Here is a 121,896-nt window from a genome sequence, read left to right as displayed (position 1 = left end):
GAGAAATAGCCTATTTTTTGCGCTACCTACTGTACTGTGTGTAGGCCTACCCGAAAAAAAAAAATAACAAAAAACATTAAATCCGCACCTACCAGGTAAGTCTGCACAAGCCTATAAGATTCAATTTGCGGACTTAACTGGGAGATTACTGTACTTCAATCACACTGTTTACCAAATCCGTGTTTACCATCATTCCAGCCCCACCATAACCAGTAGAATCTCCACTTCAAAACAACTTGTATATTCTTTTACCCCCCTCAAAGCATTTTTGTGCGTTGATTTTTATGTCTAATTTCTTCCAGTCTCGCTACCGGAATGGCCTGTTTCAGCAAATCCAATTTGGAGAATCCGATTCGGAGAAATACCATTTCGGAGACAGCCTTTTTTGGAGAAAACCGATACAAAGAATTTTTGAGAATGTGTAGGGATTATTTAGGTTGGTGGTTGTTGTGTTTTTGCTTCTTCTTCTTCTTCTTCTTCTCTCGTTTGACTTGTAGCAGCTTAGATTGGCAATGCCTCCTCGTGCAGCCAAGATACGGTAGTTGGGTCCAGTTGTCGAATACCAGTGATTCCACTTGGGGGTCGTAAGATGGAACATTCGTGGAGTATGTGTTGCATTGTTTGTTCTACCGCTCCGCAGACACATATCGGCGAATTATGCAACCCCCACCTAAACAGATTAGCTCCAGTACAGCCAACGTCACATCTGATCCTGTTCAATGTGACCCATGCCTTTCTTGAGAGGTCTGCTCCAGGAGGGATGGAGAGTGCTGGCATAACTGAAAACTGGGGAGGGATATGTGGCAGCTCGTTCCATTCTTGGGCCCATGTTTCCATGCAGCTGAAGTTCTTATCCACAAGTTGTATAGCGTATCGATGGAATGGGCGCCTTGATGATAGGCGTGTTTTTGCTAAAGGTTAGGCAATTAATGTAACCTATAACACTGGTCAACAAGAAATTTTTACAAGACAAACTAATTCATACTAGCAGGGTATTTTACCAGCTATACTACCATACTACCAGAAGGGTAGTTTCGAAGGCCATTTAACTAGGCGGGCACTGTAGATTCTTTGTTGTATAAAACTCAAACTAGCAATTGAAGCAAATACAAAAAATTGCAATAATGAACAAGAGTTTTAATAGTGAATTACATAGTTACACTTGACTAGCCGTAGCATATCTACAAATAGCAGCTTAGTCTTAATACTGATTATGTCCTTTTACAGGTGTGATGATTGTTTACATGGAGGTTTTATCTAATCAAACAGATATGAGTGGGTGGATAAATAAGATGAATCCACAACAGTTTAATTAGTAGTCTAGTTGCTTAATTGTCAAAGTGCTGTATGTTTCATTGTAACTGTTAGTGGGTCTATAGAGGAATCCAAAAAGATGTCTTCTGAAATTTCTGACATTCTTAGTGGATTTTCATCTACTAATGAAGCTGGACTTTTTTCTTCATCTCGAACTGGAAGTGTCAAGCTACGGTTTGTAGCCTACTGCATACTACACAAAAAAGTTTGATAGTAGTGAATGGGCTCGACATGACATGGATGTGTATAAAAACAGATTTGTATCATCATCAGGTTCCTTCCTCTCGTTGAGGATTGGAAGCGATGAAATGCCAAGTGTTTTGTTTTGCAATATTACAATACCAGTTAGTAGGCTAGTCCTGTCTTAAATATCATTGGTCCAAATTCTTAGTGATCTGTGCCTGATGAACACCCAGAATTTTCAGTATTGTGATCAGTTTTCTATGATATAATAAAATGTAATTACTGTAAGAGTGTAAGTAGTAGTTATCTTTTCATTTTTCAAAGGTTTGAATGAACAAATAATTGTTTTGCATTTGCAAGTTTTTAGAGTTTAGTATCATGACATTGACTTAATTTCATCTACCTTTTGTTGCAGAGGAGGAGATAGCCGAAAGCGAATTCCATCTCAGTTTCTTGAATCCATTTCCTCTCATGCCTCCCTGATGGAAAATTCTAGTTTTCTATTGTCTGGGGTGAGTCACTCAATTTTTTTAATAGATATATCAGTAGTCTGCTGAATCTGGATCTTTCTTGAGCATGAATCTTTGGGGCCATGTTTTTCAGGTGCAAACAGTTAGGTGCCTGTCAAATAGGTGCGCACACTGTGGCGTTACAGTATTTAAGTGCGGCGCACTGTGGCACCCAGTCATCTAGGTGCCATTTGGTGTGTCAAATTATGCTCATAATCTTTTATTAAAATACTTGATTATGCGATAGTTCTCCCCACTGTGTTATAAAGTGAATGTAACTTTGAAACATGTTAGTGTACAGCGGCTGACTATGCAGTATGCAAGTACAGCTAAGAACCCAATTTGTTTGAACAGTAGTGTTTGTTTACACTTTAAAATGTAATTGTAAGTTCAAATATCAATATTTTTCTATCTGTATATATATAACACAGACTGGTACATTTTGATTAATCGGCCAATATACGCTAGGCTACACCCTACTATTTACTACTACTCCCATATGCACTAAATGTTTTGTCCACATACACTGAATGTTTTGTCCACATGCACTGAGTGTTTTGTCCACATGCACTGAGTGTTTTGTCCACATGCACTGAGTGTTTTGTCCACATACACTGAATGTTCTGTCCACATGCACTGAATGTTTTGTCCACATGCACTGAATCTTTTGTCCACATACACTGAATGTTTTGTCCACATACACTGAATGTTTTGTCCACATGCACCGAATGTTCTGTCCACATGCACTGAGTGTTTTGTCCACATGCACTGAGTGTTTTGTCCACATACACTGAATGTTCTGTCCACATGCACTGAATGTTTTGTCCACATGCACTGAATGTTCTGTCCACATACACTGAATGTTTTGTCCACATACACTGAATGTTCTGTCCACATGCACTGAATGTTTTGTCCACAATCCACATGCACTGAATGTTCTGTCCACATGCACTGAATGTTCTGTCCACATACACTGAATGTTTTGTCCACATACACTGAATGTTTTGTCCACATACACTGAATGTTTTGTCCACATGCACTGAATGTTCTGTCCACATGCACTGAATGTTCTGTCCACATGCACTGAATGTTTTGTCCACATGCACTGAATGTTTTGTCCACATGCACTGAATGTTTTGTCCACATGCACTGAATGTTTTGTCCACATGCACTGAATGTTTTGTCCACATGCACTGAATGTTTTGTCCACATGCACTGAATGTTTTGTCCACATACACTGAATGTTTTGTCCACATGCACTGAATGTTCTGTCCACATGCACTGAATGTTCTGTCCACATGCACTGAATGTTTTGTCCACATGCACTGAATGTTTTGTCCACATGCACTGAATGTTTTGTCCACATGCACTGAATGTTTTGTCCACATGCACTGAATGTTCTGTCCACATGCACTGAATGTTCTGTCCACATGCACTGAATGTTTTGTCCACATGCACTGAATGTTTTGTCCACATACACTGAATGTTCTGTCCACATGCACTTAATGTTTTGTCCACATGCACTGAATGTTCTGTCCACTTGCACTAAATGTTTTGCTTGTATTTTGTTTTGTATAATAATCCATCTTTTTCTATTGATGATTTGGGATATGTACAATTGTACGTTGCAGAGCTTATTAGATGATGTGGTTGCACCATTGGAGTTGGAGCAGGAAATAATTTCCCAGGTTGAAACTGTTTCTGCTGAAGATGATGCGGTCAAGCATCTTGCCGAGTTTCCGGCTGATGATATAGAAGTAGGAATTTAAACAATAAATATTAGCCTATACTATTAATACTACAAAAAGTGCTCAATGCCAAGTCAAAAGCCAAGTAGAGCAAATTACATCAAATATACATATAGTTGCTACTTTCTAAACCCTCTACAGTTCACGGCCTGTTTCACCCTAAAAGAGTTTGAATAAGGACCTTCTGATGATAAACTCTTTTAGGGTGAAACAAGGTGAAATAGCGTATTTTTATATTAATATTATACAGGGTCAGGGACTTATAGTATAGGGATCGCCAACTCGCCTGGATATCTGACAAGCGGAGTGTAAAAATGATGCAAGATATTTTTTAAATTTTTAGAAAAAATATTATTTTGGCATTTTTAAAGTAGTGGTTGCCCAAAACTTGCCCATAAATAAACGAGCAAGCTTTGGGCGACCACTACTCTTTAAAAATGCCAAAGAATTAGTTTTTCTAAAAATTTGAAAAAATATTTGGCAACACTTTTACTCTCCGCTTGTCAGATATCCAGCCGAGTTGGTCATTCCTATACTATGAATCCCTGTACAGTGTACAGGGTCATCAATAATCAAACAACTGTATCTAACAAATGATAGACAATGTTTAGTAACAAACATATAATATTATTGTCAAATAAATAAATTTGCGTCGATAACAAGTCGGAGACGCTTCAAAAAGGACCTGCAAGAGTCACGAATAAGTTTTCGAGGTATTTTGGCTCATTTCTTTTTCAGATTAACCTTCAGTGCTTCCAACCTTTGATTGTGTTTAGTCGAAACCATGCTCTCCAGGTAAAACCAGATGCCAAAGTTTAGGGGGTTCAGGTCTGTGGATGAAGGAGGTCATTCTTCCTTGGAAATGAAAAACGGCACATTGGCTGAAAACCAGTTTTACGTTTTCTTAGCTCCATGTGAAGTGAAGGGGCAGAATCTTGTTCGAATGACTAATTACGTTTTTTGAAGTGTTTCTTTGCCCAAGGCAATAAATGAACCCTCAAGAATATCATTTTGATAGTTTTCTTGGTTCAATTTCACTCCTTGGTTCACAAAAATCAATGGACTCCTTCCTGATTCGTTGACTGCGGCCCACACCATCACTGATGCCGCCCCTTGTCTCCGAGTGACCACCCGAGGTTCGACGTCACCATCTCTTGACCAAACACAATCATTCTGACTGTTAAAATGATGCTGGACATCAAATTTCTTCTCATTGCTGAACGCAAGATTTGGCAGCATGCCTCCTCCTTCAATGTGTGAGAGCAGAATTCTGGCTCTGGAGAGACGTTTCTCAACATTGGTATTGGCATTTAGCAACTGTTTCTTCGTGTGTTTGAATGCGGAATGGCCCGTTTCGACGAGTCCGATTCGGCGAGTCCGATTCGACTAGTCCTATTCAGCGAGTTCCCTATTCGGCGAGAGCCTTTTTCGGCGAGTGCCCTATTCGGCGAGTTTTTGAAATTTTTAAAAGGAAATTATCGGGTACCGTAGCCTAATTGCAATTGCCGTTTTTACATCGTTTTAACGTCGCTAAACGTTGAAATCGTGCAGAAAGGAATAAAAATAAAATGTTTGAACTATTAAATTAAAATTCGTTATGTCAGTTCAGTTATTTTTATTTTTGACCATCATATCAAAAACAATACACGTCAACATAGCAAAGGTAGAAGCGACAAAACGCGAACGTTAAAACGTGCTTGAATTCGTCATGTCAGTTCAGTTATTTTTATTTTTGACCATCATATCAAAAACAATACACGTCAACATAGCAAAGGTAGAAGCGACAAAACGCGAACGTTAAAACGTGCTTGAATTCGTCATGTCAGTTCAGTTGTTTATCTTTCTGATCATGATATCAAAAACAATTCACGTCAACATAGCAAAGGTGTAGAAAAAGGTAAAAGCGACAAAACACGAACGTTAAAACGTGCTTGTGACCGAAGTAAGTTATTCAGTTGAAAGAAATTTGGCAAGGTTGCATCACCTTCAGAAAAATTTAAGATATGAAGAGAAAATAAAACAAAGAAAATGTTACAAAAAAAATAATGTTTATATATGTCTATAAGTTAGTACTTTTGAATAGTTAAAATCATAGGCGCCTAACTATTTTTTTGGCCGTGGGGGCGAAAGCGTGTTTCATCAGCAGCAACGTAAATTCAGCGAAATGTCACGCAGATGGATGACGTAATTATGTCGCCACACTAGGATTGCTTTTATTGCCATACTCGGAGTTATCGCTACGTTCGACCTACCGTTAATTATTATAAACAAAGCTCGACCAAAACACATGCTATGCGTCTGCGTTGGCTAGCGGTTGATGGACTGCGACTCTTTAAGCTAAGCGCAACATAAAGTTTAGCAACAAACTAGATTTATTAGCATGAAACAAGAGACGAAAAGGTTTACTAAAAGGTATGTATACTGTAAATGGAATGAAAATACTAACTTGATCATATGCTTGAAAATATACCTGTTAAAAGCAAAATCATTCATGTTTACAGCAATTCAACAGCACGTCACCTTTAATAAATTTAAAAGTTGCTGACATCCGTAAACAGCCCTTGAAAAATAGTTACAGAGAGACGTTTGATTAAGTTTTTGACTTGACATTGCTCCCTTTTCACTACAATATCGCAACTTATGGCTGACCAGCTTTCAAGTTTCAATTCGCTGTAATACGCCCATTTTCGTGTTGCAGATGAAACAAAAGATGCGCATATTCCCCGCCTTTGATCGGGTTTCTATGGCAACGGACGTGTGTGCGCCATGCAGTTTGCGCGAGGCCGTTGTTGTGTTGATTATGCCGCTTGTGCGACTGTGGGGCGTGGGCAGTGCGGTTTGTACCAGCCCTTGTTACGTTGGTTAGTGGTAACCTCGGGCCGAGATTTCAAGTTCATTTTCACAGCAACCGATTCACTGCCGCGACAATTCTCTGCAGAGGTTTCAACTTTTCAAAGCGACAGCGAGGCTGTTTGCAAGCGCATTAAGTTAAACGCACGCTGCGTCAACGTAGCAAATTATGTTGTTTTTGGGTGCATTCAACATCTGATGACATTGAATCGACGCAAAATGGTAGATTTTTGCTATGTCACAGGCAGCAAAATTAGTCATTTTTACATTGATTCAACGTCTGCAGACGTTAAATCAACGTAAAAATGACAGATTTTTTTGTCTGGAGTGGGATTGTAGCATCGCTACTCGTTCTAGTGATTATTTACTGCGAAGCTGTTGCGGTTTGCATTTAAAAATGTTTTCCTGCTGCCGATCGCTAGTTCATCTATTGTTTTATGTATCAATGCCGCATAAAAAGTTGCTCCCACGCGGAAATGTACGTGGGGGCCTGGCCCCCACGGCTTAGGCGCCTATGGTTAAAATGATTAGTTTGGATCAACAAATGTGTGACCTACACTCCTACAGCTTAGATTGAAAGGAAATTATCGGGTAGGCTACCGTAGCCTAGTTATCCCGACCAGCAAAAATTTGTTCCAAGAACCCAGTTAGCCTAACAGTTCATTTTTACATTGTAGTAACAGAATGAAAAGGCTAACCAAATGTGTGGCCTATCGTTTTAACGTCGCTAAACGTTGAAATTGTGTAGAAAAGGGTGCTTTTGCTGACTAGGATACTTTGAAACTGAGAAACATTCACAGAAGCCCTACGATACGTTGCATTTTTAAGATAATGTATTCAGACGTTGATTCAATGTACAAATGAAATGTTATGCTAAATGGGTTCTTGGAACAAATCGTAGGGCTTCTGTGAATGTTTCTCAGTTTCAAAGTATCCTAGTCAGCAAAAGCTCCCTTTTCTACACGATTTCAACGTTTAGCGACGTTAACACGATAGGCCACACATTTGTTTAGCCTTTTCATTCTGTTACTACAATGTAAAAATGAACTGTGTTCTTGGAACAATTTTTTGCTGGTTGGGATAACTAGGCTACGGTACCCGATAATTTCCTTTCAATCCAAGCTGTAGGCCACACATTTGTTGGTCCAAATTAGTCATTTTAACTATTCAAAAGTACTAACTTAGTTATAGACATAAACATGATCTTTTTTTTTTTTGTAACATTTTCTTTGTTTTATTTTCTCTTCATATCTTAATTTTTTCTGAAAGTGTTGCGACCGTGCCAAATTTCTTTCAACTGAATAACTTACTTCGGTCACAAGCACGTTTTAACGTTCGTGTTTTGTCGCTTTTACTTTTTTATACACCTTTGCTATTTTGACGTGTATTGTTTTTGATATCATGATCAGAAAGAAAAACAACTGAACTGACATGACGAATTCAAGCACGTTTTAACGTTCGCGTTTTGTCGCTTCTACCTTTGCTATGTTGACGTGTATTGTTTTTCATATGATGGTCAGAAATAAAAACAACTGAACTGACATGACGAATTTTAATTTAATAGTTCAAACATTTTCTTTTTATTCCTTTCTGCACGATTTCAACGTTTAGCGACGTTAAAACGATGTAAAAACGGCAATTATAATTAGGCTACGTACCCGATAATTTCCTTTCAAAAATTTCAAAAACTCGCCGAATAGGGCACTTGCCGAAAAAGGCTCTCGCCGAATAGGGAACTCGCCGAATCGGACTCGCCGAATAGTAGCAGACCCGTTTGAATGGGCTCATCTTCAAATCTTTCTTGAGAACTGTGAACATGGTTCCATAGACCACGTCCGCCTTCTTTGCCAGTTTTTGGATTAAGGATTCGATTCAATTTATTTTTCTTTGTCAGAATGCAAAAGAAATGATAATGTGAAAAAGAAATACGGTAACAAAACCAACAAAAGGAAAAGGTGGCAAAACCATAATGGTTTAAGACGTGCATGAAAGGATCTAATATTGCGGTATATGCATCGATAAATATAGTTAAGCATGGCCTCCAAACCTGATACTTCAAAACAAGTAGATGAATTAGTTAAGAATCAGAACAACTGGAGCGCCAATTCTTAAAGCAATGAGAACACGACTGAATCTAACAACATCACAAAAACAAACTAATACACACATACTGTAATTATGTAACAGACTATCAGAACAAGGACTATTTACAGATTTTATAGAGAAATAAAGTGTTCGCAGCAACGATATTAAGTAGCCTATTTAGATTGCAGAACAAATACACAATATAGCAGCTCAATATCAAGATAAAATAGTTAAAAAAGCTTTGTTTTTTAAATTAATTTTCTTCACATGTAAGAGCATAAGAAGTATGATGATATAGCAGCGTGTTTTTGGTATTGCCAATAAGAGTTGAATCATCTTTTATAGCGTCAGTGAGGGATGGAGTGTTTTGGTATCGCTAATGAGAGGTGGAGACTCTCTGGTAGTGCCGATGAAGGATGTAGTGTCTGAGTTGTTTCAAGCATCTTTTCCAAACCAACCTAAATAATAATCTTACGAAAAGTCAAGCGATCCTCTGAACGAACGTAATAGCTTATAATAATCAGGGGGTAATTAGATTCAAGCTTGTGGTAACTTAGTGATATATTCTTATCTGGCAAATTATGCAATACAGTATAGTAGCTTATTCATGGAAGAGTAAAGATAGTAGTCATCATCCTTATCCATTCGGGTGTAATATATGATAAGATACCTAGGCTATATAATGTATAATAAGGACCTTCAAATGGGGTTTGATTGTTCAGCACTTCGAATTAAAAGAGTTCTACCGGTTATACTTAGTGACAGTTTTGTTACAACAATAGCACATTAGGTGCAGCAAATGAAGAGGCAGGATTACAAACACTTTCGCACGGATGTTTACATTGTTTACTCTATTTAACCAAAAATATTTGTTAAACTACTTTTATGTTCTTTCGAAAAAGTTTATATGTTTTTTAATGGTTTCTAATTAAATTAAAATATCCGTTTTGTTCAATTAATTTTTTGTTTGTGATAGGTTTTGACTGAGGAGAGACAGTATCGCACTGTTCAGCCACCTCTTCCTAAGGATGATATTGACTTAAGTTCACATTTGAAGGAATGCTTGAAGTAAGTTATCTTTTGTTATGCACATAAGGTATGCACATCATTTCTCGTATACTTTGAAAATTTTGAAAATTAAAATAGATATTCATCATCGGCCATGCCTGAATAAGGCGTCGGCTACCGTGAGTCTCCGCAACAATCGATTGTCCATAGTTCTTATTTAGTTTACGAAATCTTGGCTTGTCCAATGTCCATGTTAAAAGATTTTTGAAGATTTCAAAACGTGGACGCCCCGGTGCCTTTGACCAGGTAGTCACTCCATCATTGCCGAATGTTCAATTCCGCGTTTGCGGTAGACATGCCTGATAAATGTCAATTGCCTTTTTTTGGTAGTTGTGATGAGGACGTGAGGGGTGCACCCAGAGCATCTCCACACTTCTTAGTGATCTTATCCATCCAGTTAATTCCCATCATTCTCCAAATGAACCAAATTTCAGCACTGTTGATCTTTCTTTCTATCTGCGGGCATAGTCCAGGATTCACAGCCATACAGCAGAACTGGCCAAATGTATACATGTAAAATTCTTATTCTAGTGTTTAGAGAGATTGAGTTAGATTTCAGTATTTTGGCCATTTTGATGAAAGCTTGTTTGGATTGTGCAATTCTTGATTTTACATCGCTCCAGCATCACCCATTCGAAATAACTATAAAACCCAGATATAGAACTTGATATTATTCAACAAAAAATAGACTGGTCAGCACTGGACTGTGGACTCCCTCCCATCATCTTTGAACCCTCCTAAATTGGGTTTCACATAATTTTTATAACAGGAAAACTAAACAAGGTACCGGTAACAACATTATTTTTGAGCGTTGAATTTATTGTAACCACCCAGTTTTTGAAGGTCTCTAGTATTAAACTGATGGAGCAGATCTGCTTGACCATCTGAGCTGCTACTATGCTGTGGCGATCCTTTGTCCATTACTAGACTAGTGCAGACAAACTAACCACCCAGTTTAGTTTAAATGTGCAGACAAAATCTTCATACTTGTCAGTACACATATATATTAGAAATGTTTTGAGGTAATTGTAGGGATAATTACAAAAATTAAACTTTAACATTTGAAATGGAAGCATTCATCATCATTCCTCAAAGCCAAGTTCCGTCATCCCCAAGCAAACTTCGAACAACGACAAAGTCAAGTCAGTCAAGCGGCAGAAATACTATTGGTAATGAAATGGAAACGCTTTTGCATAAACACAGTATTTTATCACTTGAAGGTTTTGTCAATATTCTTGGAAAAAATGAGGTTGATTTTGGTTTGAGTTCATCCATTGTAAATTATACAATCCCTCACCAGTTATGCGTGCAACGTTCAGAGTTTAGATTAGGTGTTGCACGTTTTCTACTTAAAGTCTCAAAAGATTTGTCCTTTGAAGGGTACCATTATGGGATCAGGCACACTATAAAAAGTTTGTCTGTCTTTCGTGTTTGTGACCTGGATAAAGTGTCAAATCTTATTAAAGCAATAAATTTTTTAAACAACATCACTACAAGTGCTGCAAATCTCCAGTATGTCTTTCTTTTCCATTGTGGAAAATAATATACAACTGAAATGACAACAAGAGCTTTTGAATATTTCTCAATGTCTCGTTCACTCTATAGTCGTCTTCGAGAAGATTTCCAACTCTCATGTATTTCATTACTTACAAGATTGTCTGATGTCTAGCAGAGTAAATCTGTAAAGACTGTGACTATTAGTGGTAAATTAAGACTGTAACTTTTTAAAGCGGTATTTTGACAACTGCACAGATGTTCGTCACGGGAATGTGGTTTTATTGATGGATGAAGTTTATGTAAAGCCTGCCTTGACATCAAGGTGGAAGTATTTTTGGAAAAGTTGTTACTACCCCAGAACATTGTGCGACCACAACTTTAAGTTTCATGTTATGTAGCCTGTTTGGCGGAAAAAAATTTCTCAAAATGTTGCATGTTTATTGCTTAGATGCGGATTTTCAATTCTAGGAAGCTTACGTTTTGGGAAATATTCGATGTTGTGGTGGCTTCCCTCTTGCAGTAATCTGTGATAATAATCGAGTCAATCAAAGTTTTTTCAAAAAATTTGACCTTATTCCAGAAAAGCCTTGGTGTACTACTGTGCAAAAAGTATTATGTACTACATAAATTCTTCTCATTTTCAACAGAAATCTTCTACCACATAACAACTCTCGATGTTCTCTGAATTTCCCCCAAGCAAACCTTACTCTTGTACCGTGGTCACTGCCGCTTCACAACCACCACTGGCATTCAATCTATCTCCTAGATAGCAAAAGGCATTCACTGATTCATCTTCGTCATTCAGCTTTTCAACAGGACCAACCATTCTTCTTCAATCTTCTTGCATCTTGCTTCTTTGACGAACAGTATGAAATAAGTAATATTTAAAAACATTTATTGATCTTTTTCTTTACTGAGTATCTTCTCTGAGTCGGTCTTTTGATAACCTATAGGCCTACCAATTTCCTTTAGCATGGTTTTGCATGTTTCGGTAATCTCAAGTCATCATGTTAATGACTATTTTCAGTGATTAATCACGTTGACCTCAGCTCTTCAATCATCAACTATTGTAAGGAAAAACTTTGTTGTGGCGAAAAGTACAGATGCAATAGCCATAACTGAAGAAAAAATGCCACCCACTTAGGCAATGCTATTATTTACACTGTTATTAAATTGTTCTTATTTGGCACCGACACTGGCGTGACAAGCTATGAATAACTTTGTTATGAATGCACTCATTGCACTGTTATTATTTTGACTTGCTGCTGTTTCAGATGTTGAAATTTCAATGTTGTAATTTATTCCTACATCTCAAAATGTTTCTTAGATATATGCAGTGCACTGGCAAGGATTTTTCACTGCATGTTTGTATTAAGTCTGATAGTTGCAAAATGAGCTTAACACATAATGTCACTACGTATCTTGTTTAATTTTAAGTTATAGCGGTTTTGCTAAATCCAAGTTGGAAGGTGTTTAGGTGGGTGCCTGGGTAGGTGTGTCTTATCTAAAATGGGCATCTTCAGTGATGTACGCGTAATCGCGTATACAAAAAATATTGACGCCATCAGCATAAACGCAAACGTTCGAAAAACTATACGCCGTATGCGTCAACGTAACTTGTAAAAAAAGTTGGCGGCGTCAGCGCATACACTAGCGTAAACTCATTTTGTTTGCTAGGTGCCAAACATTCACACGGTATAAACCACTCGAAACAAACAAGTTTTATTCTGAATTTCCACTAAGAAACATAAGCATCTGAAAGTGTTCATCTGACATTTTGCTGTGTTTTGGTTTCAATGTGTCTTTGCCCATTGAAATCATTCTTTTAACTGCAAAATTAAAATACAAACAACAACTTTACGCAAAAAAAAACGCGAAAGCTTTACGACGTAGCCTCAAGCGACAACTATCCAAAAAAATGTGGCCGCAAGCGTTAGCGTAAACAAAAAGTCTACACCGCAAGTCTACGGCGTAGAATTACATATAAATTACATACATCTCTAGGCATCTTTATATTGCTGAGGTAACATTTGAACAATATAATTGCATTTGCCTGAAAGAGGTTGATAGCATCCCTGTTGTTAGTTAGCCTTCGAAGCTGTTCCGAGAACCTTTCGTAATCAACAGGTCCAGACAACGCTCACAAAGGAAGGCCATGTGCAAGACTCTGTGATGTAGCAACTATTTATAACAATCTGTTTTGTAATTCTATAAAAAAACACGCCACTTTGTATTTCCTAGTGGTGTTCCTCTTCATCTCTCCACCCACTGAGTTGCAGTTACACAAACAAGTATGAACATAACTACTGCTTTAATAATGCTCTTTCGTGGTATGCCACCGACAGCTCATCTTACAATCTTCTTTCACAACCTTGTTTCGAGGTTTTTGTTACTTTCGCAATTCGCTCTTGCATCATGAGTTCAATTGGCAGACAGCGGTCCTTCCAATATCAATGCTCCACCAGTAGTAGAACTAACTCAGAAGGAATGGCTGAACCTCAATCGTTTGCAAACTGGGGTGGGCCGTTTCAACAGCAACATGTTCCAATGGTGCCTCGCCGACTCACCATCTTGTGCAATGTGCATGTCTCAGATTCTCAGACTGCACACCACGTTAATATCTACTTGTCCTGTATATCGACCCCAGGACAAAAATATGGACCTCACACCGCTCGATGAACACACAGTCCATTGGCTGCTGCGCCAGGATATAACAACGTGACCTGCTGCGGTTAATGTCCATAATAATAATTCTATTCATCTCTGAGTCTAGTAGTTCTAAACCTGTGAGCCATTTTCCCCGAAAGAGTGATTTGACATTTTTATGGAGTGATTTAGAATTTTAGACCAGCGTTTAATTTTGGTTATGCTGCGCTAAAATGTTTTCATACCTGTAAAGTGTACATAGGAATGTTTCATTTTACTTAACATCACCTCTTCCCTGACATCAATGGTATCTTTGGCTTTTGTTTATGTGATACAGTAGGCCTACATTAACGTTAGTTTACGGAATAGTGATGATCTTGCATTGCTAATGCATTGCACCGAGTCGCCTAAGCTTGATTGGGTTGCACCTGCCTGTAGCTGTAGTTTGTAATTATGGCAGCAGGACTTGGTACCCACCACGTAGTGATTTGTCACTTGTACACATCGGAATGGCCCGTTTCGGCGAATAAATCATGTAATGATTGATTAGTTTGGATCAACAAATGTGTGGCCTACAGCTTGGATTGAAAGGAAATTATCGGGTACCTTAGCCTAGTTATCCCTACCAGCAAAAATTTGTTCCAAGAACCCAGTTAGCTTAACAGTTCATTTTTACATTGTAGTAACATTAGGCTAACTGGGTTCTTGGAACAAATCGAAGGGCTTCTGTGAATGTTTCTCAGTTTCAACGTATCCTAGTCAGCAAAAGCTCCCTTTTCTACACGATTTCAACGTTTAGCGACGTTAAAACGATAGGCCACACATTTGGTTACCCTTTTCATTCTGTTACAGTGAATTTATGTTTTGCCGGCCCCAATCATATCTCGCATCAATAATATTTGTTCAATCAGTGTGGAATTAGAATTAATGTCATACAATGGTAGCAGCAATATCGCAATTTGGAATGCACCTTCACTTAGTGGTTTGTTGCCATGATTTGCCTGGAGTTTATGGGTGACATCAACACGTTGGGATTGTCTTACTGGATATGGCAGAGAAAATATTGTGGACTGCGATGAGAAACAAGTCTAAGAATCGACAGGAAGACTATTCCAAACTGTCAGGTTGGATTTCGAAATGAATATCATTATCCAGTCCTTTCCAGATGGGCAATAAGTGTTCTTGAAAATGCAAATTAGAAAGGAACAGGTGATTGGCATTCGATTACAAATTAATTGACCCGGTTGCGCCACTATAGTACACGTTTGTGCTGGTACTGCTTTGTGAAACGCTGAGAGCAACGCTAATCTACGATGGATATACTGCAACATAAAAACAAACACACACAATTATTATTATTGGTTGCAAGGTGTAATTGTTATTGCTAATCAGTCTCTCTTCTAGAGGAAACAATGTTCACAAATATTAAGAATCCTTTACATATCTCAACATGCCATAGCACATGTCACAATTTGCATTTGAGAAACTCATACACCAATTGTCAATAGTGTTTTCAACACATTTAAGCCTGACGTATTTCCACCTGTTCCGTTTTTATTTCCTGAACTTTTTTCTTTAATACATAAAATGTGCCGTTGATCGAGTGTCGGTTACATTGAGATGTTTGAAACAATTTCAGTTTTGAGAAAATATTTAACTATTATAATATCCACTTGTTGAATGGAACTGCTTGAGTATTCAAAGTTGCGAAGGTAATGAAGTGCCCATCGTTGTGACTCGTTTCAAGTTACTCGTCGTACTCGGTGATCATCTTCCTGTCAAGACACTGTATCAAAATTGCATTGATTGACAGCTCATCAAGTAACGCAGCTACAATTCATCTCAGCAGTCATCGCTGTGTTTGCATATTTTTCACATAATATGATGGCGCCATTACGTAAAGAACCATCTTTTATACAATTTTGTTTTATTTCGAACAAACAAACACTTCTTATTCTCAAAGATTGTTGATTTGTTGAACCATTTTTCGATCTTGATGGCGACCGCTTCATGTATTCTCAAATCGAATGTATTGTTTGCAGCATTTTATGAGCATTCTATACTTTCTGACAAGCTATACTCGAAAAATCTTCAAAATTTTAGAGTTTAGAAAATGCCATTATTAGGTTTGTGCTACTACCTTTTAGTTTTTTATGCTCGAGAGTTAGCTTGTAGTTATTTAGTAACTTTAATTTTCGTGCTCTCACTACATTCTTTGGATGCAGTTCACTCACTATTGAGAATTCTCAGGTCTTTCACCCAAGGCTACACCACAGTAAAGCGGAAATACATCTCGTCCAATGTAGACAAAGAAGTCGCGGCGGAAAAGCCACTTCCCCGACTCACTTTTGACGGAGATGAAGAAGAACCTGCCCAAGAAAAGGTGATTCACGTGAAACTGTGGTAAAGCCAGTTCCTATAACAAACCTACTGTTCATTGTTTACTGTTCATTGTTTATTCACAGAAAAAATTCAAAACTTTCTAACCAAATTAATTGAAGTTTTCTTTTGTATAACAGAGAATTTTGGCAAATAGTTTACAAAACTGCTCATGTAGAATATTTTAAGTTCAAAATTCTGCAAATCAATTACTTTGATGGCTATGTTAAAATAAAAGAACATAGCACAGCTTTACTTTGTTCGTTTGTGGAGTAAAATATGGGATGCGTTGCTTTGTGGGGTTTTATCAAATATACGCAGGAATCATCGTGAGTGGTCTTCACAAAGTGTTGTCACAGACAGTTTGAGTGCAGGGAATCCTGTCGAAACTAGCAAGCACTCCACTGCAATCTTGAGATGGTTGATGAAGTAGCGATAGAAGAAAGTTGCAAGAGCAACAAATTATTCGACAAGTTTTGCAGACCTCCGAAGAGAGCGCATCAGGGCACGCCATATCACGTGGAAGTCTCACATCGAGCGTCGTGGACTTGAAGAGTTCCCCTGCTGACCCCATCATCAAGGAAATGCTACAGTTTACCCCCCAAGTAAGCTTCTGCAGAGGGCACCATGAGCGGTCAAGGAGTGGCATATTATTTTCAAGGAACGAAATCGTAATATTTATTAGTACAATAAAGTGACAGGTAAAGTATAAATTACGAATGTTTATAGTTTATCTTCACTTTATTGTATGCAGGGTGTTTCAAAAAATTTGACATCATTTGAGACTTAAATATCTCAAAAAGTATGTACTTCAACCAATGAAACTTGACAGGTACAAGGGTAAACATATTAGTTGATTGAGTTTCGCTTTTAGCAGCATGATCGTTGCGTACTTCACAGTGTAGATTCCAACGATCTGTTTAAGCCTGATGCTGCGAGTTTTCGTTGTGGCAATATCGAATTGCACGAGCTTTCGGAACACAGTTCCCTGCAATAGCGCCTAACAGCACAGAAACGCAACAGCCGGCAGCCTCAAGCTAAACCAAAGAGCCACATGAAAGAACCACTCACTGAATTCAACACCATTCGTCATAGCACATGACTAGGGAACTGTGTTCCGAAAGCTCGTGCACTTCGATATTGCCACAACGAAAACTCGCAGCATCAGGCTTAAACAGATCGTTAGAATCTACACTGTGAAGTAAACATATTAAGTTTCATGTCAAATTATCAAATCAAATTGTCATTTGCACACTATCAATTTTCAATGTGTGCTCTGCCAGCAACACGGTACACGTCAAGTCGGTAATCGAGTTCGTCCCAAACTCGTTGCAGCATGTCTTCTGTAACAGTCTCCAACGCAGTAGTGATTCTTTGCTTCAGTTTTACTAGGTTTGCGGGCAGAGGAGATACGTACACTAAACCTTTCACATGTCCCCAAAGAAAGAAATCACAGGGAGTCAGGTCGGGTGAGCGCAGGGGTCATGTTAGCAGCACACTGTCATCATTACCGGCACGTCCAATCCATCTTCCTGGTAGATTATCATCCAAGTAAGCTCGTACCGAAAGCTTCCAGTGAGATGGAGCATCGTCTTGTTGGAAAATGAAGTCCTCCGCTTCATTTGCAGTGAGTTCATCCATAAGCCAGGTATGCAGCATGTGTTGATAATCATCGCTATTCACATCAGCCTCGAAGAAAAACCAGCCATGAACATGTTTCTTGGAAATTGCACAAACAACATTCACTTTTGGAGAATCCCTCACATGCTCCACTGCGGCATGGGGGTTCTCTTCACCCCAAATTCGAACATTGTGCCTGTTCACTTTACCACTTTGTTTGAAGTTTTTCATCAAATTGGTCTTCCAGTTTCTGTTGAATCTTAATACAGAACTGCTTACGTTTTACCTTGTCGTCTGCTTTGAACGCTTGGACGAGTCGCAGCTTGTAGGGTCTCTTGTGCAATCGTTTCCTTAGAACACTGTTGTTGCGGGAATTTGAACTTCAAAACTCGCACTTCTTATGAACTTTGGTGGACTGTTTACAAGTTTTCTGCGAATCTTCTCTACATTCTCTACTGGCGTTGACTTCCGCCCAGATCCTTTTACTCTGCTTAAGCAACCTTCTCATTCGAACTTTTTATGTCATGTCCAAATCTGCTTTCCATCTGGCCCTTTTGTTCCAAATCGTTGCGCAAATGCACGCTGCACAGTCTTATTCGACTGTTCTAGCATAGGCTACTCCAGTACACAAAATGCTTTTTCTACGCTATTGTATGGTATTTCTACATCTAAAAAGAAAAGCACCTGAAAATTAAAAGATAAAATTTTATGTTGTATCTGTACATACTTTTAAAATTTGAGATTGTATACACGATAATTGGAAAAGTTACAAGACTGTACGATGATGTCAATTTTCTTGAAACACCCTGTATTTCATGTTAAATGCTGTGTGGTTGCTAGGGTGTAATTGTCTATGGTTTAAGAAAATCACCTCTCTACCTAAATTATATATTTATTAATGTTCTTCATTCCCATCGTTTCATCATGCCCATAAATGTTAGTCATGTTTATAGAAGGTTTTTGATTGAAGACTTGATTCTCATCTATAGCATTGTAAGACTTGTAGAATCAAGTTTTAATTTTATCAAACGTTTTTCAATTTACCGTTGATTAATCTTATGTTTTAATCACTTTTAGACTTGTATTGTTTGAAGTAAGAGCTGTTTATTAAACGACTTATTTATGTTATTTACAGTAAGTTGTTGTTTGAGCTAAAATTAGGCGGTAAAGAACTGAGGCCCATCATATGCCATTGTCATGGTTACAGGAAGAGATTGATGAAACAAATGCGTCACTTCGCGCCCGCGATCGCTGCGATAACTTCTTTGGTCTCCTATCACTGGTTCAAATGACGACTTCATCCACCCCGACCAACGGGTTTGATGACCCTGAGTTTCCCATCGAGAAGCTCACCCTGCCACCTCCTCCCTCGCAGCACTTTGGTCATCGCCTCTTGGTGAAGTGCCTCAGTCTGGAGTAAGTGGCCTTGTTCAGTTTTTGGTAGAAAGGTCTTTGATTACAATCCACTGTCTCTTTTTGATTCGAGTGGACTTCATGCATTTTTCATTTAACCTGATAGTTATCAAGCGCTTGATTAGAAAACGCCATTAATCCTTTTCAGATAAACTAATTGATGTGTCATTTCAACTTGCATCATGTTCACTCTGTTGCCATTCCTATTTTTTTGTGTGCAAAGTTGTACAAAGCAATCTTCCCTTTTAACTCCATGAAGTCATTTCAGACTGGAATTGGACATTGAGCCAATATTCGCCACAATCGCTCTCTATGATACAAAAATGAAAAGGAAAATTTCGGAAAATTTTCATTTCGATCTTAACTCTGATGCCACAAGGAAGATGCTCAGAAATGAGGTAATATGTGGTCACTAGGTGGTGTCATCAACAAAATGAGTTTTCCAGAATAAATTATAGATTTCAGAACCGAGATTTTTGTAGTACAATTCTAGAATTCTCTGGGATTAACAAAAATCTCACTAAAACAAATCGTCAACGGGAAACAAGAATATTATTAATGAGACCTTCATGTCAGCGGTGGAGAAGGAGGTGAAATTTTTAGCCTCAACTGATGTAGATTTGATAATTCTCAGAGTTTTACAAACTTTTTGGTTGGAAAATATGAATCCAGATAATCCCAGGTTCTGGATTAGAAATAAATAGTTAATAAAATTCTGGGATATTTGGGTCGAGGCTTTCTGACAACCCAACAATAATGCATCGTGATATGGTAATGGGAGAGGATCAGAGGTTTGTGTTTCAAGTTTTCTTTTATTTTTAGTTGCCTTAAGTTTTCTTCACTTGTTCTTTTATCTCGCCTGGATATTGTTGTTTGGGATTGTTTCAGCCTCAGAGTTCAATGTCGATCTTAATGTTTTAGGTTGAGATCCTTGAACGTTAAGATTTAAATACTTTCGATTGTGTTTAAGTGCGATATAACATAGCGCATGCTTTGCAGAGCACGCAACCTTCTATATCAACTCTGGCACGGACCGCCATCTTCTCCATCACGGAGCCTTCCCACGACATATTCATTGTGATCAAACTTGAAAAGGTTGGTCATCAACTGGCTTCAGATATATCCAACTATCGATGTATGAACACTCGTTTCATTCAACAGAACCAACCTTCAGTTACTTATCATGGATGTTGGGCAACTTTTACAATATTGTCGCTTCGAGAATCTTTCTAATTGTTCAAAGCTTAGACAGATATTTCTAGCTAACGACCGCACGTCTCGTGTGAATTGTGGTTTGACGTGTTTGTGTCCTAATTCCTGTTAAAATAACCCATTTTGTTCCAAAAAGATTAACTTCCATGAACTTGAAGATGATCCCTTCATCGTGAGTGGCTACCATAATGAGGAGTAGTTGCTTGTCGTGGGTGTTTAAATTTGTTGCTAACAGTGGAAAAGTTACCGATTGAAATGAATCGTGAGAAACCGACACTGGTTGATGCGTGTTCTTTCAGGTTTTGCAACAAGGTGACATCAGTGAGTGTGCAGAACCATATATGAAAGATGCCACCGAAAAAATGCAGGACAAAGCCAAACAGAACGCCAAGTGAGCAGCCATTGTTTCGTAAGGGTTTTTCTATCTGCTGAGAACGTAGATGTAGAAAAGCTGAACCCAAAAGTGGAAGCTAACCAGATTTATTTTGTTAAATAATAGGGTGGGTCGAAATTTGGACTTTTTCTCCGATTTCATTGCTACAAACTTTCTTTCTGGCGAATAGTCATAAAACGACATACATGAAGGTTTAAGCTTGATCGGACACCGTCTTCATTTCCAAAAAAACTTTTTGTCAGGAACGTATCTTCGGAATTGAACTTCTAGTTATCGTGTTCCAGGTGGTACTGCAATCGTCTGGGCCGGTACCGGATGCCGTTTGCCTGGACAGCCATCCATCTCCTCAACATCGTGAACAGTGCCAAGAACCTTCGTCCTATGGAGGAAGCTACCAGTAACGCTCAGACCTCAGGTTGGCATCCAGGGTTGACTTGTCATCAATAGGGTTGGACTATCCGGTAGAGGACAGATAGCCGTTTAACCGGCACAAGTTTTGTTATTTGTTATGCGGATATAATTTTGTTGGTTAACCGGATAGCATAAAAGTAACGTTGCTAACATGTTTTTACGCCTAATTTGCAAGATTGGGTATCATTATCTGTGATTGTGACAATTTGTGAGTTTTTGTGACTCACAAACGACTGAAATTAGTATTTTATTTGTGCTCTAAGATGAGGACTGTGAAGGGATTTAGTCGAAAAGTGTCCACTTTGAAATTACTAATGTTTAGAATATGTGTATTCTTGCAATCACAATGTGTGCAAACTTTGGTCTGTTCTTTTCATAGTTTTTACGTATTAAAGAATCGAGTTGTCCCACACCTTCCCCATGAATTAGTGTTTCTCAAACCCATTTCCGCAGTCCACATGTAATCTAATCTTGTCTTAGTTCTTTCATTCTCACACAATCCCGGCCCAACTTTCAATCCTTCGCGGTTCGTGGTTTGAGAATCACTGTTTTTTTTATATACTGTTCGAGAGTGAAGACATAGCTCACGTTTACATTACATACCGTTTTTACATTTTACATACCTTTGTTACCTCTGGAATATGTTAATTGAATGGTTCACTTAATGTAATTGCATAAGCAACGTTTTCACTTCAAAACACTGGATTTTTTATGTTTTTGATAAGCACATGGGCAACTTCCCCCTAAATCAGCTGCTATAACAATCGCACGACGTGCCAAACACCTCCAGTTTGGTTAATGCAGTGTGATTGAGCTAACAAGGAAATTTTGCAAAAGATTCGCATTTTTTCTTTCAGTCTGAGGGAGGGGCAATAGACCAAGGACCCCTTTGGATCTGTTACTATCTGGAGGTATTTTGTTGCCAACATGTCGATCACTGCCTCACCCATCTTCTGGTGACAATGGTTGGACATTGTTAACGTCTGTGGCGTGTTTGTTGCATCCCACACATTAAACGGTTGCAACCAAAGCAACATTGCAGTAGTGACTAAAATCTGATTATTTCCTTATTGTTATGTCACACAAAGGGTGTGAGTCATAGTAACGAGCTTGTTTGTCATAGTAACCACATGTTACATCCACAGAGGAAGGAGGTTCAAAGAACTCCACGTTGGAGTTCAAGCATGGAGGATCAACGAGGAAGAGCAGTCTGAGTGAAGCTGAGCTCAACATGTTGTCCTCCTTCAAACCTGTCACCCTCACAGTGTCCAGCTTCTTCAAACAGGTCATCGGTGTTTCTTTGCTTTCTTTTGACGGTTATGGTGGTGGCGCCATGTGATGTCAGTTAAGAAAGGTTTTTGACTTGATGCTGATTGCAACAGGAAAGCGAGAGACTAAAGGATGAGGACCTGTTCAAATTTCTGGTTGACTTGAAGCGTCCGACAAGCGTGCTCAAGAAGTTGAAGTGTATCCCAGGCAAGATGAAGGTGGATGTGTCGCCGTGCTATGCCAACTTCCCGTACTGCATCACTCCTGACCTGCTTAAGGTTGGTAGTTGTTTTGATTGGCATGCGAAGAGACAAAAGTGGTTCACAGGGAAGAACCACGCTGTGGTGGGCTACTTTGGAAATTTTACACATTATAGGGGAGTTCATCTATACACTAGAATTCTATAGCTTAAAAGATGCATCGAATAATATTACCCAGTCCTTAGTCGCTGCTGTCAATCACATGTATGTGTTTCAGCAGTAGAATTGAGAACGCATCTAGCTCAGGCTTTACAAGGTGGTTTTACATGCAATGAGCGGTGAATGCAATAGCAGGTTTATCTAAACTGCAACTAAACATCAAACAACCCCATAGGACAGGAGTGTCCAAACGTTTCCCCAAGTGGGCCAGATTTGATAATGTGGAAGTGCCCGTGGGCCAACAGCCCCTGATAATTTTGTTTTGCGTAAAGGAAGATGCATTTTCGCAGGTCGCGATATATAGCAATATTATATTATTTGATGTCATTTTCATACAACAAACCAATATGCGGGTTCAAGTATTTTGTTGCATACTGTCATAATCAATAGATATAGCCCACACGGTAGGCTACATTATTTGTCTTGACCAAGCGTTCTGTTTTAATTGTATAATTGCCAAAGGAAAAAATCTCTAGCACGCAGTAGGTTACGCTAGCCTAAGCCTAAGGGCTTTTTTTGCGATCCCCAGTTTCGCGTTTGCAACAGTTCTCTTCACGGAGCAAAACAAATAATATACACGTCCGGTAGGTACATAACTTAGCGCTTGATACTCCTTTGCAATCACTCAACCAACGTGCGATTAAAAACTTAAGTAAGTGACTCTGATACCACACATCTTGTGCGGTAATACGCGGCCAAACGCTTGTCTGACTCTTATGACGTCATATTACTATTCGATAAACAAACGCAAAATTTTTGTGGTTCGACAAGAAAGAAAAAATCGCAGCCCTGGTCATGTTCGGAAGATCTTTCTGTTTATTTAATGGAAAGAAATCCAAAGACTCTAGATCAGTGGTTCCCAAAGTGGGCGCCAGCGCCCCCCTGGGGGCGTTTGCAACCATGAAGGGGACGCTGGCTATAAAGTGGGCGATTGGGGGGCGCTGAGAGTAAATCGGGGCAGTTACAAGAAGAGGATTGCAAAGCATTTTTTGTCATGTTTTGCTTCAAAGAAATACAAAAGAAGACGGTGACTATAAGAGCTCTGTGGCAGATATTGTGGCAATTAGGTTGGCAATGTCGCTTCGCATTGCCTTACAAGTTAGTTGAGGTCATAACGTAATGCATGACAATTTGAAACACTGCGATTACGCAAATCCGATCTTACAGTCCGAGAGTATTTTGATCTAGCGTTCGTCTTAATTTATCTTTGAAGACTGTCATCAAAGCAGTGAATAAAATTAAAGTGCACGCTCTGAATACACGCTTATTCAAACGATTGTGCAATGAGAATGGTGAAGCTTTTGAGCGCTTACTACTCCACATCGAAGTACGATGGCTTTCCAAGAGAAATTGCCTTGCACGATTTTATTCGCTGTTTGAAACAATCGTAGAATTTCTAAATAGTTGTGACCCTGGCCTTGCGAATGACGTCCTGGTTGTGAGAAATGAAACTTGTCAGACATATTTTCCAAATTTAATGAATTAAAATTATCCCTTCAGGGTAACGAAATACGCTCGTGTTTTATCAGCGAAATTTAGCTAGACGAGAATTTTTCCCATTATCCAGTTTGCATCAACTTGATACCAGTGACAAAGGCATATCTGATGTTGATGTAGAGACGTGCAGCAATCATCTCGAAGAAGTACACAAAGGCATGGGAGTTCGATTCCAGAATGTATTCCAGTTAGAAATCCATGACTGGATAATCGACCCATTCTGTGATATTTCCGAACATGGAATTCTTGAGGAGGAACTGATAACATTGCAAGGCGATTTTGCACTCAAACCGAAGTTCAATATCTCGTATCAATCGTTCTGGCTACAGAACCAAATCAAAGAGAAATACCCTCACGTGCTTTTATCATTGCCTTTCCCAGCTCATACTTGGTGGAGTTTTCAGTGCTGTGAAAACGCTGCTAGATAACAAAAGTCTTGACATAGTTAGACTGGGAGACTTAAGATTGTTCCTATCCAAACTGAAACCCGATGACTGATGACATTGCACCAACCTCATCCGTCTCATTAAAGTTGGACTTTAAGTTGTGATGAATGGAAAATAACTTTGATTTTACTTTTTTTGTCGAAGGGGGCGTTTGATACTCTGTTCGTTGTCCAGGGGGGCGCTATTAAAAAGAAGTTTGGGAAACACTGCTCTAGATTCTAGAAGATAGTAAGATAGTATAGCCAGTATGGCGGAACAGTATTTATTTGCTCATGATGAGAAGTTGTCGATCGAAGAGACGTTGTTATGTAATATTGACGAGGAGCAAACAAATAGTTTTAAAGGAGGTGCTGTTTCAAGAGAAATGCGTTGTTTTAATTGTAATGGTTTAGCGCTTAGGTCATAAGGCTGTTAACTGCCGGAGTAAGACTAACAGAAATCATCAAGATTCAAGGAAGTGGTGCAATCGTTGCAGTAGGCAAGGACACGAAGCAAAGGAATGTAAAGATAAGTCGTTTTCTCTTTCCAATCAGTCTGGAAGGAATGGGATAATCATTCATGAACCACCGCTTGAGGAGGAGACACCGAATGAAAATGACAATCAGTTGCAGAAGAAAACGGAAATCAGCAAAATCTGTGGCTAATGGTTACAAAATTGGAAAAAAAGTCTGATGATTTAAATGGAATGCCTCGTGTGATAGGTCATTCTCGAATTGTTGTTTCCATTGCTTAAGCCTCGTTTCTTTTTATGTTGAGATTAGTGACTGAACGTGTGTTAGGAAGCTTTTTCTTGATTTCAATCGTGTCTTTGCAGCAGTTTGTCCAGAAGAGAGTGTCTCATCACATGTTTGCTTTAACCTTTCAGCTTCACTGTTAACATCTCAGCACAGCAAATTTTAGTTTTCGATTACATTTACAATAGAAGTTATGGGGCCCGGAAAATGGCAAATATTGCTATACGCTACCCCGACAAGTCAAAAACGAGGGTAGTACTAGAAATTCAAATGGCCGCCATGGACGTACCCTTTGAGATATTGATGTAAAACTTGGGATTCTTTCGTTCGGTAGCGTAAGGCAAAGTATGCCAACTTTTCAGCAAAATCTGAGAGGTGTAATATTCGAGATATCTTTATATTGACTTTTTTCAAGCTCGATGTGGATCCAGTAGAGTTCATACAAATTTGGTAATATTTTGCAATTGATTTTTTTCTAGAGATAGTACAACTTTAATACATAGTGCCATGAGAAAATTTTTTCATGAGGGGCTTGATGCACCCTAATATATATACAGCACAAATAAAATAATATATGCAAATGCAACACGGTTTGTTTATGTAGCAAATGTTGGTAAGTGTACACTGTACATGTCTTTTGGAGATGACCACCTCCGTCTACTTGCACAATGTTAAGTAATGAACAATTGAACATATTGTTCATATGAACAATGCGTTACTTTTATTTGGTTGTTGATCGATTTTTTCCGCAACCTCACTCTTATGATTCAGGTGAAACCGTATCCTGACCAACGAGGCCGGCCCACCAGAGAAATCCAGGAGTTTCCTCCCCGTGGTTTCAACTCGCCCCACGTGATTTATCGGAATTTGCTCTATGTCTACCCGCAAAGCATCAACTTCTCCAACAAGTAGCAACTTTGTTTTATTCGGTCGGGTTGCTTTCTATGGGAATCAAATAGTTTTTGGTACAATGTCACAGATGGCTGCCGGTGACATGTAAAGAGCAATTGGACGATGTGTCGTTGCATTCCCGCCCGATGTTGGCACGGGCAGATGACTCGATAATAGCTGTTTGTGTCGTCACAGGACTGGCCATTCGCGCAACATCGCTGTGAAGGTGCAGGTGCTCGATTGCGAGGAGCCACACAATGCACTGCCGCTCATCTATGGGAAGTCTAATGGAGCGGAGTTTGTCGCCGAAGCGTACGCTGCTGTTACATACCACAACAAGTATGGTGCATGGTCGAAGTTGCATTCATTATAACGAAAGGCGCTTGCCTCAATTAATAATAATAGTGCGCTGCCTCTTCATGGCTGGAACGAATCATCGAGTTGAATGTTCCTCATTCTGTTGGAAACCTAGGGGATGGGAACCATGAGCGATCAATGTGATGAGATTATTTTTGAGGCTGATGCCCAGTGGCTGAAGATTTATATTAAGTGAACAGGAAGGCAAGGAAGCCAATCTTTGTGTCCACCTGTCCTTCAGGCATGCCTTTTTGTATCATGCTAAGGACACAGCCGCATGCTTTTATACGTTGTCGAATCGCCATCTTTTTAACTGTCTAGTAGAGCATTGGTTCTCAACCTTTTTCAGCGCGGGGCCAAATTCAAAATTTCAGATTTGTAAAGGACCGCAACAATAAAAAAGCCACTGGGCAAGTCATAAACGAACACATGCACTATAAAACAAAACTTGATTTTGGATTTAACTTTTAATAAGTTTTCTAAAACGACGGTAATCTTGTAAGATGCAGTACTCCTAAGCTGATTAAAATGATGCTTCGTTAATCGGTTGTGATCTTAATTTCAATTCCAATCATTTTGCTGAAGAGTGCTTTTCACACCAAAGTTATGTGCATATACCGAACTTAAATTGTTAGATCATTATTATTGGCCGCCCATGCCTTTAGCTGGGAGGTGGCTTTAGTTACGTCCTCGGATTTTTATGGCCGCCCCAGGCCACTACTCGCCGGTATTCAAGAAGCGATGTTTCGTCCAAAGAATAAGCTGATGGAACCCCACCAACTCTATGATCCAGTATTTTTTGATTTTTGATTTAGCTGTGTTTCTTTACTTCTAAAGTTACTGTTGATGCTTTGTGGTCCCTTCTCTTGTTTCGTGGGCCAATCCGATGTAGGTGCACCCCCTCTTACAACTTGTTGATTTACTTTTTGTTTGTTGAAGAAATCCCGAGTTTTACGAAGAAATAAAAATCCAACTTCCTACCAAATTGGTCACTCGTCATCACCTTCTCTTCACCTTTTTCCACATCAGTTGCCAGCGGAAGCAGGACCTCTCTCCCATTGAAACTCCGATCGGATACACGGTAACCCAACTCGGTTATTTTAATGTGGACTTTATAAACAAACGTATTTTTAAAACCTTTACGAGCTATCTCTCAACCAAGGAGATCAAACAAACTGGAACGGAACACCATCTCCATTGCATTAACCCTGTACGATGATCAGTTGATCACCTCACAAAATTAACTCTTTTGAACCAGCGATATGAACGAACCTACACTCAATGAAGTAATATAAGCATGAACCGGGAGTGAATGAGCATAAAAAGAACGGTCTGCTGAGGACCACTGGGATCGCTCCAGTCGGATGTCAGTTAATGTGAACATTGTTATTGCCAGTGGTTGCCTCTGCTACACAATGGGCGTCTTCGTCTTGGCGAAATCTCGCTTCCTGTTGCCACTGACAAGCTCCCTCCTCACTACTCGGTGCAGACCGCCGATTCCGCAATATCTGGGATCAAATGGGTGGATGGGCGCCGCCTAGTGTTCAGGTAATGGGCACATTTATCAGTGATTAATTTCTAATTCATGTCACGGTTAATTTTATTTAATCGACCTCTGACGTCAGTTGCTCCCTCCTTTTTTGCAGTCTGCAGTGGTCCCGGTTTGTCTTCACAACCATGAGCAGAAGACATGTTGAGACAACGTTGTATCAACCGAGAGCTGATTAGTTTCGTAGTTTGTTATCATTGTGAACTTGGCCGTCTACCACGCTATCTTACAGTAGGTTTATTGGTCTTGTAAAAGTTGGGAACCTCTGGCCTACATTGATTCCACTTAACCTGCTTTATTGTAACGATCGTGTTTGCGTTCCAGCATAGCAATCCACGGGGTGTCTACTCTTCATACGCTCGACCGCCACCTCGAACGGTTCTTCAGCCTTTGTGACATCATTGACCAGCCTACGACGTCAAGGTATGATCGAAATTATTTATGCGTCATAATGGCTGTGTAGTTCTTCTTTCCAGACCATGTCTGGCCTCATAAGTTGATATTTGATGAAGCATTGTTAACGTTTCGTACGTCGTACTAGCGCGCTTCATCAGAACACGAAGCGGCATTTCATTGTTGTCATTGACTCATCACTGCTCGTTGTTTCAGCCGGCACAAGCTTCCCGATGGGGCAGTGGTGGACGACCTGGAACATGAGCTCAAGAAGTCGGTGCTTGATTTGGCCCAGGAGGCCTCTCACCAGTGCCTGGTCCGCTTCCTTTACGTCATTCTCAACAAGTTGTCATCCATGCTCACCTACCCTCCAACCATCGGAGGGCACCTTGGTAAGCCGCCGTCACGAAGTTCACAATGTTGTATGGTACAACCTAGGTCAAACGTGAACAACTATCATCTGCCAATTATCGTATTAGTTAAGCGGATAACTTTAGATTTCTCGTAAAATACTTCATTTGGTGACACAAGCATGAAAATTGGCATACATGTACTTTGGACCATGCAGATCTCAAAAGTTTAATTGACCAAACGAAAATTCAAAATAGCGGCCCGTGACGTCAAAATTCAAAATGGCCGCCATGCCGGTCCTGGACTGACGTAGGAAAGTTGTTTTATAAAGCAATTTAGGGGTTTTTCATCTCTTACTACCTTGAAAATGTTTTTTGTGTCATTTTTAGCCAGTGTTTATGATTTAAGATTGTACCTCTCATTAAAAATCTTCACAAAAACAGGGGAAAAAACGTTTTTTAGTGTTTTTAGCCTAAAAAGGGTGGTCATATGTTACTTAAAAATGATAGCCTCAGCAAAATCCCTTGTTACTGTTCACCCTCAAATTCAGTGTATTTAAAAAGAGACAGACAACTCGAACGTCTCTAGAATAAAATTTTCGAGCAAACAGAGGTGGTATTTGTAGTAAAATCTGATTGTTGGTTTGTCAATTATTACAAATAATTATGTTTCGCGGGCGTCAGAAATGAAGTATTGTGCATAACTATTGGTTAGCTACCAAGATAACTAGCTACATTCAAAGAACAGAGAGCCTGCGGTTCCTGTTTTCCTCGGATTGTCAGTGTATTCTAAAACACGAAAGAGACGACTTATTGATACACTCTTTGAGAATGGACTCAGTATCAGCTATGACAGAGTTTTAGAGATGTCAACCCAACTCGGAGAAACAACAGTCAACATATTTGTAAAGATAGGTGTTGTTTGTCCTCCAAAGCTGAAGTTTGGTACTTTTACTGTGTCGGCAGTTGACAACATTGACCACAATCCTTCGGCGACAACAGCAACAAGCTCATTCCAGGGAACAAGTATTTCACATTTTCAAAGCCAGATTGGTGGAATACCACAGAGCAAACTGGAAGTTATCCGAGGTGTAGAGAAGATACCAGATTTGCCTGACTCGTACACGGTTGTCAAACTTGCATTTTTCGCTAAAAAAACACTTCCACCTGCGTATGACATACAGAAACCACCGAGCCCATCTTTATTCTTGATTGACAGACAGTTCAACTGGCTTGACCACGTACTTCTCACTGAAGAATATGATGACAAGGTGCAAGCAACGTGGTCCGCATTCAATGCCTCACAGATACAAAATCACAAATTCGACGTCAGCTTTTCGTGCATTTCACCACTGTTGAGAGATAAAGCAGACAGTGTGTCTACTCTACAATAAAGCATGTTATGGATCAAGTCCAGCAAACTATGTCGTATCTTAATCCGTCTCAAACACCTGTCATTACAGCTGACCAACCTCTTTTTGCACTATCTAAACAAGTGCAATGGTATTGGCCTGATGAATACGGCAACTTGGTCATCATCATGGGTGGTCTTCACATTGAAATGGCTGCATTAAAAGTATTACAGTAGAATTCGCCTATAACGGCACCTCTAGGGGATTTGCAAAAACTGACGTTATAGCCGAATTGACGTTATATAGACGAACTACCGCAAACTATTTCCAAAACTGTCTTTTGATTAAAGAAAGAGGTGTTGAAGAAAGAGATTGTTTGCAATGATGACCTCGGAATTTCATATTCTTTTGCAAGCTCTGATACGCTTGTAGCCTTACCGCTGTTGAATCGGCTAATAATTTCATATTTTTTCCAAAGAGGGAAATGTCTTCGTTTGTTTGGCATTTTGCTTCAGAGATCTCTACTGTAGGCTACTGTGTAACTATGGCTTCTAGTTTATACAGTCCTGCACGTACAACTGTTGCTTTGAGTTGTAGGTCAGTTGTAGAGCTGCTTTTTACACGTGATAGTTTTTCACGCGGGGAAAAAAAGTTAATTCAGTTCATTAGTTTATACAGTACTGCACGTACAACTGTTGCTTTGAGTTGTTTAAAGGTCAGCTGTAGAGCTGCTTTTTACACGTGATAGTTTTTCACGCGGGAAAAAAGTTAATTAAAGTCCCTGCTGCGAACGACGTAGTAAAATAAAGGGAAGACATTTTGCAAGCAGCAGCGCTAACTGGATTAAAAGACTGACCGTTCGTGGTGAAGGTGATGGCTTAAAGTGACGTTATAAACGAACAAAAGACGTCTGGGGACCAATAAAGGGTGCTGTTACATGCGAATTGACGTTATAAGCGATGATGTTGTAGCCGAACTACAATGTACGTAAAAGATAGGAATTCTGCCGGGACCGAGCGAAATGTGATGTAATAGGCGAATTGACGTTATAAACGAAGCCGTTATAGGCGAATTCTACTGTATGTACATTTCTGAAAGGTAGTGGCTGGACAGCTGCTCTTGAAGAAGCCAAGGTAGCATCATCAGATACAGCAGAATCTTTCATTTCTGCATCCAATGTAGCAAAGACTAGACGCATCTACCAGGTCACAGCGTGTAGTTTGTATGCATTGATGCGTTCTGCGAAAGAAGTGGAGACACCAGGCTGGATTTACAATGAGGTGGAATTCAAAGAATGGTGCGCCAGAAAAGCGGATGATTTTCCTATGTTCAACTACTGGTACACTGCATTCAATCTGGAACTCTCATTGCTGGGTTTTGTGGGCACTCTGCGGGAAAGCAAATTTTCCAGGGTACAAGGAGGCTCTGGCAATACTCCTTCCAAAGTTCTTTAATGGTGACAGAACTCACTACTCAAGGTGGCTGACCATACACCTACTTGACATGCTGTCATTGAAAGATAAATTTCCTGATGTTTAAGCAGTTCATGAAAGGGAAGTTTGTGATTCATGAGGCCAACAGAGAATATTCTGCGATTGCTATTGACCAAGCCCATGAACAGAATAATGCTGTTATGAAAGGAGATAGAGAGATAATTGGAATCACAGAACACGAATCAGCCTTACTACGATGGACGGTAGCAGGCCCCGAAGTCTGTAGAATTATACAGGAATATGAATGTGTTTCTAAAAGTCGAAAGAAAGTATCCCTAAATCATCATGAAGCAACACCATCAGCACAGAAAGCATTTCTCAAAGGTGTCATTTCTCTCACCCGAACCATTGAAGAGATGGGCAATCCCTATCTTGAGGAGTCAACTTCAGATCTGCTTACTTTTAATACGAAAAATGTCATGGAGCAAAAGGTAACAGATATGCTAGAAGACTACGATACAAAAAGTAAAGATCAGTTGGAAAACTACACATCATAATTAGACAAATTCTACTCACCAATTGCTCGGAACAAATTCACACAGTTTGGCTTAAAAAAGACAACACGAAAAGGGAATCAGAGCACATTAAAGGGTGACTGCAGCCTTTTTTCAAAGCTCTTTATTTCATGCCAGATCCGACAAGTTGATTTGCCTGAATTTTTTAGCCATGAAAACCAACAATTCCCAGCAGCTTTAAGTTCAGGAGGTGATCTTTAATAAACACAGAAAACAGATTAAATGGGTCGCCTGGAGAATGTGGTACATGCACACTGCACAGCCTGCTTTACTGGACGATGTAGACATGATGGTGATAGATGGAGCATGTTTAGTACACTCTGCTACACCAAAACATCAGACGTTTGGAGATTATGCTCAGAAGGACTTCGTGGAGAAAAATCATATGCCAGAAAGCACAAACGAACCGATGTTGTGTTTGACACTTACAAGAACGGAAGCATCAAATCTCATACTCGTATAAAGAGGGGTAATGGTAGCCGGCGGAGAGTTACTCGAGATGGGAGAGTCCCAAAGAACTGGCCAAACTTTTTGCAAAATACAGACAATAAAAAAGAACTTTATCCATTCTTAGCTGATTCCATCCAAGGATTCATGCCACCGGATGATATCGTTTACGCTTCCAAGAATGAAAAAGCTGTTACTAATAATGACAATTCCGCTTTAGTCAATTTGAGCTCAAACCAAGAAGAAGCCGATACCAAAATGTTTGTTCATCTTCATCACGGTTTCAAGTATGAAACTATACAAAAAGCAGCCATCCTGGCTAATGACAATGATGTGGTCGTTATTGGAATTGGCTTCTTTGAAAACTTGAGCAAGGATGGACTTCACGAACTCTGGATATCTTTCGGGAGAGGAAACAAAAGCAGATGGATTCCTATTCATCAGATGTTTTCTGTCCTGGGTCCACACTCCACAGAAATGTAAAGGGCTGTTGTTCTTTCATGCCTTTAGTGGCTGTGACTCTTGTTCAGGCATGAAAGGAAAGGGGAAGAAGTCGTTCTTTGCAACGTGGTCAGTGTATCCAGATGTGACGCCAACATTTCAGAAGCTCAGTCAGTGTCCAGAGGAAATAAATGCAGAAGATTTTGCGATCCTTCAAAAATTCACGGTATATCTTTATGATAAAAGTAGCACTGATGATAAGGTAGACACTGCAAGAATGACTTTGTTTACACTTAAAAATAAACATTATAATAATATTCCACCAACAGAAGATGCGCTGAAATTGCATGCACTTCGGGCAGCATATTAGGCCGGACACATTTGGGGACGAGCTCTTGAAAGGAGTCTAGAATTGCCATCTCCAAGTAACTCGGGGTGGAAATCTGGAGATGGGGGAACATGGGACATTATGTGGACAAGAAAAGACCCCGTACCCGAAGCATGTAAAGAACTAAGACGATGCAATTGTAAAAAAACAATGCAAAAACTAAATATAAAAATGCAAATTTACCATGCACTTCATTATGTTCCTGTCCTTGTGACCATGAATAGATATTGTTTACATGTGAATCATTGTCAAGAACATGATTTATGTACTCAGTAGTAATAACTGATAACAGAAATGTTGACTGTACATGAATTCATAGGCGCCGACTCCGGGGAGAGGAGGGGCGGCGCCCCCCCCGTGAATTTAGCTCGGGGTGGCTGCCCCCCCGCAAATTATTTTAAAAAAATCCTAAAGCAAATGTTTCTAATTTCAAATTTGCGTTAGTTTGACCTTCATTGCGGATCGATCTCAATTAAAAGATCTACTTGTTGCAACATGAGCGCTGCTCCTAAGATACCAAAAGAAACAGAAGTAGGCTACGGTAGCTGATAAACGCCAGCATGGTGCCGTTGAAGCAAACAATGATTGAAAAACGTTTTTCTTGATTTCTTCTGCTTTGTTTTTTCGTGGGAGTGTCAATAACGAGGTGCAGTTTGCTGTTTGCTCAGTTTAGTATCTACGCGTATTAAGAGCTAAAGTTCAAAGTGACCAGCATACAATTCGAAGTAGCCTACAGACCTCGAAATTCGTTTTTGTTGACGGCGGACCTAGTCCCGGCGACGGACAAACATGTCCGGTCTGAGCAGTTATCTCGGCGGACACACCAGTTTTAGCCGTCGATCGTCATGCTTAATCACTTTATCTTGATAATAATTCTTCGCCATTTCAGAACTACGGCCTAACTACGGTTTTGGAAGGCTGTTTAAAAAATCAGTAAAGTCACTCTGAAAGGCTTTCATCAGACCAACGACTTGCGCTTGAAGAGTCAAAGCGCCGTGTAGCTGGTCAATACGTCACATAACTGATCAACTTCCACCGAACGAGCTCGTGTGGCCTTTTGCGTCACAATACTCTAGGCAGGAGTCGGAAAATTTCTACACCAACGCTACTATTTTCTGCTGTGCAAAGTTTCACAGGCTTTTTTCTTTATGTTTATTTTTGCGTGTCATGTGAGCGAAAGTGAATTTTCCTTGCGTCTTTTCTTTCTTACTGTTATATCAAAACCTAACAAATCTTGTTGCATCTTGCTGTAATAGCCTACTCGTATAATCTAATTTAGTAACCAACCTTGCCGTATCATTATTACTCGGAAATCAAAGCCAGACATTGTGACGTAAAACTTGAACTAAATTGCGCGTGATTAGTGTAGAAGTACCTGTACTCCTATCGATTCTTAGCGAAGAATTCATCTTTGTTACGCTGATTCAATGTCATCAATCGTTGAAGCAACGTAAAAATCGAAAGTTTTCTTTGAATGGAAGCTTAGGGATACAGTATTCAGTTCACATTTTCTAGATGCGCGCTAGAATGCGCTGGAAAATATATTATTGCAGCACAATTGTTCGTGCTATGCAATGACGATTTGTATCGCTAGTTCCTGTGTTATTTCTCGGCGGACAAATATGACCGATCTAGAGGGTACTTCCCGCGGACATCACATGCTGTGACGGCGCCGTGCATTTCGAGGCCTGAGCCTACATTATAAAGCTTGGCGATATTCAATGGCAGATAGACGCAAACAAACATCAGCATTTTGAATGTAAGCAATCGGACGGCTGAAAAGTTTGCCCCCCCGGCAATTTTCAAAACCTGGCGCCTATGCATGAATTGTCTTTTTAAGAAAGTATTTTAAGTCTGTTTGGGTGGAAGTATCAAAGTTTAGACGATACTGCATGTCTGACTGTCAATTTGTGAATCCCTTTCTCTGTCCATAGTACGTTACACACTTGTTTTTGTTAATTGCCATCTTAAATTATTCATACTGTCCTAAAAGTAACATTTTCAAGGTAGTAAGAAATGAAACACATCTAAATTGCTCTCATAAAGCAACTTTCCCGCATCAGCCCATGACGGTATGGCGGCCATTTTGAATTTTGACGTCACAGGCCGCCAATTTGAATTTTCGTTTGGTCAATTGAACTTTTGAAATCTACATGGTCCAAAGTACATGTGTGCCAATTTTCATGCTTGTGTCACCAAATGAAGTATTTTCAGGGTTATCTACCTCACTATATTTACTACTTACCAAATACAAGTTAATTAAGTCTCAAATAGTTCTCCATAAAATAAACAAAATGCGCTACATTGAGCGGATGACATTGAGCGGATGATAGCTTTCTTGGAAATCTAGACATTAGCGCGAAGTTGAAGTCGCGTAGAAATCGATATAAAACCGTCGCACTTTGAACGTTATTGCAGAGTTTTCGAGTTTGAAAAAAGATAAGAAAATGGTCAATGTGTGTTAAACAATTGTTTAAAACTTTTTGGAAAATTTGTATGAGCCAGCTTGAAAACGGCCAAATTGCGAAAGTCAGTTTCAAAAAGCTCAATCCTGGTGATTAGTTGAGGATCAGTCAGTGCAAGGAGGTCGTTACATGGACGGTTGTTGTTTCAGTGAACATGGGACAATATTGTTTCGAAGCCATCAGCAAGGTCTCTTCACGTCTCCACCAAAGTGATGACCTTTCCACCGATCCCCATCTTCGCAATGTTCTTCTTGCTACATACTCTCGTTATCTGTTCACGGTGCTCCCATCTGCTCCGTCGGCAGGAGGAGGAAGCGATATCCCAGCTAACTTCCAAGTTGGCTCCCACTACGCCACAATGACAAGGTACCAACCTTCTGTGCATCACAATGAGTTTGCGATGACATTTATTCAACGACCTGTGGTGTCGCCATGCATCAGCACAATGAAAATAATTTTACCAGCGATAAAATCAGGGATATTTAAAGAAGGGGATACGAAGACTTTTATTATGTCTGACAATAGAAGGGCTTTTGTTTATCGTAAATAATCTGTGTTTATCGTAAAATGACAATTGACACCGATAGTAGTTTAATAAATCTTGTTATGATAACTTGCATTGCGCTATTAGCATCAGGCCTGGATATTTACAGCATACTCATGGTTGCTTGTTAATTCAACTACCTGTATACTTGCTTTACATCTAGCCTACTGCAAAGGCTTTGTTCAAAAAAGCAGCTTACTGGTAATTTTTCAACTGTCTTTGTAAACAAGTATTCTTTAAATATGCTCTACGTAACATTTGCTAACTGTTTACTGTAGCTCATTGTACTAGCTGCACTAAAAACTTTCTACGATTTTAAAAAGAACCACATGTTTAAAGCACTACAAACTACCGCCCTGGTAGTGTCACGAGAATAAGGCAATCGCTGCGAGTCTTCATATCCCCTTCTCTAGATATCCCTGGATAAAATATGAACACTATTTCTCCAGTAGAACTGCGCAACGCGATATCCTATAGACCGGGTCTGCTACTATTCGGTGAGTCCGATTCGGTTAGTCCGATTCGGTGAGTTCCTAACCTCTAACCCTAACCCTATCCCCTAACCCCTAACCCTAAAACGGCAATGATAATTAGGCTACGGTACCCGATATAATAATTTAAAAAAAAAATATTGAAAAAATCACCGAATAGGGAACGGACTCACCGAATCAGACTCACCGAATCGGACTCACCGAAACGGGCCATTCCGCCTATAGACCTATATCATCAATGAGAGAACGTTACTCGACAAAGAATACATAGCTTGGTTTCCTTTATCTCCAACATTTTAGTCAAAATGTGTTCATCAAAACCTAATCATAAAACTTCTATGTACACAAGTTGTTGATCCAAAATGAAACAGAAATGGGTCTGTTTAAATAAGAAACTTTATTGAAATGAAGCATACGCCAAGGTTTGAGTCTTGGAAGGGATTTAGTTATTCATGCCATGTAATGTGCATGGATTCCTGTTGTACCACACCGCCCGCTATCCTGCACGACTATTCGTTCAATATCGAAGCTAACTGTTGGTTTGGGCAGATCTGAAAAGAGGATCAGGCCGGGCATCAACAAGGCAACCTTCCACATCAGCAGCAGCAATCCGGATCTAACCGTCCAGGAGGAATTATATGAAGCATCATCAGGTGCGTTTTCATCCATGGTTAGATATTTTTATTATATTCGCTAATTAGTGAAATGAAAGCTGTTTTGAAACTTCAAAATCACTTGTGGCGTTCCACAGGGTTTGTTATTAGGTCCACTTCTTTTTTTGATGTATGTCAATCACCTAACAAATCTACCGCCACTCTTTGCCGATGATACTTATCTGGCAATAAATGAAAAAAAAATTAGCCCAGCTGGAAAAGCAATCAAATCCCGAACTTGAAAATTGATTTAGTGGTTGAGGTAGAAAAAGCTCTCCCCAAATCATCCAAAAATTACCTACGTCCTAAACTGGCAAAGGAAGCGAACGTGGCCTATGGAACCACGTTTACAGTTCTCAAGAAGAATTTGAAGATGAGCCCATTCAAACACACGAAGAAACAGTTGCTAAATGCCAATACCATTGAGAAACGTCTCTCCAGAGCCAGAATTCTGCTCTCACGCATTGAAGGAGGCACGCTGCCAAACCTTGTGTTCTGCGATGAAAAGAAATTTGATGTCCAGCATCATATAACAGTCAGAATGATCGTGTATAGTGACGTGGAACCCCGGGTAGTCACTCGGAGACAAGGGGCGGCATCAGTGATGGTATGGGCGCAGTCAACGAATCAGGAAGGAGTCCATTGATTTTTGTGGACCAATGAGTGAAATTGAACCAAGAAAACCACCGTAATGATATTCTTGAGGGTTCATTGTTGCCTTGGGCAAAGAAACACTTCAAAAAACGTAATTTAAAAGAACGTAAGCTAAAAGAACGCAAAACTGGTTTTTAGTCAATGTGCCGTTCTACATTTCCAAGGAAGAATGGCCTCCTTCATCCCCAGACCTGAACCCCCTAGACTTTGGTATCTGGTCTTACCTGGAGAGCAAGGTTTCGACTGAACACAACCAAAGTTTGGAAGCACTGAAGGCTAATCTGAAGAAAGAATGAGCCAAAATACCTCACAGTTATTCGTGACTCTTGTAGGTCCTTTTCGAAGCGTCTCCGACTTGTTATCGACGCAAATGGCGGACACATTGAGTAAGACTTGTTTTTCTTAAATATTTATTTATTTAACAATAATATATTTGTTTATTACTCAGATTTGTCTACCATTTGTTAAATACAGTTGTTTGAAGTTATAACATTAATTATCGATGACCCTGTGTATAGTATATAGGCCTAGTTGTATAAAAATTGAAGTTCATATGCACTCCAGATTGTGAACCTTTATACGTGCTTCATGTAGTGATTGTACTTTAATAACGGTTGTCAATTTAATGAAAAGATACTTTAGAGGGAAAGTTAATTTCAATTTTAGCCCTGATTCTAGGATATAACAGTATATTCTAAGACCCCTGGTATATTCTTTTTGAAATTTTACCCCCCCACCCTGAAAATTTCTTTTCGCGTAAAATTGCCTTATATTGTACTGTATTACCTTTATTGCGCTGTTGTTTCAATATATTTTGGGTAAAGAAATTTTGACGCGGGCCACATGGAACAGTCACGCGGGGCGCATTCAGCCTGCGGGCCGCAGGTTCCCCACCCCTGGTATAGTGAGTAGCCTAGTCAGATAGTGCTGACGCCAGGAAGATCGCTCCTTCTCAACAGTGCACTGCATATCCTTGGCGACAGTTAGTTTAGTTGTTTTCTTTCCACAAAGGATTCAATTGACTGACAAAAGCAGCGGTTGAGAACTATGTGGCATGAATTAGGGGTGCGATACCGTTAAGCCCAGCCTCCTGGGCGAAACACGTGTCCATCGGTGTCAATTCTTGCTACACCCGACTGCCGAAAAACTTATATTGCATAGACGTCATTTTTTGTTTAAGGCATTTAAAGTTCAAGTATTGTTTGCTACTGTTCTAAAACACATTAAAAATGTTGCAATAAACAGCCGTGAACAGTTTTTGGTCTTGATTTTATCGTAAAACACGGTAAAACAAAGGTCATTTCGATTTTTGCTCATGATTGCGCGCAAAAGCTTATCGATAATACAGATATTCTGTATCGAGGAAATAGAAAGTAGGCTACCACATTAAATTGAAATAAAGGTATTGCACTGCTTTTGCCACATAACAATGACTTTGTCAGTATATAGCCTGTTATTCTTACAAACGCATTACTTTAAAGTTTTAAACCTTTTTGTTTGATCAGATAGATATATAGTAGGGTGGCCAAAAAAAATTGAAATTTTTTATTTTTGTTTGCACACCCTCTCATTTGAGGAGGATTCATGAAAAAATAACACTGTAAAAATTTGAAGTGAATCCGACAAGAGGAAGTGCTCTCCCACCGACCTCAAAGTTTGCTTTTATTGGCATAATTCGTCAAAATTCCTTGAATATGTGACGTAATTCTTTTTTGACTTATGTACATTGCAGTTGCAGCATTTTTGTTTTAACCATTGTTTTACTCTGAATTTATGATACAATAAGTGTTTCCACATGCAGAAAAACATAAATAATGCACAAAATAGTTCACATTAACAAGTGTTTGGTATGAAATTAAATGCACTAAACTTTAGCGAAAACCGCATAAAAGTACGTTCACCAGTCACGATCGCAACGCTTTAGGTGAAAACACATTGCCCAGAAAAAGCAAACGAAACGTTTGTAAAGAGTCAAGCCATTGATTTTATTTAATGGAGCTGTTGGCATGTTGGCTTTTACTTGCACTTGTTGGAAGCAGCTTTCTGTGGTGCTCGACCACCTGATAGAGGAGCTGGCGCTGCTGTTTATTTTCCGTAAGGACTTCATTGAAGTGAGTAGCTAATTTGACTGCCCAGTGCCCGCTCTGCACAATCATTGACGGCTTTGAGACGACGGCATGCAAGAAATAGCAGCCTTCGATTAAATGCCTGCTGCACGACAGTGATAGCTCCAGTGTGGATTCTCATATTGCTTGATGTTGTGTCAAAACAAAGTGCAGCTAAATGCTCTGCTACAACTCGTGTATGAATTCCACTACTTTTTGGCCCATTAGTGATCCCGTTCCAATAGGCAGCTTCGGAATGCCAAGCAGTATTTCAACATGCATACCAAAAACTACAATGGCCAAAGAGTCGCACTTTGTGCCAGTGGCATTAGTCAAATGGTACCATGAAAATGAGCAACAAGTGGAACAGTTGGTTTAAATTTTTTCCGCACTGCAGCTGCAAGGCTTTCACGTGAGGTGTTTGAGCATTCATGACAGAGGAATGTGACATTGTCAATTCATTTATATCAATTCCAGCTGCAGCAAGATCAGGAGTGATGATCATCATTGCTTGACGACTTGATGTTATAGTTCTGTTCAGTGCTGCATTAAACAGTGGATTATCGATAATGCAGCGTTTTGGTAATGGCTGCTCCTACTGAGTTTTGTTTTGCTGTTATTTGGATTTGTGGTGCAAATAGTGGGTCACTGGAAGAATCTTCATCATCTGCTGATCATTTTCAGATGAGAAAGCAGCAGCACTTGATGGTACTGGATCAATGCGATTTCTGTTGCGTCTTTGTTCATCATCTTTGCGCTTTCTATACTTTGCAGCAGCTTTGCGATGCATTGGGTCATGGACTTCTAAATATATCAGGACTGGAAACTTAGTTTACAACAGTAGGCCAAACAGTTGGTACAACAGTTGGCCAACAGTGGACCAACAGCCAAGTAACTAACCCTGTTGGCCCACTGTTGGCCAACTGTTGTACCAACTGTTTGGCCTACTGTTGTAAACTGAGTTTCCAGTCCTGATACTATTTAGAAGTCCATGATTGGGTCCTCTGTTGTCATCAGTATCTGTCATGCACCACATTGGTCTATCAAAAACTGGCAGTCTTCTGGTATTGTTGTGTGGCATTCCCAGTTAGCATGTGTAATATCAAATAATGCACTTAAGCTCTGGGTGAAGTCAGCTTCTGAGGTCAGCTAGGAAGCTGAATTTCGCCTCCCTTTGTGCTTTGATTCTCCTATATGCTCTTGATGGATGCGTTTTAGTTTGGTAACAACGTGAGTCTTTGCAGTGGTAGCGATATTAGCTTTCACCCACAAGAACTGTACTGCAAGCAAGTGGCAGTGTAATCTTATTGATTTTCATCTCGTAGTAGAGGTGGTGAAGAACCACACCCCATACAGGCAGCTGACATGGCCCCTCAAGAGAGTCAACACTAGAGAGTGGGTGTCCATTTGTTGACTGTCTTGAGGGGCCATGTCAGCTGCCTGTATGGGGTGTGGTTCTTCGCCGTCTCTACTACGAGATGAAGATCAATAAGATTACACTGCCACTTGCGTGCAGTACAGTTGCACATGAAGTAATATTAACTACTACTATCTATGCCACTTTTTGGTTTGCAGCACCTTCATCAATATCTGCCCCTACAAATGACCTAGCAATGTTACAGCTCACAGAGGATTATAAAGAGGTTGACAATGCAATTTCTCAAGTGGCAGAAAAAAGTTGAGGTTGCGCTTGTGGTACATCGGTGAGGATCTTGCTGCACTACCTTTATTCAATGATAATAACACAGATGATGAAAAGAAAGCAATCGTTAATGCTCTTAAGAAAGACCCATTTCCCGAAGATGTTCGTCGTGTTGCCCCAAACAAAATTGTCAAGTTTCAACGTCTCTCTTTGGCACAGTTTGTAACACAGCATTCACTTAACCTTTTCGAGTCACTGCTTCTGTCGACACATGGCGTGATCGTGATGATTATAAAGAAGCCTGCAAAGTTTGGCTTCATCTCAAAGCCGTCAATGATTGTGCAGAGCGGGCACTGGGCAGTCAAATTAGCTACTCACTTCAATGAAGTCCTTACAAAAAATGAACAACAGCGCCAGCTCCTCTATCAAGTGGTCGAACACCACAGAAAGCTGCTTCCAACAAGTGCAATAAAGTCAACCAATGGCTTGACTCTTTACAAACATTTCTCTTGCAATTTTTAGCCAACGTGTTGTCACCTAAAGCGTTGCGATCGTGACTGGTGAACGTACTTTTATGCGGTTTTCGCTAAAGTTTAGTGCATTTAATTTCATACCAAACGCTTGTTAATGTGATCTATTTTGTGCATTATTTATGTTTTTCTGCATGTGGAAACACTTATTGTATCATAAATTCAGAGTAAAACAATGGTTAAAACAAAAATGCTGCAACTGCAATGTAGATAAGTCAAAAAAGAATTACGTCACATATTCAAGGAATTTTGACAGATTATGCCAATAAAAGCAAACTGTGAGGTCGGTGGGAGAGCACTTCCTCTTGTCGGATTCACTTCAAATTTTCACAGAGTCATTTTTTCATGAATCCTCCTCAAATGAGAGGGTGTGCAAACAAAAATAAAAAATTTCAATTTTTTTTGGCCACCCTAATATATAGGCCTAGTTAATAACGAAAAAGTTTAAATACATGTAAATAGTACCATACCCACTTCAAATCTATTTCGAAATTTTCCAACCCTTTTTATCTTTCGTGCACTGAAATGCAGGAATATTTCTGTATTATTTACGTGCGAATATGCGTAAAATCTACTCCAGGTGAAAGTCCCTGAAGGTAACATGTTATGCAGCCTTAACATGTTATGTTATGTTATGCATGTTATGCATCCAGCCTATGCAGCCTTTCTCCCACAATTGAAATAGTTACTTTCGAAAATAATTTTCCCACAACAAACGTCGGATTTTTCATAAAATATCTACCTGGAGGGTTTTTTAAAAACTACAGCCATTTGATCATGCTGTATGTTGTAACATAAAATTGTTTTTAAACACTGTGAAAAGTTTAATGACAAGGTCTGATTTAGGTCATACCCAGGAGTTGACCTAATGTATGTAAATTAGTGATGGTTGCAACTATTGCTAGAAAAGGTAGTGATGGCAATCGGCTACTTGTAATTATAAGACAAGTCCAATGTGCATCTATGGATGTAAGGTCAAGCTGGCTGGTTTTCCACAGGTTTACCAAATGCCGTGGAGCTAAAACTACTCTCCAGTCTCTATGTTTGGTAAAAAAAACAATCGGGTGGAATACAATAGGTTTAAAGAAAAACAGTTCATTCATGAATGTTGCTTGAAGTGCACTGTGGCCGGATTTAAGGAAAGACCTTCTGAAAGTTTACTTCGGTGTATTGGCGGCGCATTGTCCAGTGTCCTTTTGACAGCTTTCTCTACAACCACCTCGCGTCGACCACCATCCATTACAATAACTTTACATTCAATATTGCTGTTGAAGCATCTTGAGCAGCAGTTGTCATTCTGAGGATTTTAATTGGTTGTTACAGCAGAAGCATAGCAACCAAGAGCAAAGTCGATCTCCGTAATATAACTGAAACCAGCAGATAAAATGGACAACAAGATGAATAAGAATTGAGGCGAGAATCTCAGATTGGATCGAACATGCAAAGTAAATTTTGTAGATAGAAGCCAAAGACGTTTCATCAGTAAAATCAGTTATCATTACAACATTAGGCAAATGCGACTTTATTTTATGAAAAGTATTTTTTGGAGATAGGTTTTGCTCAGTTTACATTGGCTTAATTATAACTAGTTTCGCACAAAATGTTTGTATTTATGTCACGCTTTTGCGCATGCGCATAATCACGCGCACAAAGCAAAATGACCAGTTCTCCGTGTTTTACGATGAAGCCAAGATCACAAAAAAATTTTGCGGCTGTCTTGCAACATTTTTAAAGTGTTATGGTACAGTAGAAAACAATCTTCGAACTTTACATACCCTTACAATGCAATACAAGGCAATTTTAAGCGAAAAGTAATTTTACGGATATCGGGAGTTATGGACGAAAATTTCAATTTTTTTACCAAGGGTTTTAGAATATACTGTTGTATCCTGAAATCAGGGCTAAAGTTGAATTTGAAAACAAAAGCAGACTACCCCCTAATACTATTGCTGTTACTTGATGACAGGCAGCACTTCGACTAGGAAACCGCAAGGTGATTCGGTGCTGCCAATCCTTTCTGCAATATACATGTGTTCTATTGCATTATTACTCAACTTTTTTTCTCGTGCTGAAAAGGCAAATTAAAAACATTCTCTCCCTCTCTCTCTATGGCCTATTATCTATAGATATAATGGAAAAGCAATTAATCATATATGATATAATTAATGATATACTATATACAAGTATGAAAGAAGACGTGATACTCGAGTTTCACTCTTGTTTGAGACCATCAGAGGTGGACATAGGTTTTCTGAACTCCTGCTCCACTCAAGTCTGCAACTCCAAATCCATTCTCGCTTCAAATCTTTTGGGAATATTGACTATTGGACATATCCGATATCACAATCCAGATTTTTTTACTTTAATACTTATACCTTTCCTACCTTTAATACTTATACCTTTCCTACCTTTAATACTTATACCTTTCCTACCTTTAATACTTATACCTTTCCTACCTTTAATACTTATACCTTTCCTACCTTTAATACTTATACCTTTCCTATCCCCTGCCGTGAGAAGAAAAGCATATTTTAAATGAAATAATTACTGCTTGTAAAATAAAACCATAGATAGAAGTACACAAAAGTAACAACTGCGCCAAGTACAGCGTAAATATTTGCACGCTAAAAGTATCAACTGTCTAAAAACCTGACTCCTGCTCCAATGCGGCTCCTGTCTTTGTCAACAATTTCAGACACCGGCTCCACTCTGACTCTAGTCAAAACTCGAGACTCCGCGTCCTAACTATTCCAAAATTCCAGATCCTGTACACCTCTGATATCCATGTGTCTTGAGCGGATTCGAACTTCTTAATTGTTGAGAATTCTTGAGTGGGAACTGCGGTATCCACTGTCCAGCATGCCGTTCTGATTGTGAGGTCTTCGCGTGGATGTATAAGCATGTGGTCTCGTGCTCCTCTGCGCGCTTGAAAATCAAGGCATCCTTCTATACATTGAACAAAGTTAGAAAACTGTTTCATTGTTTTGAGACGTGGCCGAGTGGTTAAGAACGGCATACTGGACACCATAGCGCAATCCCGATGGAGGTTCGATTCCCACTCAAATCAAGGACGTCCACATTTTTTATCGTTAGAAGTCCGATTCCCGCCGAATGAGGGGAATGTACTTCTTTTCCTCTTCATTTGCTTGTCTGGGTGCCCGGCCATGCGCCTTGCATGTTCACCATAATGACACCATGTAAATTGTCGTATCATCCACTGTACATGGTGGTGTTACGTACCACCATCTTGCCGACTGCACAGTGTGGGTTTGTCTGGCTTGACTTGTGTTTGTTTCTTCACATTGATTGAATTGTTGTTTTCAATTAACAGTGTTACAGTACAATCGGCAGCTTACGTATAGCCTTGTTTAGTTTTGTTGCTTTGTATTTTTTGTTAGCATTCTTTACAGTTTGTTTTCATCTCGCAGGGTAGTGCTATTTTAAGTTTAGTAAAGCCGACAATACGTGAAGATGTTTATAAGCACAACTACAATGTGATTGCGTGTTGCATTCATGTCACTTTTATCAAAGCAAAAATGCCATCTAACGGTCTCACCATAATTCAGTCATTCTGAAGTGATTTTTCTTTAAAAGAATTGAAGCCTGGTTCATCCCTATGACATCATCACTCGTTTCAAGACGCAGTGGTGGGATGGTGGTGATGGTGAGCCTCTAAACTTGATTTTCAACTCACAGGAGATTCGAATTTCATTCGCCACTCCACAACACGCTCGTCTCTGGTGGAGCAGGGATTCAAGCACTCGCCGGATGCGAACACCATCCGCTCGGTCTCCCACAAGGTCTTCCATGAAGAGGTTGTGCTTCTCTTCGTCGTGTCTTCTGGAAACGTCAAGGTACCACATAGAAATGGGCTGATTATTTCTGGATGTTTTTCATTCGCGCCTCTACCACAACCACCCCAACAAAGTCCATATATGGAATGGAACCTGTTGGCAGGAAACCTCCTTTGTCAATTAACAATCAAGTGTCTGTGTCTTGCTTGTGTCTGATGAGGCTCCTTGAGTGGTTTGACTATTATCGAATGTTCGCAACATTGCAGTGTGAAAATATTGGTGCTACAACATTTCTATTCTTAACTTTTGTGTTTCGCCATTTCTTGAGAAAGGAATGTTGCTGCCCAGTATAGTCTGTAAATATTAGCAGCGATTATTCGTGGTTTCAGTTGAAACAAAATATCTTGTTGCTTGATTACTGACTCATTTGTTACCAGAGCATTGGCGTCATCTCCAAATATACTGTCAAAATAGAATGTTGAACGGCTGCTCGGCGGTGTCGCGTGTCACATCGGTACGACTTCACTGTCATCGTTGTGTCTGGGTCACGTGGTTTTCGTGAGATCACGACCGAAGCATCATTGTTGTTTCCACCACAGGATGTCGCCCTACAACATGCCTGGTTCATGTTCGAGCTCATCACGAAGAGTATGACGTTGCACCTTCACCATGGCAACTCTCTCAACTTGGAGCGAAGCCAGCGGTTCCCTTTGCGTTACCTTGACGACCTGCAGCGCTTGGTTAAGCTCGTCACGCATGAGATCACCAACCGTTTCCACCGGGTAAGACGATACACTGGCGGTTGCAATCTGTTGATTTTCAACATTTGTAACTTGCAGGGGCTCAGTATCTCATTGATTGCATTCGCAGGACTACGACTTCACCGAGAGGTTAAACTGCAGCCTCGCATTCTTCTTCAGTGACCTGATGTCCATCATGGACCGAGGATTTGTCTTGCAAATGATCCACATTTACTGCCAGATGGTACGTGCTTGTTGTTAGCTTTCAACTTATCTTTTTCTATGTGGTCTTTCAGCAAATTTGTTCCATCCGAACCACATTAAAACTTAAAAGAACAGGGAGAGTATTTGTAAAACACATGTTAGTGAACTTTCAATGTTAGTTAGTGAACAATTTTACGTTTCTTTTCTATTCTTATTATATTGTCATCATTTGCAGGTCAATGATAAGATACGTGGTTTGCTCAGTTCGTCTCCAGCCTCGCTGCTCATGTTGCGTGTTGCATTTTTGCGCATCATATGCAGCCACGAGCATTACGTCACTCTCAATCTTCCCTTCCTTCGGCTCCCTCCACCTTCTCCCACCCCCAGCATCACATCAACCTCATCATCTTTCGTGTCTGGTGCTCCTACAGGATCCGCCTCCCAGTACGATCTAACCGACCGCTTCACCCGGCAGCACTTTCTCGCCGGTCTCATCCTTTCCGACATCAGGTGATCGATTCGTTTGCGTTGTTGCCCCCGTAGGTAGCATGGATGGCAACTTCTACACAGTCGTCTGCTGTGCAAAGTTTATCGCATCATAGTCATGGCTGCGAAACAAAATTGTGACGCAATACTGACATCCTTCTATCTCCAGGTTGTCGTGCGAGTTGCTCGATGCAGGTCAGCCATCCATGAGGAAGGTTGTTCTCTACGCCCTCACCACTCTGCGCCACCTAATGACTAATCATGATGTTGATAGCAGAATTAACCAAACGCCAGAGGTCAGAACTGATACATCCGTCTCAGCTTCATCCTTGCTCACGCAGATCAGTTGTTAATTATTTTGCAATGTTCCAGATCAAACACACTGTGGCGTCACTGTACGTCCCGCTGCTCTCCATCACCATAGCCGCCTTCCCCCTCGTCTATGTCTTCGCCGACGCGGACCGATCTAACAGCGACGACGCCACTGTGAGCTCATCCGTCGCTTCGGCGATCGCTAACCCAATCTCGACGCAGATATCTGTCAACAACTCCTCGACCAATGACGTCACCGGGGTAAGCTGCATTGCACCTGCTTCGTAGTCTCGAGCGTGACGTCATGCCTTACGTCGTAGTCTGAAGCAAGGATGGGATGGTCTACTAATAACGTGCACGACGTCTAATTTTTTTTAATAAAAATGCATATTTTGCCGCGTTCCGGCTCGTGTCCAGCGCTTCGAGATTTACATTAAGCGGACGTGGACGTGTAGGAACCAATCCCGATGGACCTTCGCTATCAAGTAGCTCGCTCAGGTCCTGGGTTTTTTTTTTTCGGTCATTTATCGGTCATTGACCGATTTTTTAGCAAAATGTCCGAAAAAAATATAGTCAATTCGGTCAAAATGTCCGAAAAAATATATAGTCAATTGACTATATATGACTAAAAATTAGGGATGTGCCAATTACAAAATTTTTGCCGATGCCGATTCTTCAATATTTGCCGATTCCGATTCTTTGGTTAAATGATGATTAAAGCTACTTTTAGTTGGTGCTATACAAGTGGTTGCGATTTTGTTACAAGTTGCTGCCTTTGAAATGTCTAAAAGCGTTCACTTTGTCGCCTGCTTTAAACAGCGTGATTTTTTACGGTAGTTCTTCACTGCTTGCGCGCTACAAAGTGGTGATAGACACACGTTTTATTTGTCGCGGAAATCAGTTAAAAGAGACAAATTGCCATCGCTCACAGAGTGCAAAATCAATGTAGCTTAATGCAGTGTGCAAAATATTATCTTGTGCGGTTTGTAGTATTTTTCTCGCAGAATGCAAGAAGGTGCCACAAACAAGAAGAAAAAAAGACTAGAGTGTAAAAGAAAATGAACGCAGCGGTATTGAATATACAAAAACCTTTAAAAAAGTAACACACCAGCCTTGCATTCAAAGTGCATCAATAGGCGAAAAAAGAAAAACATCTTGTGAAGAAATTAGTATTGTTTTCGAACACCGAGTTGCAGCCAATCTTTTTGCTTAGCAAACACGTGAAAAAAGATTACCGGGTAGCTGGTTTAATTACGTTTGCGCAATCAAACGATTGTTTGTTGAACGCATTAAGCGTAACAGGCCTATACTTGGAATTTACTTCTTTCTGCTTAGTAAATTAACCTTAAGCAACTTTCAGTGACTACGAATTTTACAACGATTAAACAATAATTACAAAGAACATTTCTGCTTTTTAATATTCAAAATTAAAGGCACGTAAATTAAAATGCAGTAACATCAACTTTTCTCCAGTTGCTGGAGTACAGTAAGTCTGTTCCGTTGAGGCGTAAAAATATTGCCACCTGTGCTAAAAAATTGTTCGCTTTCGATCGAAGATGGTGGTGACGTCATAATTTAGACTACCGCTTTCCGAATGCTCGTTGACGCTGATGCGGTTGTTCAAAGAAGCCGTTCTTTGATCGGTATTTCCACGCGCTCGCGCTACTTTTGATTAGGAAACTTTGATAAAGAATCGGCAATTTCTTTCGATGCCGATTCCGATACCTACCGATGCCGATTCCGATTAATCAGCACATCCTTACTAAAAATGACCGAAATAAATAAAAAATGACCGAATTTTTTCAAGTCATTTTGGACAAATGACCGAAAAGTCGCAGCGAAAAAAAAACCCAGCTTCAGGTCTACAGCTGCTATCAGTGAACCGATAGTCAATTCAATATGCGGCCAGACGTTCCACCGCATTTCTTACCGACCTTCGACACAGCGCGCAACCAGATTGTTTCAGACTTGTTCAGTTCGAATATTACTTTTGGACTTTGGTTAGCACTGAACTTGGGATATGTTTTCATCATCATTGTTCAAATTCGGTCCTGTTCTCACTAGTGGGGTGGTAGATTCTTTTAGATACCGACAGTTTAGAAGCCGTTTCTGATCCGTTTTCTGACCCGCTGAATTGTTAAATTGAATGTTTAAGCCATGTGAGAATTGTTATGTCACAGATGGGTCCAGAGTGCACTCGGAACCTTCTTCTATGCTTCCTCTGGTTGGTCAAGAACACGGAAAGAAGTAAACTTCGATTTTGGTGGTCTAGCCTTCCATCCTCCCAACTGATAGTGATCCTGGATCTTCTCCACATCTCTATCTCATGCTTCGAACTAGGCGCCAGGGTAGGTCGTCCCTTCAATCCCTTCTTGGCTGCTTACATGGAAGGACAGTTGCACAATGGCGTGCAGTCCTCGGATAGCCGAGTGGTGAGAACCCTGGTTCGACGTACGTAAGGCCGCCGGTTCGACACCGCTCAAGAACATGTGACTGTGTCTTTGGAAAGACACTTAAATGCTCGCCGTCGATTGCAGAGTGGCGCCCCTTCGACTATTGCCCTTGATTTCTCTCATAAATGAACAGTATGCGGTCCTTCTTAGGGCTATGGCCAATTGAGCTGTGCAGTCCCCATAAGTCGTCAACGAGCACTTTATGACATGATAATGGTTGCTAAGATAGCGGTGTAAAAAATGCAAATCAGATGCAGTATCGTGCTTACGTCATTTTCGATTACAGTCCGAAAGCAGCTCACTGATCCGTAACGAACAAGCCAGGACCTCGTTGAACCGTGGCACGCGCTCCAAGGATAGCAAGAGTCGCCTCCAGGAGGCCATTCTGGGAGGATCATCTGCCCGTCAGGAGTTGCTCATGCGCAGGAGGGGAGGTGAGGTCAATGACGTAATGTGTGAGTTGAGGCGGAAAAGATCTTTCATCGGCCGGTGACACATGGCTGCCTTGCTTGGAATATGTTTAATAATTGTGGGAATTATTATCTTCGGACTGAGAAAGTTTTTTTCTGTATCTTAATGCTTGTAGAGGGTTTGGCCCATCGTCGTTTGATCTCTCTGTCGGCTATCGTCGTTCAACAACCGAGGTAGCATTCTTACCCAACGGTAGCCACGTCACCGCAAACCGATGGGTTACTGGTTCGGTTCCTATCGACACTGGAGCAGATGTTTGGTTGGTTCCCAGGTAACGTCCAGCAACGAAGGCTGGACTCGAAGATGTTGGCCTGAGGTGGTTTGTGTTGCAGATAAAAGCGCCACGATTGGTGGGATTGGGGCTCGTGACGCTCTCCGGTGGCGAAAAGATCAGACGGAGTGGAAACAAGTGAAGCATGGCGAAAAGATGCGACATCTGGCGGAGGACTCGGACGCCGCACGCAATCTATGCGCAGGTTGTTAGGGAGAGGCAGCTAACAAACGTTCTGGTCGTTTAACTTTTCTAATATTTAATCTGCATGATTTGTGCTTTAAGGAAGTTGTTTTGAATCAATATTAGAAGCCCCGCTTAAACTTGTGGCTTGAGTGTAGCGAGATGATTATTGAAATTGACGATTATATTGGTGCTGGGAGCGATATCATAATTTCGTCAAATGTTGTCAAATGATGTGAACCCGCCTGGTGTGCACCAATTGAGGAAGTTGCCGTCAGGATTTTGCTTCTTATTAGCACTGCTAGTTTCGGTCTTAAAACTTTTGTTGAAAACTTGTATTTTTGTTAATATTCTGACGAAGCACCAAAACATCACTAGCAAGCAATTGATGCACCCATTCGGCTTGTCATGGTGATTTCACATTCGATATTGCAAGAGCGTATTGGGCCATGCTAGAAATGTTTCCCGATCATTGTACTAAGCAGTTAGCCAGCATCAGAGCAACTAATGGCTGGTCTCACCCGCAGAGGTCACACTCATCGTTATGGACGCTTTGGACTTGATAGTGGAAACTTCTACTGAAGTGACGGATGCAGGGAACAGTGCGCTACAAGTCCTCTCATGCTCGCTCCGTATCCTACTCCACATCTTCTCGAAGAGGCAGAGCGTGGCTGTGCTCCGGCATGCATTTGCCGTCCAGCGGTCAATAGTTGCAAAGGTGGGTTGCCTCCGGGATCGACAGAACATCATTTCTGAAGGTCCAGACGGTAGTTTCTTTTCATTATTTCACAAATTTGACTTGATGATTATAATTGCGTTAAAAGTTGCTTCAATGTTTTTCATCCCACCTCATGCGGTTTGCTCCCCAGAGGAATAATGACGAATGTTTGTAGTTTCCGGAGCTTGTGTTTGAGGAGGAGACTGAACAGTGCGCCGATCTAACCCTTCGTCTGCTTGAAAAGTGCACGAGCCCGAATAGAACGGTCCGGATGCATTCAGCAGCCTCTCTGTACATGCTCATGAGGCACAATTTCTCGATGGGCAACGTAAGTGACTTCTCATCGCAGTGATGCTAGGGATGTGACATTGTATGACATGTTATCAGGATATTTATTCTGTTTCATTGAAAAGTGTATTATGTTGTGTTTTCTTTATAACGTCATTGACAAGTCCTTTATCGTCATACTGGTATCGTGCGTTTATCATCTACAATGCATTCCGCTTCACGTATAACCGCCTCGCAACTGAACCAAAGTCCAGTGGTCCACGGCGGCCAAGCACACCTCTTCAGTCTTCACCTGACGCCCAGACGGTTTTAGGTTTATTAAGAAAAATGTTTCACTACTTTAGTGCGCATATATGAGAATGGCCGCACCATGAAACGGCCAGCATCTGTTAATAACGCACACAACAATCACAGAATTCTCTTTGTGATGATAAAGCAATAGCGATTTTCGTGCAAAAATAACGAGGGAAAATTTTTTGTACGATGTCTTCATATTTCTTCACCATTCTAAAAATTAACTCGAAAAAAGGTAACATCAATAAACAATCACTCTGTCTTCATCAATAAACAGGTTTCTGGTTGTTTCACTACTCTTTTGCGACATAAATATATGGTTTGTGACGTAACAATTAAATTCTGAGCAGTGTGTTCCATGCGTGGATTTATTGTGTGAACTTTAATGTAACTATACCTCGAACCGGGGGCTGTGACCATACAACGTAACGACGTTAGCCAGCTATTTTGTGACGTCACAGAACTTCGCACGTGTGAAGATGCAGATTACAATGTCGATGTCGTCGTTAGTGGGCGTCACGCACGACTTCGATGAAGACAACCTCCGCAGGTCGCTCAAGACGATCCTTCTATACACAGAAGCAGACGTGCAGATGGAGGCCACCTCATTTCCTGAACAAGTTTGTTTTTCAACGTTTGATTTACTGAAGGAATCTTTGTCGTCAGACTGAGCTTTAGAAGCTTAGCCCCCCCAGTACCTTCAAATACTTGTGGTGGCTTTAAACTACTGACGCAGGCCCGGTCGCGAATTCTTTTTTCCCCACGAGCTTTCTGTCACTGGCATATTGTCTTATTTGCATATCTCTGTAAGTGTAGCCATTACTGGTTACCGCGCGGCGCGCGTAACTGTTTCATTTTTTTCATTTTTCAATTCATTTTTTTTGCGCGGTTTTCAAAGTCAGTAGCCAATTTTCGCCCTCCAGGTTCAAATCTAAACATTGAACTTGAAAAAAATGTAGCCTGGAGACACATCTAGTCTAGTCAAGTTTAAAAAGGTTGAGAAAAGAAATTGATGCTGGTCACTCTAAAAGTAAGGTTTTCTGAATTGAATAAGACTTAACCTTATCCCTAATTTTTTGAAAAGCTTTTGTGCACCGCAAAATTAATTTAAAGAAAAAAAAATTGACTTCGATGGGCGTCGAACCGATGTCCTCACGAACATAAGGCAAAAGAAGAAACTACTGAACTAAACACGCCAACGAAAAATTGTTTGCATTCACACGGTATTAATACAAACTCTATGCGAAGTAACAGAAAGTTCATGGGAAAAAAGTTTCACGGCCCCAGTCACTGAGATTGACAGAGTAGAGTTTCCGGTCTGTTGAAGTGTTGTTGCTTTAAACTTTAAAGTATGTTAAAGTGCCCCTGACAGGTTGAAAACATTTTTTTGTCCGGTGGCCCCCCCGATCAAAAAGTGCCCCGGGCCCCCCATCAGCTAAATCCGGCCCTGATGGCAACATACACATTCATTGGGCTGAGGCATAGACTCACACTTGTAGCAAACGCACCACCTAGAGTGCTAGTTGTGGCAAACGCACCACCATAACAAAATCATCTTCAGTGAAGTGAACATATACGACTAGTTTTGTATGGCCCATCCCACTTTCGAACACTTGAAGAAAACTTTGACCATTTTCTTCTCAGCACCTTGTTTTGTGGGAAAGCGTGAAAAGATAGCACACGGTCTTTGTCACTGGCACTCTGACAGTGACACTGTCACATGAACAGCAATTTGTAGGCATTACCTCAACCATTAATTAAGGGTAACTTACTGTTTGTGAGATACTGTTGTTACACTGCAAATGGCTATAGCCAAATTAGGACAAATAAAAAATTATCAAAATTGTAGCCTTACGAATCTACAATTTCAGTTGAATTGAGATGCTGTTTGATAAAAATAAACTCAACCTATCTGATCTAAAGTTGATAGTAATAATAAGTTCACTTTTTCATTTCGGTAATTCTTATTTTGCACATGCTTTTTAGACCAACAGAGCCCCACACATTCACGTTTTGCAGTAGTCGTACTATACTTTACTCAGTCACCTTCCCACTTATGGTGACGTCACAGCGGTGTTGCTGTTTTTATTTTCACAATTGAATGATTACCAGATTCGCCGAAAGTCAACGAAAGTTTGCAAGCGTGTAACTTAGTAGCCTGTTGATATTTTTGACAATTTGTTTGTCAGGAAAGTTTGTTAGTGTCATCCTTTTGGTATCTTGGGTAAATTTCGCAAATTTATTTACCTGTCAGAGGCACTTTAAGAGACTGCATGCACCGAGAGTTGAACCAATGTTGCTTTACCGTTTCATTTATAAGGCAAAATATTTATCCACTAACTTTGCTGAGAGTTTCTTGCTCTTGCCACTTTTACCTGGCATCGAGTGTCGCACTCTGGCACCATGAACACTTCCGACTGGCATCAAGTGTGACACTCGGGCACCATCAACACTTCCGACTGGCATCGAGTGTCACACTCGGGCACCATGAACACTTCCGACTGGCATTGAGTGTCGCTGTCGGGCACCATGAACACTTCCGACTGGCATCGAGTGTCGCACTCTGGCACCATGAACACTTTTGACTGGCATCGAGTGTCACACTCGGGCACCATGAACACTTCCAACTGGCATTGAGTGTCTCTGTCGGACACCATGGACACTTCCGACTGGCATCGAGTGTCGCATTCGGGCACCATGAACACTTCCGACTGGCATCGAGTGTCACACTCGGGCACCATGAACACTTCCGACTGGCATCGAGTGTGACACTCGGGCACCATCAACACTTCCGACTGGCATCGAGTGTCACACTCGGGCACCATGAACACTTCCGACTGGCATTGAGTGTCGCTGTCGGGCACCATGAACACTTCCGACTGGCATCGAGTGTCGCACTCTGGCACCATGAACACTTTTGACTGGCATCGAGTGTCACACTCGGGCACCATGAACACTTCCAACTGGCATTGAGTGTCTCTGTCGGACACCATGGACACTTCCGACTGGCATCGAGTGTCGCATTCGGGCACCATGAACACTTCCGACTGGCATCGAGTGTCACACTCGGGCACCATGAACACTTCCGACTGGCATTGAGTGTCGCTGTCGGGCACCATGAACACTTCCGACTGGCATTGAGTGTCGCTGTCGGGCGCCATGAACACTTCTGGCTGGCATCGAGTGTCGCACTCGGGCACCATAAACACTTCCAACTGGCATTGAGGGTCACACTCGGGCACTATGAACACTTCCGACTGGCATTGAGTGTCGCTGTCAGGCGCCATGAACACTTCCGACTGGCATCGAGTGTCACACTCGGGCACCATGAACACTTCCGACTGGCATTGAGTGTCGCTGTCGGGCACCATGAACACTTCCGACTGGCATTGAGTGTCGCTGTCGGGCGCCATGAACACTTCTGGCTGGCATCGAGTGTCGCACTCGGGCACCATGAACACTTCCAACTGGCATTGAGGGTCACACTCGGGCACTATGAACACTTCCGACTGGCATTGAGTGTCGCTGTCAGGCGCCATGAACACTTCTGACTGGCATTGAGTGTCGCTGTCAGGCGCCATAAACACTTCCAACTGGCATTGAGTGTCACACTCGGGCACCATGGACACTTCCAACTGGCATCGGGTGTCACACTCTGGCACCATGAACACTTCCGCCTGGCATCGAGTGTCGCACCCAGGCACCATGAACACTTCTTACTGGCATTGAGGGTCACACTCGGGCACCATGAACACTTCCGACTGGCATTGAGTGTCGCTGTCGGGCACTATGAACACTTCCGACTGGCATCGAGTGTCACACTCGAGCACCATGAACACTTCCGACTGGCATTGAGTGTCGCTGTCAGGCGCCATAAACACTTCTGTCGATGAGGCGGGTGTGGGCACTGCGCCCCTGCCTGGTGCCGTAGTGCCCACACCCGCCTCATCGACAGCCCAATCAACAACGCATTGCGAACTGTGACTGGATGCCTGCGCCCAACTCCAACAGAGTATTTACCAATCCTTGCAGGCATCCAACCTGCTGAGCTCCGCCGAAAGGGAGCCATCATACACCTGGCTTGCCGGGCGGGGGTCCTAACCACTTACTTCATGCAAAACTTAACATCCCACCTCAGGAATGCCCCCGGCAACTAAAGTCAAGACACCCCTTTGTGCCAGCTGCTGTTGAATTACTACATCCATTCAGCGATCATGCCATTAGCGCAGCACACTTCATGGAAGATACTTGGAATGCAGCGTGGTGCGCCACCGACACCAAACTACATGGTTTTATACCCCACCCGGTGGCGCCCCCCCTGGTATAGACGTGGCTCGGCCGACTTGGGTCAAGCTCAACAGAATCCGAACCGGAGTCGGTCGCTTCCATTCCAACATGCACAAGTGGGGTCTGGCTCCCTCATCGGCCTGCGAATGCGGCGCGGAGGAACAAACTGCTGACCATGTCGATCTCGAATGTCGTTCTCGGCTGGCATCGAGTGTCGCACTCTGGCACCATGAACACTTCCAATTGGCATTGTGGGTCACACTCGGGCACCATGAACACTTCCGACTGGCATTGAAGGTCGCTGTCGGGTGCCATGAACACTTCTGACTGGCATTGAGTGTCGCACTCGGGCGCCATGAACACTTCCGACTGGCATTGAGGGTCGCTGTCAGGCACCATGAACACCTCCGGCTGGCATTGAGGGCGCCATGAACAGTGAACACTTCCAATTGGCATTGAGGGTCACACTCGGGCACCATGGACACTTCCGACTGGCATTGAGTGTCGCACTCAATTGATACCTGGAGACTATGATTATGGCACCAGGAAGGGAAAAGTTAGTTGAAATACCTTGAAAGTTGTTGTTCAGGTTCGTGACTTGGTCGTCAACCTCCACATGATCCTCTCGGACACTGTGAAGATGAAAGCTCATCAGGAAGATCCAGAGATGTTGATTGATCTTATGTACCGCATTGCAAAGGGATACCAGAACTCTCCCGATCTTCGACTCACTTGGCTTCAAAACATGGCTAAGCAACACTCGGAGGTAGGTCAGTTCGTTTGTGTTTGTTCATCATCTTACATCAGCCACTGCAGTTGAAAGCAAAGTACTGTTGTTGTGCGGATGAGAGTTGATATCATCAACGATCTAAATTGTGTAGAGTTTGCTCCTTTTAATAATTCAGCAAAAGCATCAACATGTCCAAGCATGACAAAAGCTAAACACGTTACTGGATTGATGACTTTGCGTAATTGTGTTTGCAGCGCAAGAACCAGGCAGAAGCGGGGATGTGTCTGCTCCATTGCGCCGCCTTAGTTGCCGAGTACCTCCCCATGATCGAGTACAAGTCTCATCTTCCCACAGGATGTGTGTCCTTCCAGGTATGTTGACCATCATCGTTTAATATAAGTAACCTTTCTACCCAAGTTATATTTTTAATCAATGAAGAACTCCATGCCACACCAGTGCTGCTGGTTTTGTGGTAGCTCAAGAACTTGTTAAGCGTGGAAAACCGTTCACAGACGTAACATATTTATAAGAAATTGTTTCGTTAAGCAACACAGAAGCCGTGTTCTGATCTACTGTATATTTACAGAAATACCACAAAATACTTATATTGCGATTTGTGGCTCTATCCTGGTCATATCTGCTGAAAGATATAGCAGAATGGCTCTTTTGTTAAAAAAGGTTGCCGAACTTTGGTATAGGGCGACCTTCAAACCTCACCATGAGTACTGAGTAGGCCTACCTCCAACCCCCCCAAATAGACCTCCCCAATCCCCGGACTTTCTTTTGTTTTCATCTATATTGTGACTTTTCTGCATGGGTTTTCAATGCTGATTTCAAAAATATGCATAAAAAATTTTTTCGATCAACGTCTGGGAAGTTATTCGCTGTTTCTTAGCAACAACTTTTCAAAAAAATTACAAAATTCCCCTTTAAAACCCCTTTACTTTTAACCTAGTATGCTGATATCTAGATTATCTGAAAGCGTTTCTTCTGCTGAAGAATTTAAAAAAAAAAAATATTAAAATTGGACAATCGGTACCAGAGTTATGACCGTTTAAGTACCCAGATTATGCAGTCACGCATGACTGATTTTTGTTAATTTATTGCCAAATGATACTAGAAAAATGGTGAAAGTTGCTGTCAAGGGGTTTTTGGGGGTAAGGAGTTCAAAAAATATATTAAAAAGTGTCTCAGAGCAACAGAAAAAAAGTTATTAAAAAATTGATACGAACAGTCATGCATGAATGATTTTGTCGCTGTCGCTTCATTCCTACAACGAGATGTATTCCTTAGGCACCACAAACGTTAAATGCCTGGAGTCATATACAGTATAACATGGAACCGATCATCTCAATGTAGCTAACATCTGGGTACCCATTGCACTTGATGTTAAAATACACGCTTCATTGCTCGGAAAGAGCTCTGATCAAGTGCAAGATGGTCACGGTCCGCCGCAATTTCAATAGCATCTCTCACCCAGCATAATGTAGTTTATCTATCTAAATCATGTGGCAAAAAATGGATTAAGTCAGCTGAACTTAACGATAACCTTCTGTAATGCATTTCAGGTTTCACTATTGATCAGTTAGCATTTTCTACTTGTATCTTGTATGATTATATAACGTATTGTATACACTTCTACTGTCTAATATTCCGTGTGTATTCATGTATCCATCATGGAGCTGAGGAAGAGTAAAATGAACAATGGTAGTTTGCTTGGTAATTTGCAGCCTTTAAAACATTTTAAGGAAGGACAATTTAGACCAACTACTGGAGATGTTCTTCAGAAAGACATATATCATCTTCAATTAAATCCTCGTAACCACCAGAGTGGGAAGCTCGCAGCTTGGGATACAGCAGTAGCCTATGTCCAGCATAAGTATGGCAGCCTGCTTGCATTCCACTGATGACAAAACAAAATATCCAAAACAAAATTATTCGTTTGGTTGATGAATACAAGAAATACAAACATGCCAAAAAGGAATCTGCTGCCTTAATTAAATTTCGAGAAACACTGACAACACGATTTATGATATCTGCTAAGAATGCCGAAAAATCTTATTAACAAAAACAAAACATTGCTACCAGAAGATAAGACAGAAGGTATACAGTTTCTTAAATTACTTGAAACAAACCAACCAGCATCTCTTGGACCCCTTGATAGAAAGAGGTTGAAATGCTTCAAGAATTATGCATTGAAGAATCGAATAAAGGTAATAAATTATGATGTATGTTTGTTTCCAATATGCTTAACAGCCCAATGATTTTTAAAGTAACATACCTATTAATTTTTGATACGGATGCATAAACAAGACATTTTTTACAGATAAATGCAGATTCTCAGCCATCTACCTCAGGACTTAATTTACTCTCCTCGTCATCTTCTGATATCATCTTCCCAATAAATTAAGTCGAATCTGCACTGAGAATCTGCATTTATCTGTAAAAAATGTCTTGTTTATGCATCCGTATCAAAAATTAATCGGAATGTTACTTTAAAAATCATTAGGATGTTAAGCATACTGGGAATAAACATACATCATACTTTATTACCTTTATTCGATTCTTCAATGCATAATTTGTGAAGCGTTTCAACCTCTTTCTATCAAGAGGTCCAAGAGATGCTGGTTGGTTTGTTTCAAGTAATTTAAGAAACTGTATACCTTCTGCCTTACCTTCTGGTAGCAATGTTTTGTTTTTGTTAATAAGATTTTTCGGCATTCTTAGCAGATATCATAAATCGTGTTGTCAGTGTTTCTCGAAATTTAATTAAGGCAGCAGATTCTTTTTGGCATGTTTGTATTTCTTGTATTCATCAACCAAACGAATAATTTTGTTTTGGATATTTTGTTTTGTCATCAGTGGAATGCAAGCAGGCTGCCATACTTTTGCTGGACATACTGCTGTATCCCAAGCTGCGAGCTTCCCACTCTGGTGGTTACGAGGATTTAATTGAAGATGATATATGTCTTTCTGAAGAACATCTCCAGTAGTTGGTCTAAATTGTCCTTCCTTAAAATGTTTTAAAGGCTGCAAATTACCAAGCAAACTACCATTGTTCATTTTACTCTTCCTCAGCTCCATGATGGATACATGAATACACACGGAATATTAGACAGAAGTGTATACAATACGTTATATAATCATACAAGATACAAGTAGAAAATGCTAACTGATCAATAGTGAAACCTGAAATGCATTACAGAAGGTTATCGTTAAGTTCAGCTGACTTAATCCATTTTTTGCCACATGATTTAGATAGATAGACTACATTATGCTGGGTGAGAGATGCTATTGAAATTGTGGCGGACCGTGACCATCTTGCACTTGATCAGAGCTCTTTCCGAGCAATGAAGCGTGTATTTTAACATCAAGTGCAATGGGTACCCAGATGTTAGCTACATTGAGATGATCGGTTCCATGTTATACTGTATATGACTCCAGGCATTTAACGTTTGTGGTGCCTAAGGAATACATCTCGTTGTAGGAATGAAGCGACAGCGACAAAATCATTCATGCATGACTGCTCGTATCAATTTTTTAATAACTTTTTTTCTGTTGCTCTGAGACACTTTTTAATATATTTTTTGAACTCCTTACCCCCAAAAACCCCTTGACAGCAACTTTCATCATTTTTCTAGTATCATTTGGCAATAAATTAACAAAAATCAGTCATGCGTGACTGCATAATCTGGGTACTTAAACGGTCATAACTCTGGTACCGATTGTCCAATTTTAATAATTTTTTTTTTTAATTCTTCAGCAGAAGAAATGCTTTCAGATAATCTAGATATCAGCATACTAGGTTAAAAGTAAAGGGGTTTTAAAGGGGATTTTTGTAATTTTTTTGAAAAGTTGTTGCTAAGAAACAGCGAATAACTTCCCAGACGTTGATCGAAAAAAAAATTTTATGCATATTTTTGAAATCAGCATTGAAAACCCATGCAGAAAAGTCACAATATAGATGAAAACAAAAGAAAGTCCGGGGATTGGGGAGGTCTACCCCCAATGAGTACTGAGTAGGCCTACCTCCAACCCCCCATGAGTACTGAGTAGGCCTACCTCCAACCCCCCATGACTACTGAGTAAGCCTACCTCCAACCCCCCATGAATACTGAGTAGGCCTACCTCCAACCCCCATGAGTACTGAGTAGGTCTACCTCCAACCCCCATGAGTACTGAGTAGGCCTACCTCCAACCCCATTACTGAGTAGGCCTACCTCCAACCCCCCATGGCTACTGAGTAGGTCTACCTCCAACCCCCATAACTACTGAGTAGGCCTACCTCCAACCCCCATGACTACTGAGTAGGCCTACTTCCAACCCCATGACTACTGAGTAGGCCTACCTCCAACCCCCCACGACTACTGAGTAGGCCTACCTCCAACCCCCATAACTACTGAGTAGGCCTACCTCCAACCCCCATGACTACTGAGTAGGCCTACTTCCAACCCCATGACTACTGAGTAGGCCTACCTCCAACCCCCCATGACTACTGAGTAGGCCTACCTCCAACCCCCATAACTACTGAGTAGGCCTACCTCCAACCCCCATGACTACTGAGTAGGCCTACCTCCAACCCCCATGACTACTGAGTAGGCCTACCTCCAACCCCCATAACTACTGAGTAGGCCTACCTCCAACCCCCATGACTACTGAGTAGGCCTACCTCCAACCCCCATGACTACTGAGTAGGCCTACCTCCAACCCCCATAACTTCTGAGTAGGCCTACCTTCAAATCCCCCATGAGTACCGAGAAGTAAGGCGAAGTGAAAAAAAAAACAGCCAAAAACCGAGTTATCACACAAGATGACTACTGCTATGTGTATTTCTGTAAAATTCTACGCAAGAATATTCAGTTACGGTACTTTAAACCTGTACTGCAGTCAATTTTGTTTTTGGCATTTTTAAGGAGCACTGAGTTGCTAGGTACAATTTTTTTGAAGAAAAGAACTTTGTTTATTTTTTTAAATTGTAGAAGTTTCCAACTTTAACAACTACAACAATAATATCAATAAACAATCAACCAGGTTTGGTAACTACAAAAGTTTATTGGTAGAGCTCTCGCCGCCGTAAAGGCGGCTTCATCAGTACTCTTATTCAAATAGAAAATTGATTCTATTTGAATAAGAGTACTGATGAAGCCGCCTTTACGGCGGCGAAAGCTCTACCAATAAACTTTTGTAGTTACCAAACCTGGATGATTTTTTATTGATTATTATACGTTTGGTTGAATCCTTTTGCATGAATCCTACAATTATTTATGATTAGCAATTCCCAAAACACCGGGAAGCCAGAACTGAGGTTAACAGTCTGCAGAAACCTTTTATTACTACTACTACAACAATAATATCACCTAACGTAACTATTATTTGCCCTTTTAGGGAAAGGCTGGCTGTTAACAAAAGAGTGAGAGGGAGAACAAATATTACGTGTGAACTGTACTAGGTGCAACTAAAGAATGATTACACTGAACGCAGAACTAAGAACACGACGCCTACCAATTATGACGTCACACAATTTACGTTGTTGCTTGAGGTTCCATCAACATCCTTCTTTCTTTTAAGAATAGTGAATTACGTTTCCAAAATTATGAGGAATACAAGCAATGCAATAAACATACAAAATAACATTAATAATATACATAATCAGCGAATCTTGCGGGAGGTTTTTCGACTTCTCCGAGGACGCTCTCGGACAGACTCCATTTGCTGTTCATGTTGTTGTGGCTTGCAAGGCTCACAATGTTGACTGGCTTCTGGTAGTGGGTAGTAATAATACGAAGATTCATCACACGTCTTTTTACAATGATTAGAGCGCACATGAACTCTGTTTCTCCTGTAAGTGGCACCATCACTTGTGATGATCAAATACGTACGATCAAATAATTGTTTTATTACAGTTCCTTTAAACCAGCCAGGCTTATCCGGATGTTGGAAATAAACAGATTGATTTGGATAGAGGACACTTAAATCCTTTGCATTTTTGTCGTAGGATTGTTTCACCTGCTTTTGACGGTTCATCCTTTTCGAAGGATCAAAAGTACGTTGGGTAGAGTTAACAGAAGGAATGATAGAGCGAGTTGCTCGACCAAACATAAGTTCAGCTTGGCTACAATTTGTACTTTGTTGTGGAGTATTTCTAAATTCAAGAAATGCCAAATACGGGTCTGAATTATCACGAATACACTTTTTAATCAAGTTTTTTACAATTTTCACAGACGATTCAGCTTTCCCATTGCTTTGTTGATGTCCTGGAGATGAGGTGTTGTGTGTGATACCCCATTCTTTCGTAAATTTAAGAAATTCATAGGAAGTAAATTGAGTACCAGAGTCGCTTATTACACATTTAGGTATACCATAACGAGCAAACGATTTCTTCATACATGCTATCACTTGACTACTAGTTAAGTTTGGTAAAACATCAACTTCAAAAAAATTACTGAAATAATCAACAGTGATTAAGTAGTTTTTGTTTTGATAGTGACAAATGTCTACACCAACTTTTTCAAACGGCGTTTTACCTTCGGCATGTTGAATTAACGTTTCTTTTTGATTTTTTGGCTTAAATTCTTGACAAACATCACATGAATTAGCAATTTCAGAAATTTCTTTACACATGCCTTTCCAAAAAATGGTGTTTCGAGCACGGCGCATCATACTGTCACATCCTAAGTGTGCTTTATGAAGGCGCTGCTTCATTTCATGTCTGAGAGTTTTTGGTATTAAAAGTCTCTGTCCTTTTAGGACAATGCCATTGTGGCAACTTAGAGTGTCTCTTAAAGAAAAGTATGGTCGTATAGATACCTCGAGTTCATTTTGGTGATCTGGCCATCTGCTTTGAATAACTTCTAATAGTTTCTGGATGTCGGGATCTTCATTGGAAGCTTTTCTTACTTCTTCTACCAGAAGATCGGGTATATCTCCAAATCCGTCGACTGATATCGAGTTGACATTGACGAGAGGAATATCTAAGTAAGCTCGACTTAACGTGTCAGCTAAAATAAGTTGTTTTCTTGGAACATACTGAAAAGTAAAATTATATCTGTGCAGCCGTAGCATCAATGCTTGTAATCTTCTTGGGGCTTGACTTAGAGGTTTGTTTAGGATGATTTTCAGAGGCTTGTGATCATTTTCCACCAGAATCGTATTGCCATAAGTGTATTGGTCAAATCGTTCCAAACCAAATACTACAGCAAGAGCTTCTTTTTCTATTTGAGCCCAATTACGTTCTGCGGATGTTAAGCATGTTGAGGCATACTCAATAGGTTTACCTTCTTGCATCAGTACGGCTCCTAAACCATCTTTGCTGCTGTCTACCTGAAGACAAAGCTCTTTTTCGGGATCGAAGTAAGCTAACAGTAATGTTTCAGACACTTTCTTTTTGATTGTTTGAAAAGCTTCTTCGGCCTCACTTGACCAATTCCATTCTGCACCTTTTCTTACGAGGACTCTGATTGGTTCCAGGTCATTCGCCAAGTTAGGGATAAATCTTGCTAAGTATTGAATCATACCGGTAAATCTTTTCACACCGTGTATATCCGTTGGGGCAGGCATTTTCACGATTGCTTCAACTTTTGCTTTATCGGCTGAAATGCCTTCTTTAGTTATTCGGTGACCCATAAAAGTGATTTCTTCTTGCTTGATTACAGCTTTTTCATTGTTGAGAATGATGTTTTGCTCTTGACAACGTTTTTGCAGTTTCTTGATGTTGGTTTCGTGATCAACTTCAGCTTGTTCACTCGTGTTACCACAACCTACTACAACAATGTCATCGGCTACCGTTATCACACCGGAGAGATCAACAAGGGCATGATTGAGACGTTTTTGAAAGATTTCGCTACTCACTTTTAGTCCGAAAGGTAATCTATTCCATTGATATCGTCCAAATGGAGTGATCATGGTTGTGAGATTTCTTGACTCTTCATCCAGCTTGATGTGCCAATAAGCTTCTTTTACATCTAGTTTGCTGAATATTTTAGCTTTATTCATCTTTGGGAGTACGTCATCAATGGTAGGTAGTTTGTAATGCTCACGCTGTAGAGCGGCGTTCAATGGTTGTGGATCAATGCAAATTCGTAAATTTCCATTAGGTTTCTTTACTACAGCCATTTGGCTTACCCATTGTGTATAGGTTTGTCAATCGGTGATAGAATGTTCCGCTTCACGAGACGTTCGATTTCTTCTTTGACCTGATCTTGAATGGCAAATGGAAGTTTTCGGCATGGTGATATTCGAGGTTTCACGTTTGGATCAACAATTAAATTTGCTGTGCCTAAATCTCCTAATTGGTCAGGTTGTTTAACTTGAGATATAAAGTTATCGAAGTTTACTTTAATAAGATCCATATCTCGTATAGACTTTAGTCCTAGCAAACAGTCAAACTTGTTTTCTACAACAGTGAATGGTAATTTATAAACTTCCTTATTTTTAGGATTCACTACATGCAAAACTGTTTCACCAATCGATTTTACTTGGGTAGAGTTCCACATGGTTAGAGCATTGGGTTTAAAAGTTATTTGATGTTTGTGAACATTCTCTTCACGAATAACGTTGACATCAGCGCCAGTATCCAAGTGGAATTTGACGTCTTGTCCATTAATGTTGAGTTTCACCATTAAGCGAGTCTCGTTATGTTTCAACGCATAACATAAAAAATCGTCATAAGTTTCGCAGTTACCTTTTTGCTCTTCCTTGTCATAGAGTGAATTCGTCCTTTTCATAGAGTGCATACGAGTGCGACAGACTGTACTGAAGTGATTCATCTTGTTGCATTTCAAGCACTTTTTTCCATAAGCAGGGCAGTTCCTTCGGCGATGAGATTTTCCGCATCGTGGACAGTTCTTGATAAAGTTGTCTTGTGGTTTCGATGGTGTTGGATTCTGCACTTTCTGGATTATTGGTTCAGATTTTTGAAGAGACATTTCATTAGCTTGTTTTTGTGACGTTTCGTCCAACCTGCATATTTGAATAGTTTTTTCTAAATTTAAATCCGGATCTCTCAACAAAACTTGTTGTAATTTGTCTGGAATAGAATAAACAATTTTGTCCCTAATCATCCTGTCTGCTTCTTTGAAGTTACATCCTTCAGCTCGTTGTCTGAGTTCAGTTAAGAATGTGTCGAAAGGCTGTTGATATTGCACTTTCCAAAATCTATAACTTTCCATGACTGTGTTCTGTTTAGGAAGGCAATATTCTTCAATCTTTTTCAAAACAACGTCTGGTTTGTTCTTGTCGTCCTCTTCATCGAAGTTCATCTCATAGAATGCTTCTATAAATTGTGGTCCTGCACATTGAAGTATGATGGCTGCTTTTATTTTGTCTGCTTTTTCGTAAGCTTCACTTGCATTTAAATAAACTTCTAGATGCTGCCTCCATCTCTTGTATGCTTCTGATAAATTAGGATCACGTAAGTCTAACGGACAGGGCGCTCTAAAGTTATTATTTGCCATCTTTTTTTAAGCAATATACTTTCAACAGTTAACTTCTTTCATTTGTTCAACTTAAAGTTTTCGCTGCCACCATGTTAACAAAAGAGTGAGAGGGAAAACAAATAAGAATGATTACACTGAACGCAGAACTAAGAACACGACGCCTACCAATTACGACGTCACACAATTTACGTTGTTGCTTGAGGTTCCATCAACACTGGCGGTGTCCAGTACGATATTGAACTGTTTTTTCACTGCTATGGCAAGAGTGTACGTAACACGACACTTTTATTTTGTTGTAGTAATATGTATTACACTATCACACAACACAATTCATTAATATTTCATTAGTTTTACCAGTATACATTTGTTTTTTTACAGATATAGCCTAGAAAATGCAGCTCAACCAATAGTAGCTTACACACCAACCAACTTTATGTAGTAGTAGTAGTAGTGGTAGTAACAGTCCAGTTTTAATCCGGTGATGCCCCTGTTACCGAAGGTGGCCGGATTCACCTTTAAGCCCCGCAATTACCTTCACACCCTGCCTCTACATCGGTCTGTCTAACGCGTCCTTTTTTGTCAATCCCACCTTGCTGCTTTCCTCTTTAACTTGCCTTTTCCACGTTTTCTTGGGTCTTCCTTGTTTTCTACAACCCTCTTCTTGCAACTCCAGTGCTCTTCTTAAAACATCATCTTCATCCTTTCTCAAAACATGCCCATACCACTTCACTCCATTCGCTTTCGCCAACTTATCAACATTCTCATTCAACCCAAGCAAGTTCATAAGTTCTTCGGTATTCCTTTTGTCCATCAGCTTCACACCACACATTGCCCGCACCATTGCTCTCACTGTTCTTAAAATCGCCAATTTGTTTTCCCATAAGCACCATGTCTCACTTCCGTACAGCATTGCAGATCTTACGCAACTAGTATAAATTCTTGAACTCATTTTCAACAGAAATCTTCTACCACATAACAACTCTCGACACTCTCTGAATTTCACCCAACTAAACCTTACTCTTGCAGTCACTGCCGCTTCACAACCACCACTGGCATTCAATCTATCTCCTAGATAACAAAAGACATTCACTAATTCAACTTCGTCATTCAGCTTTTCAACAGGACCAACCATTCCTTCTTCAATCTTCTTGCATATTTCACATTCAAAACCATCTCCGGATCTGCATGCCACTCTCTTCATCTTTGCACATCTTCCATGCACCCACTTCCTGCATTTCGTACACATAACAGAATTTGCCTTTACTCCTTTTCTACATACGCCACAAGTGTCGATTTTACTCATTGTGGTTTCCCTTCCGTTCCACTTATTACAATTTTTGATGTTGATACGCATACCTTGACATTGAAGCGACTCCTTCCACAACTCAAATTTCTCTCTCAGATCTTCCAATGTGTCACCCAGCAGAACCAATTTATATGTGCTTGTAAAACGTGCATAAACGAATGAAGAATAAAGACAATGAACAAGAAACAGTGGTGAATATCAACACATTATACTGCAGCCAGTGAAATGAAGTCAGATTTCGTGTCTGCTTTGGGCAAGACTCTACGCGAAGCGATTTTCACTCGAAAGAAACCATTCCCAAATGAGGCACTCCGCAGCCTGAGTATGTGCAGGAAAATGTGGGAATTCAAACCTTTTGTTTGTTAAACTCTTCAGTTTATCCAAGGTCAAGTGAGAAAAGTGTTGCTGGTTTGGTCTTGTGGTTGATACGTTGTGTTGGTATTTTTTGCGGAGTAATGTTGTCAGACCACCACAACTTATATCTCCTCAAATTGACACCTAAAAACATTCGTCATACTGATTTTAGGCCACATATATCCCACCCTACTTTTTCTTACTGCTTCACATATCCAGTTTCTTTTCCACACAAACTTCTAACAGTCTAACAATCATCCTCACTTCCCAATTTCTTCCCCGTTGAACATTTTTTGTAACCCAGAAATTGTTCGCACTCTTTGACCATTTAAGGGCCATTTTTTGTTTTCAATGCATCATACAAAATGTGGAGCGTACGTTTTGCAGCCGGATGCCCTTCCTGACGCTAACCACAGTTATAGGCAGTGGGCCAAACCTTTACCTAAAAATGTGTTTCCTGCAAGGCAGCAGGATGTCTAACAAATTTTAACCAGCCAGTCAAGACTGTTGCCCATGAGATGGTATGTGCACCCACTTGTTAGCTTGGTATGTGATCAAGACCAGAGTTCCCCGAGACTCGTGGTATAAAAATCCATGACGACTGCCCAAAGTACAAAGGTTTTTACTTGTACCACACACTACACCTCACAAACGCATTGTGAAAATTCAGTATTTTGGCTTGGAAGACCGAGAGTGGAATGTTGACTTGATGATACGGCCAGGGCGACAATTGCTGTTTGATGTCAGTGACGCAGGCTCTCCTGTCGGATCAAGTGCTAGGATACGTTGCATTATCGAAGCGAATGTACATTGCAACTATTTTCATCACTTGCCTTAGTCATGATTGAACTAGCTTAGAAACGATGTTACGTCACGTTCATTTTTCCAGCACATCAGCATGAATCTTCTGGAAGAAAGCGCAGTGTCTGACGACATCATTTCACCCAACGCTGACACCGTGTGCACCGAGAAATACTTCTCCACGCCCGGTCTCACCGCCATACTGGAGCAAGCCGCGCATACGTTCGCTATGGTTAGTACTTGGTGGCACACACCGATTATGGTTGTCGTTGTATGTTCTTTGTAGCTTCAACTTGTGGTTTGAACTTTCTGGCAACTTTTCATCTTAAATTCATTACCTCGATAGCTTGATGAAGGTTCACTGGTTTACTTGCAGGCTGGCCTGCATGAGGTGGTGGGAATGATCTACAAGATCTTAACACCGGTATACGAGCAGCAGAAGGATTACAAGAAGCTCTCCCGAATCCACAGCAAGCTCAGTGAAAGCTTCGGGAAGATCAGCAGCCAGGTACTAATGTGCTAACCATCTGTCAATCACGAGTGTCGTCGCAATGAAGTAATTGCATCTGGGTTGCGACCCCGGAAAAAATTCCGAGAGTGTATTTAATTCAGAACCAACTATTATTTAATTTGAAATTCCAGAAAGTTTGCGAAAAAAATGTGATCATTAAATTGCATGGCGGACGCCCCATGGCCTATTGCACCTACTTCAATTGATACTAAACGTTTTACTTATTTACATTTTTTATGCGCCATATTTTCATACAATAAAAATACTTTGTTCAGTTGATATTTGAACATTTCTTATTTGTTTATTCTGAAAACCTTCATTCATAGTTTCGTCTCAAAATCCCATCCCTAGCAGCCCTGCAATGTTGTTAGTTCACTCCCATCCCTAGCAGCCCTGCAATGTTGTTACTTCACTTCGATCCTTAGCTGCCCTGCAATGTTGTGACTTTACTCCCGTCCATGGCTGCCCTGTAATGTTGTTAGTTCACTCCCATCCCTAGCTGCCCTGCAATGCTGTTACTTCACTTCCATCCCTAGCTGCCCTGCAATGCTGTTACTTCACTCCCATCCCTCGGAATGGCCCGTTTCGGCGAGTCCGATTCGACGAGTCCAATTCGGCTAGTCCGATTCGGCGAGTGTCCTATTCCACGATTTTTTGAAATTGTTTTTTTAAATTATCGGGTACCGTAGCCCAGTGCTTCTCAACCTTTTTCACTTCGCGACCCACTTTTAATGCAAGTTTTATTGTGCGACCCACAATGAGATATGACATCTTTACTACTGACGTACGTACTGAAATAGTTGATGCGACACCAAATATCTAATTGATACATATTTGTTACATTGTTGCATAATTGTTACGTAATCATAATGCAATAATTTCCTGATTTAATAGAAAACAGGGTACACAATTTATGAAAATGGAAAGTCAACAAATGAAGTGAAGATAAGAGTAGCGATGGAGAAGGCGCAGTACTGTTCAAGACCAAACTGCGGCTTGTGAGATCCATAGTAATGTTTCTGGGCAGTCGAGTGTAGCAAGAACTCAGCGATAGACACGTGTTTCGCCCATGAGGCTGGGCTCATCAGTACCGCATCTTACTATCCATAGTAATGTCGGTATTTTTTAGAAAATTTTAACATTCAGTAACATTTAGAAATGCTTTGCGATCCACCTGAAATAGCTTCGCCACCCACCGGTTGGGAAGCACTGCCGTAGCCTAATTATCATTGCTGTTTTAAGGGTTGGGGCTAGACTTAGAGGTAAGGGATAGCGGTTAGGGTTAGAGGTTAGGGGTTGGGGTAAGGGTTAGGGTTGGGGTTGAAGTTAGGGGTTAGGGTCTTACTTCAACGTTTAGCAACGTTAAAACGATAAAAAAGCGGCAATGATAATTAGGATACGGTACCCGATAATTTAAAAAAAAAATTCAAAAAATCGCCGAATAGGGAACTCACCGAATCGGACTCGCCGAATAGTAGCAGACCACCCATCTTTAGCTGCCCTGTAATGTTGTTACTTCACTCCCATCCCTAGTTGCCCTGCAATGTTGTTACTTCACTTCCATCCCTAGCTGCCCTGCAATGCTGTTACTTCACTTCCATCCCTAGCTGCCCTGCAATGTTGTTACTTCATTTCCATCCCTAGCTTCCCTGCAATGTTGTTACTTCACTCCCATCCCTAGTTGCCCTGCAATGTTGTTACTTCACTCCCATCCCTAGCTGCCCTGCAATGCTGTTACTTCACTCCCATCTATAGCTGCCCGGCAATGTTGTTACTTCACTCCCATCCATAGCTGCCCTGTAATGCTGTTACTTCACTTCCATCCCTATTTGCCCTGTAATGTTACTTCATTCCCATCCATAGCTGCCCTTTAATGCTGTTACTTTACTTCCATCCCTAGCTGCCCTGTAATGCTGTTACTTCACTTCCATCCCTAGTTGCTCTGCAATGTTGTCACTTCACTCCCACCCCTTGCTGCCATGCAATGTTGTTACTTCACTTCCATCCCTAGCTGCCCTGCAATGCTGTTACTTCATTTCCATCCCTAGCTGCCCTGCAATGTTGTCACTTCACTCCCACCCCTTGCTGCCCTGCAATGCTGTTACTTCACTCCCATCCCTAGCTGCCCTACAATGTTGTTACTTCACTTCCATCCCTAGCTGCCATGCAATGCTGTTACTTCACACCCATCCCTAGCTGCCCTGTAATGCTGTTACTTCACTTCAATGCCTAGCTGCCCTGCAATGCTGTTACTTCACTTCCATCCCTAGCTGCCCTTTAATGCTGTTACTTCACTCCCATCTATAGCTGCTCTGCAATGCTGTTACTTCATTCCCATCCATAGCTGCCATGTATTGTTGTTACTTCACTTCCATCCCTAGCTGCCCTGCAGTGTTGTTACTTCACTCCTACCCCTAGCTGCCCTGCAATGCTGTTACTTCACTCCCATCCCTAGCTGCCCTGCAATGCTGTTACTTTACTCCCGTCCCTAGCTGCCCTGTAATGTTGTTACTTCACTTCCATCCCTAGCTGCCCTGCAATGCTGTTACTTCACTTCAATCCCTCGCTGCCCTGCAATGATGTTACTTCACTCCCATCCCTAGCTGCCCTGTAATGTTGTTACTTCACTCCCATCCCTAGCTGCCCTGCAATGTTGTTACTTCACTTCCATCCCTAGCTGCCATGCAATGTTGTTACTTCACTTCCATCCCTAGCTGCCCTGCAATGTTGTTACTTCACTTCCATCCCTAGCTGCCCTGCAATGTTGTTACTTCACTCCCATCCTTAGCTGCCCTGTAATGCTGTTACTTCACTTCCATCCCTAGCTGCCATGCAATGTTGTTACTTCACATCCATCCCTAGCTGCCATGTCATGTTGTTACTTCACTCCCGTCCCTAGCTGCCATGCAATGTTGTTACTTCACTTCCATCCCTAGCTGCCATGTCATGTTGTTACTTCACTTCCATCCCTAGCTGCCCTGCAATGCTGTTACTTCACTCCCATCCTTAGCTGCCCTGCAATGTTGTTACTTCACTTCCATCCCTAGCTGCCCTGTAATGTTGTTACTTCACTCCCATCTCTAGCTGCCCTGTAATGTTGTTACTTCACTTCCATCCCTAGCTGCCCTGCAATGTTGTTACTTCACTTCCATCCCTAGCTGCCATGCAATGTTGTTACTTCACTTCCATCCCTAGCTGCCTTGTCATGTTGTTACTTTACTCCCATCCCTAGCTGCCATGCAATGTTGTTACTTCACTTCCATCCTTAGCTGCCCTGCAATGTTGTTACTTCACTTCCATCCCTAGCTGCCATGTATTGTTGTTACTTCACTCCCATCCCTAGCTGCCCTGCAATGTTGTTACTTCACTCCCATCCCTAGCTGCCCTGTAATGTTGTTACTTCACTCCCATCCCCAGCTGCCCTGCAATGCTGTTACTTCACTTCAATGCCTTGCTGCCCTGCAATGCTGTTACTTCACTTCCATCCCTAGCTGCCCTGTAATGTTGTTACTTCACTCCCATCCCTAGCTGCCCTGTAATGTTGTTACTTCACTCCCATCCCTAGCTGCCCTGCAATGCTGTTACTTCACTTCCATCCCTAGCTGCCCTGTAATGTTGTTACTTCACTCCCATCCCTAGCTGCCCTGTAATGTTGTTACTTCACATCCATCCCTAGCTGTTCTGCAATGTTGTTACTTCACATCCATCCCTAGCTGCCATGTCATGTTGTTACTTCACTCCCGTCCCTAGCTGCCCTGCAATGTTGTTACTTCACTTCCATCCCTAGCTGCCCTGCAATGTTGTTACTTCACTTCCATCCCTAGCTGCCCTGTAATGTTGTTACTTCACTCCCATCCCTAGCTGCCCTGCAATGCTGTTACTTCACTTCCATCCCTAGCTGCCCTGTAATGTTGTTACTTCACTTCCATCCCTAGCTGCCCTGCAATGCTGTTACTTCACTTCCATCCCTAGCTGCCCTGCAATGTTGTTACTTCACTCCCATCCCTAGCTGCCCTGTAATGCTGTTACTTCATTTCCATCCCCAGCTTCCCTGCAATGCTGTTACTTCATTTCCATCCCCAGCTTCCCTGCAATGCTGTTACTTCACTCCCATCCCTAGCTGCCCTGTAATGTTGTTACTTCACTCCCATCCATAGCTGCCCTGTAATGCTGTTACTTCACTTCCATCCCTATCTGCCCTGTAATGTTACTTCATTCCCATCCATAGCTGCCCTTTAATGCTGTTACTTTACTTTCATCCCTAGCTGCCCTGTAATGTTGTTGCTTCGCTCCCATCCCTAGCTGCCCTGTAATGTTGTTACTTCACTTCCATCCCTAGCTGCCCTGCAATGCTGTTACTTCACTTCCATCCCTAGCTGCCCTGCAATGCTGTTACTTCATTTCCATCCCCAGCTTCCCTGCAATGCTGTTACTTCACTTCCATCCCTAGCTGCCCTGTAATGTTGTTACTTCACTTCCATCCCTAGCTGCCCTGCAATGCTGTTACTTCACTTCCATCCCTATCTGCCCTGTAATGTTACTTCATTCCCATCCATAGCTGCCCTTTAATGCTGTTACTTTACTTTCATCCCTAGCTGCCCTGTAATGTTGTTGCTTCACTCCCATCCCTAGCTGCCCTGTAATGTTGTTACTTCACTTCCATCCCTAGCTGCCCTGCAATGTTGTTACTTCACTCCCATCCCTAGCTGCCCTGTAATGCTGTTACTTCACTCCTATCCATAGCTGCCCTGTAATGTTGTTACTTCACTTCCATCCCTAGCTGCCCTGCAATGCTGTTACTTCACTTCCATCCCTATCTGCCCTGTAATGTTACTTCATTCCCATCCATAGCTGCCCTTTAATGCTGTTACTTTACTTTCATCCCTAGCTGCCCTGTAATGTTGTTGCTTCACTCCCATCCCTAGCTGCCCTGTAATGTTGTTACTTCACTTCCATCCCTAGCTGCCCTGCAATGTTGTTACTTCACTCCCATCCCTAGCTGCCCTGTAATGCTGTTACTTCACTCCTATCCATAGCTGCCCTGTAATGTTGTTGCTTCACTCCCATCCCTAGCTGCCCTGTAATGTTGTTACTTCACTTTCATCCCTAGCTGCCCTGCAATGTTGTTACTTCACTTCCATCCCTAGCTGCCCTGCAATGTTGTTACTTCACTCCCATCCCTAGCTGCCCTGTAATGCTGTTACTTCACTCCCATCCCTAGCTGCCCTGCAATGCTGTTACTTCACTTCCATCCCTATCTGCCCTGTAATGTTACTTCATTCCCATCCATAGCTGCCCTGCAATGTTGTTACTTCACTTCCATCCCTAGCTGCTCTGTAATGCTGTTACTTCACTCCCATCCATAGCTGCCCTGTAATGTTGTTACTTCACTCCCATCCATAGCTGCCCTGTAATGCTGTTACTTCACTTCCATCCCTATCTGCCCTGTAATGTTACTTCATTCCCATCCATAGCTGCCCTGCAATGTTGTTACTTCACTTCCATCCCTAGCTGCTCTGCAATGCTGTTACTTCACACCCATCCGTAGCTGCCCTGTAATGCTGTTACTTCACTCCTATCCATAGCTGCCCTGCAATGTTGTTACTTCACTTCCATCCCTACTTCCCTAGCTGCCCTGCAATGTTGTTACTTCACTTCCATCCCTAGCTGCTCTGCAATGTTGTTACTTCACTCCCATCCCTAGCTGCCCTGCAATGTTGTTACTTCACTCCCATCCCTAGCTGCCCTGCAATGTTGTTACTTCACTCCCATCCCTAGCTGCTCTGCAATGCTGTTACTTCACTCCCATCCATAGCTGCCCTGTAATGTTGTTACTTCACACCCATCCGTAGCTGCCCTGTAATGCTGTTACTTCACTTCCATCCCTAGCTGCCATGCAATGTTGTTACTTCACTCCCATCTCTAGCTGCTCTGCAATGTTGTTACTTCACTCCCATCCCTAGCTGCCCTGTAATGCTGTTACTTCACTCCCATCCCTAGCTGCCCTGTAATGTTGTTACTTCACTTCCATCCCTAGCTACCCTGTAATGTTGTTACTTCACTCCCATCTCTAGCTGCTCTGCAATGTTGTTACTTCACTCCCATCCCTAGCTGCCCTGTAATGCTGTTACTTCACTCCCATCCCTAGCTGCCCTGCAATGCTGTTACTTCACTCCCATCTCTAGCTGCCCTGTAATGCTGTTACTTCACTCCCATCCCTAGCTGCCCTGTAATGTTGTTACTTGACTTCCATCCCTAGCTGCCCTGCAATGCTGTTACTTCACTCCCATCCCTAGCTGCCCTGTAATGCTGTTACTTCACTCCCATCCCTAGCTGCCCTGTAATGTTGTTACTTCACTTCCATCCCTAGCTGCCCTGCAATGCTGTTACTTCACTCCCATCTCTAGCTGCTCTGCAATGTTGTTACTTCACTTCCATCCCTAGCTGCCCTGCAATGCTGTTACTTCACTCCCATCTCTAGCTGCTCTGCAATGTTGTTACTTCACTTCCATCCCTAGCTGCTCTGCAATGTTGTTACTTCACTCCCATCCCTAGCTGCTCTGCAATGCTGTTACTTCACTCCCATCTCTAGCTGCTCTGCAATGTTGTTACTTCACTCCCATCCATAGCTGCCCTGCAATGTTGTTACTTCACTTCCATCCCTAGCTGCCCTGTAATGTTGTTACTTCACTTCCATCCCTAGCTGCCCTGCAATGCTGTTACTTCACTCCCATCTCTAGCTGCCCTGCAATGTTGTTACTTCACTCCCATCCCTAGCTGCCCTGCAATGTTGTTACTTCACACCCATCCCTAGCTGCCCTGCAATGTTGTTACTTCACACCCATCCCTAGCTGCCCTGTAATGTTGTTACTTCACTCCCATCCATAGCTGCCCTGCAATGTTGTTACTTCACTTCCATCCCTAGCTGCCCTGTAATGTTGTTACTTCACTCCCATCTCTAGCTGCTCTGTAATGCTGTTACTTTACTTCAATGCCTAGCTGCCCTGTATTGTTGTTACTTCACACCCATCCCTAGCTGCCCTGCAATGTTGTTACTTCACTCCCATCCATAGCTGCCATGCAATGTTGTTACTTCACACCCATCCATAGCTGCCCTGCAATGTTGTTACTTCACTTCCATCCCTAGCTGCCCTGTAATGTTGTTACTTCACTCCCATCTCTAGCTGCTCTGTAATGCTGTTACTTTACTTCAATGCCTAGCTGCCCTGTATTGTTGTTACTTCACACCCATCCCTAGCTGCCCTGCAATGTTGTTACTTCACTCCCATCCCTAGCTGCCCTGTAATGTTGTTACTTCACTCCCATCTATAGCTGCCCTGTAATGCTGTTACTTCACTCCCATCCCTAGCTGCTCTGCAATGCTGTTACTTCACTCCCATCCCCAGCTGCCCTGCAATGTTGTTACTTCACTCCCATCTATAGCTGCCCTGTAATGTTGTTACTTCACTCCCATCCCTAGCTGCTCTGCAATGCTGTTACTTCACTCCCATCCCTAGCTGCTCTGCAATGCTGTTACTTCACTCCCATCCCCAGCTGCCCTGCAATGTTGTTACTTCACTTCCATCCCTAGCTGCCCTGCAATGTTGTTACTTCACTCCCATCCCTAGCTGCTCTGCAATGCTGTTACTTCACTCCCATCCCCAGCTGCCCTGTAATGTTGTTACTTCACTTCCATCCCTAGCTGCCCTGTAATGCTGTTACTTCACTTCCATCCCTAGCTGCTCTGCAATGCTGTTACTTCACTCCCATCCCCAGCTGCCCTGTAATGTTGTTACTTCACTTCCATCCCTAGCTGCCCTGTAATGCTGTTACTTCACTCCCATCCCTAGCTGCTCTGCAATGCTGTTACTTCACTCCCATCCCCAGCTGCCCTGCAATGTTGTTACTTCACTCCCATCCCTAGCTGCCCTGCAATGTTGTTACTTCACTCCCATCCCTAGCTGCTCTGCAATGCTGTTACTTCACTCCCATCCCCAGCTGCCCTGTAATGTTGTTACTTCACTTCCATCCCTAGCTGCCCTGTAATGCTGTTACTTCACTCCCATCCCTAGCTGCTCTGTAATGTTGTTACTTCACTCCCATCCCTAGCTGCCCTGCAATGTTGTTACTTCACTTCCATCCCTAGCTGCCCTGCAATGTTGTTACTTCACTCCCATCCCTAGCTGCTCTGCAATGCTGTTACTTCACTCCCATCCCCAGCTGCCCTGCAATGTTGTTACTTCACTCCCATCCCCAGCTGCCCTGCAATGCTGTTACTTCACTCCCATCCCCAGCTGCCCTGCAATGTTGTTACTTCACTCCCATCCCTAGCTGCCCTGCAATGTTGTTACTTCACTTCCATCCCTAGCTGCCCTGCAATGTTGTTACTTCACTCCCATCCATAGCTGCCCTGTAATGTTGTTACTTCACTTCCATCCCTAGCTGCCCTGTAATGCTGTTACTTCACTTCCATCCCTATCTGCCCTGTAATGTTACTTCATTCCCATCCATAGCTGCCCTTTAATGCTGTTACTTTACTTCCATCCCTAGCTGCCCTGTAATGTTGTTACTTCACTTCCATCCCTATCTGCCCTGTAATGTTACTTCATTCCCATCCATAGCTGCCCTTTAATGCTGTTACTTTACTTTCATCCCTAGCTGCCCTGCAATGCTGTTACTTCACTTCCATCCCTAGCTGCTCTGCAATGTTGTTACTTCACTCCCATCCCTTGCTGCCCTGCAATGTTGTTACTTCACTCCTATCCATAGCTGGCCTGCAATGCTGTTACTTCACTTCCATCCCTAGCTGCTCTGCAATGTTGTTACTTCACACCCATCCATAGCTGCCCTGTAATGTTGTTACTTCACTTCCATCCCTAGCTGCCCTGCAATGTTGTTACTTCACTCCCATCCATAGCTGCTCTGCAATGTTGTTACTTCACACCCATCCATAGCTGCCCTGTAATGTTGTTACTTCACTTCCATCCCTAGCTGCCCTGCAATGTTGTTACTTCACTTCCATCCCTAGCTGCTCTGCAATGTTGTTACTTCACACCCATCCATAGCTGCCCTGTAATGTTGTTACTTCACTTCCATCCCTAGCTGCCCTGTAATGTTGTTACTTCACTTCCATCCCTAGTTGCCCTGCAATGCTGTTACTTCACTCCCATCCATAGCTGCTCTGCAATGTTGTTACTTCACTCCCATCCCTAGCTGCCCTGTAATGTTGTTACTTCACACCCATCCCTAGCTGCCCTGTAATGCTGTTACTTCACTCCTATCCATAGCTGGCCTGCAATGTTGTTACTTCACTTCCATCCCTACTTCCCTAGCTGCCCTGTAATGTTGTTACTTCACTTCTATCCCTAGCTGCCATGCAATGCTAATACTTCCCTCCATCCCTAGCTGCCCTGCAATGTTGTTACTTCACTTCCATCCTTAGCTGCCCTGTAATGCTGTTACTTCACTTACATCCCTAGCTGCCCTGTAATGTTGTTACTTCACTCCCATCCATAGCTGCCCTGTAATGATGTTACTTCACTTACATCCCTAGCTGCCCTGCAATGTTGTTACTTCACTCCCATCCCTAGCTGCCCTGTAATGCTGTTACTTCACTACCATCCCTAGCTGCCCTGCAATGTTGTTACTTCACTCCCATCCCTAGCTGCCCTGTAAAGTTGTTACTTCACTCCCATCCCTAGCTGCCCTGCAATGCTGTTACTTTACTTCCATCCCTAGCTGCCCTGCAATGTTGTTACTTCACACCCATCCCTAGCTGCCCTGTAATGTTGTTACTTCACTTCCATTCCTAGCTGCCCTGCAATGTTGTTACTTCACTCCCATCCCTAGCTGCCCTGCAATGCTGTTACTTTACTTCCATCCCTAGCTGCCCTGCAATGTTGTTACTTCACTCCCATCCCTAGCTGCCCTGCAATGTTGTTACTTCACTTCCATCCCTAGCTGCCCTACAATGCTGTTACTTCACTCCCATCCATAGCTGCCCTGCAATGTTGTTACTTCACTTCCATCCCTAGCTGCCCTGCAATGCTGTTACTTCACTCCCATCCATAGCTGCCCTGCAATGCTGTTACTTCACTTACATCCCTAGCTGCCCTGCAATGTTGTTACTTCACTCCCATCCCTAGCTGCCCTGTAAAGTTGTTACTTCAGTCCCATCCCTAGCTGCCCTGCAATGCTGTTACTTTACTTCCATCCCTAGCTGCCCTGCAATGTTGTTACTTCACTCCCATCCCTAGCTGCCCTGCAATGCTGTTACTTTACTTCCATCCCTAGCTGCCCTGCAATGTTGTTACTTCACTCCCATCCCTAGCTGCCCTGCAATGTTGTTACTTCACTTCCATCCCTAGCTGCCCTGCAATGCTGTTACTTCACTCCCATCCATAGCTGCCCTGCAATGCTGTTACTTTACTTCCATCCCTAGCTGCCCTGCAATGCTGTTACTTCACTCCCATCCATAGCTGCCCTGCAATGTTGTTACTTCACTTCCATCCCTAGCTGCCCTGTAATGTTGTTACTTTACTCCCATCCCTAGCTGCCCTGCAATGCTGTTACTTTACTTCCATCCCTAGTTGCCCTGCAATGCTGTTACTTCACTCCCATCCATAGCTGCCCTGCAATGTTGTTACTTCACTTCCATCCCTAGCTGCCCTGTAATGCTGTTACTTCACTCCCATCCCTAGCTGCCCTGTAAAGTTGTTACTTCAGTCCCATCCCTAGCTGCCCTGCAATGTTGTTACTTCACTCCCATCCATAGCTGCCCTGTAATGCTGTTACTTCACTTCCATCCCTATCTGCCCTGTAATGTTACTTCATTCCCATCCATAGCTGCCCTTTAATGCTGTTACTTTACTTCCATCCCTAGCTGCCCTGTAATGTTGTTACTTCACTCCCATCCATAGCTGCCCTGTAATGCTGTTACTTCACTTCCATCCCTAGCTGCCCTGCAATGCTGTTACTTCACTCCCATCCATAGCTGCCCTGCAATGTTGTTACTTCACTTCCATCCCTAGCTGCCCTGTAATGCTGTTACTTCACTCCCATCCCTAGCTGCCCTGTAAAGTTGTTACTTCAGTCCCATCCCTAGCTGCCCTGCAATGTTGTTACTTCACTCCCATCCATAGCTGCCCTGTAATGCTGTTACTTCACTTCCATCCCTATCTGCCCTGTAATGTTACTTCATTCCCATCCATAGCTGCCCTTTAATGCTGTTACTTTACTTCCATCCCTAGCTGCCCTGTAATGTTGTTACTTCACTCCCATCCATAGCTGCTCTGCAATGTTGTTACTTCACTCCCATCCATAGCTGCTCTGCAATGTTGTTACTTCACTCCCATCCCTTGCTGCCCTGCAATGTTGTTACTTCACTCCCATCCATAGCTGCTCTGCAATGCTGTTACTTCACTCCCATCCATAGCTGCTCTGCAATGTTGTTACTTCACTCCCATCCCTTGCTGCCCTGCAATGTTGTTACTTCACTTCCATCCCTAGCTGCCCTGCAATGTTGTTACTTCACTCCCATCCCTAGCTGCCCTGTAATGTTGTTACTTCACACCCATCCGTAGCTGCCCTGTAATGCTGTTACTTCACTTCCATCCCTAGCTGCCCTGTAATGTTGTTACTTCACACCCATCCCTAGCTGCCCTGTAATGCTGTTACTTCACTCCTATCCATAGCTGGCCTGCAATGTTGTTACTTCACTTCCATCCCTACTTCCCTAGCTGCCCTGCAATGTTGTTACTTCACTCCCATCCCTTGCTGCCCTGCAATGTTGTTACTTCACTTCCATCCCTAGCTCCCCTGTAATGTTGTTATTTCACACCCATCCCTAGCTGCCCTGTAATGCTGTTACTTCACTCCTATCCATAGCTGGCCTGCAATGTTGTTACTTCACTTCCATCCCTACTTCCCTAGCTGCCCTGTAATGTTGTTACTTCACTTCTATCCCTAGCTGCCATGCAATGCTAATACTTCCCTCCATCCCTAGCTGCCCTGCAATGTTGTTACTTCACTTCCATCCTTAGCTGCCATGTATTGTTGTGACTTCACTTCCATCCATAGCTGCCCTGTAATGATGTTACTTCACTCCCATCCCTATCTGCTCTGCAATGCTGTTACTTTACTCCCGTCCCTAGCTGCCCTGTAATGTTGTTACTTCACTTCCATCCCTAGCTGCCCTTTAATGCTGTTACTTCAGTCCCATCCCTAGCTGCCCTGCAATGATGTTACTTCACTCCCATCCCTAGCTGCCCTTTAATGCTGTTACTTCACTCCCATTCCTAGCTGCCCTGCAATGCTGTTACTTCATTTCCATCCCTAGCTGCCCTGTAATGTTGTTACTTCACTCCCATCCCCAGCTTCCCTGCAATGCTGTTACTTCACTTCAATCCCTAGTTGCCCTGCAATGCTCTTACTTCACTTCCATCCTTAGCTGCCCTGCAATGCTGTTACTTCACTCCCATCCCTAGCTGTCCTGCAATGCTGTTACTTCACTCCTGTCCCTGGCTGCCCTGTAATGTTGTTACTTCACTCCCATCCCTTGCTGCCATGCAATGCTGTTCCTTCACTCCCATCCCTAGCTGCCCTGCAATGTTGTTACTTCACTTCCATCCCTAGCTGCCCTGCAATGCTGTTCCTTCACTCCCATCCCTAGCTGCCCTGCAATGTTGTTACTTCACTCCCATCCCTAGCTGCCCTGCAATGCTGTTCCTTCACTCCCATCCCTAGCTGCCCTGCAATGTTGTTACTTCACTCCCATCCCTAGCTGCCCTGCAATGCTGTTACTTCACTCCCATCCCTAGCTGCCCTGCAATGTTGTTACTTCACTCCTGTCCCTGGCTGCCCTGTAATGTTGTTACTTCACTCCCATCCCTTGCTGCCCTGCAATGTTGTTACTTCACTTCCATCCCTAGCTGCCCTGCAATGCTGTTCCTTCACTCCCATCCCTAGCTGCCCTGCAATGCTGTTACTTCACTCCCATCCCTAGCTGCCCTGCAATGCTGTTACTTCACTCCCATCCCTAGCTGCCCTGCAATGCTGTTACTTCACTCCCATCCCTAGCTGCCCTGCAATGCTGTTACTTCACTCCCATCCCTAGCTGCCCTGCAATGCTGTTACTTCACTCCCATCCCTAGCTGCCCTGCAATGCTGTTACTTCACTCCCATCCCTAGCTGCCCTGCAATGCTGTTACTTCACTCCCATCCCTAGCTGTCCTGCAATGCTGTTACTTCACTCCTGTCCCTGGCTGCCCTGTAATGTTGTTACTTCACTCCCATCCCTTGCTGCCCTGCAATGTTGTTACTTCACTTCCATCCCTAGCTGCCCTGCAATGCTGTTCCTTCACTCCCATCCCTAGCTGCCCTGCAATGCTGTTACTTCACTCCCATCCCTAGCTGCCCTGCAATGCTGTTACTTCACTCCCATCCCTAGCTGCCCTGCAATGCTGTTACTTCACTCCCATCCCTAGCTGCCCTGCAATGCTGTTACTTCACTCCCATCCCTAGCTGCCCTGCAATGCTGTTACTTCACTCCCATCCCCAGCTGCCCTGCAATGCTGTTACTTCACTCCCACCCCCAGCTGCCCTGCAATGCTGTTACTTCACTTCAATACCTAGCTGCCCTGCAATGCTGTTACTTCACTTCAATGCCTAGCTGCCCTGCAATGTTGTTACTTCACTCCCATCCCTAGTTGCCCTGCAATGTTGTTACTTCATTTCCATCCCTAGCTGCCCTGCAATGTTGTTACTTTACTTCCATCCCTAGCTGCCCTGCAATGTTGTTACTTCACTCCCATCCCTAGCTGCCCTGCAATGTTGTTACTTCACTCCTATCCCTAGCTGCCCTGCAATGTTGTTACTTCACTCCCAGGATCATTAGGAGGTAGTCATCCCTCCCTTGCCAATGGAATGTTCACGCCTTCAATCGCATTGATTGGTTTTCATAATAATTTCCGTTAGTTTCTAACCTAAATTTGTTTATTTTATATTTGTCGTCTTTTGCAAGGATTGTTTGGTTGTATCCTTTGTGGTCAAATCGGTTTGGAAGGAACCAGTGATTTGAATTGAATCATGTTTATGTTATTTTCTTTGTTTTATGTTTTCGGTGGATTAGAGCTCACAGAGCAGCTGGCAGGTATGTTGGTTTGATACTTACACCACATGTGCGCAGTAGACTTACTTACACAGTAGGCGTGGGCGCAGGCGGTTGGTTTCTGAAAGCATTGTTGGGTTGTCGGATAAATGGCTGAGTGGTAAGAACATCGGCACAGCAAACGGAGACGTTGGTTCAACACCGTTAGAGCATGTACCTCGACAAGAACCTTGACCTCAGAACCAGTAGCAGCTGGCCAGATCGCTGCACGGTTCTATCTGCTTCTCATTGTCTGTTGCATTAGATCAGAGGTGACGAACCTGCGGCCCGTGGGCCGCATGCGGCCCGTCAAAGAATTTTGTGCGGCCCGTAAACAATTTGACAATCGCTCATGCGTTAAAGACAAAAGACATCTCAAAGCTGTTTTATGCCTTCACTGGTACACCTTTCCTTTGCTATTTTCTTGCCCTAAAGTCCAGTGGTTCCCAACCGGGGGAGAATTCCCCACTAGGGGGAAAATTTTCAGGGGCAATTTGGTTTTAGGATTGTAAACCTTTTAAGCCTAGTAAGTTGGCCTAGATTAGAGCGTTAAAGAGGAAATTATTATTAGATTAACTCCCGATTATTTAAGTGCACTGACAATCTGACATGGATGCAATCCATCACGTAGGCCTACTCCTTTTTCATTTAAATACTGGATGGCTTTCATGAGGAAACGTAACCAAACGAGTGTTTGAGCTCATAGACAAGCTTAAATTATTTTTTGACTTTTAAATAAAATTGAAATTTGTTTGTGGATTGCTGAATGATGACAGATGGATTAGATTCCTTTCTTATTTGGTTGATATGTTTGGTCCATTGAATAAACTAAATCTGAAAATGCAAGGAAAAACACCAATATACGGTATATATTCAATTGCCATCTCTGTTTAAAGCAGATTGCTCATCAACATGGGTTATCTGTATCCATGAGCCATTGACATATTGATACAATGGAAATTTACAAACTGTAGGCTACTGCTTCCATGATGGTTCAAGGAAGTTTGGAAGAGAGTGATTGATTTATGTCATCGTCATTTGGAGATTGTCGGTACTAGAAGGCTCTGCTGTCTTCTTCGCGAGGGGAGTACGTTTTGTCTGGCCTCTACATTTCGACCAGGCTGGTTTGGGTGGCCCTTCCAGGAGTAGATACCAGTACCGTTCAGCATTTAAAGATGCTTTGGAAGCTTTCACCAGCAAGCTTGATAATAATTGAAAGAGAAAAGTTAGAATGAACAATTGAACATGTTCCCATGTTTAAAGAATTATCATTGGTGCTGGTTGTTGATGGCAAAGAACAAGTTCTTCCAGAGTTGGAAAAAGAATTGACTTTGCAACATCTCACAGCATTAGAATTAGAACTGGAATTCATTCGATATTTTCCTAAAATTTATGACGATGAGCTTGATTTAATACAAAATTCATTCACATTGCTGGTGGAAAAACTTCTCGATAAATTGCAGGATGAAGTTTTAGAACTCAAAACGGATTCTTGCGCAACAGACTTATTCAGAAAGATATCAATCACTGGATTTTGGCCATTGATGTGTAATTCCTATCCCAAAGTGGCAGAGAAAGCTACTCGAAGTATCCTTCCATTTGCTTCCACTTATCTATGCGAATCAGATTTTTCAACTCTTGCAAATGAAAACAAAACAAAGAAACAGATTAGACGTGGAGAATGATAATCGTTGTGCTCTTTCCAATACTCTTCCACGATATTCATGAGTTATCGAAAAAAAATCACAAGATTCACACAGACTGTTAAATGCATTGACTCTTAGAATTTTGAATGCCTATTCTTTGAATAAAATACTTTTCAGCTACGTTCTTCTTTAATTAAATTATTTTAGTTTGAAAAGGAATATTACCAGCTAAAAAGGTTATTACTAGTGAAAGTTTAGTTTATCTTCCAAAACTTAGATTAAAATATTAATGTAAACGAGTTTTTAACAAACTAAATTTATAGGGGGGGGGGGGATTTAGATTTGAATATCGACCAAAAGGGCCCACCAGGTAAAAAAGGTTGGCAACCACTGCCCTAAACACTAACTTTCAGGGTTTAAAGTTAAAAAATAGGAAAGTTATAAGGTAAAGGTGTCGTCGTCGTCGTGTGAGCGTCTGGGGCCGAGGGTCTATCCTTTTACCACCCCAGATTCACGATGTTCCCGGACTAAGGTGTGGTGTGTAAAGGTGTGAAAACACTATTTACCAATTTTGGTCGATTCCAATCTATGACGTCATGGAATTTTGACGATTAAAAAGTTGTGTGGCCCGATAACTCATGTGTAATTGACAAAGTGGCCCGCGACAGCAAAAAGGTTCGTCACCCCTGCATGTATGCTTCACAATTTATATCATCATAATTGGCCCAATAAAAGTGTTTGTTTTGCTTGTTTCTGGAACCAAAATGACAAGAAAGATCCTTTGCATATGAAATCTACTTTCTCTTTACCGTCACGCCATCTACCATTTGTTCTACTATCTATCCCCCCAGCCTGGTTGCGGTAGTTTCGCCTTTTCTAATTCGAGTCAACTTGGTGATGTGCTTGAAATGTAATTACGAGCCTGAGCATCTGCAAAGTTTCTGTTCATCTGGCTTTCCAAACAACCCGCCGTCAGCGTCACCGGTACACGACAACTGGGCGAGACAAAGTGGGCGATACCCACTTGGGCGAGACCAGGTGGGCGACGAGACAAGTGGGCGACGGACCAAATGGGCGACGGACCAAGTGGACGACGAGTCAAGTGGGCGACGAGTCAAGTGGGCGACGGACCAAGTGGGCGACGGACCAAGTGGACGACGAGCCAAGTGGGCGACGGAAGCGAAAGTTTAGCCTTTCGGAAAAAAATACGACTTTTAATTTTTACTTTAAAATACAATGATTGATTTGTGAAAGGGAGGCAATGAGAGTTCTCACGCTGAGTTTCACGAAGCATTGGAAGCAACATTTTCATTATTTTTTGTAGTCTAGTAATAGCGCTTGCTGTTTGATGTTAATTTGCATTGTGACATCATCTTGACACATTATTTTGCAATTTGCGGCGTCAGGGTTTATCGTGAAGCTTAAGAGAAACCTCTCAGAAAAGAGACAAACGAATGGCCAAAGAGTGGTTGAAGTCAGTTATGAACGCTCCCTAACCGTTATCAAAGCTTGTCAGTATAAAATATGACTTTTAAGTTTTACTTTAAAATACAATGGTTGATTTGTAGAAGGGAGGCAATGAGAGTTCTCACGCTGAGTTTCACGAAGCATAGGAAGCAACATTTTCATTATTTTTTGTAGTCTAGTAATAGCGTTTGCTGTTTAAAGTTAATTTGCATTGTGACATCATCTTGACACATTATTTTGCAATTTGCGGCGTCAGGGTTTATCGTGAAGCTTAAGAGAAACCCCTCAGAAAAGAGACAACGAATGGCCAAAGAGTGGTTTAAGTCAGTTATGAACGTTCCCTAACCGTTATCAAAGCTTGTCAGTATGAAATATGACTTTTAATTTTTACTTTAAAATACAATGGTTGATTTATATATTTTTTTGGACATTTTGACCGAATTGACTATATTTGTTTCGGAAAAGAAAAACAGCGCACAATTAGTGTTCTTGACGCTATAAATCGTATGTGCGCGGAAAATCCAATGTCTCATAGAGACTTGATATTAACTTACATTTACAATGTTGTATGTGAAAGTACCAATAAAACTTTAATGGACACTGGACAGGATCCACCACAGACTATGTGGGACTTCTCAAGAGGCATAAGTCATAATTTTAACTTGGGCACTTAAAGTCAACTGATATTTTTAATCCGAATGTTCTAGTCTAGACGCTGCGTAGCCGCATCAGCAGTTTACAGAACACATTGTGACTGACAGTCATTACTAGGGCCATTTTGTTTATGACCTAAAAATTGAAAAATATGACTTTATTTTTAGAGCATCAAAGTTATGCTAATCTCCGTAGTTAATGATTCGTATGTAAGTTTTTACATGTATTTTAAACAATAACACACTCGAACAACTAACAAAAACTTCTGTTTCGCTTGAAAATCACTACAAACATTCCAATGTCTAATGCATGTACCTGCCAAACCAGCTACTTAGTAGTTAAGATCTCAGCACTGGCTGACCTAGTGACCTACCGCAAATGTTTATAATATTCAGAGACTGGATTGTGTGTTGCAAAATAATGTGTCAAGATGATGTCACAATGCAAATTAACATCAAACAGCAAGCGCTATTACTAGACTACAAAAAATAATGAAAATGTTGCTTCCAATGCTTCGTGAAACTCAGCGTGAGAACTCTCATTGCCTCTCTTCAACAAATCAACCATTGTATTTTAAAGTAAAAATTAAAAGTCATATTTCATACTGACAAGCTTCGATAACGGTTAGGGAGCGTTCATAACTGACTTAAACCACTCTATGACCATTCGTTTGTCTCTTTTCTGAGAGGTTTCTCTTAAGCTTCACGATAAACCCTGACGCCGCAAATTGCAAAATAATGTGTCAAGATGATGTCACAATGCAAATTAACATCAAACAGCAAGCGCTATTACTAGACTACAAAAAATAATGAAAATGTTGCTTCCAATGCTTCGTGAAACTCAGCGTGAGAACTCTCATTGCCTCCCTTCCACAAATCAATCATTGTATTTTAAAGTAAAAATTAAAAGTCATAGTTTTTTTCCGAAAGGCTAAACTTTCGCTTCCGTCGCCCACTTTGGCCGTCGCCCACTTGGCTCGTCGCCCACTTGGTCCGTCGCCCACTTGGCTCGTCGCCCACTTGACTCATCGCCCACTTGTCTCGTCGCCCACCTAGTCTCGCCCAAGTGGGTATCGCCCACTTTGTCTCGCCCAGTTGTCGTGTACCGCAGCGTCACAGTGACAATTCAAAGCCAAAACGCGAAGTGTAGTGGTTTGATAAGCAGAGGCACCATCCATTGTGGTTATTTTTGTGATTACTACGCCACATCATGGCACCACTGTAGATTATTCTAGCGTGTCTGTCAGCTTGCATGCATGACGTAATTACCGGTAATTCCTCTTGAAATGTGTCATAATTTCAAAAAACTTTCGGAATTGATAATTACAATCTTAGCAGAATGACAAACTTCGCTACTATGACAATCCAACGTTTCCGATACTCGAGCTGGTAACATCGCTATGGTCGAGTTGGTAACATCGCTATGGTCGAATTGGTAACATTGCTATGTTCGAGTTGGTAGCATTGCTATGATGCTATGGTCGTGTTGGTAACATCGCTATGTTCGAGTTGGTAACATCGCTATGTTCGTGTTGGTAACATCACTATGTTCGAGTTGATAACATCGCTATGGTCGAGTTGGTAACATCGCTATGGTCGAGTTGGTAACATCGCTGTGTTCGAGTTGGTAACATCGCTATGTTCGAGTTGGTAACATCGCTATGGTCATATTGGTAACATCGCTATGTTTGAATTGGTAACATCGCTATGGTCGAGTTGGTAACATCGCTATGGTCGAATTGGTAACATCGCTATGGTTGTGTTTGTAACATCGCTATGTTCGAGTTGGTAACATCGCTATGTTGGAGTTAGTAACATCGCTATGGTCGAGTTGGTAACATCGCTATGGTCGAGTTGGTAACATCGCTATGGTCGAGTTGGTAACATCGCTATGTTCGAGTTGGTAACATCGCTATGTTCGAGTTGGTAGCATTGCTATGATGCTATGGTCGTGTTGGTAACATCGCTATGTTCGAGTTGGTAACTTCACTATGTTTGAGTTGGTAACATCGCTATGGTCGTGTTGTTAACATTGCTATGGTCGAGTTGGTAACATTGCTATGGTCGAGTTGGTAACATCGCTATGGTCGAGTTGGTAACATCGCTATGGTCGAGTTGGTAACATCGCTATGTTCGAGTTGGCAACATCTCTATGTTCGAGTTGGTAACATTGCTATGTTCGAGTTGGTAACATCGCTATGTTCGAGTTGGTAACATCGCTATGTTCGAGTTGGTAACATCGCTATGTTCGAGTTGGTAACATCGCTATGTTCGAGTTGGTAACATCGCTATGTTCGAGTTGGTAACATCGCTATGTTCGTGTTGGTAACATTGCTATGGTCGTGTTGGTAACATCGCTATGGTCGAGTTAGTAACATCGCTATGTTCGAGTTGGTCACATCGCTATGTTCGAGTTAGTAACATCGCTTATGTTCGAGTTGGTAACATCGCTATGTTCGAGTTGGTAACATCGCTATGTTCGAGTTGGTAACATCACTATGTTCGAGTTGGTAACATCGCTATGTTCGAGTTGGTAACATCGCTATGTTCGTGTCTGGTAACATCGCTATGGTCGAGTTGGTAACATCGCTATGTTCGTGTTGGTAACATCGCTATGGTCGAGTTGGTAACATCGCTATGTTCGAGTTAGCAACATCGCTATGTTCGAGTTGGTAACATCGCTATGGTCGTGTTGGTAACATCGCTATGGTCGAGTTAGTAACATCGCTATGGTCGTGTTGTTAACATTGCTATGGTCGTGTTGGTAACATCGCTATGTTAGAGTTGGTAACATCGCTATGGTCGAGTTGGTAACATCGCTATGGTCGAGTTGGTAACATCGCTATGGTCGTGTTGGCAACATCGCTATGGTCGAGTTGGTAGCATCGCTATGTTCAAATTGGTAGCATCGCTGTGTTCGAGTTAGTAACATTGCTGTGGTCGTTTTGGTGACATCGCTATGGTCGAGTTGGTAGCATTGCTATGTTCGAGTTGGTAACATCGCTATGGTTGAGTTGGTAATATCGCTATGGTCGAGTTTGTAACATCGCTATGGTTGAGTTGGTGACATCGCTATGTTCGTGTTGGTAACATCGCTATGGTCGTGTTGGCAACATCGCTATGGTCGAGTTGGTAGCATCGCTATGTTCAAATTGGTAGCATCGCTGTGTTCGAGTTAGTAACATCGCTATGGTCGTTTTGGTGACATCGCTATGGTCGAGTTGGTAGCATTGCTATGTTCGAGTTGGTAACATCGCTATGGTTGAGTTGGTAACATCGCTATATTCGAGTTGGTAACATCGCCATGATTGAAGTTATATGCCACACCAGTTTTCAGAACCACCGGTTTTACATTGATTTTCTCATTAAATGTGTTGCTTTGTGGGTAATTTGCTTTCACGTTATGTTTGTTGTTTTTATCAAACATGACGTCATTGCCGATGACACTACTGCTACGATTGTTATCGTAATCGAAAATCTAATTTATTTTTATGTTTTGTTTTCACGACCTGATTTCCCACCAACTACTCGGTGAGTGAGCATGATTTTTTACATTTCGGAACAGTAGTTCCCTTTTTGGTTGACTTAACTGCTGCTGCGTATTTTGAACACTCTCAGCAAGTTGCTGTTTTAATTTAATCAAACTTCCAAAAGTATCACTGAAGCATTGCGGCAGCCTGGTCTACAGTCGCCAGATGGACAACTCCTGTTACCAATTAATTAATCGCTAATATTCAGTTTTGTTTCATAAATGCATGCACTCAAAAGTTAATTGCATTACAGTGCATGCTTCACAGTTGGTTCATCGTAGAAGCTACAAGGTTTATGATTTATTTCGACTTGATTGTATTGAATGGAATTCTTGTTGAACTCGTAGTAGAAAGTGTCGATGTGTTTCGTCACTCCACATAAACCACCTCTGCGGCTGGCCTCATATGCAAGCTCGAAACATTTACTGCTTCATAGCCCGAGATGTCTCGTGCTTCCTCTCGGCATTCGTGTGTGCAGCTGTGTTTGAACGTTGGTAGTCTCCCTTTGCAATGTAAATGTCCTCATTGACCTCGAGAGAACAGTGTTCAACTGTTCATCTTATAATTCTTCATTGAGTTAAAGTAGCTTCCTAACTGTGACGTTCACCATGATCCTTAGACCGGGAAGCGGATGTTCGGGACCTACTTTCGCGTCGCTTTCTATGGTCCGCTGTTCGGCGATCTGGACAAGGAGGAATTTATATACAAGGAACCTGCCATCACGAAGTTGCCTGAGATATCTTACAGACTTGAGGTATGTTTTGCTTCTGATGATTAGCAAATAATGTAGGCCTGCGTATGTGCGATTGTGCTTACTATACCGATTTTTTATAATGGACCTTACTTGCACACCAAGACATTCACGCGCTATTCACGCTATTGAAGTAAAAGTTTCGATTACACTAGCCGACAAAAAAAACATTTTTTTGGTGCCGAAGATATTTCAACTGTTTGTAGCTAATTTGGGGTCTATCAGGTCTAGTTTTCCAGTTACGGTGATTCCACTGCATACGTGCACTTATGCATAATGCTCATGTAAAATCTATTCACGAGTCAAATATATTGTCAAAAGACGTAAATCAATTTCAGCAAGCCAACAAAGAACTTAAAAACGTACACACAAATATAGGATTAATAGGTATGGTAGCTTTTTATTCCTCACCTTGCGTGACTGCCATAAACTTGCGCTTAAGAGATCTACGAGAGTGAACCGCAAAAGCATCATCTCGTTTAATAGACCAGCAATAGTTCAGCTAGCATGGTAGCATCCCATCTCCCTTGATATCTGACTTCCATCTCACTAATGTCTTGATGAAATCGCTCCCTATGCTCGTCACTCAAATCGCCAAGATTATCAGGAAAGTAGTCTAGATGATTGTTCAGAAAGTGAAGTTTGATGCTCATGTTAACATCAATATCCTGGAGTCTTCTGAGTAAGTTAGACACGAGATCTTTGTAATTGGATGCCTTTTTATTTGCAAAAAATTCTTAACAACTTTCACAAAAGCATTCCAGGCACTCAGTTCTTTTTCATTCATAGAAGATGGGAAGTTTGGATCATCAATTAATTTTCTGATTTGAGGCCCATCAAATATGCCGGCTTTTAATTTTTCAATTGTTAATCCTGGAAATTTACTGCAAATATATCTGAAACAATTTCCATCTTTATTGAGTGCTTTTACAAATTGCTTCATTATACCCAACTTTGCTACGTAAGTTGTCATGAAGGTGAAAAAGCATTACTGTGCTTGCAACACCATCATTATTATTATATTAATGTGAAGAGGAGGTAACGCAATTTTTGATCGTTCCACCAGAGAACAAGCTTGAACATTTTTCTCGCCAGGAATCATTTCACTCCTCATAGGCCAATTTTTCCTTTTCCAATGCTGATCTCTTGCCCTGCTGTCCCACAAACAGAGAAAACAAGGAAACTTTGGGTATCCACCTTGCATTCCAAGCAGAAATCCAACCATTTTCAAATCAACGCAAAAGTCAAATTGTGTTCATAATATTATTTTTTTTCTAAAACAAATTTGACTTCGTTATACTTTGAGAGTTGTTGAATGTCCAAGTGGTACAGATCCATAAACATTTCCATTATGCATTAAAACACATTTTAGACTTCGTTTACAGCTGTCAATAAAAAGTCGCCAATCTTGAGGATTGTATTCTGCTATACCAAACTTTTTAAGAAGACCTTCCACATTGGTACAGTATACACTATACAATATCATTTTCTTGAGAAAAATAGGGCAGAAATTCGACATGGCGTTACCGATAGAAAGTGATTACAGTACCTGGTTCAAAAATATTTTTCTTTGAGTGTTGAAGCCAGTAACTCGGAAGATTTCTTTGATAAATTTAAATCCCTCGCCAAGTCATTGAGTTCTGCGTGAAAAAAAAGTTGACAAGGTAAAATAGAAGGAGGAAATTCGATTTCAGCAAGGGTGGAATCGCTGTCAGTGGAAGCTTGCTCGTCTTCACTGTCAGGAAGTAATTCCAATTGTGGCAACCCTTCAAAATCAGGAACAGGAAGTTTTTCTCTGTGTAGCACTGGCCTGATTCAGGGATCTCTGAAGAACTTCAGAGATTCTTCTTCAGAGATCCCTTCTTCAGAGATCCGTTCGTTTTTCAGAGATCCCTGGCCTGATTGCTGAAGCTAGGTATGGATATTACAAGGAAGTCCTATTTTTCCTGTTTATGCCTTTTATGTGTACTGCACAAAATAGCAGTCGCTATTGTGATCTTTTGGTTCACGCCACACCATTGGAATAGCAAACCTTAATCCTTTGCAAGTTTTGCAAACAATGTGGAGAACCCAAGCTTTATCTTGATTCCCCAACTTCACTTTAGTTTAAAGCAAGCAATATAAGCACGCTTTACAAAATCATTGATTGGTTTTCTATTGGGCTCTAGTGTGTAATCACCACAGATGTAGCAGAAAATATTTGTTTTATTGAAACAACGTCTTCTAGATGTTGTAGCCATAAGCTCGCTAGATCCCCCCCCCCTAAAAAGAAGCACCATTATGCTGCTTGATTTGCTCCTACTGGCATTTAACACAGAAAGCAATTGTCTTGGCATTGTCTGCTTTCATTGTTTGTTTTAGAATGTAATGCAAGAGTAATAATAAAGGTTGTAATCCCATAATGACAGCATTAAAACTATTGTATTTGTGCTCCTTTGTAGGGCAATCGTAAAAAAGTCAAAATCACTGTAACTTAAAACGTTGACTTGGTGGAGAAAAACTGATTGCATTTTCGGAATCAGCGCCCCAAAGTTAGTCTAAATCAGTTCAAAAACTGCCGGCACCCAAAATTGTGTCGGCCAGTGTTATTTAAGCAGTGATTGTAGAGCAAGCCACATAACAGTCTCTTAATGTCAAGCATACATTTTAACAAAATTGTTAAAAATTTAAAGTTTTTTTCGTTTAAAAAGTACCTTTTTATTGTTTAAAGAAAGTTGAAGGTTACAGGATATCGATCTCATTCGTCCATGTTGTAGACTTTCTACAGCCAGTGCTTCGGTGCAGACAAGGTCGAAATGATAAAAGATTCGAGCGCTATAAACTGTGCCAGCCTTGACCCGAGCAAAGCGTTCATACAGATCACCTATGTGGAGCCTTACTTCTACGACTATGAAAAAAACATGAAAACCAGCTACTTCGACAGGTGAACGATTGTGCTTGTCGACGACTGTCCCCTGGTTTGTGTACTCAATCCTCTCCATATTTGTTGTATTCCAGCACCTGTGCAGTGGTGCTTAAATTAACTGAAGGGACGACAAGTCAACTTCCAGCCATGCCGTCGAATGTCTTGCTCAGAACATGATTCGCGGCTCTGCCGTGATTTGGCAGAACCTAATATCCGCCATTTTCAAGTTTTCGAGATAAACGACTTTTTGTGTTTATAGCTGTAAAATTAACAAGGTAAAACACTCGAAGTTGACTTTTGTGAGGCTGGAATGGACAACCAAACAAAGTTTTTAAGAATATAATTTGAGCCAGGTTTTTGTTTGTTTATTAAAACATGGCGTATATTTGGTTTTGCCAGATAACTAGTCATAAAACATGTATTAGGTTTGCATGATAAAACCTAATATATACTCTCGATGTTGACTTTAACCGCTTTATTGGCTTATTTAATGTTATGCGTTTGTATGATAAAGCCTAATATAAGCTAAATGTTGGCTTTGGCCACACTATGTTGGCTTTGTAAGCCTAAATCAAACCTAAAGTACCGGTAAGCCTCTGGATTTCTCCCAGAACTGTGTAGCGTATCATTTCGTCACTGTAATCTGTAGACAACTTTGCTGATATCACAGAAGCTTGCTAGGTTAAAGGTTATCGCCGATTTAAAATCAATTTCTGGTAGCCTACTTGATAACCATGCCTTCATTTAAGGCTACCGTACTACATTGGCTACATAGCATCTGGTACGGTTGATTAAAAATGACCAAACACACCGAGTAGCGTACTCCCGGGCGCAACTTTGTAAAAGGTACCATAAAAAAATCCCCTCTGAGCAACAAAGGAAAACGTATATTCTAGCTCAGTTTAGTCATTCGTTCCCCATCGGCTGGCTTGGCGCATTGGGTTAGGGCGGTGGTAGTAATTATATAGTAATTACATTGACGTGGGTTTGATTCCCATCACAGCTGTTGCTCTTTTTTCTTCTGTAATTACCAAACCAAGTTGAAAGGGGATTTTATAATGGTACCTTTTCAAAAGTTGCCTCCCGGGCCTCTGCTTTAAAATCTTAATAATTATAATCATATGCAAGCTAAGTCATTTAGCGTACCGTAAAGTCAACTAAGCCATCAATACACCAGTAGGCTACGAAAAATCAAACTGATCGGCGAGACGTAAATGATACGGCATTTAATGAAAAAGCTAGTGTGTTCGGACGGACATTTTTAAGCTAGCCTACATAATTAAGCATACTTAGTGCTTAACAACATTTTAGCCCAATCTACTTTATCGAACGCTTTTAAATCCGCTTCAGGCGACTCAAGAGATGTAAGATGTAGTGAAGTAGCCTGTTGCACGGCTGCTGAAATTTTGCCTGTCACGTGACGATATCCTGTTACGTGATTGGAGTAGATGAATATGTTAGGTTTCAGAAAATTATTCTTGCACAGATTAGAATATGTTACACACCAATTATCTCGAAAACCATACTACAATGTGCCACAAATTTTTGTCAGGAGATGCATGAAGTCTTTAAACGTAGAAAAATGCAAAAAAGTCATTTTCGGCAAAATGGCGGATATTAGGTTTACCAAAATCACGGCAGAGCTTATGTAGCCTGATTGGAACAGCTTATATAAAATTTGTCACCTGTAGCCTCGTGCGTACGCTACATTGTACTCGTCGAGCAACATGGTTTGGAATCTACCAAGCGAACCAAACCGACGAAGTTCTTTACCATTGGTTGATTGTGGGAATTGTTATCTTCGGACTGTGAAAGCCTCTCAAGCCAGCGCTGTTTGGTCTTTGTTTCGAGCTATCGGGGCTGACTGACCAGCTTGGTTGATAGTTGGATTGTCTGGTAGCCAACGTCATTGCGGCACATTGACTTGCATACTGTCCTCTGCATCTCCTTCCGTATCTCTTTAAAAACTCTGAGCTTGAGCCGTAGCCTCTATAAAAAGAAAAATTTAGCCATTGCCACTGAAACCTCGAGCCAATCAACCAATCATAAGCTACGTTTTCCGTGACGTGGAAAAGGGCAAAAAGAAGATGATACAAAGCAAATCAAGTGATGGATTCTCTGTCATCTGGTTGGCTTAGGGCTAGAAAGTAGTCATACATGGGTTCGATTACCGCCCCTACCATTAGGCTACTCTTTTTTGTGTAACTATTAAATAAACCTCAAAACAAGAATTAACTCTCTGACTGAGTGCTAGACAAGTCACAATTGGACGGTAGCCTCTTATAACATGTTCTGATTGGTTCGAGGTTTCAGTGGCAATGGCTGAATTTCTTAATGTTAAAGTAGCTTCCGTTTGAGCAGCATCATGATGTTTCTTCTCTCGGGTTGATTTGCATTTTCAAAGAAACAAGAAAGTAGCTGACGTCATGCTGATTGCCCAATGCCCAATCAAGGTATTATGCAAGTGACAACGAATAATGCCATTCTCAGTGACGTCTGATCTGTGATCAATGACACGAGTCATGGTTCAGCCTGATAAGAGGTGATTTTCTTTACAGGAATTTCAACATTGACAAGTTTGTCTACGCCACTCCGTTCACAAAGGAGGGGAAGTCCCATGGTGAGATGAAGGAACAGTGTAAGAGGAAAACCTTTCTCCAGGTGTCGCACGCCTTCCCCTACCTGAAGACGAGGATCAACGTCATCAAGAGGTGACCTGCATGGTTCCCACTGAGCCAATCTTGTGCTTCCTGGCACGGTCAGTAGGGTCCATGGTTGAGTGGTCTTGCCACTCACTGGAAATCTATTGACGTCGTCATCAGTGATAAGCAGCCCAGTTTGTCTGAACCCGGAGCACTGGCGGCTTTACTACAACGACAAATTTGACATTGAGCTTTCCAAGGGCTCTCGCTTTTATTTGTCTTTCATCAAAATATGGGTTTCCCTACACAGATGGTGGTGATCTTAGGTTTCTGTGGTGCCACCAGGACACGAAACCATCATCTCCCATCGGAGGTGAAAGATAATGGGATAGTCTCAAACCGGACTGGAACGACACCACTCCGTCTGGGCCAGGTGGTCCTACTGTCAAGCCCTAAGCTTTGTAGTCCCTGTTCTGGTTCTATTTGCTGGAAGGCGATTGCTTATCCACTTACATTTATTACTGGAATTGTTAAAATGCTGTTCGTCTTTTGTTCCTAACTGCTGCTCTTTGCTCAGGTGGGAGATGGTTCTCACTCCTTTAGAGTCTGCCTGTGAAGATGTGAAGAAGAAGACGATGGAACTTCACAAAGCAGTGGACCTACAACCTCCGGATGTGCGGATGCTGCAAGTTAACCTCCAAGGAGCCGTCCTCACGTCTGTGAACCAGGTAGCTGCAGCATTCCTAAACATGCGACAATACAGTGTTATATTGCAGCGTTGTGGTTTCATGCGCTGGACGATTTCATTCTCAATGTGAGCGTGGAATTGTTCCACGTGGATCCATGATGAGTTCATGGTTCAAACCGTTACTGTGTTGAATTTATAGAAAGAAAAGTGATTGTCTTCATTTTCGCGATGTTTCCGCGTCACATGTTGGCTTATTGTGACGTCATTGCAGGGTCCGCTTGAGGTCGCAAACACATTTCTGGCTGAAATCCCGGATGATCCGGTGGAATGGATTCCTTACAACGAACTTCGCTTATCCTTCAAGAAGTTCATATACGCGTGAGTTAAAGCTGCTTGGTTTCGTTTGCGGTGGCTGAGTAATAATAACGATGCTTGTTTCGTCATGCATCACCTGTGCTTGTATTGCCTAGTTTCATCCAACCGCAATCGAACTTATGATTCCCTCAATGCTATGTGGGGCCTACAAATTGTCATAAGCTCCCCACATATTGTCGCTCAAATAACCGGAGGTTGATGTTCAGATGCTCTCTCGCTTTGAAGAAGAACAAGTCCCTGATTAGTTCCGATCAGAAGGAATACCAGCGTGAGATGGAACGGAACTACAACCGGATGACGGAGAAGGTCAAGCAGATGGATCATGGGAGAAAGATTGTCTCCCTCATTCGATCGCATCACGTCACCGCAAAGTGACGCCATCGAGTGCGTCACGCGCCGATAAGTTAGACATGAATGGCGACAGTTGTTCGTGCTAGGTCACTCTCCGACGCCACGAAAGAAACAAAGCAACTTTCAAACATCAAACCCAGTCTTGCCGCTCGCCGTTCATTCGTTCCTGCTTCTTCATTGTGCTGTTGACCGAAGTTCCGTCATTGTTAGTTTGTGCCGTGATTGCTTTGATTGCAAACCGGTTTTGCCAACTGCTCGTCAGGATCTTCTTGCGTTTATGGTTTCCTCCCGTTGGACACTTGGGCTGAGAGTTCATCCTTTTACCACCCCTGGTGCCTTGTGAGTTGCGGTCTCTGGTTGTTGGTATTCGCTTCACATATGTGAATAACCGGGACTCTCCACGAGGAGGTTGGAAACATGAGTGCCTCAAACGTGATCATCCTTGCATTAACTCTTGGCTAAAGGTTATTTTATGCTTTCACAAAGTCGCGCTGGTTGAATACACACAAGTGACACAGCAATCTAAATTCTCAAAATCGATGCTAACTCGCTGTTCAGCCGTCTAGGCATTGTTTTTTTGGAAACCTGGATCATCCGAGTTGGTCAATTGCTGTCAGTCGTTTCATTGTCATTTCGTTACATTGACAATCATAAAATCAACTTCATCTTAATCTTTCTCGCCCATGTACACAGATTGTCGTCTTACAGTTTCTATGTATTCAGAGTGAAAATGTTGCCGTTGTGTCAACAGGAACTTGTTGATCTTATCGTGCCAGGGTTTGTATTTTCGTCGAATCCCACTGTTTCAAATTACGCTTATGACGTTTCGTCTTCATTAAACTAGAGCGATATTGACAGTGCACTGGGTGGTGGTAGTGAGGTGGCCAGGTGGTTCAACAGTAAAGGGAAATGATTTTATTTGTCAATCAGATTCTATACGGGGATTCATAGAATTAGGGGCTGTCCATAATAGAAGTCCTCATAGAATTGCAAAAAACTTACCCCCTCCTTGTCTCCTGCCCGTGCGCCACATAACCAAATTTGCATTATTCTGGAAAGCACAAAGTTGGCACCAAAATGGTTCAGCATCTCATGTTCGTGTCTTACAATCATTTCTGTAATGCCATGATTCTTCGACAGTATAAACTGGTGCACTCTTTCAAGAGGTGAAACGGACTTCACTATTCTAGGCTACCCCCCGACCTGAAATGTGCACGTAGCACCATCATAAAAAGGTAATACGTTTTTAATTTCAAGCAATTTGACGCCAAGTTCTAATGCCATCTTCCACAGTTTTGCACGATGTCAATCCATCATCAACATAAAAATTACCTTTAACAATGTCAATAACTAGGCTTACCATAGGGGAAAGTAGGGCAAAATGAGGTGGTAGGGCAAAACGAGGTTCTCGTTTTTAAAAAACACTACTTACGCCACATAGCTGAAATTTTGGTAGGAAGTAGCCATCTTGGAATGGAATCAGTTTTTAGTTCAATTATGTAATTTTAGTGTACAGAGGTGTTTTGTGCAGCATAATTAAAAAAAAACAGGTAATTCGTTAAAAAAATGGCCAAATGTTTCCGTGATTTTTTTATACTAAATAATTATTTGTTGCAGTTATTGCTTTTTCTCATAATACTTTAGCAAGTAGTGATAGCATAAGAAGGAAAATATTTGAATTTCCTTTCACTGCAAGTGTTTTACAGCCAGTTTTTTTCTGTGTAGTGCAATGGGGCATAATGGGATAGTTACATCATTGCATGAAACTGCATGTGAAATGGGTTTCTTCGTTTTTGTTAGCCTACTTTTGGAAGCTATATGCTACAGGACATAGCAGAATTAAACTGTTTGTTTATTAATAGATCTTAAATTATAGCTTATCATTCAGGAATATCCTAGCTAATATTTTTGGTACAAATGTAAACGTAAACTTATATTCGAAAAACAACGCGGCAAAATAGGGATAAAGGCACAATGAAAGCCGCTATAGAGTGCATTGTGAATAAAGAATGTGAATACAAGAAAGCTGCACAGCTATTCGACATTTGTTTGTTTATCTTTATCCTGCATTGCGGGAAAGCGGACTTGAGCGCTATGCATCGGTGTACGCCTTCCGACGTACAGCTGACCCACGCTGCAGCCGACGGCAATGTCTGTTTCCGGTTGTCTACTCTACTTATGACTTAAATTTGTTACTACCCATTACTCGAAATCGATCACTGGGTAGAGGCAATTATCGTAAAGTTTCTTGCCCAGAGAAACAACAGCAAGTGCGGGAGGCTGGAGTCGAACATGCAGGCTCTCGACTGCGAGCCCAACGCGCTAACCACTCGGCCACGGCTTCCATCTGATGAAGGGTGGATTTGTTGTTGTTTTTATGAGCAATGGGCACATTGTTCTTGTGTAGGAGTTCAGGATGACAATAGTCTTATTGTTTACACTTGTGATTTATGCATTGAATAAGAATGGAAATGACAATAACGAAAACGAACAAAACTGATCATAATTATGGTTCAATTGTTATTTCTGCTATTTTGCATGTTTATTGTTTAATCATCAACGATAAACTTGTTTCTAGACTGTCAATGCATTGTTGCTGTGAAAATTTATGACTCACTTCTCTCATCCCATTGAATTTATTTGATACTTAAATGAGCATTATCATTTTTGATATTTTTTTTGTTTGATTTGTGTAGCATGATGCCTGACCTTTCTGTTAAAACAAAAATTGTTCGTTTTTTTAAGTCTCTAGAATTTTATGACTGTTTAGGCTTAAGTATCCCATTTTGCCCTACTTTCCCCTACGTCCCGTTTTGGGCGGGACGCGAATTTTTTTTCCCACGTACTTTCTGTCTCATTTACATATTTTGGTGAAAGTTTGTATTAAAACCGTGTAAATGCAACATTTTCTCGTTGGCACAGTTGGTTCAGTGGTTTCATCCTCTGCCTAGTGTTTGTGAGAACGAGGGTTCGACGCCCGTCGAAGTCAAAATTTCTTTTTTCTTTAAATTAATTTTTGCCGTGCACAAGAGCTTTTCAAAAAAAGTAGCGTTAGGGAAAGCTTGTATTTTATTATCATTGCAGAATTTCATTGGCAAATAGTTATTTCGCAATCTGAATCAACCAATCTCTCAAAACACTTTCGGAAAATCTTACTTTTAGAGTAACTAGAATCAATGAGACAGAAAGCTCGTGGGGAAAAAAATTTCGCAGGCGGACAGTCCTGCTTTTTAACGTCTTGTCCTGGCGTCCCGACCGGTTTGCCAAACGTCCCGCTTGGGCGTTCAGCCAGCCAGCATAATACACGAACATTACCAATTAGCATGTTCTCGTTGCTGTGTAGCGTACCGGTAGCCTACTTGCTGAAGGTGAATGCGTGATTTTGGGCAAAATAATGCAAAGGCAAAAGGGCAAAAATAATGTTTTCAAAGTGAAAGAAAAGATCGAAAGAGATCTGACAGGGATCGCGATTCGCGAATGTGCAGCTGAGCTTGTTCACAACTGCCTCCAACATGCTGTGGATACTCTCCCTGTAGGCCTATGTGTCGAAAGTCTTGTTGTGAAAATCTATAAAAATTTTCACATTTACGCCGTTCGAGTTACCGAGCTGAAAATTTTTTGCGACTTTGTAGATATTGAGTATCAGCGTATCTTGCAACGTGGCAATACAAGATTTCTCTCTTCGCTACTAGCTTTGCAAAGAATGCTTGAAATGTTTGAGGGATTGAAAAGTTACTTCAACTCCCAAGAAGGTTGTCCTACTCTCATCAAAAAATGAAGAACCAACACAAGAGCTCTATTTGAAATTTGTTTATGGGCAGTTGAAATACTTCAACGAGACTATTCTAAAGTTAGAAAAGGAAAACGCTAGTGCCGTAGATGTGGCGCATGTTCTGTCAGAGCTAAAGCTAAACTTACTTGAAAAGAAAGAAAACAACTTCATCCCATCTGCAGCATTGACTCTCTTAGGCAAGCTAGAAGAAGTAGGCGAAGTAAACGTAAACTTGTTTTACAAAGAAGCAAGAGATTTTTACGATAAATGCTTATCGTAAATGGATCTTTATGATATGGTTCTTATAAAGATGTGCTTCCTCACCTTTGGATCGACCTAAACAAAGAAATATCCTGGGTGCGAGTGTGTGAGTCCGCGGAAAAGATCAACATGATGTTTGAAGCAGGTGATCAACAGCGACTCTCTTTTCGACGAACAAGTAGCCTACTAGTGAAACGGCACATGTCTGAACGTTGTAAGGAAGAGAGCTGGCAAAGTGCGTCTTTGGAACAGAAGTGGGTCGAGATGTTCAAATAATTTGAAAAAAATGCATACGCGTTTTAAACTTTCAAAAGCTGGTAAAGTTCATATTTTGTTTACCCGGAACATCCGCACCCGTTGAAAGATTTTTTTCCATCATGAAGAGCATGTGGTCTGAGAGCAGAAGCAGGATGCTAGAGCAGAAAGTGAAAGCCGTTATCACATGTAAAATCAATACTGATTGCTCCTGCTCTGACTTTTACGCATAGCCGTACGAGCCAGGGGGGGCAGCCGCCCCCCCTGTTGTTTCAAAACGTCGCGAATTCGGGCAAAATTTTGCAATTATTCGGGCAAAAATTGCTATATGAAAAGCTACAAAATTGCATGAATTAAGAAAAACTATAAATTAATATCTTTTACCTATCAAACTAAATACAGCCTCTTATTTGCACAAGAAATGTGCCGCAAAATTTTCATTTGGCACACCCGTATTGATGTATTGTATTGCATGGTGATCAAACTGTAGTACGGTACGAAATGCATTTAACCAACTGCATCATGCCAATTTGGGCAACCACCAAAGTATGTCTCTAATACTTTTGTGAAACTGCCCAAATCAAAACGCAAAATTTGCTATATTATATAGCTAATTTTATTAATTTTCACAAATGCATCGTGTTGATTTGGGCAGCTGAAAACATGAAATTATTTGATGAAACTGATTAGTCTATTTATGCAAAGTTCTGCCCAAATTACCGTGAGGCAGTTTCCCCAAAATGAACAAATTCATTAATTTTTCCCATTTACATAACTGTATCATTTAGATTTGGGCAACAAAAATATGAAATTATCTGATCATAGTCTATTTATAAAACTGCCCAAATTGGCATGATGCAGTTGCTTCGCATCAAAATTTACAAAGTCTTTAATTTTTTTCATAATATCTATAAATGCATCATCTTGATTCTGGGGCTCTGGGCAACTACAAAAAATATATGTATTTATATAAATCTGGTGAATACTTTTATAAAACAATTCGGGTGGAGAGGTTACAGTACTTTTTCAACCATAAACAGACATAGCTAAGCAACACCACAACATTTAACAAAAAAATGTTATACCTGTTAAAAGTAATGTTAAGGTGTTGCTTAGCTTTGTTTGGTTACTTTTATGAAAGTGTCTGCTGCTATTCGGCGAGTTCCCTATTCGGCAATAGCCTTTTTCGGCGAGTTTCCTATTCGGCGATTTTTTGAAAATCCAACGACGCCTTCTGCAAATCCGACGATTGCATATTATTCAATATTTAGACGTTGAATCAATGTCAATATGAACCGTTAGACTAATTGGGTTCTTTAAATCCTACGTCACCGTCTGTATGCAACCTTAGAATATATTAGTTATTTTTGTCATCAAATTACCTAGCCTAGCCCAACTATATTTTTAGAAGTAGTGCTGCCAGACCTTTTTATTTCTTGTACTAAAATTCGTATCATCAAAACTACTTTAATTAATTGAACAAAGTTTATTTGAAGTAGTATGTTTGTGTTTTATTGCATTTACTTATAATTTTTTTATTGTTATGTACTTTTTTTATGAATCCGCATGGTCACCCTGAGCCGGTTTTCTGCAATGTTTATTTTTCTGAGTCTTTTATGACATCTCAACTGAATATTTAAGTGGGGTTGTTTTATATTTGTTGTGTGTAAAACAATATTTATTACTCCTACCTACCATGCCAAAGTGCAGAAGCATCGAGCAATGCACAAGCAAGGTATCTTCAAAGATGAATTCAGTTGTTCCATCTTGATTCCTTTGGTAAGAAATTCTAGCTAGCTGGTGATCAGTGGCGTAGCCAAGGGGTGTGGGTTGGGGTTGCACCTCCCCCCCTTTGGCAAGCGTGTGACGTCACGATATTGAGAATGATGTTTTCAGTCTATGCTTCTAAAACAAAATTTGCCTTATTTTAAATGAAACATGCAAAGAGCGAGTTTTGCCATTACCAATCATTCTAATATCTCAGCCAGGAATTAGCAACAAGAAAACATAGAGACTTGTAGCTTTATTTCCGAAAAATGCCGAAGAAAACATGATCTTATCCTTTTGCTATGCCACCGGACAGCACCATTTTACAGGAATATTCATACCCACATTTTTGTTGAAAATGCTCTCAGAATGCACCAAATTCAAAGTAATTTTTCAAAATTTTCTGGGGGAGGTCCCCCAGACCCCCACTGCTGGGTGTCGCCATAAGCGAAACACGCCGTTAACCCCCCCCCCCTTTCAAAATTCCTGGCTACGCCACTGCTGGTGGTCTTATTATGCTAGTTTTTCACTGTTATCATACACCGCATACATTATATTTGGGCAATTTCTATAAAAGCGTGCACATTTGGGAAAATTTACGTTCTGCCCCCCCAAAATGGTTTGGTCTCGTACGGCTATGCTTTTACGTGAAAGTAAAATTGAACAATGTCTTTTTGAAGAAGGTGTTATCTACAGAAAAGTACATTTGGGCGAATAGCCTAAGTAGCCTAAATTCGCAAATGCTTGTAGGTAGGCATACGCAGTGTTGGGTAAACTCAGTGCAATTTGGAGTTAGCCTACTTATCGACTTGAAAACCGCAGGCTATTTTATTATTCTTTCTTCCTTTTGCTTTACAGAAAAAATCTACAGTAAATTCGAATTATTTTGTATGGTTAAGTCAATTCCTTTCTATTTTTCGATATTTAGACAGAGAATATGCGCATGAACTCTCGATGACAATCGATGAAGACAGCGGGATGGCTTTAAATGTAGGCCTATGTAATATTATCGGAAAATGTAAAGTTAAAAAATCACAGCTAAGTGGTCTTGGTCTTTGGAGGCGTCCCGTTTTGAAGTCACAAAAATATGGTAAGCCTATCAATAACATTAGCCTAGTACAGGGATGGCGAACCTTTTTTAGTGCATGGGTCACAAAAGAGACCTTAATCCTTGTAAAAGCGAAAGTGGGTCATACATTTAATTACATGTTAATGCGAAACTTGCTGCTGAATCTCCTCTGCAAGTCTTATTATCCTTGGTTGGTAATCCGTAGTTTTTAGCTTCACACATGCAGCATTCATATCTGAGCTGAGACGATTCCGTGTGCTTGATTGTATAAAAATTCATGTGCGAAAATAAAGATTCGCACGAATATGAAGAACCAAACAACGTTAACAGAGCTACCGCAAATCTTTTCACAGTTTCAAACGAATTTGGCAGGGAGTTCCACTATGTAAGAATTGTATTTTCAGCATGGTTTTCAACAGCAGGAAAGTCACAACCCATCCATATCCGTTTTCATTTCAATTTTTTGTAGGAGATGATTTAAGTCTACAAATTTTGTTTTCCAAACTGCACTTTCTTGAAAGTTTATCATTTCCATTTCCAAGTTGTAAAGACGAAGTCATTCGAAGTTTGATAATTCAAGATTTTCAAATTGAATTGCATGCGGGAAAAGAATGAACTGCAATGTAGTAGCCTATCTAGCTTTCGGATCTGGGTAAACCTTTCTGACATTACATTTTTGGCCTCTTTCGTCAGTAGGCTAAAACATACTTGTTGAGTGCAGTTTGCTTTTGTTCATAAGTTAAATTGGTGCTGGTAAAGTACGGTACTTCAACAACTGAGGAAAATATTTCAGCTGGCCATGTTCAAGGTCTACAGAAAAAGTAGCGAGTTTCTTCTCAAATGCTTTAATGTGCCCAAACATGGATAATACAATATTTCCACAGCCTTGCAATTTAGTATTTAACTTATTGTAGGCCTAATGCATTGTGAAATCAGCGAAAAAATGTAGCCTAAATCATTCAACCAAGTAGCCTACTTTCGCTTAACTCTGTATATTTTTGTTTTTTTTCAGCTAAAAAAAGTTGTAGCCTACTTCTTCCAACAATTCAACAAATTGCTGTAAAACATTACCACAACTTAAGTTGTGTCAGACTGCTATATGGCAATTCGGTATGGTTACTAGATTAAAATAGGGTGGGGCCTTATTACAAATATTTAGTGAAACATTTATTCTTTGCTGAAATATTTGTTTAAATTTTATGATTTAAAAAAAGACAAGTGGGTCACTGAAAATCTGTGATGGGTCACTTCGTGACCCGCGGGTCAGTGGTTCGCCATCCCTGGCCTAGTAGATGCCCCAGTTTCATGGCCGACAGCAGTTTTCATCAAACAATAATCAGCCATCGACGTACTGCAATTTAAACCAAAGGGCATACCAAACATGTGGACAAAGGTTTCAAACAAGTAATTACGGTCTGAGAAGTGGTGTTGTTACAAGGATAAACAAAGGGGAATATATAAAATTCAATTTCGCAATAACAATATAAAATATAGCCTACACTCACATCAAAACTTATTTGATGTAGCCTGGCCTACAGGAGGCTATAAAAGTTTAAAACCACAAATCCAAAAAATAGATGAATGCAAAGAATCCAAAAATTCCCTGTTGTTCTTTAGCATTTTGCGTATTGCAAACCGGATTAGAAGTAAACGAGGATTGTTCAACAATCAGTAAAATGTGTTGTCGTAGGCTTTTATGATAAACTTATTTACAGTTTACAGACCAACCCAGTAGGCTACGAAATCAATACGTTTAAGATGTCATAAGAACTAAAACTAATACTCGGTTTTGAAATTATTTAGCAGCAAACGAAATACGACAGGATTACACAAATGAAATGAAAACACATTAAACAAACAAGACAAGTGGATACTTTACAGTTTACGGCAGGTGCATTGATTGTTACGCTTTTCCTTGTCTGTTTACTAGGCTAGGCCTACTTGCTATTTTTTAAGACAACTTATGTAAACCTTTATCACAGCGACACAAAGAACAGTGACCCTACTGGTGTATAAAAGTGTTTTCAGTTCTACAGAGTTTCCAATTGCACTTGCTGTTGTTTCTCTGGGCAAGCAACTTTACGATAATTGCCTCTACCCAGTGATCGATTTCGAGTAATGGGTAGTACCAAATTTAAGTCATAAGTAGAGTAGACAACCGGAAACAGACATTGCCGTCGGCTGCAGCGTGGGTCAGCTGTATGTCGGAAGGCGTACACCGATGCATAGCGCTCAAGTCCGCTTTCCCGCAATGCAGGATAAAGATAATAAAACAAACAAAACAAACCAATCCCGTACGTAGTTATAGATATCCCTGATCAAACACTTTGTCGTTCTCTTCAATTCATCAAATATTTTCCCCCTCCCCAATTTTTTTCCTGGCTGCGCCACTGGTTGGAACTGGCATTTCTAATAACGACTTCACTCTATCGCGATCAGGACTCAAACTGCCATTACTTTATAGTCTACTGTAACTTAGGTTGAGTTTCGCTTTTAGCAGCATGATCGTTGCTTAGGTTAGGCTACTTCACAATGCTATTAGGATTGAGGTGTTGCGACCGTACCATATTTGAAACTGATTGTCCTGCTTTGGTATCATCACCAATCACCATACACATTATAACGTCCGCGTTTTGTCGTTTCTACCTTTTTCTAGACTTCTGCTGTGTCTGTCATAGATATAGGTTGTTTTTTCGTTGTGATAAAAACAAACTGAAACTGAACTGATGCCCTGGAAGCGGGGAGCAGGAGGGCGGATGCTTCCCTGCCCTCAAATTTTCTGTGGATGGAGGGCAGGGGAGCAATGGTGCCCTTTTAAGGTCATGTAAGCTACTGCACATTTTACAATACGATATAACAATTTCAGCTATTTGCTTTTAGACTATAATTATAATCTTTTATTTCTACCTCAAAATAATATTCACGACACAAACGACGGGGATACGATCACGACAGGGATGCCCCCAGACCTCCCGCGAAGTCGTTCGCTTACGGCGAACTGAGCGACGGTCTTCGCCCCCCGGATTATTTACTGCAGCCCCACTGTTCACAAACACCACCAGCCGCCACTGCCAGACAGTTGTATCATTATTCGATGATGAGCTGATGGATGAGCATTATCGCTATATCTTATCTTATAACTTTAAAAACAATCGGCTAACAAAAGTGCCCTTTTTTCATTATCTTACCCCCCCCCAGTCAAAAATTGTTCTGGCGCCCCTGAGTTGATGTCTGTGGAGTAGGCGCACTTGTCATTATTGAAGGTGGGATAGCACTGGCTGCATGCTGGTAACTTTCCGGGAAATCTTGAACGTTTTCATCATGTTCATTCTTTGTCGGTACCGTAGGCACTTTAACTAACTTTAACAAGCAGATTTCTAATAATCCACGAACGTATCCAATACAACCACGAACCAATGAGATGCTACGTTATCTGTCCAATTGTGACTATTCCAGCATTCAGCCAGAGAATTAATTATTACTTTAAACTTTGTTTGGTAATTACAGAAGAAAAAAGAGCTATAGTAGAAGTGGGAATCAAACCTACGTCAATGTAATGACCACCACCGCCCTAACCCAACGCGCCAATAAGTCAACCGATGGCAAAACGATGATTTAATTTAGCTAGAATTTGCGTTTTTTCTTTATTCTTCCTGAACGCAACCTTGATGACGTCATGAACAGCGTAGCTTCTGATTGGTTCGTGGATTATTAGAAATCTGCTTGTTAAAGTGCCTACCTTCTTTGTCTTGATATAGGCTACACGATAATATTGTCCAAATTTGATTATGTGTGTCCGTGAATCGGTAGCCACTTTAACAAGTCGAAATTTTGCCACTGCGAATGACTACAATGCAACTGCCAACCAATCAGAACATGTTATAAGAAGTTCCCGCGCTTTTCAAAGCAAGCAGCAAAAATTTCTCTCTCCAGGCCCAAATCAAAAAATGGACTCATAAAAATAATTAAGGCCTGGAGAAAAGCTAATTCTAGAAAAACCAAGAAGAAAATTTGATTGTAGTAATATCAACACCAAAACTATCAAAATCAACCAGGAAGTTGCAGAGATAATTAAACTTGAAAAGACCTTCAGTTAGGCTAGCCAACGGCTAGCTAACAAGTCAGCAGTCATTGTTTGTTTGTTTTTTTGCATTTACGAAGATAATCACAGCTGCCAGTAAAATCCTCAAGTTTAGAAGACAAAGTAAGTTAAAAGGACTCATTTTTGACTTTCTTACATTTTCTAAACCCAGCCATTATTTTTCACCCAACCGTTACTAATAACCTTCAACCCAACCAAGACCAATTTCAGCACAAGCTCAACCATCAACACCAAAGAGGTTAATTTATTGGAAACAAATCAAATTTCAGAAGAAAAAAAGATCAAATCTGGACAGTTTATTGTACGCTACCACTCCATTTTTTGTTTAATTTTAGTTTGTTATTCTATTAATTTGTAGTTCTACACAATTTTGAAGTACAGTAATCAGATTCAGCTAGGTCAAGACTGACTAATATTTTTCCCCTAAGTTTCATCCTTTGTGACGTAATAATAATATTTTTGAAATCTTCACCTTCCGAACTCGTATTTTTTTTTTCTCGTACTGTATTTTACAATTCGTATTCCGACATTGATCGATATCATAAACCGACTAACTTAGGCTACGTCTACGTAAGTATATCCATTATCCTCGCCAGTCTTAATTCTCTTTTTAAGCTGCATATTTTAATCAGGTTATTTTAACACAATTCATTTGATTCTATATCACTGCTTGACGGAATTTTGCCCTGAGTTACCTCTCATCAACTAAAGTACCGTAATTTAATTTAGTTCTTAGTTTCAAATTAAAATTATTACTTAGTCAATTTCCAAAATCCTTGCTAAATTAAATATTTCATAACGCAATAATAGTGTTTGTTTATTTTCTAAAGTGTTTCTTACACCACTTAAACCAGACTTGTTATTTGTTCTTTTTCGGTGCTTGTTGGTCACCGTCCTATTTCGTCACACATAAGTGAATTCTTTGATTATCCTGACTACAAGTTATTGGTCACAGCGGTAAACCATAATCTCTTCGTGGGAAAATTGTAACATAAGATTCCCGAATCCGTTCGTCTGTATGTATCGACCGAGAAAGAAACACTTCTTGAAACGTCTATTCTTAAAGTGTATTCCTGTAAAATTAGCCCGCGGCTATCGAAATCGAGGGGGTGCAACGCCGTACACCTCTAAAACTGTCACTACGATACAGATTACTTGGATAAAAGACGGAGAATTTGTCCAGCTAGCAAGCACCAAATAAACCAGTTAAATGTGCGACCGACTTCCAACAAACAACTTCGAGAATGAATCAGAAAAATTTGTGATAACTCAAAGGCACGAGAGCAGTTCGTGACGCAATATTTCATGTCCAAACAGGTCTCAAACTGAAACAGGTTTAAACCGGTCTGACACGAGTCTTACGGACGATGGTGCAATTTTGGCTCATGTTTTAGGAATTTCCATGACGTAATATTCAATAGACCCGAACGGTTTCTACATGACGTTTGACCAGGCGAACAACCGTCTGGAACATAGCGGCCCCTAGTTATGACAGTCTGACATGGCATAACTAAAAAAGAATTGACGACAATTGTGAGCCAATGAATAAAAACACATGATACACAAATTGTTTGAATCACTCACGTTTAAGTTAATACGCAAATACAAAGGGCATGCAAAGAATGAACAGCAATAAGAATAAACACGACGATACATGAAATTGGTACCATAGGTAGTAGGTACACGCAAAAAATGACGCTATATACCATGGTTGCGATAATAACCGACTGTTCTGGGCTCAGACAAGTGTCGGCCACCGCAGACAAAACCAGGCTCAAACCCTAACACTTAGGTGTTCTTTACGGGGGCGAGGCACGAAATATCCCTCAACACATAGTCTACTTTCACTTTCCCCGTACTCTCATCATAGTTGCAGACGGCAACTATTAGCTCTACGAACCACAGGCTTCCCTTTCCTAATTTGTGGAACTACCTCATGCACCCTCCCAAGTTGATACTTCCCACGTTTACCAATGTCCTGGAGAGAACCTACCACTACAAGTTGACCAGGCTCCAAATTCTCGGCCATTTTTAGCCATTTTTTCCGGCCCTGAAGACCTGGCAAGTAAAAATCGATCCACTTACTCCAAAACTGATGAGAAAGTGACAAATTGAACCGATAATCCCTTCTTAGTTGGTCACGATCATGTGGTTGCCCAACAGCACAGTATGGGTCTAAGTATGGGGTCAAAAGTGAGGCAGGGGTGATGACAGTAAAATCCCTAGGGTCGTCACTCAAAGGTACCAAAGGGCGTTCGTTCACGATCCGAACGGCACTGCCTGTGTACGTAAGCAGTTCAATAAATTTGGGCTTACGAATTGAAGAGTCCAAAATGTGAAAAAATGCGATTTTAAATTGTTTTACCATTGCCTCCCAGGCGCCACCTTGATTCGAAGCATCACTGAACCCATGCAATTGATATGAAACAATATCATCCGGACTGCACACACCAGAGTTTGCAAAATACCATCTCGGTAACGAAAAATCCTTAAGCAGGTCCAAAGAGCGAAGCCACGACTCCCACTCTTTAACAAAGCTATCAGGGACCTCGGTGTCCCAATCAAACTTGTCTATCGCCAATTGCTGAAGTATAAGGCGTGCTTTTAGAAAAAATGGCGCTCCAAAGCCTAGCGGATCAAAATTTTGTCCAAGCTGACTGAGCATACTTCGGCGCGTGTGTTTAGCTAAGGGCTTTAAGGAACATGCGATACGCATCTCGTCAGACTCGGTTTGCCACACACAACCCAATGTCTTCGCTGATGGCAAAGTCATATTTTCAGTCTGAAAGTCAATGTCACGAATCAAAGGTGAAAGCATCTCATTATCCAAATTTGACAAGACAATCATAGCCTCCTTGTTAGCACTCCACTTACCAAGTTTAAACCCACGGCTATCAAACAAAGCAATTGATTCATGAGTGATTTGCTGAGCTTCCTCTAAGCTATCAGCCGAAAATATAAAATCATCCATGTAGGCTACATATTATTTGCAATATTGCAGAGAGTCAATTCACCAGCACTGCTGGGATTCTGCTCGATCATTTTCTTTATAGCCAAGCAAGCGATATACGGGCTACTCTTTATTCCCCAAGGGTGTACACAAAAACGAAATGGTACCATCCTACCATTTTCAAGGTCATCATCTTCAAACCACAATATACGAAACAAATCCCTTTGCGACTCAGGTAACTTTATTTGAAAGAAGCATTTAGTCACATCAGCCATGAGACCAAATCTACCAAGCCGAAATCTAGCCAAGACATCTACCAGAGGGTTTAACAAGTCAGGACCCGAAAACATTACATCATTAACACAAGTTCCTCGAAATTCAGACTTGCCATCGTAAACAATGCGCTTTTTTAATTGTGACGTAACAAAGTATGGTAAATACCATTCAAATCCCTTGACATTTCCTGCTTCACCAGTACGCTCAATATAGCCATTTGATTTAAGATCTTTCATGGTGTCAGTAAGGAAATCACGAAGTTCAGGTTGTTTTAAAGCTTTCTTTCTTAAAGCAGCAGCTCTATCTGACGCCAACACAAAATTGTTAGGTAGATCAATATCTTCCTTCAACGGAACAGGTATCTCAAATCGACCATCTTTCAACTCAATATTCGGTTTGACAAGTTCTCTAGCCAAATTATCATTGCGAGACAATTCACAGGTTTCATTTTGCAACGTCAAATCCTGAATGACTTTATTCAGGTCTGCTATTTCCATATCACGAGACTCAATTTTACGCTGAAAGCCAGAGATGACATCCGACTCTGAAGACGTCTGCACTCTGCACACTTTAGCAACGCTTTCATCTAAGGGTGACTTACCACCACAAGCCAACCAGCCGAGAGGAGTGAGTAAAGCATGCGGTTCACTACGATTTTCACCAACACGCTCTTCTTTTGCACACATGAAATAAGCGTTGTCGTTGCCAATCAGTACATCTACAGTACTACAATCATTCAAATGAAACATATTCACGTCATGAAAATGACGGAAACCATTTAAATCTTGTTTATGCGGTAAAGTTTTAACATCATCAGCCCAAGCTGGGTTAACCACCGAGGTTATATCACAAAACAGTTCATCTGTCTCTAACGACTGGATGTTGAGTTTGACAAGGTCAGCACAAGTAGCTTTCTGACCAGCCAGGGTATCCATTTTAAACGACGCTTTATCGTACGGTTTAAGATCAAGTTCACACACCAAATCACTCGAAACAAACGTCAACTGCGAACCAGGATCATGCTGACAATACACCAACTTCGATTTGCCAGTCATTGGATTCAAAACACGAGCAGCAGTAACGCGGTTAAAAGCTGCTTTAACATTTCCAATCTTAACATTACGCACAGGAACTCTGGCACCAGCATCATCTTTCCCAACCGAATCCAGAGAATCACGTGACGTCACATAAAAATCATGCAGAAGAAAATAGTGTTTCCTATCGTTGTTAGGCCCACACTTACGACAGTTATTTGCATGAACGCAATCCCTAACCATATGCTGGCGCAAACAATTCAAGCATTTGCCAGCTTTCACAATGACATCTCTCCGATCTTTAGGTGTCAAGCGCAAAAATTCTTTACAATTAGACAAAAAATGATATTCAACTTGACCACGTGACGAACAACAAATGCACGCCGGTAGGTTTTTACGTCTGGCTTCACCACCGCGCGGTGCGCCAACAACAGTCGAGTACTGCGAACTCCCTGACATCACATCATCATGGGGTTTTACGGACGTCTGCCTAACCGGACATGAAGGCAATTTTCCTTTGCCAAACTTTTTAAAATGCTGCGACTCACCAGAATCGCCCATTAGCATAATGCTAAAATCAGTCGACTTACGCGTTTCCTCCCGTACTACAAATTCAAACAAACTCTGAAAAGTAGGCTCATCAGTGCCACCATACTGATCACCTAAAAAGTCAAGATAACGTTGTTTAGCGTCAAACGGGAGTCGCTTAGCCAAATCCAAAACAAAACGTCCTTCCAATTTGTCACGCTGACCATAAGCTTGCGCGTAAAGCAAACACTGCGATAATTCATCTTTAAACTCTTTCAAATCACTGGAAGAGGTCGAAGTCAATTTGCTACCATAGCGATACTTTCTAATTTCCGGTTCTGCAAAAAGACCTCCACGAACCCCAAAACGCTGGGACAAGCGAGCTAACGACATTTCTATTCAGTCTTCCTCTGACAAGCCAGGGGTGTCAGAAACCAAATTAGCAATCGTTTGCGCAGCCGTCCTAACACAAGCTGCTTGTAACAAAGTCAAACGAGTCCCCTTAAAGGGCGAAGCTGCCATTAAGGCCGTAACACGATTTTTAAAGAAGATAAATGGCATATTATTACCATCGTAACCAATCAAGGCCGCCTTATCGAAAAACGTCCTACTATTTTGGTATTCAAAAAAGCAATCCTGCTGTTGAGAACTCGATTTAGCGGGAGAAGACAAGCTATATCCCTTAATGGGCTGAGTGGGCTCAGTTACATGCACAGCCCGATCACGATCCTCACATACGTTAAAATCAGGAGACACGATACGCCTCTCACAACCACCCAAATTACGTGTAGCTGGGCGATCAAAAACTAGCGGCGCTGAAAACTGTGAAGGGGGCAAAGCATTACTGCTAATGGCGGCCCCGTGACCTGTACGCTCTGGGGGAAGAGTTCGGCTAAAATTCGCAGGCTTTGGCTTTAGATCCTTCGGAAAATCCTTAGCTGCGGCCCCGAGACCTCCTCAAACAGTTTGAAAACATGTGGATTGTACTGGTCCACTTACAGATTGAACAGGCGTCTGGAAAAGGTTATGTAAATTAAACTGCAATTGATGTTCATTTCTGGAATGCCTAGAAGATCCCTTCTTAGAGCTACGCCGAGAGCCCAACTCTGAACGATATTCAGATAAAACTACCTCTTTACGTTGTTCAGCCCTCAACTGAGCGTCTTTGAGTGTGAACTCAGCAGCTCTAGCTTCGGCTCTTGCGGCGGCCTCAGCAGCTCTCGCGGCAGCCTCTGCTCGTACGGCCTCAGCTCTCGCGGCAGCCTCAGCAGCTCTTGCTTCGGCCTCAGCTTGTATCTGGAGCTCCTCTCGTCTTAACTGTAGATTAATTTGTGCAACTATCCGTGACGAGCTCTCAGACATCCTAGTGCTTACATTTGAGGCGCTATCCTCAGGATGTATGTCAGCATCCAACCTATCTGAGAACTCACTTTCTTTTTGTTCAAAGTTATTTTTTAACGAGTTAAATTCGGGATCTACCCTATCACGAAGTTCTGCCAAGATTGCAGAGTTAAAGATTTTAGTCAAAAGAGCATGGAAATGCCGTAATTCCTCTTCTAAAGTAGATAAGTTAGATCGAAAAATTAACAGTTCCTGCTTATCACTTAAAGAACCTAGGGCCACAGAAAGTTTCCCAATTTGAGTCAAAATATCCCGTCTAAGATGCCGGGCCTCTCGAACTGACTTAGCCTCATCGTTATTGGGTCCCTCCCCAGAATGGCCTGCCCGACCGCAAAGAACATCATCAGGCTTAAACTCAGTCGAGTCTACGGCGGTCGCTTGTCGCCACCGAGTGTAGACATATTAAATGTTGGGGCTAAATTAACAATTAAAAAAATTAAGTTACACAAACACACAAATTTATTAGGCTACAGTAGTTATAAAAAACTTAACTGCAAAGACCGTAAAAATACAAAAAAGAATTTAAATTCACGATACCGTAGCTGTACGGGTATGAAGTCCTAAAGTCCACAAAACTTGCTTGGATTCTTCCACTTGAATCTACAAGCACAGATGGATTGTCTTTTAATCTTCTTTCTTGCCAATGAATGTCAAAGTTATTTTTCTTCTGTACCAAACTGAGAAGAATTGTCTTTACTTTTCTTTGCTTCTGTAAGAGTGTAGACTACCAACCAACAAATCTTCTTTTATTATTTCTTGTACTTCTAAGTAGTTCTTCTGCACTAGCTGACAACAAACACGTCGTTTATTTTTATGCCTTCAAGTGCTTCTTGGCCTACCAGCTAACAAATTCGTTTTTTATTTTTCTTGCTTTAATTTCTTCTTGACCTACCAACTGACAAGAACTCGTCTTTTATTTTTTATTTTTGCTTTAATTTCTTCTTGACCTACCAACTGACAAGAACTCGTCTTTTATTTTTTATGGTCACAGCGGTAAACCATAATCTCTTCGTGGGAAAATTGTAACATAAGATTCCCGAATCCGTTCGTCTGTATGTATCGACCGAGAAAGAAACACTTCTTGAAACGTCTATTCTTAAAGTGTATTCCTGTAAAATTAGCCCGCGGCTATCGAAATCGAGGGGGTGCAACGCCGTACACCTCTAAAACTGTCACTACGATACAGATTACTTGGATAAAAGACGGAGAATTTGTCCAGCTAGCAAGCACCAAATAAACCAGTTAAATGTGCGACCGACTTCCAACAAACAACTTCGAGAATGAATCAGAAAAATTTGTGATAACTCAAAGGCACGAGAGCAGTTCGTGACGCAATATTTCATGTCCAAACAGGTCTCAAACTGAAACAGGTTTAAACCGGTCTGACACGAGTCTTACGGACGATGGTGCAATTTTGGCTCATGTTTTAGGAATTTCCATGACGTAATATTCAGTAGACCCGAACGGTTTCTACATGACGTTTGACCAGGCGAACAACCGTCTGGAACAGTTATAAATGCAGGTGTTGGTGATTTTGCTTTTAATCTGTTTTGTTGCAAAGTCATTTTGTAATCTTTCGTGTCCTGCGTTATTGGTTTTGTATTCATCTGTTGGTCATACTTTGTTTGTGGCAATGTCTGCGGATTGTAAAAATTTTTATTCAAAAAACTCCTTCTCTTTAACTAACAATATTAATAGGAACCAGCTGTCGATTTTACATGTAAACATGAGAAGCCTAGTTGGCAACTTTGAAAAATTAGAATCACTGCTTGTCGAAATGCAAGAAGCACCGGACCTTATTGCTGTGTCAGAAACCTGGCTGAATGAAAATCGATTGCATTTTGTTAGCTTGCAAGGCTATAATTTTGTCCACTTTAATAACAGACAAACTGATGCTAAAATACAAGCAGGTGGTGTCGGGCTATACGTAAGCAGTTCAATAAAGTATAATCAAATTAATAATTTAAGTCTAAACTTACAGGAATGTGAAGATCTCTGGGTGGATATTACTTTATCAAACAATAGACAGTGCACAGTTGGTGTAGTATACAGGCATCCCAAAAATAAGTTAATTGAGTTTCAAACCAAATTCTGTGAGTGCATTGATTCGTTAAATAATTTCAAAAAACAATAGCCTATTACATTTGTGGTGATTTTAATATTGATATGTTAGCAAAGACAAAAAATTCTGCTGTAAAAAATTACTGTGATGCGTTTCTCTCTTTAGGCTGCAATCAATTAGTACAATCCCCAACCCGTGTAACTTCCACAAGTTCAACTTTAATCGATCATGTATACAGCAACGACCAATCAAATAAAATTCAATGCCATGTTCTTATTCACGATGTTTCTGACCACTTTCCTATTGTAGTTGTGATAAACTCTGTAAAACCAAAACAAGAAAAATATACACAAAAAGTAAGGAACATGAAAAACTTTGTTGCTGATGAATTCGATTGTGATCTGGAAAATAGCTTGACCAACCAATACACAGAAAGGAATGATTCAGTTCATAGCAAATTTAATCATTTCATTGACACTTTTAATGACACTTTAAACAAGCATGCACCTTTACGATTGTTGTCTCGAAGAGAAAGAAAACTCAAGACCAAACCATGGCTAACAAAAGGAATTTTGAACTCCATCAAAACTAAAAACAGACTATATCACTTAAAAATAAAAGACTCAACAAACACTTCTGCACAAGCAACATACAAAAAGTACAGAAATGTACTTACTCATACCAAAGAGCAAGCAAAAAAAAATGCATTACAGTTTTCTTATTACGCAAAGCAAGCACAACACTGGAAAAAATGGAAAACCATAAATGACATCATCAAGTACAAACATAAGCACACAGCTCACATACCAGAAGAAATAATTAGCACTGACAATGAAAAAATATCTGACCCTGCACAAATAAGTAACTGTTTTAATGATTATTTCACAGAAATTGGTCCTTCCATGGCATCTAAAATCCCTCTACCGTCTCCTGGCTCATTATTGAAATTGCAAAGTGTCCCATTCTCCTTTTTCCTAAAACCCGTCAATCAAGAAGAAGTATTAAAACATCTTAATAATCTTTCTGTCTCTAAAAGTACAGGACATGATGGAATACCTATAAGATTTGTCAAAACTATCCTCACCAATAATCGCCCCTTTCCTCACCAACTTATTCAATGAGTGTATCGATAAAGGTGTATATCCTGATGTACTAAAGGTCGCTCAAGTTACCCCAATCTTCAAAAGTGGCTCCAGAAAAAATTGTTCCAACTATAGGCCCATATCACTATTGTCCCCCTTCACCAAAATATTCGAAAAATGCCTGTATGAACAAATGTACAATTATCTAACAAAAAAATACCTGATCACACCACATCAGTATGGATTTAGACCACAATATTCCACTTCGTTAGCTGTGTCAAACGTTTGTGATAACATCTTAACTAACCTAGATAATAAAAATACAACTTGCTCTGTATTTCTTGATTTAGCTAAAGCCTTCGACACAGTTGATCACACTATTCTCATACAGAAACTGCAAACATACGGTTTTCGGGGCCTTCCATTACAATTGTTAAAAAGCTATATCAGCAATCGTCTACAGCACACGGTCGTCAATGGAATCTCTTCAATCTCAAGACAGGTTACCTGCGGTGTGCCCCAAGGATCGACATTGGGACCCCTTCTTTTCTTACTGTATATAAATGACTTACCAAATTCAACAAACATGAATGTTAAACTATTTGCTGACGACACCAATCTTACGATGAGCGACAAATGTGAAATAAATTTGCAGAACAATGTGAATGCCGAAATGCAAAAAGTTTACAACTGGTTGAAGCTTAATAGATTATCATTAAATTTCTCAAAAACTGAATACATGCTAATAACAAATAAAAAACACATAAAAAATTTTAACATTAACATTGGTAGCACAAGCATTCAACAAAAAGATCAAATAAAATACCTTGGCGTTTACATAGATAACAAATTAACATGGAAATATCACATAGATAAAATTTGCGGAAAAGTAGCAAAAGGTTCATGGGCGTTGCTTAAACTCAGAAATTATGTCAACACAGACACTTTAAAAGATGTGTATCACGCTTTGATTTACTGTCATTTGCAATATTGTATTTCAAGCTGGGGAAAGGCCTGTGACAGTGCACTGGATCCATTAATAAAATTACAAAAAAAGGTTATAAGAATAATTACGAAACAAAATTACTATGCTCACACTAATTTTTTATTTTTCAAAATGAACATCTTGAAACTAAAAGACATACATAACATTGAAATAAAAAAACATATGTACAAAGTTCATATGAATGAGTATCCGTCTACGTATTGTGATTTATTTACAAATGCTTCATCTATTCATCAGCATAACACAAGATATCAAACAGATCAAACACAGAATTTGGCAAGAAGTCCATGCAGGTATTGGGACCAATGGTCTGGTCAGAGGTTCCAAGTAGGCTAAAAAACTTATCATTTCATTGTTTCAAAAAAGAGATCAAAACGTTAATTTTACAAAGCTACAGTGCATCGTAAGTGATATGTTATGGAAACCAACTTGTCAGTTGCTTCGGAAACTTTATTATTCTCTGCTTGCTTAATGGAATTTTGTGTTTTGGCCTACGTTATCATCAATATGTTTTTTTTTATGCGTATGCTGTTGTTGAAGCGCGGGAACGTTTCAATTATTATTTTTCTCTTGTAAGCTTATTTTA

General features: G+C 41.1%; 1 protein-coding gene across 2 annotated transcripts; it reads left to right on the top strand.

Annotated features, from left to right (window-relative positions):
• Window positions 1-1,305: 1,305 nt before the first annotated feature.
• Window positions 1,306-100,605, top strand: LOC145778909 (dedicator of cytokinesis protein 7-like). 2 transcript variants are annotated; one of them, XM_082590499.1, is made up of 44 exons: window positions 1,306-1,488; window positions 1,913-2,009; window positions 3,638-3,763; window positions 9,666-9,757; window positions 16,151-16,283; window positions 16,762-16,884; window positions 19,107-19,315; window positions 19,581-19,710; window positions 20,312-20,407; window positions 20,824-20,915; window positions 21,203-21,333; window positions 22,475-22,614; window positions 22,712-22,876; window positions 26,466-26,602; window positions 26,781-26,924; window positions 27,882-28,023; window positions 28,339-28,490; window positions 28,816-28,914; window positions 29,101-29,276; window positions 36,485-36,701; window positions 37,920-38,023; window positions 46,651-46,808; window positions 47,348-47,530; window positions 47,619-47,732; window positions 47,928-48,202; window positions 48,348-48,474; window positions 48,551-48,751; window positions 50,671-50,838; window positions 51,230-51,377; window positions 51,747-51,890; window positions 52,396-52,586; window positions 52,762-52,914; window positions 53,630-53,788; window positions 58,045-58,221; window positions 58,440-58,556; window positions 70,169-70,312; window positions 70,457-70,588; window positions 84,720-84,740; window positions 92,653-92,787; window positions 95,541-95,707; window positions 98,248-98,400; window positions 98,909-99,059; window positions 99,291-99,397; window positions 99,601-100,605. In XM_082590499.1, the coding sequence occupies exons 1-44, from the start codon at window positions 1,394-1,396 to the stop codon at window positions 99,767-99,769; spliced, it is 6,294 nt and encodes a 2,097-aa protein (XP_082446625.1). In that variant the 5' UTR covers window positions 1,306-1,393; the 3' UTR covers window positions 99,770-100,605. The 2 variants fall into 2 exon arrangements, with proteins under 2 accessions (XP_082446625.1, XP_082446626.1); XM_082590500.1 differs by lacking the exon at window positions 84,720-84,740.
• The last annotated feature ends 21,291 nt before the right edge of the window (window positions 100,606-121,896 follow it).

Source organism: Aplidium turbinatum, chromosome 10 (genome assembly GCF_918807975.1).
Source record: "Aplidium turbinatum chromosome 10, kaAplTurb1.1, whole genome shotgun sequence".
Lineage (NCBI taxonomy): Eukaryota > Metazoa > Chordata > Ascidiacea > Aplousobranchia > Polyclinidae > Aplidium > Aplidium turbinatum.
The sequence above is the reverse complement of the archived record's forward strand: the minus strand, read 5'-3'. Positions and strand labels throughout refer to the sequence as shown.

Excerpts from the sequence above, each read along its gene's own strand:
- LOC145778909 (XM_082590499.1), top strand. The coding sequence starts at position 1,394 with ATGTCTTCTGAAATTTCTGACATTCTTAGTGGATTTTCATCTACTAAT. Across the intron at positions 16,284-16,761 it reads AAGAACCTGCCCAAGAAAAG|ACCTCCGAAGAGAGCGCATC; the intron begins GTGATTCACGTG and ends CAAGTTTTGCAG. Across the intron at positions 29,277-36,484 it reads AACCATCGGAGGGCACCTTG|TGAACATGGGACAATATTGT; the intron begins GTAAGCCGCCGT and ends TTGTTGTTTCAG.